This window comes from Lycium ferocissimum, chromosome 3 (assembly GCF_029784015.1).
Source record: "Lycium ferocissimum isolate CSIRO_LF1 chromosome 3, AGI_CSIRO_Lferr_CH_V1, whole genome shotgun sequence".
NCBI lineage: Eukaryota > Viridiplantae > Streptophyta > Magnoliopsida > Solanales > Solanaceae > Lycium > Lycium ferocissimum.
The window spans coordinates 67,016,658-67,151,599 of record NC_081344.1 but is presented as its reverse complement, the minus strand read 5'-3'; the positions used below and the strand labels follow the sequence as shown (position 1 = coordinate 67,151,599).

The 134,942-nt window shown below is 35.0% G+C and overlaps 3 protein-coding genes, 1 long non-coding RNA gene, 2 other non-coding genes and 2 pseudogenes across 6 annotated transcripts; 6 read left to right on the top strand and 2 right to left on the bottom strand.

Annotated features, from left to right (window-relative positions):
* Positions 1–19,724: 19,724 nt before the first annotated feature.
* Positions 19,725–25,605, top strand: LOC132050471 (asparagine synthetase [glutamine-hydrolyzing]). The gene is made up of 13 exons (XM_059441724.1): positions 19,725–20,003; positions 21,275–21,413; positions 21,652–21,747; positions 22,477–22,618; positions 22,844–23,034; positions 23,171–23,332; positions 23,604–23,684; positions 23,772–23,993; positions 24,099–24,233; positions 24,316–24,396; positions 24,479–24,565; positions 24,667–24,774; positions 25,004–25,605. Exons 1-13 carry the CDS (start codon positions 19,924–19,926, stop codon positions 25,250–25,252), a joined length of 1,773 nt encoding a protein of 590 aa, XP_059297707.1. The 5' UTR covers positions 19,725–19,923; the 3' UTR covers positions 25,253–25,605.
* Positions 25,606–28,049: 2,444 nt separating this feature from the next.
* On the bottom strand, positions 28,050–50,200 carry LOC132050470 (protein PMR5-like). The gene is made up of 5 exons (XM_059441723.1): positions 49,776–50,200; positions 48,390–48,561; positions 47,407–47,585; positions 45,835–45,993; positions 28,050–28,716 (listed from the first exon to the last, which is right to left on the bottom strand). The coding sequence occupies exons 1-5, from the start codon at positions 50,099–50,101 to the stop codon at positions 28,380–28,382; spliced, it is 1,173 nt and encodes a 390-aa protein (XP_059297706.1). The 5' UTR covers positions 50,102–50,200; the 3' UTR covers positions 28,050–28,379.
* Positions 50,201–61,733: 11,533 nt separating this feature from the next.
* LOC132051194 (uncharacterized) lies at positions 61,734–64,934 on the bottom strand. Its single transcript, XR_009413623.1, has 3 exons — positions 64,220–64,934; positions 64,031–64,132; positions 61,734–62,204 (listed from the first exon to the last, which is right to left on the bottom strand). It is a non-coding gene; the product is annotated as an uncharacterized LOC132051194 (long non-coding RNA).
* Positions 64,935–69,938: 5,004 nt separating this feature from the next.
* On the top strand, positions 69,939–77,200 carry LOC132050469 (internal alternative NAD(P)H-ubiquinone oxidoreductase A1, mitochondrial). Its single transcript, XM_059441722.1, has 8 exons — positions 69,939–70,544; positions 71,413–71,626; positions 72,411–72,571; positions 72,681–72,746; positions 73,580–73,740; positions 74,993–75,107; positions 75,877–76,056; positions 76,783–77,200. The coding sequence occupies exons 1-8, from the start codon at positions 70,086–70,088 to the stop codon at positions 76,933–76,935; spliced, it is 1,509 nt and encodes a 502-aa protein (XP_059297705.1). The 5' UTR covers positions 69,939–70,085; the 3' UTR covers positions 76,936–77,200.
* A 1,267-nt stretch (positions 77,201–78,467) lies between these two features.
* LOC132051274 (U5 spliceosomal RNA) lies at positions 78,468–78,584 on the top strand. Its single transcript, XR_009413656.1, has one exon. It is a non-coding gene; the product is annotated as a U5 spliceosomal RNA (small nuclear RNA).
* A 5,046-nt stretch (positions 78,585–83,630) lies between these two features.
* On the top strand, positions 83,631–83,757 carry LOC132051277 (U5 spliceosomal RNA; annotated as a pseudogene).
* Positions 83,758–86,403: 2,646 nt separating this feature from the next.
* On the top strand, positions 86,404–86,514 carry LOC132051278 (U5 spliceosomal RNA; annotated as a pseudogene).
* A 1,513-nt stretch (positions 86,515–88,027) lies between these two features.
* LOC132051275 (U5 spliceosomal RNA) lies at positions 88,028–88,144 on the top strand. The gene has a single exon (XR_009413657.1). It is a non-coding gene; the product is annotated as a U5 spliceosomal RNA (small nuclear RNA).
* Positions 88,145–134,942: the final 46,798 nt, after the last annotated feature.

Sequence of the window (134,942 nt, the reverse complement as noted above, 5' to 3'; positions counted from 1 at the left end):
GATTTAAACCACAAGACTGAAGGATTTCAACCGCTCTCATTAATTTAGGTACTCTTCCGCATCTGATCTATTCTCTACATGATTTGGCATGAAAGGTGAAAGATGATTACAATATTCATCTATAATATTTAATAGCCATGTGGATGATTAATTAATTGTGGTACCACTCTTGTTATCCCTTTTTAGTTCTTTTAGAGACGTAATGTGTTGGCGTTTCATTGAGATTTTAGGTCGCACTAGTTTAAGCACGCTTAAGAATTTTTATTTAAGCTAGCAAACAACAACTTGTTGGAGTTATTCTCCTTTTCTTTTAGTTTTAATAATAATAATGCAAAGCCAAAGGTTTGTTGTGGGTCATTTCCTTTCACTACAAAAAAAGGGGTAATTTGTGGAAGGTTGAGATTAATTCGCGGATGCTTTTCTCCTTATCAAATAAGCGTGAGAGCTACAAAAACCTCTGCGAATTGCCCCTTTTTTTTGTAGTGTTTGTTCATTCTTGTGCTTTCACTTTGTCCCTTGTTGTTGTGGAAAGAACTTTCTTGCTCATTATATTGAATTATGCATTGTTGGGTCTGTAAAGAGATAGTAAAAGGCCGTGGCCTCGTGCACATGACAACAATTCCTTCTCATTCTCTTTTCTTCTCAACTTATTTTTTTGGCAATTAGTTTTGTGCAACTCCAAACTTCCAACTACGATTGCACATGTTTGGAAGTATTTGTGAAACCTTGGGGAGCGACCGACTAGAACGATTTGCGGATACATCCCTGTCGGGCCGAAATCCCTTTCAAGGCACTGGCTTATCATGATGCAGTGTTTATGATAATTTATTTACTGTTTTTAAGTTTCTGTCTGGTATCAATACTGTTCTATTTTTACTAGCACAACTAACTGTCTCTTCAATTTTAATTAAACATCCACGTTCCTAATCACATGACATGATTGATGGAAGGATTTTTAATTAGTACTTTAGAATATAGGCAAGAACCAACTAATATGTTTCCACAATTAATTAATCAGCCACATGGCTATTAATTATATACTAATGACTTAATGATGGAATCTCTCCAAGCAATTGTATAGCACATCTGAGCAGAATCATACCGCATTTTCTGTTTTCTTCCTGATCATTGCCCTCCTTTTATACTTTTTAAAAAAGAGTACGTTTTGATATATACACGCAAACAAAGGTAATTTAATAATTAATTTTTGCACTATTATTGCAGTTTAATAAGTTATAACAAGTTATTGCTCTATTAGGTAGTAGTGTATATCACAATTGATATGGCTAATTAGAGCTAAGTTGTTATAAGCTCAACCAATTCAATTGAATCTTGTTTGTTGAAAAATCGTACTGTGTCACTACTAAGAAATCTCTATTTTCCCACTGATTTCCTACTGAAAAATGTTCAATGACTATTTTTCATTGAATGTGTCACACCCCAATTTCCGATAGGGTATGATGGGCACCCGACCCTTACCTAGGGCCGAGCGAACCCGCCGACTATCGTAATGTCCATACCGCCGGGGCCCACAAAACATAACATACGCACGTAATGAAAAATTTTCAGAAAAACAAGCATGCCTTTCGTTTTTTTTTCAAACCAAATAAAATCTGCAATAGTATAAAATCTGTAATATAAGGCACAACAGCACTTCGGCTTATATAGCCGCTTGCCAAACACATCGGTAGCGTAATACATACAAGCACACCGGCTTACATAGCCACTCACAAAACAGACATCCCATACACACGACACTGTCTGCAAAGTCTCTATCACAGCCTTCGAACACCATACAAAAGCACTCGACTCGGCAAAGACTCCGAGGAAATGGAGCTCGCCAATCCGGCCGGGAGCATCTCGCTAACCTCACCTACTCATCCGTGGGTACCGCGCGGCGAAACACGCCCCCCCGAAAAAAGGGGGTCGGTACGGAATATGTGCGAGCATGTAAAGCATAGATACATCGACGAAGTCCTAACCGAGTAGGAAATACAGTAAAGTGAAGTCATAACAACCCAATTACCTAAGTACTTACATCCAACACACACAAATTAAACATACTCATACCGAACCCATCATAACTGTCATATGGAATGACATTAACCGATGTGGGATTTGCCTCATCATCGGTGATCAAACTCATCATATCATCATACATCATCACATATCAAATATGGTCCATGGACAGACTCGACGGACGAGTAACGTGGTCGCCACCCTATCGGCGCCACAACACAAGATAACACCGGAAGTTTCAAATCTCCGTATCCCCGAACACAACACATCATCACAACACATCATAAGCCATATCACAAAGATAACTCCACAAACGGAACCCGCCCTATGGCGAGGTCTCGGGAACCGTAACACGAGCATAACACCGTGAGTATATCATAGTGCGCACGATCACATACCTACGGATCCCATGGAAAGAGGTAAATACGTAACGCACGAGCAGATCGTAAGTAACCACACGCATCTCAGACATCATCACAGACTCAACCGAATGATCAAAACAAACCCTTTTTTTTCTTTAAAATCCAAAACCATAGTCAAATCGAGTTTTCTCCCGAATCTCACTCGGGACATATCAAACCGAACTTCAGAAACCGTTGTTACGTATCAAAATCATGGGCATAAAATCCTTATTTCCAACTCGTATTTAAAAATAAATAATCATAGTGAAGAAGAAAATATTAAATTTTTCGAAAAAAAAATCCATAAAGGTAGCATAGAAAGGACGCCGGGCCCCACGGACGTGACGCCGACCCCCGTCCGAGCCCGATTACGAGGGGTAGGGGAGAGTGATGCCTTATGAACTTACATATTATGTTTTGGGGCGTTTCGAGGTCGTATGCAAAAGTTACGGACGTTCGTAGTTTCGGAGTCGTTTAAGCATATATCTTTTAAAAACAAAACTCTTTTGAAACAAAACTCTTTTGAAAATATAACTATTTTGCAACCTTGGAAATTTAAGCATACAAAAGATGTAAGGATCATAACTCGACCGCATTAAGGATACGAGTTTCAAGAAACATATAAGAATCGCTTACGCAACATTTCAAACTCATTCATATCCAAGACATACGGACCATAACCTAACCATACTAAGGATGCCAACAACATCAAAGCAAACACGAATCACAAACATACTCGAAATTTACGAATGGAATTTCCCGAGGCACAAATCATGTCATACCTTAGTTCCGTCTAAGACATGCCAAAAAAGAAAAGAAGGTAAGCTTCACATACCCGGTTCGCTTCCTAGGCTAATCCAAACTCAAACCTCGGTCGCTCAAGATCTACAATAACATCGATAGGCATCGAACATTAGTCATAGGCGTCGAAGAATTCAATTCCAAACTACTACTTTTTCTACGAGAATTTGGGCAAAGCACTTCCCCTATAACTTGGACGCCCCCCGAGAATTTAACTCGGCCAAATCTTCAACAACAATACCAACAACCATTCCTACAACATCGCAAGTAATTTCAAACGCATTCTAACACTAACAAGTCACTTCCACATACTTTGACGACATTCCAATTATATCCAACTTAACTACATATTTCCAAACTAATATCAACGATCGCATATTCAAATAACAATTCAAACCTTTCAAACGCGATTCAAAAACATTTCCAACAATCCACAAAATTATTCCAAACAACCCAACCTAAACATAAGGCAACCCGAAACCTCACAAACCCAAAGGAATATCAACACATTTCTTCCTTTCAAATTCATCAACTATACCAACAATTCACACATTGACAACATTATCTTCCACAAATTCATGAAACTATATTAAAATTTCTTAAGGTTCTAAATCAGCCCATTAACGATTACAACACCAACTTGGCACATTAAGCTCTCATTTACATCATTGCATTCATGACGACGACAACCAAAACACACTAAATAAAACTTGTTCTTCACTTTCTTCCCACACCACACATGCACGGCCCAACCTCAACTCCAACACCCATGAAGTTTCAATCATTTTCTACACATCACAACAACATACAAACAAGCTATATGCAATTAGTTCACTATCTCCATACAACACACACAACACACACACACACACACACACACACTAACATCCATATATTCATGAATTCCATCCTTTTCTACGTACCACAACATGCACACATCACCCAAAAACATGCAAGAAAGGATAGAACCTCACCTCTTCCACTTGCTTCCAACTCTCTGGGCTAGGCTTGTTCTTTGCAAAACGAGTGGTTCTCTTGTTCCATCAACTACTCCACGATAACAAGGACCTTCCAATTAACATGAAAGCTTAGAGAAAACAATTTTTCATGGCAAATTTTTATGGGGCTGGTTCGGCCACTCTCTCCTAGCCGTTCTCCTCCTTCTTTTTTTCTCTCATTCTCTTGAACTTTCAGAGATGAAGTGAATGATGAAGATGACTTAATCATCTTTCTCTTTTCATATAATAGCCAACCATGTGGCCATGGCCCACTCCCCACATGGCCGGCCACATGGCTAGTAAATTTCATGAATTTGGCCAACTTTTCCATAATTCATTTCTAGTCCCAAATTCTTCCAACTTTCATTCTCTTAATTTCCTTATTCCAACCTTACCCTTAACACTTCATACCAACAAAAGATGAATATGCGTCTTATGCATTGAAGCAAAATCAACAAAACTGAAAATTAAAAGTCTTGTCCATAACTCGTCGCGACCAACTTAGAATATTCCAACGTACGAAGTACGGGGTGTAACAGAATGTCGGTGGGAAATATTAAAATAGTAGTGTTTTCACACGGAAAAAGTAGGAAGTTTCTCAGCATTTTAATGAGAATCTGTTTCCCACCATGCATTTTCCCAGTGAGTTGGTTCAGTGGGAAATTATGAGATGGAAAAATCATGTTTTATAGCACAAATTTTTCACTATATGTCAGTGGGAAAAACCTGTATTTTTAGTAGTGAGTAAAATAGAATAAAATTAGTTTTTTCATATATCCATAAACTCAATAGGAAGTCCCTCGATCAAGGAAAGTTTTCATTGTAGTGACAAAACTGGTAGTTCAGAATTGCTTTAGGTCTCAGGTTTGAATTCACTTGTTAATATTCTTGAATTGGCCACTGATTATAAGTCAAATTAACTAATGGTGTGAAAAATTCTCTATATTTTGCCAGGTACTTGCTCGCCTGGGCCCTGGCTAATTCGGATTCGTGCGCAAGGCTCATCAAAGAAGGAAGCTCGCTGACCATGATTTTTTCAATTTACCGGATTCCAACCTCGGACCTTTAGTTAAAGGCGGAGAAATCCTATTAATTTCATCAAAATCCTTGGTGGTGCAGAATATAAAGACTTTATTTTAACTTTTAGAACTGTTTGCGTTATGGGAGGAAAGGGAGCATGTCAGTATTAGGTGAAACACAATATAATATGCATGATATCACATTATAATTCAAGTACTCACTAACCTCGTTGCTACAAGAATTTGATATGGCAACTTGCTTAAACCTGCGTAATACTTTAGACTTTAGAGTTACACACGACATGACGTATCAAAAGCAATAATAGACTCATGGAATGCTTCAATCGTCAATAAACTTTTACAAATACATTTGTCATCATCGGTAGCATACGGAAAATACAAGCAATATCGTTTGTCTTTTATGCACCTCGTACTCCAAAGTGTTACTTATAATTTCAAATTGGTGTTTCTTTACATTGGTGTTTCTCTGTTGGTGAGAATACAATAAAAATACAATTACAATTGAAAAATAAAATGAAGAAGTAAAAGTATCTTCAAAGTGAGACGCTGATATCTCGCTCTTTTAAGGGAGATTCTTGCCCACCCAGACAAATCTTTGGGGTCCAAATAGCAATCTTCCCGACTTGTCCCCTCCAGGATACAACAGCCTCGATCACGTCGTAAAACTCAACAACTCGGGACAAGATGTTGAGTCCAAAGCTCCACCAAAAGAACACCTGACTTCAACTAAATAAGACTCTCTTTTTTAACTCTCTTTTTCATGCACTCTATCTTTTTTCTCGACCCCACGAAGTAAGGATGACCAACTATTTATAGCTAAGAAAATCATCCTTAAATTGAATAGAATATGAATGGGGTAGTAAAATAGGTAGATAATGGAAGAATTATTATTTAGAGGTCACATAAGTTACAAGAAGAATGTACATGAATAATGAGTTAATGGAGAAAAAAGTCACAAGAATATTATTGCCACATTCTTCCACTAAATAAATGAGTAATGAAGAAGTGGTAATGACAATTGCAAGGGGCAAAGAACGGCCACAGCTACTGCACAACGAATTGGATAAGGAAGCAAACAAATGCACTTTAATATAATATTAAAATGCTCACCATGTCCATCATTCTCAAACAGTGTCCATTATATATTGGTCGTCATAGCTGAATAAAAACGAAATCTTGGGGTAGCTGAGTAGGTGGGAAGGAGTATTTAAGGGGTTAATTAGTACTATTAATTAACAAGGGGGACACAACCTTTTGTGCATGAAAGGATCATCTTATTAATTAATAAACTTAATGCTTAGTTAATTTTGTATTTTACCAGTGTGTCAATATCAGATATACATACACACTATGAAGTTTACATGAATAATAACTACTCGCTCTTGTTGTTCTTTACTTGAATAAAAACGCTATGATTCCTATTTACATGTCATATTCAAGATGGAGCAATATAAACTAGTTATTTTTTCTTTTTCTAAGAGCAATAAACTCCTATGCATAGAACAAGAACTAGTCCACCCATTGTTTCCAATTTGTAGCATATATAATTATACCCACTGAGCAGCAATCTCTCCGCACCACTACCTCTATTGCACCAACCAGCCTTTCTTCCTCCTTTGAACTCTGTGCGGCTATACACATGCATTAAAATAGTATTTATATTGCATGTTCAAGTCGTTTAGTGCATTCTTTCATAGTGGTGTAGGAAGGCAAAATTTACGGGTTCCAATAATATCAAATTAAAAGAACAAGAAAGAGAAAAGAAAGGCTTGCATGATTTTTTGTAAAAAAAAGGCAAAAAACAGGTTAATTATGGTGGCCGAGGGATTCGAGGCCTTGTCGAGGAGGTAGTAACAAAGCTTAATTGGGTTCCACCTTTACTACTAAACCAACAACATGCACTTTTGTACTGGCTTTCTAACTAGAAATTTGTTACCCTCCCGTCCTAATTTGTTTGACGCTTTTCGCTTTTCGCTTTTCGAGAGTCAAACGAGTTGTTGTTTGACCGTAAAATTTCATATGTCTTTTAAATATTTTAAATTATTAATATGGTGACTTATAATACTTTGTACGTAGTTTCCAAATATGTAAATTTTATCTCGAAAAATTTAAAGACTATGTTCAAACACATGATCAAAATTAAAAAGTTTGACTGTCGAAAAACGAAAGTGTCAAACAAATTATGACAGAGGGAGTATGTGTTTAATAGATTCTAAATATAATACAGAGCTCGTCCAAAAGTTACTGGGTTCGCGTGAACCCACACCTCATACCCTAAATGCGTTGTGTAGGTGGTGATGGGATGACCGAGAGAGAGAAAGAGAAAGGAAAGAGGAAGAGAAATGATGGTGGTGGAGAGTGATAAGGAGCAAGGAGGAAGAAAGGGTAATTGGTGGCAGAGGTAGTGGTGGGAAGAGAGAGGTGGAACGAATCAATTTTAAAATTCAAAATTGGGTGAAAGAGTCAAATTCGCCTTTAAACTATGTGAAAATGTCAAATTTTCCCCTGACCCATGCGAAAGGCGAGAAGACAATATAATGGGGTCGGGTTAAAATAGAGATATGGGTAAATCGGGTAATTTACATGAAATCAGGGAATTGAAGTCGATTTGGGAGAATTCGTAAGATTAGGCGTATATTTTTCGAGTTTAGTAATGATGAGAGTATAAATAGCGTATAATATAACAGAGGAAAAATCTAACCAATAAACGAAAGTAGAGGGACAAATTTGATTTTCCAAAAATTAATTCGAAATTGTGTGACACGTGACGTCACCGGGTGCTAAGCTTCTTCCGTTTAACAATAAGGGCATATATGTTCCATTGAATTCTGCTTTTTGAGGATCTATATCAGATATCTAACTAACTTCCTCAAGAGCTCCTTTTCGAGATTGTATCAAAGATTAAATTCTACTTTTTCTCTTTGAGTTTTGAACAACCGGATTCATATTTTCTAGTTGGCATATTTTATGTTCTAATAAATAGTTAAAGAGACTATATATATTACGTAGTAAATATATAAAAAAGCAAGTTTTAGATGAAAACAATACTAAAAAATTGAAATAATATAAAGAACTTGATAACTCGATTTGAGAATGCTTGTTTGGTGCTTCAATACTCCTTTTGCAATATTTGGTGCTCCAGCAAAAACAAAAATAGCAAATTCATACACTATAGCTCTTGTCTTTCATAGAAATGTAGTCAAAGATTCTTTTGAAAAAACAAAGAAGAAATATAAATGCGTAGAAATATTCTAAAGGTTAGAGAAAGGTTTAAAGTTGATAAAGTTGATTGACTATCATAGATAAACCAACCAGGGGCCTTCTTTTTTGTCAATATACTAAGAATAGATTCAGATTTGTATACTATACGTTATTTATTGATTTTATGGGCCCTCTTTTCTGTCAATTAATTAATAATTTTCTTTTAATGACAAAAAATACTTTATAATTTTTCAAAAATAAAAACCTATATTGATGAAAAATGGGCCCCCCAAAAATAAGGGCCTAAAGCATTGGCTTTAGAGGCTTCACCGAAAAGCCGCCACTAACAGACATGTATTCACATAATAGATTCCTAATTTGGCTAGTATTTCTCTAGTTAACAATCTTTTGTGTGTATAATGATCCAACAAATGAAACTGTGTTTAGAAACATTAGTTGTATTCCACACCCCTCTCTAGCTAGGCCATTGCTCCCCAACTCCTCTTCTGCATGTATATCCACCGTGGATAGTACATTTTCCTGCAGTAGTTAGCAAGTCATTTTGTACATAGGATGGAGAAAATATTTCTTTTCTGTTCACATACCTTCTTTCAATACCAGCAACTATCTATTGGAGCCTTCTACTGCCACCAGCCTTTTTCCTTTAGGGCCTGTTTGGAAAGCCAACCAGGTAGTTGGAATTGGGTGTAATTACACAGTTTGGCCTGTTTGTTTGACCATGTAATTACACAGTTAGATGGGAATTGGGTGTAATTGAGAGGGTATAATTACACCCTCCAATTCTCAAGGGGGGTGGGGGGCTGAGAATTGGGTGTAATTACAGGGTTACCTTTTCGTTTATTTCTTTTTAATTTTATTTTAATTTCTTTTCTTTTTTAATTTATTTTTTCTATTATTTAATTTATTTTATTTTAATTTCTTTTCTTTTCTTTTCTAATTTATTTTTTATTTCTATTATTTAGTTTCTTTTTTATTTTTACTTTTTAATTATTTTTATTTTTTAAAATATATTTTTCTTTTTATTTATATTTCATTTCCTTTCTTCTTATTCCCAACCTTTACTTTTTGTGCTTCCATATAATTGCTCGTATTTTTTTTTATTTTTTTATTTTATTCATTTAGCATAACCGTGTTGGTGGAGGATGAGAAGTTGTTCAGGCTTGCCAAGGCCAGAGGGAGGAAGGCACACGACCTGGATCAAGTGAACTGCATCAAGGACGAGGATGTCAAAGTGTTGGTGGAGGAAGCTCTCATTAGACGGAGATGGCAGTCGTACTTCCATAAACTCTTGAACGAAGAAGGGACGAGAGACTTTGTGTCGGGAGATTTGGAGTACTCGAGAGGCATCGCGATTGTGGTTATGTGTAGGAGTATAAGGGTCGACGAGGTTAGGGTCTTGTCCATAGGATGTGCAGGAAGAGAGCGACTGGATTCGACGAGATTCCTGTGGAATTTTGGAAGAGTGCAGGAAGGAAGGGTGTGCTTGGAGTAAAGCCGGGTTGTTTAATGTCATTTTCAAGACGGCGAAGATGCCCGAAGAATGGAGGTGGAGTACAATGATCCCTTTGTACAAGAACAAGCGGCGACATTACCGTAACAACTATAGAGAGGTATCAAGTCGCTAAGCCACACTATGAAAGTGCGGGAAAGGGTGGTAGAGATGAGGGTAAGGAGAGACGTGTCTATTTCAGAGAACCAGTTCGGATTCATGCCGGGGCGTTCTACTACTGAAGCCATTCATATTGTTAGGAGATTGGTGGAGCAGTATAGGGAGCGGAAAAAGGGACTTGTATACGGTATTCATCGACTAGAGAAAAGCTTACGATAAAGTGCCAAGAGAGGTTCTGCGGAGATGCATGGAGGCTAAAGGTGTACTGTGGCGTACATTAGAGCGATCAAGGACATGTATCATGGAGCCAAGACCAGAGTGAGGACTATGAGAGGAGACTCGGAGCACTTCCGCTCCCGATGGGTTTCGCATCGGGATCGCCCTTAGCCCATTTCTATTTGTCTTGGTGATGGATGGATTGACGCGACAAATTCAAGGTGAGGTGCTATGGTGTATCTTGTTCGCGGATGACATAGCCTTGATAGACGAGACTCGCAGCGAAGTCAACTCTAAGCTAGGGGATTGGAGACAAACGTTAAAGTCTAAATGATTCAAGTTGAGGACCAAAACAGAGTACTTGGAGTGCAGGTTCAGTGGTGTACCTCAGGAGGCTGACGTGGAAGTGAAACTTGGTACCCAGGTCATTCAAAATAAAGGAAGTTTCAAGTATCTTGGGTCTATTTTACAAGAAAATGGGGATATTGACGATGATGTCACACATCGTATTGGTGCAGGATGGTTGAAATGGAGGCTCGTTTCCGGAGTCTTTGTGTGACAAGAAAGTCTTACCAAAACTTAAGGACAAGTTTTACAAAGTGGTGGTTAGACCGACTACGGTATGTACGGGCGGTGTTGGCCGATCAAGAACTCTCACGTGCGAGTAAGATGAAAGTCGCGGAAATGAGAATGCTGCGGTGGATGTGTGGGCACACTAGGAGAGACAGGAATCAGGAATGAGGACATCCGGGACAAGGTGAGAGTGGCATCAGTGGAGGACAAGATGCGGGAAGCGAGACTGAGATGGTTTGGGCATGTGAAGAGGAGAGACATAGATGCCCCCGACGGAGGTGTGAGAGGTTGGCTTTGGACGGTTTTAGGAGAGGTAGAGGAAGACCAAAGAAATATTGGGGAGAGGTGATTGGCGAGGACTTGACACATTTCGGTTGCGAGGACATGACCTTAGATAGGAGGTTGTGGAGGGCTCGGATTAGGGTAGAAGGCTAGTAGGTAGTCTCGCTTTCTGCCGCACTAGTAGGCGTAGCTTTCTCCACCTTTATTACCCTATGTTTTCGCTTTTATGTGTTGGTCCGGTCTCTCCATGCTGTTTTATCTTGACTTCTTTGCCCTTGTTTCTTTTTTTCTCATTTCACATTGCTTTGATTTGCAATCGGTATACGACTTTTCTCTCCCTTGTTTTTCTTTTGAGCCGGGGTCTTTCGAAATGACCTCCTTACTAAGGTGGGGGTAAGGTCTGCGTACATTTAACCCTCCTCAGACCCCACACTGTGGGATTCAACTGGGTATGTTGTTGTTGTATTTAGCATAACCGTGTTAATATTCTAATTTTTGAAACTACATCTCTTAATATTAGAAAGAATAAGTCATTAACAAACTTGGCATATAATGAGTGACATTATTAAAGTAAAATTTCATTGTGAATAAGGTTATAGACTTATACTTTTCCTTTTGAATTATAGGAGTATTTACTTATGTTACGTTGAAACTTACTTATGTAACATAGGAATTTGACATAAGAGTATTATGTTAAATTTTTTTCTTTTGGATTTTGAATTTGGGTTATATTTTCCATTTTAAAATATTTGCTTTAGTACTATTGACGTGTTATTTCACATTGCATGCTGTTTATTTTTCAGCTACAGTTGATAGAATTATTGTCAAACATTTGAATAATGTTATGGAATTATATTTATAAATATCCTTTTTTTTTGTCAAACATCCAATCCCATGATGTTCTCACAAAAAAAGTGTGCTTTTACATTTTATAATCAATTAAAATTAAAATATTATTAATTTGAAATTATATATCAATTATTTTTTACATTATTAGTTACAAATATATGATTATTAATTAACATATTTTGAAGAAACAATGTATTATTAAATAACTAATTTAATATCATTTATAAAGGCACATATTTTTTAAATATTAATTTTAATTTTTTTATAATCAAATGTTATTTTTTAAATTAAACTAACTGTGTAATCACACTTGTACAACCAAACCGCACGCTTGTAATTACACTGTAATTACATTATGACAAACAAACAGGTCATTATAATTACAATAGTGTGTAATTACTAAGTTGTGTAATTACTAAGGTAGTAATTACACCAATTCCAATTACCAGGTGGCTTTCCAGACAGGCTCTTAAACTAATGTGGTTGATCCATCTTACCCCGTGGTTTTTTATATTGCGAGCTATGTTCCAGACATACTTGGCCACAACTTCATTTTATGTCAGGCATTCTATTACACCTAGTTCCCTGTCTTTCCTTGGTCTGCACATTCGATCTCATGCAATTATTGGTGCCTTGGTTGTCAGCAGCTGACCACTCCACATGAAATTTCTATAGATAGCTATTGTATTAATCTTATCACTTTCTTTGATAATATAAACATGGAAGACCAATACGAGCGGATGTGTAAGAAGACAGAGTTGATTAGCTGAACTCTTTCACCATATGATAAATGCTTAGTGTTGGGTCGAAATAATCAAGTGTCATGCGGAAGCTTATAATTACAAACCTCAAATGATGATAAATCAAATGACAAAGGAAAAACATACTAAAAGAAACATAATATTTAATATTATTTGGTCAAGTGACCTACATATTGAAAAACTAATACAGAGAAGCATAAACTCTATTGGGAGAATAATCTCCTCCTAAACAAGACTCTTTAATGACTACATTGTGTATGCTATTGTGTTGTGTCATATGAAAAGGATTCTTCAATTTATAGAGATCCAAAACATTTTCCTCCAAGAAAAGGACTAGCCAAAATATGGAAGAGAATTATATTTTTTCCTTTCAGGAAAAGTAAAACAATTATGGTTATACTTTGACTTTCCTTCCAGCGAAAAGTAAAACTCAAATATGGTATGAAAATCAGGGCAAAACCCTAACACTTAGAACCCCATATCTTAATCGTGCATAACCACTACTAAAAAATCTCTATTTTCCCACTGAAAAATATTTAGCGGCTATTTCCCACTGAATGCTGGTGGGAAAAACTTAAATAGTAGTATTTTCACACGGAAAAACTATAAAGTTTCCCAGCATATCAGTGGAAACCTGTTTCCCGCTATACGTTTTTCCAGTGAGCTGGTTCGGTACGAATGAACTGAAAAAATCACGTTTTATAGCACAAATTTCCCACTGAATATGGTGGGAAGAACATCTTTTTCTACTAGTCAACATTTTATCCTCTTAACACCTCACAGTCAATAAAATACAATTTCTTGGATAAATAGGAACCCCCAAATACCCGAATGGCATATTCCCTTTTATGCATCTTGTCAATTCACATAAATCTTCAATTGTCTTCGCTCCCCATATTAGCTGTAAGTATATTAGACTTGGCTGCATTATTGGTCAACCCTGAGGCATTGGAAAAATGTCTTAGCCTTCTCACTTCTCAGCATCATATTTAACTCTATTTCTTGAAAAAAATGTGTTCCAAACAATTTACCCCTTTCTCTGTTTATATATTTTATGAAGTTTTACACACTTCTATAATTAGGAAAAGGGATATTAGTGCTTTTAGTCTTTTAAAATCAACAAATTCTAATTTGGATTTTTGTGATTTCTAGATAAGATCATTTAACCTTCAATTAATTGATATGTGCACTTTTGATGGCTCAACTATGGATCTTCACAAATTTAACGAATTATTAAGTGATAAACTATTTAATTAGCGATATATTATGTTAAATTTGTATTTTTACCTCATACGTGAGACGAGATAGCTCTAAAAATACTCTAGCTATCACAATTTTTTAAAATTTTTTATGAAGAGACCAAAAACACATATTTTAACTAATTAAAGATTAAATATGTTAGTGAAATGTTACAAAAATCAATACTAAAGTTAATCAGTAACTGTGGGTCCATAACTGCAAGTCTGCAATTATCCCAAATTTTTTGATAAGTGTCTTTAGTTAGGAGATGCGGGTTTTTTCCGTTTATCTTTCATTTGAAAAATTCTTACGGTGCGTATAAACAATTACTAGTTTAAGCAGGCCCGTGCTAAGCCCGGGCCCAAAGTCAAAAGTGAAAATTTCTAAATTCAGTTATAGCATAATTTGTATCACACTTTTCTATTGCATAATTAATTTATGGTAGTAGCACGTTAATTACGTTATGTCTTGTCAATAAATTCTTATAAGAATCAAAGTCTTAATCACATAATTGGATAATCTTTAAAAGAAGACGATCGTTTTGAAGAAGTTAGTTTGGAAGGGAATTAACAAATAATAAAGGCACACACATGTGATTAAATATTCTACAAACTAAAAAATTTACAGCATGTAATTAATCATAACTCCATGAAGATCATAAATTGGGAATATTTGGCATTTTTATGAATTTGTGAGCATCTAATTTCTTTAGCAATATATAGAAATCGATTTCTTTTGGTATTTATTACTTTTTCACTATGAATTCCATGTGACAAGGATTTATGCTCGTTAAATGTGATGATTTAAGCTCGAAACTCAATGTTCTTATAAAAAATAGTGAACAATAAATAAGTATATTTTAATATAAAGACCAATTTATTGTTAAATTCACAAAGCTTCACATTAAACAATTGAAGATTCTATAAGTTATTGTTATTAATTAGAGAACTTACAATGTTCTTGCGTGCAATACATGCTTTACTTAGGGTAACACCAACTATGAACGGAGTATTATTTCGTTATTAAACAATTACGACATGACTGAAAAACTTAGACATAAATTAGGGTGAAGTTAATCAAATTTTCCTCCTAATTAATTTTGTTTAAGCGGCGTTTAAAACGATAAAATGACAGATAATTTAAGACAGATAGAGTAGCTAATCATATTGTCCATTCCTGCTTTTCATTTTTCGGAGACTTCAATTTTGAAATTTGCCTTCTTATTATTACTTTTTAAAAAATAAAATAAAAATTGTGTGAGAACATTATACCTAAGTTTATATTTTCAAAATAAAAAGTTACAAAAAAACAAAACAAAAAAAGAGCAGAAAATTTAAAAATAATTTCAGAATTCACCAGGTGAAAAATATCATCTCCAGATTAACGTTAAATCTCAAATGAATTCGTCACAATCATTCTTTTCCAATCCAGTTATCCATAGTGACGTGTGGGATCTTCCCAATTCAGAAATTCTAGGCATTTCTAAAGGGCCTGAAAGTTTTTATATTTTACCAAATTGTATGTGGCAATGTAAGTAATAAAGTAGTAAAGTAGGGGTAAATATGAAATATAAAAAGAAGCTCTAATCATGTCACCAAAAAACAGTTAGTTTGAGGGATTGCATATTTATGGAAAAGGGCTTCAAAGTACATTGTTTTACTCCAACACACTTTAGTAGTTTGAAGCAATAAAGGACAAAGATAGGGGTAAATTTAGAAGAGCAAACTTTTTAGTTGGCTATGCTAGTTGAAATGTAACCTGAGGACGACAAAAATCATTCGATCCTCCTTTATTACATATAGTAATATGAATAAATTTATTATGTTACGTTTGAAAAAGAAAGATAATATAGTTTTATAAGTCTTTGTTGAATTAATAAAATTTTAACTTAAAAAATAGGAAAGATAACAATCAAACTAACTGTATACAATAGCTGATAATGTCATTTTAGTTTATACAATATACTTCATCATCATTATTGTTATTATTATTCTTATTGTTATAAGAATAAGAATTACGAGGAAGTTTCACCTCCTCCAAATTTTACGAAGAAAGAACCAATACAAGTAATGGCTTGTTTGGAGCTACCAAAAATCATAGTCATAAACACGTAGAACATCGTAGATAATTTGACTTCAGTACCAACGCAAGAAAGAAAAAAGTCTAGCTGACTCAGCTCGTATAAATCTAAAACTGGATAAACCCAAACGTGTCTCTTAGGAGGAAAAAAAAGAAAAAAGAAAAAAAAAGAAGAAGAGAGGATAAGAACACATGTTCTGTAAATTGACGGTAAAAGATCTTCATCGATGAGCCACTTACTAGATAATATAACTAGATTGAGGTGATCAAAATGAGTATCTCATTTGATAGTAAATATTATTAAAAAGTCGAATTTAGCTAAGAATTTCATCGTTAATCCGTCGTTAAATTGCTCGTAACTGAGATTTTGTTTTAGTAATTCGTTATTAATCCATCACTAAATAGAATTGATTATTAGATAAAAGTAAATTGAAAAGTATAAGTTCATGAAGAAGATATAGGTTTCAAAAGTGCTTGTTCAAAAAAACTATTTTTTCAGTTTTTGAAGTCACAACAAAAAGTAAAAATACAAAAACTAATGATAACTTATACAAATCAAGCTTTTCTTGGAAAAGTATTACTTAAAAAGAAATCAAAACAGAAAAAGATAGGTTCTCAAAAGAGCTGACACAATTATTTTATAAGAAAAATTAACGCTCATGTAAATGTTTCCGAAGGTATTCTTTTCTAGTACTAATGCAAACATATTTTATCCACAATTATTATAAGACATTTAAAAACTATTCTAAAGACTATAATTCAAATTCAAGTACACACAAAAAAGTGATTCATAAACCAAAAAAGAATTCAAAATGGGCAAAGGTAAAAAGAACGACGAAGTCCTGCACCAAGAAGAAACTAAATCGATTTTTTTTAGGGGAAGAAAGACTCGTGTAAGATTTTGCATTCAATTTTTTTTTATCTAATGTGAATTTGCAAGTTTTTTCCAAAGCTTTTATAGTTAATTTTGATACAATTTTATTGCATTCTTTAGTAATAGACTTTCAACCATTGTCCCTTGGACAAAAATATCAGTCTTCTAGAGGTGTTTTAATTTATTTCTACACGAGAATTTCCTCTCAATGAAAATATATCCCTAATAAGCCAATGTCTAGAGTCTTTGCTCAATTTATTCTGACTAAAACTAACTCAATACATTCAATTTTTTTTTCATGCATGACGTTAAAAAACACTATATAGCCATAATAGATTCTTGCTTCTGCATTCAACATTGTATCTCCGACATGTAATTGAGAGTAAATATATTGTCAATTGCAAAATATACACTTATGTTGTTTATGATGTCTTGAAGATTACACACAACGAAAAACATAAAGATTCCGAAAGAATAGTGTTTCAAATTAAAGTAACAACAACACAAAGTCATAGCAGTGACTGCAAGCATATACTCACAGATCATCAACGTTAAATTGTTGACTGGCTGAAATTGATCGATTTTCCTTCCACACAGCCTGAACTGAGGTCGTTTTGTCTGATCCTTTTCCTCTTTTAAATTCCTTTTACAAATTGAGGGACTTCATTGTTTTAGCACAAGTATCTTAAAACCTAATTATTTGTCCAATACCAGCAGCCAAAGCAGACTTGCATTAATGTGGGTTGCATAGTACAAGATATATACGTACATACTTGCACCAAAATGATGACCAAACACCTAATGTGCCTATCATCCAACTTTCCAGAGAAGATGTTTGCTCACCGTCAAGTCTAGGCCAAAGTAATTAGGTTTAAACACTTGTATTAACCTAAAAGGATTTTATTGGGAAAAAAAACCTACGACGAAACTTCCCTATTAGTATGAATTGAAGAGTGCAATTAGAAATATAGATGGAAAGGAATGTAAAAACTAAACTCCTAAATAAGAGGGAAATAATTAAATTAAATGACTATTTCCAAATATATATTATTAGTGTTTATTGTATATTAACTTGAGGAAAATATTAAATGATAATTTTATCTATTGGAGAGTATTTTAATGAAGGGCAAAAAGTTCAATCAACATTTCGAAGACCCTTCGTGCTTTTAATATATTATAGATATTTTTTTATAATAAATACTGCTTATGATAAAAATTATATAACTAACAGCCTAACATGCTATTACACAATTTACGCTAACAATGTAAAAAAAAGTCAACAACAACATACCTAACATGCTATTACACAATTACGCTAACAATGTAAAAAAGTCAATAACAACATAGCCAGTTACATCTAACCTAAATCTAACACAGTAGGACCTGACGAGGGTAGAATGTACACAGACTTTACTCCTGCCTTGAGAGGTACTCTTACATATTAAATTAGTATATATAAATTCAATTTAATAGAGTTCAAACTGTATGAATTGACGGTGGTGAAAAATATTTACACAATCATATCACTTATAAATAATTACAGCTAATTTTGATGATAAACATTAATGTATAACATCAAAATTTTGTTGAATAACGCATAATTGTAAGCTAAACTACGTACCGTAATAATGTAAAAAAAAAGTTTATACTATCAATGTTTAAAACATAAATTTAATCTAATTTGTATATTCAAAAACTTAAAGATCACTATTAAATAACGCCATCTGTCATTGTAAAGGTGGTCCCAGAATATTCCAGAACCGGAGTACTCAAAGATGCCAAGGTCGATTCCATTCTATTAATTAATTAAATTCTTAGAAATCAAAGATTAATAATGTCAACAAATAGTATTATTAATCAATAAACACGAAAGAAATATGAATGAATGCATAGAAAAGAAGAAGCTGAAAGCGAAAGAAATTTAAGCAAGAAAAACGTCGCCGTGTGAAGTGATGTTTAACTTTTGAGTTTATAATTATATGCATTTGAGAGTAAATTATTTTTACATTATTAATAAATTTTAACTTTGATAATATTTCATCTATTATTTTTATTAAATTGTAAATTAATAACTATTAAAATATTATTTATATTTATATATTGATTGACATGATTATATAAGTAGTTTTAATAAACATAACACATAAAACTTAAAATCAAATAATGTTTATCAAGAAATACTTATAATTATTTAATAACTAAATTAATTTTATAATTTTTTTTTTATCAAGTTAACGAATTTTTATATTTTTCTATTACTTTTTACCTATCTATTTTAATAATAATAAATTTATTTTTTATTTTCACTCGGTGTTTGAACTCTCTTTGAGATCCCAATTAATTTGGATTCATATCGAATAAGACTCATTAGAAAGACAACATTACACGACTCGCTAGATATATTTTGAGCGACACAATAGTATAAATATTATTTTACACGATCCACGTATATAAATTAAACTCGAAAAAGTGGAAAAGATGAAAGTGAATGAAAATAAAAGCAAGGAGGATCTTAGTATCTCAGTTGGTTGGTTACCCGAACTTTCACCTTGTTGGTGAGGATTTGGTTCCCCCACTTTATAATATCTCCCCGTTTCCCCTTCTCCTACCGCCTATGCAATCAATAAATAGTTTAAACAAAAATAAAAAATAAAAAAGCAAAGAAAACGTCGCCGCTTGAAAAGAATGACGTAGTTAACTTATTGGTCCATGCTTGAGAAATGCCTATAAATTCGTGGCCATTTGGTTCTATCTTTGTATTATCTTTTGCCTTGTTGTGCAAATCACTACCTACGTGTTCTCTTCTCCCAAAATCTTGCAAACTTCCCATCATTTTCCTCTCTCATTTTCTCTCTCTTTAATATCTGCTTTGCTTTGTCAGTATTACATCTATTTATAAGTCTCATATATATCCATTTAAAGTTATTTTATCTCTGTATATTAAGTAGTGATCGATCATCATGTGTGGAATCTTGGCTTTGTTGGGTTGTTCTGATGATTCTCAGGCCAAAAGGGTTCGAGTTCTTGAGCTCTCTCGCAGGCAATTTCTCTTTCATTTCTCTTTTAATGATCATTTTATATCAAGGTCCATATATTTAGCAGACGTAACATACTATACTTTCATCCTTTTTTTTTCTTGTTTTTAATATCGATTTGTCAGCTTTTCCACCTTATTTATAAGAGTTTGTGTTGACGAGCCACGGAACGAGAGACAGATTCAGAATTTTAAATTTAAAGATTCTTGATCATAATTTATTTTGCTTACGGGTTCTGGATAAAAGAGAAATTCTTAACGAAAATATAGGGTCTGAAACCAGAGCTATTGGTTTTTGACCTGTGACTTTAAGGTGTAGATCTGCCACTGTACCAGAGACAAATTCAAAACCTAGAGCTTATTTATTTTAAAACTTTTATTTTGCATACTTATATATGTATTTATATTATTTAATTAAAGTTGAAAGTAATGGATTTAGTTCAATCCATAATGATCATGGTAGAGTTTATGTTGCATATTTTTGTCTGTTTTGCACCCTTTGTTTAATGTTCTTGCATTGCTCTAGCTTCTTTATGAATATTCAATACCCCTAGTAAGCTATAGTGGAGTCTATATATGTTGATGTAACTTACTTAAGTTGGCGGTGCTTGTTTGGAAACCTGAATTAAAAACAAGATTAAAACGTTTTGATAGATACAATGATATTTAATTATCACGAACGTGGGGCCTAAATGATTATTAAAATTTTCTTGGACCGTCCGTTACTAATATGACCTGTTATTGATGCTGATGGGGCGAGAACCTTAATACAACACGTTATTTCCCTGTCACAAGTCCTTTTTATCATTCTTTCATCCCTTATGAACAAGACAAACTCCATAGACAACGTTACTGGCAGAGCCGGATTTAAGATTTATCTGTGATAAATTTAATATTTAAATTTTTTGTCACTGAGCCATTGTGCTTTTGAAATTATGAGTTCAGAATTTAATATTTATTCAAAAATATTGCCTTTAGTTGAACTCATTAAACTCGGTGTTACATCCGCTTCTGAGTACACCAAGGGTGGTTTGCATCATCCAAACCCAACAGTTTTGACAAGGGACATATATATATAATAATAATAATAATAATAATCATTGAAACATTCACAAATAGTACTAGATCTGAACCTTTAATTTAGAAGTTTAATGTTGATAATCTTAAAGGTCGAAACCTATTAAAATCTCTATTCAACCTTTAAGCACAAGTGACATATATAAACATGATATCTTATCAAAACAAAGTTTAATTTTGGTAACAATATGATCATATAGGTTGAAGCATCGTGGACCAGATTGGAGTGGGATATATCAACATGGGGACTTTTACTTGGCACATCAACGTCTAGCCATTATCGACCCTGCTTCTGGTGATCAACCTCTGTTTAACGAAGACAAAAAGATTGTTGTTACTGTGAGTACCTCTAATTTTACCTTTTTCCCCCCCTCTACTGTTGCGTTGTTTTAGACCGATGTTGCTTGGACCATCTAAAAATATTGTTGCACCCGTCGGATTCTTAAAAAAAACACTATTTTTGGAGGATCCGACATGCACCCTTCAATATTTTTGAAGAGTTGGAAGCAACGTAGTTTTAGACTATTTAAGGCTGAAAACTTTGAATATTTCAAGATTGATTTATGTCATTTTGCAGGTTAATGGAGAGATCTATAATCATGAGCAGCTTCGTAAACTTATGCCTAATCACAAGTTCAGGACTGGAAGTGACTGTGATGTTATTGCTCATCTTGTGAGTATATAGTCTACTTTATCATCAACCAACTTAGTCTAGTGCAAACACCATTGTTTATAGCCCAATTCAACTAAAAGACATAACGGATCTTTACACAAATAGTCAGCTGGATTTCACTGTTTACCTTTTCTAACCAGTATACATAGATTATACACCAGTTATATACGGTTATATAATATACATGAATTATACATTTGTCAGCTATTTTTAGTTTAAGAGATTAGATGAGCGGCTATTTAGGTTGATTTTTCAAGATATAAGTTGGTCAGCCTCGAACTCATGCATTTTCAGCTTATAAGCAGTTTTGGTTCGATCAAGATATTTTCTATCTTTTGTTATTCCCAAAATACCCTTCAATATCAAATCCCTCTCTCTCTCTCTCTCTCCATTCCATTTTCCCCATATTCTCTTTTCCATGTTAAGATACCTTTGAATCTACATTTTTTGTGAATAAATATTAAGGGCTTTTAAGTTATTGTGACAGAAAAGTACTATTCTTTTTATCAAATACACCAGTTCCTTATCACCAATTTGAAAACTTCTATATCCAAACATGTAACTTCTCATTTACTAAATCAGTTTTAGCACGTATAAGTGTTTTTATTAGCACTCCATGTTTATCGGATAGATCAAACAGGCTCATATATAGTGGTAACATCTAGAAAGTACTTTACTGTAAGTTAGAACAAATTATATAGTGTCTGATAGTCAATATGTATTGATCAGTACGAAGAATATGGAGAAAGTTTTGTGGACATGCTGGATGGTGTGTTCTCTTTCGTATTGTTGGATACGCGTGATAACAGCTTTCTTGCTGCTCGTGATGCCATCGGAATTACACCCCTCTATATTGGATGGGGACTTGATGGTAAGTTTTTTCTGTACAATTTTCCAAATAGAAATTAAAACTAAGTTATTCCAATTGACACTACTAAAAACCGGAACTAAAGTGTAGCTAAATAGAAAAATCCATCGCTAATCCTATTTAGCAATACATTATCAAAAAAATTTGTTAGCTACGAGCAATTTAACTATTGAAGAATTTTGATACATGTTATTTATTTGGTATTTATCATGCTATTATGTGTCACAGGATCTGTGTGGATATCATCTGAGCTAAAGGGCTTGAACGATGATTGTGAAAATTTTGAAGCTTTCCCTCCCGGACACTTGTACTCTAGCAAGAATGGCGGGCTTCGTAGATGGTACAATCCCGCTTGGTTCTCCGAGGCTATACCTTCCACTCCTTATGACCCTTTAGTCCTGAGGCGTGCCTTCGAAAATGTGAGAATTTGTTATTATTTGTATTAGTTTGGGATGAAATGAATCTAGCATATGATCTAGGTTGTTTCCCTTTCGACTTTGGACTCTGTCTGCACAAACGATCTATCGTTATCTCTAACGAGTGGTTATTTTGCAGGCTGTTATCAAACGGTTGATGACCGATGTCCCCTTTGGGGTTCTGCTCTCGGGGGGACTTGATTCGTCTTTGGTTGCTTCTGTCACTGCTCGATACTTGGCTGGAACAAAAGCTGCAAAGCAATGGGGAGCACAACTTCATTCCTTCTGTGTTGGTCTCGAGGTCAGTCAATCAGTCTTGAGTGACGAAGATATAGAGCGAGTTTTATAGGTTCAACCGAACTAAGTCCTTTTGGCTCAAGCTATATATAAACATATCCAAAAAATTATAAGATGGATATATATATAATAAAACACACATTTTGTGCCTATTGACAGTTGATATTGGATTCGCCTTTGGTGTTGAGACTTCTATAACAGAAAATAGATTGTATGTAGTTTGAGCTTCTTTAATTCCTCAATACCAATTTCCGTATTTTTTTGGTGGCTAACAGGGCTCACCAGATCTCAAGGCTGCAAGAGAAGTTGCTGATTTTTTAGGAACTGTTCACCACGAGTTTCACTTCACTGTTCAGGTTTGTAAACCACTGTGTTACTTTGATTTTGATCGCGGGTTTATCTTCTCTTTTCCTGTTGGCAAACAATGTGTTTCATGTTTGCAGGACGGAATTGATGCTATTGAAGATGTTATTTACCATATCGAGACATATGATGTAACAACGATAAGAGCAAGCACTCCTATGTTCCTTATGTCGCGTAAGATCAAATCACTCGGGGTGAAGATGGTCATATCCGGTGAAGGTGCCGATGAAATTTTCGGTGGCTACTTGTACTTCCATAAGGCTCCCAACAAGGAAGAATTCCACAAGGAAACATGTCGCAAGGTAATAAAACATTTATTGGAATACTGCATTTCTTGTTTCAAACCTCGTTGAGACAGGACAAGATTTTTTTAAAATGCTGATCCTGTTCTTCGTTCATACCCACAGATAAAAGCACTTCACCAATATGACTGCTTAAGAGCAAACAAGGCAACATCAGCGTGGGGCTTAGAAGCTCGAGTACCATTTTTGGATAAAGAGTTCATCAACGTTGCCATGAGTATCGATCCTGAATCCAAGATGGTAAGAAACTAAGCTCGAATCGTTGATGACTAGTAGTATAACTGGATCTGCTCTCTCTATAACTTGTTTCCATCCATTTCAGATTAAACACGATCAAGGTAGGATCGAGAAATGGGTTCTTAGGAAGGCGTTTGATGATGAGGAGCATCCCTATCTCCCAAAGGTCGAAAATCATATTTTTCGTGCTGATTTGTCAATAATTATGGACCAGAATTAACATGTTTCTCCTGTTATGTGCCCTGCAGCATATTCTGTACCGGCAGAAAGAACAATTCAGTGATGGCGTAGGCTATAGTTGGATCGATGGGCTCAAAGCACACGCCGACCAACATGTGAGCTTCCTAACTAAATCTGAAACTATTACAATGTTATCGTTCAACTTTCGTTGTGTTTTTACTGTCAGCTGATCTTGGAAACAATTCGTGTCTCTTAGGTGACCGATAGGATGATGCTTAATGCTGCACATATCTTCCCTCATAACACTCCGACTACAAAGGAAGGATACTATTACAGGATGATTTTTGAGAGGTTCTTCCCACAGGTAATATTAGGCGAGACCTTAAAATTGAAACACTAATACCATGTACGAACATCTTATCAGGAGTAAAGTGGAAAGTTTAAAGTTCCAGATTTCCCAAATTTAGTATGGTGTCGGTTCTTTTTCGAATAGACTATAAACGAAAGAGTATCATACAAAATGGAATAGGAAATAGAGGGAGTCTATTTCTTAAATCGAAACACTAATACCATACCTGTTGTTGGATTTTCAGAACTCGGCAAGCCTAACTGTTCCTGGAGGACCAAGTATAGCTTGCAGCACAGCTAAGGCTATTGAGTGGGATGCTTCTTGGTCGAACAATCTTGATCCTTCCGGTAGGGCTGCCATCGGTGTACATAACTCGGCTTATGATGATCGTCTATCGGGTATTGCTAACGGAAATTCGGACCCAACGATCATTGATAAAGTGCCAAGGATGGTAGGAGTGCGCGCTGCTGCGGAGCTCACAATAAGGAGCTAACACTATGTTTGAAATATTACGTATTATTATTGTTATTATTATTATTATTATTACTATGATTGTTATTATAGGAAGGAGCAGCATGTCTTTTAGATATTCTGCTGCATAAAATTAAAGAGCATTTGGGTCAATATTAAACTAGAATAAAAGATCAAAACCATATGGAGGTTTTAAAGATCTTGAGTGAGCACCACTAATGTTGCAAGTTGTGGGCTCTAGTTGATTCCTAGTTGCTTCTTATGTATAATTGTACTGTTTTTCATTTTACCTTTGACTCTATTTGCACTATATAGAAAGGTGAAATAATGTGGATGGTATGTATTTGTAGATATATATCAGAATGTCTTTGTGGACTTTTGGAATGTTGGTATATGTGAACTTCTTGTTTTAGTCATCCTGCCTCTGTTCAATCGCTACATAGACACAACATAATTTCTCACCCTGTTAGGTGGCGTTTGAGTTCAGGTGCTTCTGGTTTAATATGTTATCGATAGCAATAGAGGTTTTTTCAGTTTGTCGGTCCTCGATTGGGCCACTGATTCTTCCTCGCAAACCTTTCATCCTCATTGTCTAGCTCTCTCATAGTCCAAAGCTAATTTAGAGTACATGTCCATTTCTTTGTGACCCCCTCCCCACTTTCCCCGAACAAAGGTAATTTGTTCATGCTTTAGTTAAACAACAATAACAACATACCCAGTGTAGTCCCACAAGTGGGGTCTGGGGCTGTTCATGCTTCAGTTTTGGCTAATTCAATATATAATCATCTTGCTTTCTTCTATTATATGTTAAAGCGAAGGGCGAAAGCCTATTTAATCATATGCGTAACATAGGAATCACACTTGTAAACGGTGGATAATTAGCTAGAGTAGGGTGCTGTGGTGAGACTGATTCCAAAAATGGGGGAAATTGGCCACATCGAAATTTTCCACTATCCATTTCCATGTTTAGTGGCAGCATCGGCCCATGACATAATGGCGGATTTAGAATTTAGAAGTTGTGAGTTCTGAACTGAGAGAATGATCCCTTAAAATTTTATATATACGTTTTTTTGGGACATTCTTGACACTCTGTTTCGATTTCTTCTTTTCTTTTGAGCCGAGGATCTATTGAAACAACGTCTCTACCCTATAAAGGTACGTAGAGGTAAGACCTGCGTATATCCTACCCTTCCCAGACCACTCTTGTGAGATTACACGGGATATGCTGTTGTTGTTGTACTTCTTTTTCAGACATATTAGAGGATCGATCTCAAAACAATATGTTTTGTTGGATGGGCAAAAAACATATATGTACATACTAAGAGGTTATATTTACGGAATATAACGATACTTTTCAGTTTACAAAATATATCAATAGATTTGTTACAAAATCTATACAAATCAGGCAAATTAAAAAGAATTAAATAAGGTAAGGAGATTGCTTTCATTATTTTATCCAATTTTCTCTCTCTAATCAAAATTAAAATATATTGTTACTTGATTTTCTCCATGCTCCCTTATTTCATCCACTTTTATCTTCCCATTCAAAATTAAGAGATATTGTTCTCTAATTTTCTTCAACTTTTATTCAAAAAGTCAATACTAATCGGTAGTTTTTATATACATCAGAAAACATATATGTATAATTTTTATATGCAATATGTATAACTGTATATTTGTTATAATTTTTGTATATGAAATATGTATTAAAATTATGTGTATTTTGATTATGATAAGGTGCATATAAATTGTATAAAATTTAATCAAAGTATGTATAAATTTTGAGAAAATATGTATAATAAATTTGTAATTGATACAAACCGATTCCATACAAAGTTCATACACCAGAAAATAAATTTGTGTAAATTTTTGTATGCAATATGTATAAATGTATAAATTCGTTATAATTTTTATGTATGAAGTATGTATAAAAGTTGTATGTATATTTTGATTATGATAAAGTATATAAATTGTATAAAATCTAATCAAAGTATGTATAGATTATGAGAAAGTATATATGTATATTAAGTTTTTTGATTGATACAAACCACATTCCATACTCGTATAATTTTCAACATTTTTTAGATTAATTTATATCGAATTTGTTCACATTCCATACACACTATGCCACATATATCTAAAAAATGATAGTATATAGCAGATTCCATACACATTTCATACATATACTAGTTTTCAACATTTATACAGATTTCAAACACACAATGATCGCACATATCTCAAAATGATACAAATCAATTTTTATATACAATTAATACACATGTCAGTAATAAAAAAAAAATGTAATATTAGTTTGAAAATTTATATTATGAGAGAAGATGAATTTTAGGTCTAGAAATGGTGTCTATCATATAGGGGGAGAGGGAGAGAGAGAAGAATCTTTTTAAAAAAGGAGAAAGAAGTTGATTGGTAAAGAATTATTCTATAATTAAGTCACATTTAAAATCGATTTTTTTCCTTAAAAAATGCCCAAAAATCGTGGGTATCTCATTAAGTCCAAATCTGATATTCTATTTGGTATACTTTGTAATTTTGTTGGTATGTTTTATAAATAAGAAAAAGTATCTTTATATTTTGTAATATAGAGTCTTAAGTAGTATTATTAAGTCATTTTCCCTTGTTGGATTTGTGAACCCATTGATGGATCTGGCACTGTGTAAGTAATGTCAGTGTGGCTACTTCTAACAAGGCGGCCCATTTTTCTTGGACCACTTGTCAAGGAGCAACAATTCAACCAAAAAAGCTAACAAAGAAAACCATTGTCAAAATCACATTGAATGGATTAGCTCACCAACTGAATGGATATGGATCGTATGACCTAAGTTCAATAAATTGGACCACAAATAGTGAATAATTACAAAATGAACAAGATAGTTTTCTTTTAGCATTTACACCCCAACAGGAATTAAAACTTTACCAAGTACATGTTTGATCTTTGTAGAGTTGAAATTTTGTACTGTTTCCTAAAATGAATTGCATCAATTGCCAGCAAAACATATAAAGAGGAAAATATTAAAACACTAAGATAAATGACTAGAATTACCTATAACTTCATAGTTAATCCGACGGATTTTGTTGTTTAACTGCAGAATTTGTCCGTCGCTAACTCATGTATTTTTTAGTAGTGGAAGCTAGAAGAAAAGGGCAGTGTAAAAGAGTTGGTTCCAAGTATCAGGCAAACCAGCAATGCACCAATGACTACAATCAGCAGAGTGATCAGGATTTGCTCTTTGCTCTGAAGTGAGTGCACCACTATAGATAGAAGGGTGTGCATCTTTTCTCATAGCTGATAGAAATGTTATGTCCAAGAGAAATGGAGGGTTGTTCATGTCCCTCATCACAGCCTGCATCACCCTCATTTGATCCGGGTACGTGCCCGGATACGTCGTGCCGGTCATCGGCACGGTCTCGCCGTAACAGCTTCTCGCGGAGGACGCTGCCGACGCGCCGGTGGTCCAATCGCTTGGGCTGCCATAATTGACAAAGAATTAGTATAGGCCTATGAATTAGTATAGGCCTATAGGGTAAAATTCACAAATACTCACTTTTCAATTCTTGCAATTAAAACATAATCACTATCATGAAGTTTTAATTTCCAGAAGTGAAATTTCATGATAGGGCTATTTTTTGGTTACAAGTCTGGAAGGTGGTTAACCCGCATTATTACTGTGTTAGCATATCATATCATTCATTGTATTGTATAGAGCGTATCAACTAACCGACTATTATTATATCATGCAATATTCTGTTAACTGTTAATTGAAGGGAATGTTTGACGCAAACGGTAAGAGCTGTCACCGTGTGATTAAAAGGAGAAGTGTCAAGAAAATAACTTATGCTTGTAGAAATACCTGATAAAATTGTTTACCATAAACCTTATATGTTCCAGCCTATCTAACAAGACCTTTGTGCACCACATACCTTTTTTTATTATAAAATATTGTGCTAACCGCCTCATTGAAATTTCAAAATGTTTAGATAGAAATGGGTTGCTTATTCATTATAGAGCAGCAACATACGGTCAGATCCGACTCTTTCTCATAGATCAAGCACGTAAAATATTTTGTCAGTCGAATTATAATATCCTTGCTTATTTAGATACCATATAAGATTAGATTAACAGTTCAACTAAAAAGTTTAAAATTATTTTATATGTTCTCAACTCTCAACGTGATACGTAAATAGTGCATAATTGTCTATCAAGCAGTTTTGAGTTTTGGAGTTTCCCACATGTGGAAAGCTATAAAATCATATGTCAATATGCCACCAGCAGACAAGTGACAAAACAAGTCATTAACTGCTCCTACAATGGGCCAATAATAATGCTTTATATGTTATAAAATAAAACTAAGCACTAAAAATAAGTAAGTAGTATTACTCACAGAGAGAGAAACGAAGAATACTTTGTTTTACTAAATTTTGTTCACATATCCATCAATGAATGAATGGATATATATAGCCTCATACAATGATGGTCATATGGGCTCACATAACATCATCATGACTTTGTTATCATAACTTTCATAACATTATCTCCACTACTGTCCACTATCTCCACTAATGGACATCCACTATCATTTCATAACACTCCCCCTTGGATGTCCATTAATTAGATGACGTGCCTCGTTAAAACCTTATTAGAAAAAAACCCGTGGAAAAAGTCCTAATGAAGGAAAAGAGTACACATATCTAGTAATACGCTTTGAGAAATTTTCATTAAAAACCTCACAGAAAACCCAAATGGGACAAAACCTTGGTCAAGGGAAAAAGTACAAAGGCGTATTTCACTCCCCCCGACGAAGACCAATATTCAGTTTGAGTCTTCGCATTCCAATCTTGAATATCATCTTCTCAAGAGTTGAAGTTGGCAAAGATTTGGTGAACAAATGCAGGATTGTCACTTGAACGAATTTGTCGCACATCAATATCACCTTTCTTCCGGGAGATCATGTGTGAAAAAATAACTGAAGGAAAATGCTTCGTTCTATCTCCTTTTATAAATCCTCCTTTTAATTGAGCTATGCATGCGTGATTATCTTCATATAATACGTAGGTAATTTTGTATCACATTTCAAGCCACATCTTTCTCTCGATGAAATGTATCATCGATCTCAACCACACACATTCTCTACTTGTTCATGAATAGCTATTATCTCAAAGATGATTCGAAGAAGTAGCAACAATGGATCTTTGCCAGGATCGCCATGATATAGCAAAGTATTCTCCGCATGTAAACGGATAGCCTCGTTTGAGATCGAGCTTTATGTGGATCGATAAATAACGCATCCGCATAACCAACAAGATCCGTACTACCTTTGTTAGTATAAAACGGACCCATATCGCTAGTTCCCTTCGTATATCGCAATATATGCTTAACTCCGTTCCAATGTCTTCGTGTAGCAGAGAAGAGTTATATCTTGCTAGCAAATTAACAGAGAACGCTATGTCGAGGTCTTGTAGCGTTAGCAAGATACATAAGTGCACCAATTGCACTAAGATATGGTACTTCGCTTGGACCAGAAAGCTCTTCATTTTCTTGAGGTCGGAACGGATCTTTACTCGCCAAGTGAGCGAACAATCATTGGAGTACTTAAAGGATGCGCATTGTCCATGTAAAACCGTTTTAAAACTTTCTCTATATATGATTGATGGATAAAGATCCTTTTGTGAAATGTTCAATTTGCGAGACCAAGACTTGAAGTTTTGTCTTTCCGAGATCTTTCATCTCAAATTCTTCCTTCAAATATTCAATCGCCTTTTGGAGCTCTTTCCGGAGTTCCAATGAGATTTATGTCATCAACATAAACGACAAGTATAATGAACCACGATTTTGTTTTCTTAATAAAAACACATGGACAAATGGCATCATTTGTATATCCTTCATTTATCAAGTACTCACTTAGCGATTATACCACATAGCACGATTGTTTTAAACCATATAATGATCTTTGTGTCCGATTGAATACATTTTCCGAGACTTTAAACCAAATGCTTGAGGCATTTTATATCCTTGGGGATTTTCGTATAAATTTCATTATCAAGTGAGCCATAAAGATAAGGCGCAACCACATCCATCGATGTATTTCAAGGGTTTTATATACGCCTAAACCGATAAGTATCGAAATGTTATAGCATCCATGCCGGTGAATACGTTTCTTCATAGTCAACGGGTCTTTGAGAGAATCCTTGTGCAACAAGGCGTGCTTTGTATCGTACAATTTCATTTCTCTCATTTCTTTTTAGTCAAAGACCCGTTTGTGGCCAACTGGTTTTTACACCATTAGGCGTTTGGACTACGGTCAAAAAACCTCACGTTTATGAAGTGAATTCAATTAGGATTGAATTGTACTCATTTTGGCCAATCATATCTTCGTCGACATTCTTCGACAGATTGAGGTTCTTTGATCTCCAAGCTTCATAATATTTGGTGCGAAGCATTATATGAAAAAACAACATTCGCCTGATTTCGAATGATTAATTGACCTCGTCACCGATTAAAAAACTTAATGATAGTTCTTTACTCGGGTCTGGGTTTCTTGATTTCTTCGGGAATATCGGGATTAATCGGATCTTGAACCTCTTCGTAGAGATCCTTTCATGGTGTCATTCGATCGTTGTTTGTATGACTTCTTTTTAAGATTTTTATCCTTGAGACGATAACTGCACGCTTCGGGCGTGGATGAGATTCGAGCTATGCCGTGCAAAATATATTGTCCACTTTGGAACGTCGATTCGAATAGGCACATTCTCTGCGGGGATATGCGACTTAGTTATTCTTTTCGAATCGGTAAATCCGTCGGCATTTGAGTTTGCTATTTTCTGCAAGTGGATGATCTTTTGGATCTCTTATGGCAATATAGGGGCAAGTGGATGAAAATGAGATAGTGATGGAAACTTTCCACGCAATTTCTCTTTTGGTTTCTTCTTTTCTCCTCCCCCTGGTGTGGGAAATTTGAAACGTCGAATATTAGTCACATAAAATGCGTGCGGTGAATAAATCTCACGTTAGTGGTTCGAGGTAGCGAATAATAGAGGTGATTCAAACCCGACATATTTTTCTTAGCACCGGGGGGCCCGTGCCCGAGTGCGTTGTGGTGGTGCTACGCACGTATACGACCTGTTCCCCGGAGATGAGCGATATTTTGGTTCATGACGAATATTTTAATTGTGAAATAAGGAGTATTTATTATAATGACACAAATTAAAGGCGAATAAGGGATCTTGCGTATGAATACTTTTCGACCTGACTTGATGGTAGGCAACCGTGTTTTCATAAGTAATGGTCTTGCTATCAATTGCAAACGCTTAATAAATGACTGAATAGGGGCCATTTTAGGTATGAACATGAGCTACGGGATGTTCAACTTTTATCTGACGATAAACAATAATCATCAAAAGAGGATTTGGGATATAAATTCTCCGGCGTTATCGAAGACGTATAGCCTTAGCCTGGATAACCGGGGTTTTCGTTTATTTGCTTCCAAAATTTTCCGGAAACCCCAGGGGGAAAAGGGGCATACGTAGACCCCCTCAAAAAAACCAAAAATTAAAAATAAAAGCCCCTCCCGGACGGGAATGTCCAATATTCCCCAGGGCTTCAGAAAGGGAGATTCAACCAACTTACCCGGGACTTACCCATTAACCCCCCCGGGAAAATTTTTTCAAAAAAATTAAAAATTTTTTTAAGGGATGCCCTTTTTTTCAAAAATTCCCCCCATCATTTTTGGGACGGGGACCTTTTTTAAAGGGAAAGGGTTAAAATGCTTAATCTTAAAATTTTGGGTTTTTTTACCGTTTAAATTGGGGTTTTCTTTGGGTACTTTGTTAACTGCCAAATTTTTTTGAAGGGAAAGAATTCTCTTTTTTCCCCCAAGGGCCCAAAATTGTTTTCCATGTTTTAAATTTTTCCAGGGGGGATTTAAAGGAAAAATGCACCTCTAAAAAATTTCTCACCCGTAAAAATTTTTTCCCCGGTTTTCAAAATTTTAAATTTTCCCTTTTAAAAATTTCCCTTTTTCTACTAGGAAAAAGGACCACTGAAAAATTACCCAATCCGCCTTTCTTTGACCCAAGCTTGTCCTAAAAAATTTCAAATTTCTTAAAAAATTAAAAAAGATAAAAGGAATATGGGTAATATTAATTGGGAAGCATTACACATTTTTTTAAATTACATAAAATTACTATTTAAAAAAGGGAACACATTTCAGGAAACATAGCAAATTTAAAATTTTTTCTTTTTTAAAACAAATCCCCAAAAAGGATTTTTTTTTTCCATTTCCAAAGAAATTTTTAATGCACGATTCAACATTATTCAAATTTTTTAAGGATTTTTTCCCGTTTCAAAAAATTTTTTGGAAAAAGATAATGGGTGTTTTCAAGGGAAAAAACAAGCTCTTAACCAAATTTAAATTTTTTTCCCCAGCCCCCCATTTTCACCCTTGGAAATACCGCTTTTTGGTTTATGATTAAAATTTTTTCCTGCCCAGGGCCAAAAATTTTAATGATTCCCCACGATTTAAAATTTTTTTATTTTTTTCAAATGTAGAAGAGTTGTCACATTTTTTTCAAAAACATTGCCAAAAGGGGGAAGAGGTTTTTAAGGATCGAAATTTTTCTTGAATTTTCTTTTCTGGAAATGCCGCAGAAAATTTTTAGGCAAAGTAAAAATGTTTTCAAAATTCATGATCGCTGATATTTTCACCGAAAATTTAAACCGAGAAAAGAAATTTTTATAGCTTTAATAGTTTTAAACCCGGGGTTTTAAAGTTAACAAAACTTTTGGGGCAAATATTTTCCGTTCATATCTATTTTTTAAATTATTAAAAAGGGGATTTTTAAAAATTAGATATTCCTTTTTCCCCCCCTTTTGGGGGCGATAAATTGCCAGCGCCTTTTTATTTTTTCAAGGGAAAATTCCCTTTAAAGAAAAGGATTTCATTTTGCAAATATATAGAGGCCGGATATATCTAAAGCTACAAATTCACGTTTGGTAAGATTTGCCATTAGTAAGAAGATAGAAAATCAATACCTTAGAGGCTTTAAGTATTTGCTCGGAACGGCGAGTCTCCGTGCGTGCGTGTTATAAAAATAAACTAAGCACTAAAAATAAGTAAGTAGTATTACTGGAGAGAAACGAAGAATACTTTGTTTTACTAAATTTTGTTCACATATCCATCGACGAATGAATGGATATATATATAGCACTAAATACGATGATGGTCGTATGGGCTCGCATGCTTGTCATCCTTGAGCATTAGTATCCAAGCTTTAAATAACGTGCTCTGCTTCAATATCCCTTTATCTCCACTAATGGACATCCACTATCATTTCATAACTTTTTTTTTTTTTTTTTTTTTTTTTTTTTGAGACATGGTGATATTTTATAACGAGGTTATAATATTGACCTGCATGGGCCACCATGTTATGAAATGATAGTGGATGTCCATTAGTGGAGATAGTGGACATTAGTGGAGATAATGTTATGAAAGTTATGATGACAAAGTCATGATGATGTTGCCATGTGAGCCCATATGACCATCATTGTATGAGGCTATATATATCCATTCATTCTGTTGATGGATATGTGAACAAAATTTAGTAAAACAAAGTATTCTTCGTTTCTCTCTCTGTGAGTAATACTACTTACTTATTTTTAGTGCTTAGTTTTATTTTATAACACGTTATCGCACGTACTCCGTCGTTCCGAGCAAATACTTTAAAGCCTCGAAGGTATTGATTTTCTATCTTTCTTTACTAATGGCAAATCTTACCAAACGTGAATTTGTAGCTTTTTAGATATATCCCAAGTGAATACCTATATGTCTTGGATTCTTTGACGCCTTAAATTCACCTTAATGCGATGGGTCCTGCGTACACCATCAAAGATAAAAATGAGGCATCAAACCAAGACCGTGCCAAGGCAATGATATTCCTTCGCCATCACCTCGACGAGGACTCTTAAAAATGGAATATCTCATCGTTAAAGATCCTTTACTCAGGAATAATTTGAAGATAGATATGACACCAAGATGGTCATACTTCCACAAGCACGTTTTGATTGGCTCCATTTAAGGCTACAAGATTTTAAATCTATTAAAGCATATAATTCATGCCATGTTTAAAATTATTTCGCCTGAAATTATGCAATGAAAATATCACCGATCATGATATGCTAGAGAAAACATTTTTCACTTTTTTCCCGCCTCGAGTATGCTCCCGCAAAGAATAATACCGTTCCAGAAATGAAGTTCAAGAAATATTCGATCTAATCGCACATCTTCTAGTGGGCCGAACAACATAATGAATTATTAATGAAAAATCATGAAAGCCGACCTTATCGGCAATCGCCCCCATTCCCCGAAGTGAATGAGGCAAATTTTCGCCATTCTAGGCGTGGAAGAGGTCGTGGCCCCGTGGTCATGGCCGTGGTCAAGGAAGAAATTTTAATCATAATTCTCGTCTTGCACCAAATAATACCCTTCACCACCAGCAGTAAAAGAAGGATAAAAGGAAGGATGAAAAAAAAAAAAAAAAAAAAAAAAAATTCAGAAAAAACAAATGCTGATGTGTGGAGTGAAATGGGCACCGGTCACGTACTTGTCGTACTTCAAAGCACCTAATTACGCTGTATCAAGCTTCTCTCAAAAGGGCGTAAAAGATGCCGAAGCAAATTTTATTTCCGAAGATAATGTTGAGTCCACGATCTAGACGTGGCGCATTTCTTTGAACTCCCGAAGGAAAATAGATCATTTGATCGGGTGATGGATCCGTAAAAACTTAGATATTTCATACGTGTCGTTTGTATGTGCTTATGTTTCCATGAAGTGTGTGTAACGCTTGTTTAAATAGTAATATATGTAATAAAATGTGTGTAATGCTTTACCTAATCATAATATCTACTTCGATATTCACTTTATCTATTATTTCATTTGAAGAATCTATGGAAATCCCTCAAATTTTATTTGGATCAATGACCAATCATGAAGATATTTGTGTGATTGATAGTGGAACAACACATGCCATATTCAAAGATGAGAAATACTTTTCTCACTTGCGTAGAAAAAGGGGAAATATTAATACAATTTTTGGAAATTCGAATTGATCAAGGTCTTAAGAGCTACTATATTTCTGACTAAGGGGACGAAACTTGTTATAGAGGATGCATTATTCTCTTCTAAATCCCCAAGAAACTTGTGAAGTTTCAAAGATATCCGCCGTAATGGATATCACGCTGAGACATTAAACGAAATAAATGATGAATATCTTGCCATTACAAAGAATGTCTCCGCCGTAAATATGTTTTGGAGAAATTGCCAACTTTGTCTTCCTCGTCCGTATTATGCAAAAATTAGTACAATTGAAGCACACTCGATCGTAAACCAAAAGTTTAATGATTCAAGTACTTTTATGCTTTGGCATGACCGAATAGGTCACCCCGGATCAATAATGATGAGACGAATTATTGAAAATTAAACGGGCATCCACTTAAGAACTCCGAAGATTCTTGAAAGGGTGAATTTTCATGTGTTGTTTGTTATCGTGGGTAAATTGATAGCTAAGTCATCACCAATGAAAGTTGACGTTGAATCTCCCTCGCTTTTCTTTATACATGGGGATATATGGGACCTATTCACCCATCTTCGTGGGTCATTCTTATATTTGGCCAGTTCTAATAGATGCTCTTCAAGCGTTCTGCATGTATCTTCATATCGTCTCGCAATTCGGCGTTTGCGAAGTTATTGGCACAAATAATACGCTTATAAGGCTTCCTCAGATTATCCTATTAAGGCTATACGTCTTGATAATGTCGGAGAATTTACATCCCAAACTTTTGGATGATTATTGTTTATCACTGGCCAGATAAAAAAGTGAACATCCCGTAGCTCATGTTCATACCCAAAATGGCCTTGCCGAGTCATTTATTAAGCGTTTGCAATTGATAGCAAGACCATTACTTATGAAAACACGGTTGCCTACCACCGTTTGGGGGTCATGCTATCTTACATGCAAACATCCCTTATTCGCCCCCCGACCGAGTCATTATAATAAATACTCCCCATCACAATTAGTATTTGGTCATGAACCAAATATTGCTCATCTCCGAATCTTTGGTTGTGGCAGAGGCGTGAGTAGCACCACCACAACGCACTAAGATGGGCCCCCAAAGAAGGTTAGGAATATATGTTGGGTTTGAATCACCCTCTATTATTCGCTACCTTGAACCATTAACGGGAGATTTATTCACTGCACGATTTGCAGATTGTCGATTTGATGAAACAAATTTCCCACAATTAGGGGGAGAGAGAAAAGAAGAAACCAAAAGAGAAATTGCGTGGAAAGTTTCATCACTATCTCATTTTGATCCACGTGCCCCTATATGTGAGCAGTGAGATCCAAAAGATCATCCACTTGCAGTAAAATAGCAAATCAAATGCCAGACTGATTTACCGATTTGAAAAGAATAACTAAGTCGATATCCCCGGCAGAATGTGCCTATTCGAATTGACGTTCCAAAGGGACAATATACTAGTGTCATAGCCTCTCGATCTCATCCACGCCCGAAGCAGCTATTGGGCTCCAAGGATAAAAATCCTAGAAAAAGAAATACAAACAATGATCGAATGACACTATGAAAGGATCTCAGCGAAGAGGTTCAAGATCCGATTAATCCCGATATTCCCGAAGAAATCAAGAACCCGAGACTCGTTGAGTAAAGAACTATCATTAAGTTTTATCGGTGACGAGGTCAATTTGAATCATTCGAAAATTGTGGTGAATAGTGTTTTTTCATATAATGTTGCACTAAATATTATGAAAGGCAAAAGGAGGATCGTAACCTCAATCCGTCGAAGAATGTCGACGAAGATATGATTGGCCAAATGGAAAGAAGCAATTCAATCAGAATTGAATTCACTTGCTAAACGTGAGGTTTTTGGACCTGTAGTCCAAACGCCTAATGGTGTTGTTATATCCCGTATTTCATGCATTCGGATAATTCGAGAAAGTCATGGTAAGATAAGGACAAGGTCATTTTCAAGAATTATTTTAATGTACGAGTTGTCGTGAATATTATTTATGACTATTATAAGTATGGAAATATTGTGAATGGTTAAGAGCAAGAAGAGAAATTCGCCAAATGGGCCGTGGAAATAATGCGGAAGGTTAGGGACAAAATCGTAATATTGAAAAAGTCGAGGGGCAAAATGGGAATTTCACCCAAGTTTCATGAAAATTCTAAAGAGGCCATATTGGCCATGTGACAAAAAGAGAAAGAAAGATGACCAAAAAAAAAAAGGGGAAAAAGAAAATAAATAAAGTCATCTTTTTCTTAAAAATTTCAAGAAAATTCTAGAGAGGGGCATGTGCCCCTCACATGCATGAGAGTTATGTGTATATATATATATATATTTGTTCATCCTTCAATTCAAGACAAAAATTCAAGAAAACCAAACAAAAGAAAGAAGAGGAGAAAACCATGGCCTATTCGGCCATGGAGATGGAAAATGGTCCTCATGAAATCTTATCTCAAAATTTTTTTCTTTTCATGTATTCCTATTAATTCAAGGGCCCTCTTCAACGTGGTATAGTTGTTTCGGAAGATAAGTCATCCGTTTCGTCGTTTTCGCATTTTAGTCAAGTGAAGAAGTTGAAGAGGAAAGGTAAGAATTTATGTCCTTTTATGGGTTATGAAGGCTTGGTTCATGATGTAGTAGGTGGAAATGGGTAAAAATTATGGAAATATGGATGTTGTATAGTGGACGTGTGCATGGTGTGAGTTGGCCGTGTTGGGGATTATAATGTGTAGAGAAAATGGATTTATTTTGTCTAGTATTTAAATTGTTGTTGTATGTATGGAGATAGATGAGCTTCATAAAATATGTGGTGTAGGTGTGTGGCCGAATATGTTGTGTAGGAAAATGAATAAATTTCTATATAGTAATTTGATTGTTGTTGATGTGTATTCTATGACAAAAATGAGAATTTGATGGTTTAAATTGATGTTGGAGTTGTTATGGGCTGATTTGAAAATAAATATAACGTTAGTGTCGTTTCTCTATTTATGAGTCTAATGTTGCTAAGGTGTGTATTGTTGAGGCAGTTTATGGATTTGGAGAATAAAAATGTGTTGGTGATATTGTGGTTAATGTGGGATGTCGATGAAGTTTATGAACTTGGAAAGAAGAAACTGTGTTGCTAATGTTCTTATTGAAGTCGGAAGGATTCAGGTGGTATGGGTATGTTGATTAAATCATTTTGAAAGTCATATGAATTGAATTGAATGGATTGAATGTGAAAATGTTGCTAGAATAGTGTTGGTATTGTTGATAGTTGGCCGGGTTGAATTCCCTGATTCTCGTTGATGTTGATTTGGGGCCGAGCCATATTCTCGGGGACTCGTGTATTTACGGGGAGGTGCCGGAATTTCGGTAAAATAAGTGAACTTATTTGGAAGATTAAGACAAGTGTGGGTTAAGAGTGAAATCTTAAAGCTTTATGGTTGATAGTTGGTAAATGTGACCAAACCGCAGATTTTGGCGAACTTCGGACGGGGAGTTGGAGTAGCGTAAGCGGCAGAAAAGGTATGTAAGGCTTCCCTTTTTCTTCTTTGGCATGTCTTAGATGCACTAGGCTTGATTACGAGCCTCGGGGCCACTCTAAATCTAGAAATCCGAGATTGAATTTAGTTACTATTCATTCAATAGAATTGAACTAATTAGTTTACACTTTAGTGCAAGAAATGGTTAAGCGTCCGTAACCTTTGGAAACGAAAGTGGAATGTTTTGAAATCTTCAAGGATGACCTAATAGACATAATGACCACGTTTTTAGGTCCGCTATCCGACTTGACTCGAGGTGGGACCACGCCCCTCAAGACCTAAGTGTATAGTACTATTTGCCTTAATTCCGTTCGTTAAACAATGGAAATTTTGGACTAATGATTTGAGTTTGTTATAAGTATCCCAGAACCCCGATATGGGTATTCTGATTAGACTATTCTGATATAGACGCTCCGATAAAAGTAAGTTTGATATGAATATTCTGATATAAGCAGTCCGTCGTAAATGTTCTGAAAATAGAAAATCCGATATAAGTATGCAAACATAAGAGTGATATATAAGCATTGGATATAAGTAAGTTGATACGAATACTCTCTGTAAGTCTTAATGTTCTTCATACACGACCTCGGATCGCTTGGAAAGTCCGAAGAGGTTTCTGCATGTTAAATACTTATAATCTCTCCGACGCTAACCTCGCGAACCCGAGACTTGTTCCGAATCTTTCGTATGTTAATAAGCGTATGTATTCATCGAGTCCGATTTCATATGCATATGTTTCCGCACTACTCGCCGCGCGCGACTCAATGTATCTTTCATCGAGTCCGGCCAGGGCATGTTATGATCTCGTATGTACGTCACGATACGATTCTCGATTCACCGAGTCCCGGCCGGACATGTTCTCGTGCGCACTTTTCTCGCATTATTCACCGAGTCCCTCGTATCGCGGCCGGACAGTTATCCGTATGTGATTATGATGAAATGCCGCGGGGACTCGTGGCCGTGACGGGCGTACGATTATTATTCACCGAGACCCGCAAGAGTAGGTCGGGACACGTTATGTACATATGATTCGGTATGCATGATTTTATCTACCGAGTCCCTTAATAAGCGGTCGGACACGTTGTTTGCATACATGACATCCGATTCGCTATACATGATCCTATTCACCGAGTCCCTCATCAAAGGGCCTGGACACGTCATACACATATGAGATTTATGATTATGACATGCATTCTCGTATTCCGTCCGACATATGTCATCTTCGAGCCTTCCGTACGTTCGTACCGTCCGACGTATGTCGCATCTCCGTACGATTTCGAGATGTTCGTATTTCGTCCGTTATATGATATCATCCGGCACCCGCACGTTCGTATCTTCTGTCTGATATACGACATTATCCGAACATTCTGTACGTTTGATATTCCGTTCGATATATGATCTCATCTGAATGTTCTGTACGTTCTGTGCTCCGTCTGACGTGTGACATCACTGGGCGCCCGTATCTTCGCACCTCTTGGATTACGGTGTCCGTGAATGCAAATTAAGCATTTTAGGTATTTTGGTTGACCCTTTATTTTCTCGTACACTTTTGGCTTATGAAACAGTATGTATGAATTGTGTCCGAAAGGTATGTGTCCGGGTACTCGGAGTATATATATATATACTTACTTGATAGTTCCGTCTGTTTCAGTTATAGTTTTGTTTATTTGTATTGCATGCCTTACGTACTCGCACATATTCCATCGACCCCCTTTCTTCTGGGTCGCGTTTATGCGCGCGTGTGTACCCTGCATTTGAGTGAAGTGATTATAGAAGATGTTCCAGCGGAGATGGCAAGCTCCACTTTCCCCGAAGTACTGCCGAGTCAGAGTCTGTCTGATTTGATTTTCTGGATCTGTATTAGAGACTTTGCAGACAACGTTGTAGGTATGGTATGTCAGTCTGTCAGCGGCTCCATCAGCCGACATGTCGATTTGTGTTGTGCAATAAATTGTGTACAATTACATATTTTGTCAAATTTGAAAGCTTCATTATGTATTTGATGATTATTCAGTTTAGAGATTTGAAAAAATTTTATGTGCATAATAGAGTCTCGTGGTTCGCTTCGCTCCGTGATGGGGGTCGGTGCCCATCACGTCCCGGAAATTGGGGCGTGGCAGTGTAAAACCGCTGGCCACAAATGGGTCTTTGTATTTTAAAAGAAATGAGAGAAATGAAATTGTACGATACAAAGCACGCCTTGTTGCACAAGGATTCTCTCAAAGACCCGTTGACTACGAAGAAACGTATTCACCAGTTATGGATGCTATAACATTTCGATCCTTATCGGTTTAGTCGTATATGAAACCCTTGAAATACATCCGATGGATGTGGTTACAAACTATCTTTATGGCTCACTTGATAATGAAATTTATATGAAAATCCCCGAAGGATATAAAATGCCCGAAGCATTTGGTTTAAAGTCTCGGAAAATGTATTCAATCGATTACAAAGATCATTATATGGTTTAAAACAATCGGTGGCGCATGTGGTATAATCGCTTAAGTGAGTACTTGATAAATGAAGGATATACAAATGATGCCATTTGTCCATGTGTTTTTATTAAGAAAACAAAATCGTGGTTCATTATACTTGCCGTTTATGTTGATGACATAAATCTCATTGGAACTCCAAGAGCTCCAAAAAAGGCGATTGAATATTTGAAGGAAGAATTTGAGATGAAAGATCTTCTAAAGACAAAACTCTATCTTGGTCCGTAAAATTGAACATTTCACAAAAAGGATCTTTATCCATCAATCTCGCCTATATAGAGAAAGTTTTAAAACGGTTTTACATGGACAACGCGCATCCTTTAAGTACTCCAATGATTGTTCGCTCACTTGAAGTGAGTAAAGATCCGTTCCGACCTCAAGAAGAAAATGAAGAGCTTGGTCCCGAAGTACCATATCTTAGTGCAATTGGTGCACTTATGTATCTTGCTAACGCTACAAGACTCGACATAGCGTTCTCTGTTAATTTGCTAGCAAGATATAGCTCTTCTCCTACACGAAGACATTGGAACGGAGTTAAGCATATATTGCGATATCTGAAGGGAACTAGCGATATGGGTCTGTTTTATACTAACAAAGGTAGTACAGATCTTGTTGGTTATGCATATGCAGGTTATTTATCTGATCCACATAAAGCTCGATCTCGAAAATGTTATCCGTTTACGCGGAGGTATCGTTATATCATGGCGATCCACAAGCAACTATCCATTGTTGCTACTTTTTCGAATCATGCCGAGATAATAGCTATTCATGAAGCAAGTAGAGAATGTGTGTGGTTGAGATCGTTGATACATTTCATCGTAGAAAGATGTGGCTTGAAATGTGATACAAAATTACCCACAAAAGTATTATATGAAGATAATCGCATGCATAGCTCAATTAAAAGGAGGATTTATAAAAGGAGATAGAACGGAAGCACATTTCACCAAAGTTATTTTTCACACATGATCTCCGTGAAGAAAGATGATATTGATGTGCAACAAATTCATTCAAGTGACAATCCCGCATTTGTTCACCAAATCTTTTGCCAACTTCAACTCTTGAGAAGATGATATTCAAGATTGGAATGCGAAGACTCGACACCTCGAATATTGGTCTTCGTCGTGGGGAGTGAAATACGCATCGTATTTTTTCCCTCGACCAAGGTTTTGTCCCATGGGTTTTTTCGGCAAGGTTTTTAATTTATAGCCTCTCAAAGCGTATTACTAGATATGTACTCTTTTTCCTTCATTAGGACTTTTTCCACCGGGTTTTTATCTAATAAGGTTTTAACGAGGACGTCATCTAATTAACGGACATCCGCGGGAGAGTGTTATGAAATGATAGTGGATGTCCATTAGTGGAGATAGTGGACATTAGTGGAGATAATGTTATGAAAGTTATGATGACAAAGTCATGATGATGTTGCCATATGAGCCCATATGACCATCATTGATGAGCTATATACATCCATTCATTCTGTTGATGGATATGTGAACAAAATTTAGTAAAACAAAGTATTCTTCGTTTCTCTCTCTGTGAGTAATACTACTTACTTATTTTTAGTGCTTAGTTTTATTTTATAACATTGAGATAGTGGCCCATGCAGGTCAATGTGGCCCATGCAGGTCAATATTTCACCATTAATAGCCTGTTTGGTCAAGTGGATGTCCATGTGGAGATAGTGGCCCTGCAGGTCAATGTGGCCCATGCAGGTCAATATTTCACCATGTTATGAAATGATAGTGGATGTTTATTAGTGGAGATAGTGGACATTAGTGGAGATAATGTTATGAAAGTTATGATGACAAAGTGGAAAGCTATAAAATCATATGTCAATATGCCACCAGCAGACAAGTGACAAAACAAGTCATTAACTGCTCCTACAATGGGCCAATAATAATGCTTTATATTTTATGTTGCGATTGTTCTAGTACGATTATTATTATTATGGCCTAACAACTAAACGGTGTGACAACTGACTTTTAACTCATCTTGTCTCAACATTATCTATACATCATTTCCTCTATTGTACAAGTACTCTACCCCCACCACACACACATTTTGGCTTCTAACCAGCCGGTATGCTTGTTTTGGAATTTTGATTAATTCAGATTCACGTGATTATCCATAAAAGAAAAGAAAATATTCTCTATCAGAAATATTTATATTCCAAGAATTCAAATTCTAGACCTTTGATTAAATATGGAAATATTGGTTTGGGATAAATTGTGAAATTATCACAGGGATATTTTTGACATTCATGCAAAACATTAAGGGAACCATAGTAATTAAAGGTTATATAGTGGTATTTGGATTTAAAAATATGTTAGTTCTGTGAACAAACAATAGTTGGAAAACATTAATTTGTTTTGTTTGGAATATAAAGTATTTGAAGCGTTGTTTCGCAAATATTTATGCTGGATTACGTGTTTTTCGTGAACAAAATGCTACAGATATAACAGACAAATTTATTAAAGTATCAATCATCAAGAGACATTATCATGTGAAAATTACAATTATTGATGAAATAAATGTATCATAATTGAACTAATCGATTATTATGATAGTCCAATAATATTTGTAGTCAAAGTGCTTATTTTGACTTCTGCTTTAATTCAACTTTTAAAAACAAAATCGCATGTTATACCACTGTGTTTGTTCCAAAACTTTGAAGAGAGGTTTCAATTAATTCATCAATTTTTGCAAAAAATACCATTTGTCAACCGAACACCAAGAAATTTTCTTCTTCTTTTTCTCTCCAGTTTTTGCAACTAAGTTATATTTGCTGAAAATCCTTTTTTTCCCTTGGCGTTTGGTTCAAAAACAAATTTTGCAAAAGTTGATATTTCATTTCACAAATAAGTTTTTCAAATTTTGAAGAAACTGTTAACTTTCACAAATTTCTTTCAACTTCAAATAATTCTTTTTTCTTTTAATTTCCACTTCACATCTTATCCAAAAGCTTTAAATACTTTTCAAATTATGTCGGCGTTGTCCAACTTGGAGTGCTACCTAATTTGATAAGCTATGATGGCCCAAGGTCCCGTAGGACTTAATTAACTACTAAAACTTTTTTGTTTTTACCTTGACAATTTACACATCCATTTTTATTTATCAAGCTTATCATTAGACACGATTAAAAAAAAAAAAAAAAAAAAAAAAATTAAAACCATGATCTAAAATATTTCATAATATTTGTTTGATTCTAAAAGCTTGTCCTCAAGGCTAAAATAGAAAATTCAAGTTAAATTGTTTCCAAATTGATAAGGATTCCTTTTTCAGAACGGACTAATAAAATAATATTTTCATTCTACTTTGAAACGGAGGGAGTACTAAAGTGAGTCGATAAGCAAGTTTACAACTTCCACCTTTAGTTGGTGTCTCGGCTTCCAAAGAATGAAAAATATTTTGATAGAGAGGTTTTAATTCGAGAGGAAAAAGTGATTAAATAAAAACAGGCAAATTTGGAGAAGAAAAAGTGAGAGAGGGTTGACATACTTGTAATGTGTAGGTGAAACACCCTGAAAGAAGAGTCTTGTTCTACTTTTGTCAATATTTGCATCAATCCATCTTGCCCATGTCCTTAAGCCTCGTTCTAGTGCCACCAGCCTATCCATATCTTGATACAATTTGCCTCCTAAATCCATGTAGTCCCACCTGCATATTACCACATTTTCACCATTTAATTTCCACCATAATTCATGTCAACCGCTGTCACACTTCATTGTCCTAACTTCATTTGATTCTCAACTATATAGTTTGAAAAAGAAAATGTAGTAACATCTTTTCAAGAGTTCAATAGTAACATCAAATTTTCAGGCATTTACCTATGACTATTGAGGGAAAAAATAGCTTTATTTTGGTGAGACTAACATGATATTCAAAGATGTGGAGATTTCAATTATATATAGCGACAGATGGGAGACAGCAGATACCCGATAGAATATTCAAAGTATCCACAAATTGACCCGATTCTCAATGTTATTAAAAAATTTACTCCCTCTTTTTCATTTTACATCTTTTAATTAGACTGGACATGAAGTTTAAATGTATAAACTGTGTACAATGTATGAAAATGAATTAATTTTATCGTCTTAATTTAAAAATTTGTATAATGTATCAAAATGACCTTAATTTTTTGGTGATCTTAAGCATATCATGTAGGATATTGAAATTAAAGAATTACTAAGTATACTAAGTCATAATATTTTAAACGAACTAAAAATGAAAACCTGAGAGATAAATTGCGACCGACAAAGTTTACTCCAATTGAAATTCTAGAGAAGAGAAGAGTGGAGCAATGAATGGCAAAAAGTGAATCTGGGTCAGTATATTATCCTTGGAGATATATAATGATTGGCAGTAGATATCAAGTATCTAGTAGTAGAATATAGAAGCATGCACAAACCGATCGAAACGTCATTGTTACTAAAAAGAATACTACCTCTGTTTTGTTTTAGGTTTCTTAATTTGACTGACATGAAGTTTAAGAAAAATAAAAAATATTTTTGACTCTCCTAATTTTAATTTAAGGATGGATATAACATGTACCAAAAGATTCTTAATTATTTTGTGATCTTAAATATGTCATGTGGGATGTTGAAATTAAAAAGTTCTTTCAGTATACAATTTTTTTTTTTAAAGAAACTAAAAATGAAATTAACACAAATAACACCACAAGAAAAACAAGAATAGTGACAGAAGAATCCATCGAAATTCAGTCATAAATTCGACTTTGTAATGAATTCTCCGCCTTCATATATTCGCTCGTCGTAAAAACTTTGTGACAAAATAATGTCTCAGTCTCAAAATTTTGTGATAGATTTGTGCCGAAATGTCCTCTTAGTTAGAGACGAATTTTGCTAATCAGCCACAAAATATTTGTTATACAATTTTGTATTTTTCTTATAGTTTAAATTGCAACCGACAAAAATATTTGTCACAGTTTTGTATTTTTTCTTATAGTTCAAATTGCAACCGACAAAGTTTACCCCAAATTGAAATTCTAAAGAAAGAGAAAAAGTTGAGCAAATGAATGTCAAAAAGTGAATGTGGGGCAAGTAATATTACCCTTGGAGAGCCCCTTTGTGAGTCCACCAATGGCCAGTATTGAAAGAAAGCACATCTACACCTTTCCAAGCATTGGCATTCTTGGATATATCATCCAATCTTAGAATTCTCTTCCCTTGCACTAAGTCTATGTCCACCAGATAAGGTGTTCTGTAAAATGATACAGATACTCCATAGTCCTGCAGACACATATCAACCAATTTTACGGCCAACTTGGAGTGTCAACTAGAATACTAATCAATTTGTCAACGATAGAAACATATATTCCTGTCCGTTTTATTTATGTGTTACTCCTATTTTCTAATTAGTAATTCATTCCAAAAGAATGTCATATTTCTAATGAAACATCTCTCCATTTTAATTTAAAATTCATGCTGAGTGAAACTATGTCACATATATTAGAACTTGAAGGAATATATATAAAGATGTACACACTGAGAGTGTAGGAAATGTTTACACTATTTGTGTTTTCTAATATGTTATAGCAAGTTATGTGTCCTAATTTCTAAGTTACTAATCCAGCTTATTATGACTAACCTTTTAGGTGATCTCATAGTGTAAGAATTTTGTTTGTGCAGTCAACGCACAATATTTAAACTTTTTTTGCATTTAAGAGTTTAAGTGCCACGCTGTGACTGCACAAACTATATTTACGTAATCAGACCACCTATAAGGTAATAACCCTTATAATTGATAACCTGATAAATTTTATAAATAGTTTGTTATCATAAAGTTCAACAACATCAATAATATAAAAAAATTAAAATTAGCTATGAACTTTGTCGCTAATCCGTTGTTAAATTGCTCGTAGCTAATAAAACTTTTCGATAATCCATGCTAATCCTATTAGCGACGAATTTTGTTATTTAAGTACAGAACTTGTTAGATGGTAATTTCTATTTTCTTAGTAGTGATTGTATTACCGATATACATAACTTAAGTCCTATATGTATAATTAATGAGAGAGAATGAAAAAGGCTAACCAGGAATTTGTAAGTAGAGATAGGGTCACCCGTGATCATCTTTGTTTGAGCTCGTGGGACTGCTGCTGATATCATACAAATCAATGACTGCCATTGGTTCCTTCCTAATGAATCTCCCACATACATCACTGTCTTCCCTCTCATTTTCATCAAAAAGTCTATCCCATTGAACCTACCAAAAAAACAAAAACAAACCCAAAAAGTTACAAACTAAAAATAAATAAATGTAAATTACACTATTAATCAAAAGTCAAGTACATGGAATTGTCATATTATATACTTCATCTGTCCTAATTGATGTGATACTTTCGCTTTTCGAGATTTAAACTGTATGAACTTTGACCAATATTTTAAGATATATTTTTGCACCAAATTGATATGATAAAAGTTGCAACTTGTAGCACTTTTCATGTAGTTTTCAAATATATAGATTTTAATCTTAAAATATTGAGTTAATTTTTTTTTTTAATTAAACTGGCACCCTTTTATTAATCTCGAAACAGGGTACCAAGCTGCGGGAAAACCTCCCTAATCTACTTTGAGAGACTGGTATAATCTAATTCAATTTAGCATTGAAATTTAATTAAATTGACATAGGAAAGCGAATAATATCGCATAATTGGAATAAACGGAGTAGTAAGCATGATCTGGTAATAGATGCGGATGGAGTATATAATCGATTGATTCAATTGAACTCAATATTATTGACGCCAATTACAAATATATATGTGAAAAAACTAACAATCAACAAATATTAAATTCGGCAACTCATAATTCGAAAGTACGGGGAGTTCAATAATAACATCCTAATAGCTGAAATTATTATATTTAGATCTTGAATACATTTGTAGTAACATGAAAGAAAAGGTAAGTAAATAGCTAAAATAAGTCAAATTACATCGACACTATAAAAACTGTTACATTATCATACTAAGGTAAAACCATTCAAAGACGGAAACCATATTTAAGGACTAAAGTTTGAACCCATCAAATTCAAACTATAAATCAGCTCTGATTAGTAACATAAAAAGAAGGTAAATAAACAACTAAAACTGGTTAAATTACATCTTCATAAGTAAGAAGTTATTATACTATCGGTGCATATGAGTTAAATCTAAAACTATAAAACAAAAGCATTCAAAGATTGAAACTTTATTCAAGAACTAAAGTAAAATTCATATTCTGAACATGCTTCTCATTAATAACATGATAATAAGGTTAGTAAACAACTAAAATGGGTCAAATTACATTGATATCATAAAAAAGCAGTCAAAGACTGGAACTTTATTCAAGAAATAAAGGTCCAACCTAGCAAATTCAAGAAAAAAAAAAAAAAAACACATTCAAAGATTGAAACTTTATTAAAGAAAAAAGATTTTCCAGTACCTTGGAATGTCACAATTTGCTGGTTTCCATCTATATTTGAGATAATCAGTGTCTGGTCTTCCATACATTTGGCAATTAAATTGTGAATCAATAATTGGACAAGAAGAAGATTGATACAATGGATAAGTTTCATCATAAACCCAAGTACCCTTAAACAAAGCACATGAAGTTAAATTTGCCAAAAGCATTGGCTTTTTATGAATTTGTTTATTTTGGTGGTTCTTTAAAGCTGCTAATGAAAATACATAAGAAAGTTGTAGTAAAAAAAGACATATTAGAAATCTAAAGGAAAATGATTTAGTTGTAGTAGAAGAGAGAAGATTCATTGGAGAAAATTAAAAGGAAGGGATATAATAGTAGCAGAGAATAACAGAGAAAGAGAAGAAAAGAAATGAGGGAAGTTGAAGAAAGAATGTTATAAATGCATGTGCTAGTATACCATATTATAAAGGGAAAGAGGAATGGGCAAGGGAAGGAATGGGAATTTTTGTTGCTTAGTGTGCATGTGAAGATAAATTGTTTCCAAGAATCATAGTGGATTCAGAATTTAAAGGGATCTTTACATAAATAACCGGTTAGGTTTACTGTTTACTTTCCTTAGTAGGTATACGTAAATTATACGTTGTTATACACTAATTATACATATATTATATATCACATTCACCGGGTATTATTAGATTAAGGGGTGGGCGAGCAGCTATTCAGATTAAGGTTAATTCTTCGACTTGTTAAAATAGCAATAAATACAAAGTATCTCTGCAGAGAGTAATATAGAATTCTTCCATTATATAATGGTGTTTGACTAAACACAATTTTAAAGAAAAAAAAACTTTTGAAAATGTTGTAAAAATACATGTCTAACTTATTGTCTTGAATGTACTATTACATTTCTATGGTTAATAAGAGCATAACATTTTTTTTTTTTGGTTCGCTACCTGGTGTCAGGTACTCGCATTGGAGTCTGACTAAATTCGGATTCACGCTGCGTAGGGCCCGTTTAGGGAAAGTCTTTCCTTACCAGGAATTTTTTTCATACCTAAAACTCGAACCCCAAATCTCTAGTTAAGGGAGGAACAACCACATCTACTGCACCACATCCTTTGGTGGTAATAAGAGAATAACATTTAAGATATAGTTGGAACTCCAAGTTAGAATTTCTAAATATAAAAAATGTATTTCAAATTTTTTAAAACAGATTAAAAGGAAGGGATACCATGCAAATTGAAGCAATAAAATATAAAAAGAAATTTTCCATTAGCAGATCACCTAAAAGATTATTATAGGTAGGGACACATAATAAGTGAAACTAATTATTTGTTACAACTAGAGGGAAATCCAAAATTTTAAGTTAATGAGGATTAAATACAAGAAAAGGCATCTTACTGAGTTTTGAATAAATAATTTATATGTCAAGTGATTTTCTTAATACAAGTACAATTTTTTTATCAAAACTAGTGTATTCGATCGAACGGCTAGAATTCTAGCTCCGCCCTTGATTACAACACAATATATAATAAGTTACACTGATATCATAAAAGTGATTTACATGCAAGACTTTTTATATGTCCTGTCCATAGTTCTCGTGCGTTATTATTGCCATAAAGGTGAACTAGCGGTGGCTGCCTAAAATGTGGACTCGTGACTGCCATTTCATCACAATTATTAATCCTTAAATTAAAAGCAGTTGAATATTTGGACCAATCCTTGTCATTATTTTAGCCACTTGGATTTGATTTAATTAACCTCTAAATAATTAATATATGGACCCTACTTTGTGTTTAATTACTCGTGATTTCTCTGTTTTGTTTTGATTATCTGTATCAATTTGTGTGTTTATACAACTTGAATCCATTTGACGTTTATTACTCCTTCCGATTCATATTATATGATGCTTTTAGCTTGGATACCCCTTAAGAAATTCACTTATTCCTAAAAAATAAGAGTTATTTTTCACCAAATTATCCTTAATATTTAATACAGTATTTTTACTATGTCCTTAAAAGACAAGAGCTATTTTCACCAAATTATATATATGAGAAAACACTATTGAGTTTCTGTGAACCATAGTCAATACAATGTCCGCCTATGCTTTGACAATTACTTTTTACAGTACTTGCACTCTCATATAAGCATCTTCTTTTCAATTTAAGTTCTGTAGATTGACGGAGGTAGTTATTTATAAAAATAAAACATATTATCTGCTATGATATATTAAATTAAATTAAATTAACAATATACAACTTATTTACACTATTAACGTATAAAATCAGATATTTTCTTTTTTCTTCTCTTATTGATCTCCAAATTATGTACTAAAATAAAACAGGTTACCTGTTGCCACGTGTTAATTAGTACACATAAATCAAACAATTTTCTTTTTCTTCTCTTTTGATCTTCAAATAATTTTTAATTTATTTTTCACCCAGTGTTCGGCACCCATATTGAAGCTCGATAAAATACGCATTGCGCGTTGCAGGTCGATTTTAGAGGTAGCGCTCCCAACATGATTTTTTTTTTTTAAAAAATAAAATAAAATTTCATGCTCGAACTGAAATTTCTGATAAAGGATGGAGGAACCCTAACCATCCCACCATAACCCATTTGGTCATCTTCAAATAATACTAAAAAGAGCAGTTAGCTGTCTTGCCAACTGTTCTATACAGACACCATACACTTGCAAAAGCCAAGCCTAGGTGTTCGCATTATTTCATGTTTATATAGGTAACCCCAAAATGCAATGAATTTCAAAACAATTACCTTAGTTACTTATCATGTATAAGAAAAAATAATTATTTTTAAAAATAATTGTGGAAAGTGGTTGCTACTTTAGTATCTTTTGCATTAATAATAGTCTTTAGGCCTTTTGAGTTGTCTCGGATAACATTATACCAATAGAAGTTTGGGCACAAAAGCTTTTGCATTGTTGCTATAATATGAAGAAAAGACCAATTTTGGAATGGGGACAAGGAAAATGTTCCATATCAATCCCCCATTTTAACGACATACATTTTTTTTATATTATCAGTGTAATATAACTAACTACATATACCAAATTATTACTTCTTCTTTTTGAAATACCTTATTAGATTTGTTACCGAAAATTACTTAGTATTGTCGATCTACTTAACTTAATGATACAGCTAGAGACTAAGGTACGGTTCGGTTGAACCCAATAACCTTAGTTAAAATATTGTATTTATTTTAAAAAATTCATTCAATATATATAAATTATTAATTTAAAACTCAATAACTTGAAAAAGGACTAAAACTCTAAGTCATAAAATTCAAAACCTTTAAAAATATATGAACTTGATATAATTGGTTATGTCCTGTACAAAAGATAGAGATGCTAGGTAGAAAGCAAAAGACTAAAATCTTAAAAGTGTGGTCACCTCTTGTCTCCAAGTTGCAACTAAGCATGGGGTCTGAAATTTGGGAAATTTCAATGTTTGAGGCCCCTCAAAAAAAGAAAAGAGAAATACGCAAGGTTACAAGAAAAGCAGAATTTGATTTCTTCCTTCATTCAACAGAAACCCAAGTTGCAAACTTCTTATCTCACCCACTCCACCCCCAACCCCTCTAAAACAATAGAAAAAAGAAGACAAAAAGAATATTTTGTTGGTTTACGAGATGTTCGGTATCTGTATTGAGGGCTTGATTAATTCAACTTCGTATCACGTAAAGTCCATTAAAGGAGGAAGCGTTTACTATGATTTTTTTCATACCCAGTCACATAGGAGAATCCAGGATTTGAACTTATAGGTTCGAAATTCAAGAATAGCGGGTGTTAGCGCACATCTGGATTCTAAATTTAATATTTGTACACGTTTAGTGAATTTCTTAATACAAATATAGAGTCTGAACTATAGCTTTTAGGTTCGGCTGAACCCGTACGTCAGCTTCTAGCTCTATGCAAGGCCGGCTAGAGGGGGAAGCAACTAAAGCAATTGCTTTAGGCCCCCCTAAATTCAAGGCCCCAAAAAATTATTATTATGTATTATTTGTACATTATAAAATTATGAGTAAAAGGGGTTAGAGTTTATATTTATCTTTTGAAATGTGATAGAGGTTATTGAAATAAATAATTCAAAGTTTGTACTCCTTCCGTTCATATTTATGTGACATTCTTTCCTTTTTAATCAGTTTAAAAAAGAGTTTTTTTTTTCATATTCAATAAAAATCTAATTTTAAACTTTTCATATTACCTTAATGAGATGATTTATAGCCACAAAAGTTTCCATTGCTTGTTTTAGACCACAAATTTTAAAAGTCTTTATTTTTCTTTTAAACTCCTTGCCCAGTTAAATGCCTTCACATAAATTAGAGACTAACAAACACTATGCAATTTATAAAAATGAATAAATTGATGACGACTTTGATAATTTCAAAAAGACGAAGTCTCTTGTAGAGTTGATTATTTCTTATAAATAGTGGATTAAACCATCTTTTTAACTTCAAATTAGACTTTAAATATTTTAAACGTGTGAAATTATTTTTGACATCTATTTAGTGGTATAAAATTAAGGTTTTTATATTATGAAAATTTATAAAAATATAATCTTAAGCGTCAATATATGTTTCTTATACAATATTTATTTAAATTTTAATGAATATAGGTATTAAATATCTCTAACGGTAAAAACTAGTGATATTTGGCACAAATATCTATGTGTAGTGTCACTTTGCCTCTCGTTCTTAAAACTTTAATCTTTAATTATATGTGAAATCATTGTATTTGCGCTTATGTTGGTATATTTTGTGTATTCGTATAACGAGGAAAAAAGATGAAAAACCGTGAAACTAGCATGTGATTAAGCGAACAATCAAGATGCATGCAATATGGTATGCATGCCATATATACAAAAAGAAGAAGAAAGAATTTGAATAAACGTATATAAAATTTCATTAGAAAAATTTAACGCCTCTTGTAAAGGTTTGGCTTTAGGCCACCAACTCCGTTGAGCCGCCCCTGGCTCCACCGTGTCTAGAACTTGAACCTGAGACCTCTGATCTAATTAAAATTAAAGGGATCCTATCCATCTCACGACGACCTAGCGGTGATTAAAAGTAGACTTGTAAAGGGCTGACGTTCTTTGCTTTCCTTCACGAGAACATAGGAAACTTCATAACTATTGGCATCGGATATCTCCACGTCGAAGTTTTGAATTAATTAGACACGAGTTAACATATGGTTTTTGTGATATATCAACTTCTCTTAGCAGCCGTTAGCTTTAAATTTGGATCTCTGGGTAGGTAATGTTATTAACTAAAAGCAAGTCCAAGGTACAACCAGGGGCGGAGCTAGCCCTTCGGACGGTTCACTAACCCGCAATTGTCTTCGACCTTATATTTGTATTATACTTTTTGTCAAATATTTACAAATTATTAATTTAGAACCCAATAACTTTAAATAATTAGAACCCCGAACCCACAGGCTTTAAATCCTGGCTCCGCCTCTGGGTACAAGAGGGCCATAGCATACCAAGGCAACCAGCTAATAAGTTAGGATTTATTTTTCGCCCTAATTCTCTCCGTAGCATAACCTAATAAGTACGATGGTGCAAAATAATTTGCAATAAGGTAAAACTCGATATCTATTTAAAATAAAACATGAAATTAAGTTTTACCAATAACAACAATAAATAAGTTGGTGTTGACAATACTAGTACCATGATTTTCTTACTAAAGAAATTTAGAATATAAAAAAAGTAAAAACACCAAATCAAGGGGATTTAATAGTAATTTTGTCCTACATATACAATGTAATTTTCCAGCGAAGGAATGTCAATTAACCCTTCTTGGACAAGGGCAACTCGTCCCTGGGTGTTGGCTGGCTATATAAACTTTCACTGACCATGTTTTTCCATTTAAATTCATCTGTTATACACCAAAAAAAAAAAAAAAAAAAGGGTACTAGCTCTTACAATGATGTAACATTTATTGATACTTTCAACTTCAAGAAATAGAAATATAATGCATGGGGCATGTGCAGGTCCAATAATAAACATATTCATTATTAATGGACCCCTTAATCTCTTAGTAAATTGCGCAATTTGCACGATTGCCCTTCGTTGGGGTCGTCTTTAATTTTTGTCTTTCGCTTAAAATACCCCGAGGTTCTGGGTTCGAACCCCGGCTTAGTCATAAAAAAAAATTGCAAGGCAAGGCTTTGCCTTAAGATATAATAAAAGACGGATATTTAGTTATCGCTTTATAAGACAAACTTATGCCAAAGAAAATCCCTTATTTGCTACTTTGTTAAGCATAACTAAAAATCTCATTTAAAACTTACTTTAATTTTGCCTTATAAGGCGGATTTTTTATTTTCAGTCACCTTTTTAAGCGAAGGGAAAAAATTAAAAACCAACCATTTGAGGGACAAAAATTAAAGACCACCCAAAAAGAAGGATAATCCGCGCAAAAAATGTAGTAAATGCTCACTTATTGGAATGTCTTGGACCAGATAGGATTGGAGGGAGGGTCAAGAAGAAAATGAAAGTTATTTAAAGCAAATAAATAAAAGAGCTTATAATAAAGACAGAAAAATACTAGACACAAGAGGATCTCTTGTTTTGCACAATGGCATGATGACCCATTTCTGTTTTTCTGGAGGCGTATTGTAGTTGTAACTTGTAAGTTGTACTAACATTTGTAGCCTTTTGGCCTTTTTGATTGCGATGTTTGCAGCTTCCCATGAGTGTATATACGAATAGTTGCGAATACAATATCTCTTCACATTTATGTAAGAAAGATTCTTCATTTGCTTTTAATGTATCCATTCGTGCTGGATAGTAGCGTACGCAAAATTTTATTGAACGGTATCTATAATTAAAAAGTGAACTAGTGAAAAAATCATCGTAATGACATCACTTTAAGAAAAAAAAAACACAATTCAAATTTCAATCATTTATAAGTTACAAAAAAATTCAAGGACATCACGGTAAATCATCTCGACAGTGTGGTTAATTCCCAAAAAAGAAAATCTCGACAGTGTGGTAGCAATTAAAATGCTCTCTATGGTGTGGATATTATAGTATTGCCTTTTCATATCCCAGATTTAAAAATTAAAAAAAAGGGCAGGCTAGTGCACGCTCCCGCTAAGGGCCGGACCACAAGGGGGCAACCTTTTCATATCCCAGATTAAAAAAATTCAAGGACATTAGGGTAAATCATCTCGAAAGTGTGGTTAATTCCCCAAAAAGAAAATCTCGACAGTGTAGTAGCAATTAAAATGCTCTCTCTGGTGTGGATATTATAGTATTGCCTTTTCATATCCCAGATTTAAAAAATAAAAAAAAATAAAAAATAAAAAAGCGCAGTGCACTAAACAAAAGTTTGGGTCGGAGCAATGGTCTATTATACAAGCGCTTACCACCATGCATTTTTGCAAGATTTGTCGTTGCCACGGCTGAAGCTCGTGACCTCTTGGTCGCATAAGAAGCAACTTTCTGGGGATTACATTAAGGCTCGCCTTTTCATATCCTAGATAAATTTGAAAAAATTAAAGGCGTATGTATAATAAATAGAAACACATTATGTTGGAGTTATTAAAGAAAAGGTAATGAATTAATAAGAGTGAGAGTATTTAATTAGTGGTCAAGCCAATGGTGCCAGCGGATTACAGAAAAGGAATGAGGTTGTTTTGATAGCAAGTAGGGTTTATCTTTCTCTGTTCTATTTCATACTAGTTTCATGATGTCCGTGCTAAGTCCGGGCCCAAAATCAAAATATAAATGCAGATATTTTAATTAAAAAAATATAATATTTGTTACACTTCTTACTGTATAACAATTAAAATTTCAAATAAAAATATTTTCAATATATAAAAGGAAAACTTTCTTTTAACTCCTTTTAACATCTTTAACTTTCATTTTGATGAAATTATTTACTTCAAATCAAATGCGGAGCCAGAATTTGAAATTGATGAGTTTCGAATCATAATTTTCTTAAGTTACTTAGTTATAAATTAATAATCTACACATACTCAATGAATTTTTAAGACACATACAAGTTTTTAACCAAAGCGCTACCGAATCCGATCAAACTCGTAACCGACACTCTAACTCTGCTCTACTTCAAACTCATTTCGTGTTTATCTTGAACTCATTTAAGATTTAATAATATATTTTATTTTCACCTGTATTAGAAAAATTTATGTTTTCATCTTCTAGAATCATCTAATACACCAAAAAAATTCAGTAACTCCAAATTTATACTCAATATTTATAATCTTTCCAAATTTATACTACAATATTTATAATCTTAGTTTCGAGTTTTTACACAAATCAACCTAACGATCTTACAAGAATATTAATAAATAATAATTAAAGTACATTAATAAAGTAAAAGATTTTAAAACTATACTTAAACATAATTTTAGGACAGATGTTTATAACCTCATATGAGCTCGCTAAAGAAGCAAAATACTGGAGGTTTAATAAAAGATATAGTAAGACCTAATAAATGTTCCAACTGTTAAAAAAAAAAAAGACTCTAAAGTTGCCTAAATTTTACGCAGCATATAAAAATAAATAATATGTTCTCACCGTCCCAAAATAATTGTCACGTTTTGTTTTTGGAAGGCAATTTGACTAATCTTCAGAGTTATATTGGATTAGATTAATTCAATATTTTAAAATTTAAATATTAAAAAACTATATGAATAATACTATGAATTGCAATACTTTTAACAATATAATAATTTTTTTTTAAAATATTATTTAAAATTATATAATTTAATTCTCGAAAAGTGAAATATGATAAATATTTTGAGACGAAAGAGTGATAATAATTTAAAAGAGATTCACAAAAAGTTACTTTGATATCAAAATAACCCATTGCAAAGGCCACGTATGCTCTGATAATTTGCAAAAGTGAGAATTTGCAAAAGTGAGAAAGCAACAAAAACAGCCAAGTATCAACTTTATTACCCCTGTGGGTCCCTATGGACTGGCTGTAAGGATGACAAAAATTAAGATTCTTGCTTATATATAAGTATAATGTATGTTTTCCTTTTCAACTTTAGCTGTCTCACATGACATTTATTTCAAGCTCTTCATGCATGTGTAACAAACCATCAATTATCAAACAGATAAGATTATAAATTAAACATCCCTGTTCGAGTAAAGCTGTTGCACATGCAGATCACAATGTGAATTTTATGAGTTCGAGATACTAATAATATAACTCCTTTGGTTTGCTGGATTTCAAATACTCCCTCCGTTTTAATTTATGTGAACCTTTTCAGAGCACGTGGGTCAAACTTTATAAATTTGACCGTGAATTTTAACATAGATTTTTCAAATTTGTAAAAATAAAATTTATATATTTAGAAACTACATAAAACGTATTATAAGTCATGATAATTTATAATTCACATAATTTAGAAAAAATGTAAGAAAAACGTGGTCAAAGAAACACCTCGTAGACTCCCCAAATAGTAAAAGGTTCACATAAATTGAAACAGAGCGAGTATATAGTATTTGTATATATATTGGATGTATTTGGAGACGGTTTGAGGCAAATTTGACCTAAACTCATATTGAAATTTTGAGGTTGAAAATGACAACATTTGTGACCTCCCATTGCATCCCGGTTTAAATTTTCGTATATATCATTGTATATTTGTCTATCTCCTGTTTATCTTGTATATTCATGAAAATTTGTGTGTGATATACACTGAAATGCATGATATACAAAAATATATGCACAAGTTACAGTGTCCATTAAAATTTGCGTGCGCGATATACATTGATATGCATGATATACCATGTGATACACACATGTCCCAAAATTTAATCTTCCTTAAATTTTGAATAAAACACTGTGCAAGTGTTTCCAACCATGCCCATTTAACCTGTTCAATCCAACAACAAAAAGAAGAAGACAGGGAAATAAAATTGACATCTATTTTTTCTTTTTACTTCTGGTCTCTGATTTGAGATGAAAATGCCCACATTACTTTTTGGAAGGAAGTACATCTGTTAATCATGAAATCAGGATAAGAATCTTTAGATTACTCCTATTATCTCGTCTCTTTTGGGGGATTCGCGTGTACAATACCAACTTTAGCTCACTGAGGACATGCCCCTTGATAGGAGGGTGCGGAGGTCGAGAGTTAGGGTAGAAGGGTAGTGGATAATCGGGCACATTTCTTTTCTGTTCCCGGATTTTTAGCATTATTCTTGTATTTTCTTATTGTTTAGGTTCCTATTACTCTATATTGTTCTTTAGCCGCAGTTATCTTATTATCTTGATTGCTATTGTTTTTGCTTGCTACTGCCTACATTTTCGTCTTGCTATGAGCCGAGGTCTCCTAGAAACAACCTCTCTACCTTCCCAAGGTAGAGGTAAAGTCTGTGTACACATTACTCTCCCTAGACTCCACTTGTGAGATTACACTGTGTATATGATATTGTTGTTGTTGCCTATACAATACCATTTTTATTTTGGGTTTGAGTTAATATTTCAGAAGTTGTCAGTTGCATATGTGTGTCAATATCCCAATATCATATTGTCCAATGGGGGAACGTTATGTACACCATGTTGGGCTTGCTTGGATTGGAGTTGGTGTCTAACACAACTGGGCTTAGCTCAGGTTAAATTTTGACTGACTAATTGCACCAGTAGCTGCTTTATGGTTGTTATTTGAAACATAACTATCAGTAGTAATGTATTAAAAATAGAGAAAATTACACTGTATCTTCATTGAAGCAACAATGCTACTAAAATTAACTCTTTTTTTTTTTTTTTTTAATTTTTACAAAAAATGACCCAAACTTTTCTCTCTCTCTCTGCCTTTGTATATATGTTAGTATATGTTGGTATAAGTGTCTGTATATGTTTGTATATTTTGAGCTATTTTTTGCAATGTAAGTTTTGGACTATTTTTTTGCAATGTAAGTGACCAACTGGTATATTTCTGAAATTTTCTCTTAAAAATATAGTCACAACTTAAAATTAAAAGAGTGGCATAGACTTGCTCTTCAAACTTCAAGTTATTGGTGTGAAGTTCAGTTCTTGCAAGTTTGGCATAAACCATGAAAAGCCATGCAACACAAAAATTCTTCGCCATAAAAAAAAACTCAAACAGATTGGTATAAGTGTGCAAATTATAGAAAATGATTCCTCACTTTGAGAAGATAAAATAATTTGGAGTAGATGGAGAAGCAAAAGAGGACATTTTCGTTGTTATAAACCATGAAAGTAATGCAACAATAATTTTCTTTATCATAAACTTAAACAGGATTAGTTAAAGTCACTACAAAAAAAACCCAAATTACCAACAGTAAATTTAGTTGGTAAAATGATAAAATCAGTTGGCAATTTGAATTACCAACGGATATTGATCCGTTGCTAAAAGGCTCGATGGTAAATTTTGGCAACCAATTTGATATCGTTGGTAACATTACCAACTAAAATTCGGTTGGTCAAACCACAAAAAAATTGTTGGCAATTTATGAATCTTGACTCTATGATTTCCGTTAGTAACTTTGCTAACTAAAATTCAGTTGGTATTCCATCAGTAATTTTACTAACGGACAGAGAACAGGTTAGTAAATTTGGTCCTTTATTATTCAAATTTCGTTTGTAATTGGTTGGTAAATGTAGTAACAGAAAAAGTGTCATTGGTATCCTGTTAGAAACTATACTAACACATAACAACTTGGTTGGTAAGTCCGGTAATATTATTTTCAAAATACATTGGTAATCCGTTAGTAATTTTAGTTACGGAAAAGATATGTTGGTAATTTACCAACAAATTTCAAATTCATTAGTAAATATGGTTATTATTATGTTAGTAATAGCAAAACTTCCATTAGTAATTCGTTAGAAAATTGAATATCAGATTCTAAACCTGTTAGGAAATATTACTAACGCAATAGTAATTCAACATTAAAATTGTCATTTTAAATATTCATGTTAATTTAAAGCTTTGAAAAGTCTAAAAAACTACAATAAAACAAAAAACAGTAGCTATTTTATAAACAATAACATCCATCATAAAGTTAATAAACAATCCAAAATGTATCTAACGTAAAAGACTCTAAAATAAATCTAAATAAGACTCTTGTCATTATTTGACGACGAGTCACGTCTACGAGAAGGAGGTGTAGGTAAGCCACCTAGGATGAGCGACATGAGTGCTTGGAGTATTTGATCAAACTTGCTCTTGCACCACTTGTTGCACTTCATGTCTCATTTCTTCACGCAATTCTTGTCGCATTTCTTCTCCCATTTCTTGTCTAATCTCTGCTCTCGTCTCATTCTTCATCTCTTCCTTCATTTCTTGCATACGTTGTCCGACACATTCAGTCACCCAAGCATCAAAGTCTAGATCTAGAGGTTGAGATGTTGAAGAGGATGATGCACCAACACGGTGCTTGAGAAAACCAAGACCATAAATACGCGTCTTCTTAGCCCCGCCAACTTCATCCAAATAAATTTGTGAGAAATCAACTATAGGAGGCTCACTACCTCCATCTTCAAATTGAGATGTAGATGTGATTTTAGACATTATGGCATCGTGAAAGCAAAAAACATGATATGAATTCTATAATAGTAATATTTTTTGAAAGAAAAAACCATCAAGAACAGTCTAATAGACTATAAATCAGAATGCTAACAAATTAAAAGGCTTATAATAACTTATAACATGTCAGAACATTGACTAATGGTCTATCTGATTCATTCTATTACACTTAATTCTCAATAAAATCTTTATTCTCCTAGCAAGTGGTGCTTTATACAACACAAGAAGTTTCAAAGTTTAAACGACCTAAGGAATGGAAAAGATGAAATGACCGTTATAAATGAAGAGCAATTAAAGTATACATTCTTTCAACAATACCAATAGCAAGCCGGTCAAATGTTTCTTTTTCTATACAAAGACTCAACAAGAAGTTGATCGAACAATCGTAGTTTAGTATCCACCGCCTAAAGCTTATAACGCAAAATAAGAACACAAACCTCGAAGCTTCTCATTTAAAAAATAAGAAGGCAAAATAAAAATCTCCTTCTAAAGCACATCCACTCACTATCCTTAAAGTACTCAACATTTATATCTTGTTTCACATTACTAAGAACAAACACTGAATCAAGTAGCAGACAGTATTTTACTCAACAAAAATAAGAGTCACCACTAATCTTAGTCAGGATTCAAGAACTATTGAAGAAAATAATGAAACAATAAAAATGAAACGTTCTAACGCTTTTTAAAAAATAAACACTGTACAAAAATGTGCCAAGTTTTCAGCAGGATATGGATACAATTAGGATTATTTTCTTAGTCTAATGATATTGCCAAAGAGCTTGGTCTTGTCAGCCGAAAGTGCTTCCACCAGTAAATATGAATCCATCCAAACTGTTCGGCTTTTGTCATTATTGATTGTTTTTCTTGTCACCTTTTCTTTTAATTAGTGACGAAATGAATTATAAAGTGCAAACACTTATCTGGTGCAGTTAAGTATGTACTTGGAAGGTGGTAATTTTCTATTGCATTTTAACTAAAATAGAATGTCTTCTAAATATTAAGAAAAAAGTATCTGCTATTTCCTATTGAATTCATTTCTTATGCCAGAATTATAATTTTAAGGGGCATGGTGGTAGATTAAATGGTTGTGCAGCTCAGATTAAAGCTTTGATGATCTCAAGTTACTACAAGGCAGGGGCTATGATATGGTGTGGATGTTGGTCGATAAATGCCTCCTAAGAATCTGGTCTCATGGAAGAAAGTTATAACATGATGTGCTGAGAAGGGATTTGTAAAGGAGGTAACTGAGTTGTACATTTGTATGGAAGAGGACCGTCTAACCCTAGATGTTGATAATCCATTAAAAAAGTTGATTTTGATACTTTTTTTTTTTACCATTCTAGCTTCCTGATATTTTTGTTTTGGATAAAAAATTGCATGAGTCAATTGAAAGGAGTATATACTTGGAAATAAGACATTGGATCTTTTCTGTTTGACGAAACAAGAGGTATTTGTTCCTGATAAAGTGGCAACGGCTGGTGTCTTGACTGCATGCCTAGATTTAAGTATTCCTTGTTTGATTTATGAAAGTTGTTGGTAAAAGAATTGACAATTCTTCAAAATATGGTAACCTAAGTCCATTTTGGTAACTGAATTCATTATCATACATTTCATTTCATTTTTTGTAGTTTCCTGATTAGACTTGGAGTAAACATGAGGGATGATATACGCGAAAACTAAACACAAATCTAGAAATATAATGAGCAATGCTTACGTCACTTACATATGTGCTTTTAGACTTCTGGTCCACAAACTCATTGTTAGCCTTGAGATGTGTCTTCTTTAGAAGCTCATGTGGATGAGGTGGTCTTCCTAGTTGTTTGGCCTAAAATTGAAATCACATTTACCACGTTTAATACGCAAGGAGTAGCTTTAAAGAAATTATGATTTAGCTAAATAAAAATCAATATACCAGTAGTTTTGCATGTTCTCGGTGAGTTCTGGAGCCTCCCGTATGGCGTGAGGGGCCAGATCCTTTGCCACCTTTCTCGCTTAGTCGATTTTTTGAACATTGTGCGGATTTGGCTTTAAATTCCTCCGTCTCCAGTGAGGCTTGTAGCTTTCCCAAATAGATACCGGGATATGTTTGCGCTTCATGTAGTTCCAGAATCAGCTACTTCTCTCATAAAAATAAGAGCAAGGGACAATCGTTCAAACAAACAAACTATTAAATACAAATACTTAAATTGGTCACAAAGAAATGTAAAATCGACGAGATCTAAAATAGAACTTTGTCAGTAAGAAATATAAAATTCAATAGTTAAAACAACTTATAGACTATGTTTAACTCTTCTATTTGAAGAGATTAGAGCACTTTAACTCTACTGCACTTGCATAATATGCCTCATTATCATCATCTTAATCCATATTTAATCTAGATTTGTCATGAAATTCTACCTCATCGTCTAAATCATCATCCTCGTCTCTTAAGTTCATACTCTTTTAAATTTCCTTCTATGGTTGATATCTACAACTTTGTATTGCGGGTGATTTATTTTGAACTCAATAAATTGCTCTGCGCCCCGTATGAATTTTGGATTATCCAGACCTTTAGTTAACCTTTTGTACATCCATTGACGATTTGAAATCATTTTCTTTTTAAAACTTCTTTTCTGATGATTGGAGAAGAGTAATTTATGAAATCTTTGGATAGTAAAAAAGGGTGCAATACACAATTAAGCAGTAAGACAAATGTTTCCACCCAAAAAAGGTCTAATGTTCCTCTGCTTTTCGGAAAACGGTCTTTGTGTTTTTAAACAAGGAACTAGGGGAAAAACAAAAACGAGAAATTAAGTTTTATGTAACAGGTGGCTCGAAAATGGTCTTTGGAAAATGGTCTTTTCGGAAAATGGTCTTTGTCTGCTTCTTCTTAATTTTCCCTTTTCCTGTGGACACTTTGACTTCTTTCGTATCTGATTTGGAGCTCTTTTTTGCAATTTTTTTTTTTTTTTTTTAGATTCTCATATTATATTCTGGTAACTAGTAAGATGACTTATACATGGATTCTTGGTTATTAAATTATTATAAAAGAATAGTAAAATTTTAATTGCACGTAGTATTTTAACTGCACTAAATTATTTTTTTGAACTAAAAATGCAAATTAAGTCAAAAAAAAGTCTATAGCTAATTTTTTAAAGTTCGGATGTACGATGAAATTAATATTAATACAAAAAATTATAATCCTTGGTTGTCGTCTGAATATGCAAACACGAACACCTAATTAAAATACTTAGTATTATTAAATCAACCATGTAAAAACACTACACTACGTATTTTAATTTTCACATTGAATGGGTCAACTATTTAATTTATTTCTCATAGCAAACAAAATAATTTATTTTTACGAGAGTGAAGAGCTGTGAAATCAACATGGCAGACGTGTAGATCAACTTCAACAATTAATTTCAGCCAATATAGAAGGATTTTGAATTTTGTTTTGATATGTTGCAGTCCCGGATGTCTAGTTTCTACAAAAATCAATCGCTCTTGATTTAAGGCTCCTATATTGAGATATGATTTTTCGGTCGAGAGTATGCAAAGTTGTGAGCTCGACGGGCCAAACGTGTAGTTAAACATCAAAACTTAATTCTAGCTGATCTAGAAAGAGTTTTGCTTTTACTTTTGACATGATCTAGTCCTCTGAGTCTAGTTTCGAAAGAATCAAGCACCTCGTCATTTTGGAAACTCATTTGATGAGATGTGAATTCTCCATTCCAGACACGCAAAGTTGAAAGATTTTGGGATAACAGAAAAAGGGCACAAAATCAGGAACAAGATGCTCGTCTGACGTGAAAGGATCTCTTGATTTTACATTGGAAGCTATTATTAAGGGACCACTTTGGTATTTAGACTATTGGTCAAAAGAAATTGGTGCAATAAAATCAATCTACAAATTGAAGTCTCGTCTTCAAATTTCAGCATGTCTATACTCAAACAAGCCTTGAGACTGTGACTCAAAAAAATTAAATGTAGTTTGTAAAAAAAAAAGGATTCATATTTGTTCACTTGTAATGTTGGAGTGTGACATTAGATATTGACTAGTTCTAGTTATATGCGAAATGAAATAAAAATATATTTCTTTTTTCCTACTATCCTAGGGGATTCAAATGGACTAGAAGTCCTTTCGACCCCTTACACATGTGAATTGAATGAATAAATAGATGAAATCAATCAAATAATTTAACTAACAATTCAAACCAAAGAATAGAAGAACGAAATACATATGGGTTCACGACGACTATGTGGCTAAAAAAATATATATATATATATATATATATATATATATATATATATATATATATATATATATATATATATATATATATATATTGAAGTAGCTCTAACAATTCGGACTTCAATCAAGTTCTTCATTCATGAATCCTAGCGAGGAAATAGTTAAGTCTTCGTTGGTCGATTGTTATCATCAATTAACTATTTCTTTTTGTACAAGGAACTTTTAATGAATCCACTGATTTATACTTGCTTCTATTGGACCTAGAGTTGATCAATGGACTGTTGCAGGTTAAGCAGTAGAGGGTATCGCGAGACAACCTGAGGCAAAGGGAAAAATATGAGGTACTCTATTGCTTAGTCTAGTTTTATGGAAGCTTTAACAATTTATGAACTGATTGTAGTATTACTACTTTTATTTTCGAAGACTTTTGTTTAATCTTAGCTTAGAAATATGAAAATAAATATATTTTCTATATTTTACTATCTTCGACTTATTGTCATTTGCTTTTTCAAATTCTATTATGATTTCCTCTTCAAGTAATTGTTATTTGAGAAAAGAACCTACATGAAGGGCTTATTTGTGGATGATGAATTAGTATACAGACTCACTTCTATCATTTCCATTTATAGTCCAAGGAAAACTCTTTTTAGAAGTGTTAACGGTTCAATAACCAATAAAAGAGCTAGTCATTAGTTCATAATATATAACTGATTTACCCGAATATCTTTAAATTTTTTGACCCAATTTCAAAAATAAAAAATAAAAAGAGGGGTGAGATGCTATAAAAAGAACCCAACTCGAATTTTTAGCTATTTATAAGACGATGTCACATGAAAAACGCAATCAATTCTTTCATTTCTGTGGGCTGTTGGCTGTCTATCAAAATTTCAGGACTTTAATACCGGTAATTTTAACAATAAATTTAAGTGTTAGTGCTTGGTGTTTTTTCTTTACAAGGGAGTGTGTGCAAGTTGTTTATTTCAAGCATAGGCTGAACCAATCAGTTGTTTCCTTTTCCATAATAACTAGAAAAGAGAGGTGCATGTTTTTGTATATTACTTCTGAATAAATTCAGAAATTATATGTAAGAACCATAGCATTTAGCGATTCATTGGTAAATCAATTTTCTTCTCTATTAATCAATAATGTAGAACTATTAACATAGCTAAAATAAATTATTTGAAATTTTGATAATGGGTTTTCTAATGAGCCTTACGATGAGCTTTAGAAACTCTAGACTGAATAGTTTTTTTGAAATATTTACATATCATTAGTGTCAATATTGGCATGTTGCAAAAGAAATAAATTACTGGTATCTAGGTATTATTTTTTTCTTTCATAAAAGAATTAAAGAACGAATCATGGTAAGTACCATTCGATCTGACGAAATTAGTAATAATATTCGTGAACGTATTGTACAATAAAAACTAGATAAGTAAATATAAATTAACCACTAAATTCTATATCGGTCGAACATCAATTGATTTAGAATCCATCATTAAATTATCACCAAATGCTAAATTTGTCAAAAATATCAAATGATTTAGCATTTCTCGATTTACCTACTGTTTTAGCTCCAGTTGTTTATTTACCAACCAATTTAACCTTCTCGTTGGTAAATTTACCAACTGTTTCAATATCAGTTTGTAATTTACCAACAAATTTGATCTCAGGTGGTAGCAATTATTAATTGATTTGACATTTGTATGTAAAATCACCAACCAAAGATGGATCGGTTGGTAAATTTTACCAATGGATTAATAATCTGTTGGTATGTTACCAACTGATTCTAATATGTTAGTAATTTACAAACCACAAAATTAATTAGTTGGTAAATATTTCCAACCGATTGAGTATTCATTGGCAAGTTACCAACAGATAACAATCAATTGGTAATTTACCAACGCATTCCTAATTGGTTGGTAAAATTAGCAACAAAATCCTTTTGTTGGTAATTACTTAGTTAGTAATTCGTTGGTAAATTGTTAATAAACTATATTCCCCATTTTTCTGCCATATTTACCTACCAATATATACTCCGTTGGTAATATTACCAACGAAAGGTGTCTGTTGGTAATTTTTCAGTTGGTAATCTGTTGGTAAAAAGTTGCTAGATTAGGCGCCATTTTTTCTCGCCATATTTACCAACTAAATTATTTAGTTAGTAAAATTTTAGTTGGTATTCCGTTAGAAATCTGTTGCTAAATTTTGAATAACAAATCAGTTACAAATTCGTTAGTAATTTGTTACTAATATACTAACGGATTTGGATCGAATAATTACTAAAAAAGTATTACTCCACAAACGAATTTAGTCGAATAATTACTAAATTTGCTGCTGAATTTGCATGTTTACTTCGAAGTTTCTTTTAAGTTGACATTATAATAATGAGTTCATCACAGTTAAATATTTATAGATATTTAAAAAGATTTTTATAATAAATACAGAATATAGATAAAAGCTACTAAATTCCTGCAATCTGTATACATACCTCTAGACCAGCCTTACATTACAAAAAAATCATCTCAGTTAAAATGTTTCGTAATGTTAAATTATTGAAAAAAATTCAATCCACAAAGGTACCACACCTCATGCACAATTGTACTCCTTATCTAAAATGTTGGGACAAGCTGATATGTTCATGGCCCCCACCTGATCTTCCACTTGCGGTATATATGCTGACTGAACTTAGCCACCTATTCTCTATCCCTTACTAGAATTTACTTAGTACTAAATTTGAACTTCAAAATCAGAAGTCACCAATTAAAGCTAGTACTAGTAAACATATTAATTATAAAAGTTTATGAACACCCCAAGTGATAAGTTTATTGTTTCGTAAATTATTTTTGTAAGGGGATCCAATTTTTTTTTTATAATGTCAGTATGTCTCACGTAGAATTTGGACATGCGATCAAAAGCAAATTTTGAACCCCCTTTACCACTTCACTTGAATTCTCCCTAATGTTAAAGTCATTCAACAGTTTATATAGGAATTATTTTTACTTTATTTTTGTAGTGTAAATTTTTAATGAAGGGAATTTAGTTGAAACCCCTTCCTACCTAGATGCGCCCATGTTTGAAAGTTGAAGATAGGTTTGGACATAAAATTTAGCTTGAAAAAGGTTGAAGATTTGAGAATGAGAACTATTGTTATTTCACTTGAACTTGAAGTGCTCCTCTCACAATTTTCTTAATATTTCAATAATATTTGAGGATTTAACTTATATACATTTAATAATATAATTTATTTAAACTCACATTGTATTTTATTTTTTGGAGCAGCTAGCCTGTTTTGCATTTTAGATTATGTACTAATTTCTCTTTTGATGAACGGTTACTTGTATTACTATTTACGTGATCTGATATTATCAATATATAGAGGCTAAACTTGTATCTCGCAAAGATATATAGTATTTACGAATACTGATATAGCTAAATTAGTATTTGGAAATACTGAAACACTATTATTCACTTCATGAGCAGGTTAACATAACACTTCCATACATTGGAGTGAGCAAGTAAAACTACACAGATTCTTAACACTATGCCATGGTTCAAGAACCTCATCAAAATCTCCACTACCCTTTCAAACCAATCATCATCTAATTACAAATCTATAACCCCGTTAGCCTCACCTTCACTTACCCAATTTCTACAATTCACTAAAGACTACTCTACTAATAATAATGGTACTAATCATCATGCTGTTGCTGGTTTGGAACCAACAAAAAATGACCAAAAACCAAGAGTGGTTGTGCTAGGCTCTGGATGGGCTGGTTGTAGGCTTATGAAGGACATTGACACCAACATTTATGATGTTGTGTGTGTGTCACCTAGGAACCATATGGTGTTCACTCCATTATTGGCTTCTACTTGTGTTGGCACTCTTGAGTTTAGGTCTGTTGCTGAACCTATTGGGAGGATTCAACCTGCTATTTCAAGAGAACCAAGTTCTTATTTCTTCCTTGCTAATTGCAATGGCATTGATTTTGATAATCATATGGTATGCCTATTTTGCTCCTCTTATTTATTTGTGTCCCTCTTTTTACGTTAAGTCAGACCTCTATATAACAGTCATCCTCTATAACAACATTTCAATGTAAAATTATGTTTTTTGTCAACCGGTCTTTCATGTTATGTTATAGTATATGTAGTCTGTAACAACATTTCGATATAGCAGCCAAACAATATTGGGACAAATGATGTTGTTATAGAGAGGTTTGACTGTATATGTCGGTATTTATGAGTTCCTTGAGTTGTTCATAAAGGCTTGTATCATTTTCTATAATATGTCGAGAGTTTGGATTGTTCCACCTATAATGGCTGATGAAATCAGCAGGGCATTATCAGTCTTACCGGCGGGGAACTGCATTCGCAGCTAATAAAGCTTCCTACAATTGCACGCACCATAGGAGAGTGCAAATTGCGAGTTGAATGGGGTGGTTCCGCTTGGTAGCCTAAATTTACATACCCCTTTAACACGCAAGTACGCTTTAGCTACTGAGCTTCAAGACGATCCATAGTATTACTTAGAACTAGGAGCTACTTGAACTCAAGTATTAGAATGAGTCTTATTAGATTTTATGACTATGGAACTTAAAAAAAATAATTTAACTTACTTACTGTATTGGCGATTGAAGAAAAAAAGTTAAAATAGTAAGTTAGTTTAAGGAGATTGTGTTGCAGTTTAAATTTTGAATAGTTAAATGAATTTGAATTCTTGAAAGTTGTAAAAGTTGTATCAAATAAATTTACAAGTGGAATTGTGTCAAACATTTCGAAACGTCCTAATACGACTTGTGGGCCTAAATTCAATTTTACACTTTAGATTCTTCTGCGCTGTTTCTTTAGCAATTTGTGGGTATTTGTAGGTACAATGCCAAACTGTGACAGAGGGAGTTGAAACCTTGGAGCCATGGAACTTCAATGTTTCATATGACAAGTTAGTCATTGCCTCTGGAGCACAAGCTTTGACATTTGGAATTAAGGGTGTAAACGAGCACGCCACTTTCCTTCGCGAAGTTTACCATGCTCAGGAAATACGGAGGAAACTACTTCTGAATCTCATGTTGTCTGATGTCCCCGGTATATGTGCTTTTCATTTAGTGATTCTTATAAGAACAATATAAGGTTAATGTCATGTATGATCGCTGAACTTCACATGTTATAACAGTAAACTCATACTAACTATTTGTTGATCACAGTAAAGTAACCAAACTATGTTTGAATTGCTCAAAAAATGCAAATAATCGGAATTTACAGATGCAATGCATGCCTCATGTGGCAAGTGACGTGGCATTTGTATTTTTGAGCAATTCACACATATTTTTGGTCACCTTACTGTGACAAAAAGTAATTTTGTGACTTTACTATTATAGCGGACGAATTTAAGTGATGATGTGAAAATTAATACGAACAATGTGATATTAACGTATATTCTGAACTGATTTCTAATTTCACTTGCCACGTGAGGCTTTGAATTAGTAAATTCCTGTTATTTGTATTTCCTGAGCAATTCAAACATAGTTTGGTTACTTTACTGTGACAAAAAGTAGTTTTGTGACTTTACTGTTATATTGGATGAAGTAAAGTGATCAGACATGAAAATTAACCCAAACAATGTGATATCTAAAGTATATTCTGGACTGAATTCTCACTTTCGCTTGCCACATGAGGCTTTGCATTAGTAAATTCCAGTCATTTGTATTTTTCGGAGCACTTCAGTTTGGTTACTTTGTTGTGACAAAAAGTAGTTTTGTGACTTTACAGTTATATTGGATGAATTTAAGTGAGAATTAATCCGAACAATGTGGTACCTGACATATATTATGCACTGATTTCTTCTTTCTTTTGGTCATGGATGAGGCAGGAGTTAGCGAGGGAGAAAAGCGTCGACTCTTACACTGTGTTGTAGTTGGAGGTGGTCCTACAGGAGTTGAGTTCAGTGGTGAACTTAGTGACTTTATCCTGAAGGATGTTCATCAAAGATATTCTCATGTCAAAGACTATATTCGCGTCACGTTGATTGAGGCAAGCTTGTCTCAGTTTCTATAAAAGAAACTTCTACATGTATTATTTTTTTTTTGATATAAAAGAGTTCCTCTTATATCTGATTAAGCTCTGTGTCCTTAATTGACAGGCAAATGAGATATTGTCCTCCTTTGATGATCGTTTACGTGTATATGCAACCAAACAGTTGACTAAGGTGAGATACTGATCGAAATCTATTATTGTGCTATATATGTTAAAGGATATATAACTACATGGGTGCTTTGTCACAGAGTGCACACTCTGGTAGTCAGATTGAGATGCTTTTGTAATCAGATCATAATAACCAGCTAAAGTTGGATTTACAGTTGTATTAGTTTTGGGTGCCAATAGTAGCATAAATGCTTAATTGTCATTCCTCTTTTGTATCACAATATAGATGCTTTTCATGCTGCCTTTAGCAGAAAACTGACTTAATGGACAAATAAGCAATAGGCAAGAATCTGTTCTTGAACTCTAGAGAACATGCAGAAAGAGGTTCATCTAAGCTATAGGGAAAGCATATAGAGGTGTGGTCTTACTATGACAAGTGAAGCCAGCGTTCCATTTGTTCGGTGTCAGGGTAGAGAAAGGGATCTTCATGTCCATATAAGTTGCTTGTGCTGACTGCGGCCTAATCATTTTTGCACTGTATTTCAGAACATGAGCTATTGGTCCTCAAACCTCATAATTAGCAAAGAAGCATTGTTCTATATTACTAGTTTTTTTGTCTGAACCTCCTGGTAGTAATTAGTAGCACCATTACACCAGCAAAAATGTGGACTACTGCCGTAAATTTTGCAAGTTCCAGAGTGATCATCATAAGATGGTTTGGAACTTGTAAATTCTCATTTTGAAGTATTTGGCTACTGAGTACTTTTTTTGGTCTGTGCATACTTTAATCCACCTTTAGTTGTCTTATTTCATAATTTTCATAATTTGTCAGTGTATTCTATATCTTATCCTCATTGAACTTTTGGATCCTATTGTTATTAATTTGTCAGTTTTCAGTCAGGAGTTCGTCTTGTACGAGGGCTCGTCCAAGATGTGCAACCTGAGAAGATAATTCTTAGTGATGGCACAGATGTACCCTATGGTTTGTTAGTTTGGTCTACTGGTGTTGGCCCTTCACCTTTCGTTAACTCACTGGATATACCTAAAGCTAAAGGGAGGTAAGTAGATATTTCACTCTACAATTTCTTAATTAACTTGTTAAGATTCATTGGCCCTATGAAAATGAACTAGAATAAACATAATGTTCACACTGTGATCATGAATAAATATAGTCAAAACTCTCTATAACGGCGTAGTTTGTCCGGGTATCATATAACATAACATAACATAACATGAAAAACCGATTCCAAAACTTGGCCATTTGTTAGACAGAGGTCTGACTGTATAATAAATGGTTTCTCCAAGTTATATGGTCCTGCTTTGAAGAATTCTGCCCCTTTGATGACAAGGTGTTATATCTGAAAAAGGGCAATAGAATAGATTGAAATTGTGTTAAAGTAATATGATCTAATGGTGCTTAAACAAGCTACATCACAATTCGATATCATTAATATTTTTTAATATATCCGCGGGTTCTAGTACAAGTTATTGAATAATAGATAAAGGTACGGAAGCTCTAACATAATGGCGAAGGTTATTCATGATATTAGTTTCATTTATTACCTTATCAGAAGGGGGCTTCGCCCGGAGCTTATTAATTTATTGAAAAGGATACCTTTTTCCCCAACGAAAAACAAACATACAGGCGGGGAATTTTAGTGGACTAACCCGCTTCCTATTATTCAATCGTCAATTCCTCGTATTTATGGAGCCATTGATAGGTGACCAGAACACCGGAAATTGGGACTACCCGAGCTAACGATAAGAGGCACAAATACTTTTTTCTACTAATTGATCATAATATAGGAACAGAAAAAGAATCACTTTGATACTATACTACAAGAAGCATGTTAGGAGAATTGTAGGAATCTAAGGATGACTCGAACAATTCAAGGCCAAGACAGGAGCTCAACAGAGGAAGCTCGAGTTTCTTAGCTATGGTGTATGGATGAGAGAAGAAGATGAGATAGAATTGTATAGAAACTGTAAATGTATATTTCAATAGATGATCTTTGTAGAAACGATTACAATGTATATATGCATTACAATTCAGTCAAGTTACATAACTGTTGCCAACTAATGGACAGCTAACCTCTAACTAATTTCTAACCAACTGCTGACTTGGCATTTTTCCTAACTAATTAACTAACTTTGTGAATGAAAGGCTAATCAACTAACTTTGTGACTGAAGTGCTAATTTCGTATATCAAAGCAAGGGCACAACAACTGCACGAATGCCGATCTTAGCTTGTGTCTATTGTTTCAATCATTAGCATTGGTGATTTACTGATAACTCTCCATAAATTATAGGATTGGGATTGATGAATGGTTGCGCGTCCCATCAGTACAAGATGTATACTCAATTGGTGATTGCAGTGGTTTTCTTGAAAGCACAGGCAGACAAGTTCTTCCAGCTTTGGCCCAAGTAAGTTACAAGGATAATGCAAGAATTTGACATAGTATTCATATAGTGTTTCGCTTTAAACTCTAAACATTGGGGCAATGTTCTAAATTCAAAAAACTGATTTCGAATGTGATGCTGTTATCTTCTAGTTCTCGGCACCATATATTCACCAATAATATCAAATTCTCCTCAGGCTAGCAGCATTAGATATTAAAGATTCTATGTCATTTGTTTATACAATTAGTATTCATGGGGGAACATGTCATGTCCTACATTTTAATTGTGCGATACAATGAAGCTATGTTGCTCGGATTCTCCAAAAATGCCGCCAATCCCTTGTCGCGTCTTCCAAAATATGCATAATATTTGGAGGACCCGAAAAAAAAAAAGGCATTTTTGAAGGATCCGAACAACATATGAATGACAATGGCTGTCAAACAAGTACTAACAACTTATGTAGTTTAGCTCTTTGTGTAATTGTTCTTTTGGGTATTTGTGGTTGATGTTGAATATCTTTTCATTGTTTCGACATACCTGTGTTTGCGGAGGCGGAGCCAAGATTTTCAATGTATTAGTTCTGAATCACAATTTATTTTACTTATTGAGTTATAAATAGATTAATTATACATATTAAATAAATATTTGACACAAATATAAGGTTTTGAGCCCAAGCTACTGGGTTCCATCAACCCGAAACCACAATGCTAGCTTCGCTTCTGTGTGTTTGAGTCACAACTTTTTAAGGTAAATGTCTCTAAATCGTGCCGGGATGTTTGGTGTGTTTGATCAGGTTGCAGAGAGGCAAGGAAAATATCTGGCAAGTTTGTTGAACAGGGTGGGTAAAGAAAGTGGAGGGCATGCCAATTCTGCACAAAACATGAACTTAGGAGATCCATTTGTGTATAAACATTTGGGAAGCATGGCTACTATTGGCAGATACAAGGCCCTTGTGGACCTCAGGGAGAGCAAGGTTTCCTCATTTTTCTATCTATATTCTTTTTATTATTATTACAGTGGTGTCTGAGTGAGTTTCAACGTACCTTGACTATACTAGAGTACTTGTTATCTCCCACCAGCATAAATATCGAGTAACTCTATCCATCAAGGCTTAAATACATGGAAAGAAACTAGTTCAATATTTTTTTATTCTGCTAGAATTTAAACTCTGAACTCTCACGGGTTTTAGGGATTTACACAAATGGCCTTTTTTAGGCCACTATTTAAATTCCATCTCCATTCGCCTAGTGAGTTAAATTCGTCCGCAAGAAGAAAAATCATCCAATTATCTCTAAAGACAAAATTTAGCCCACTAGGCTAAGAGGAAAAATAAGATTAAGGAGTGGCCTCCAAAAGGACATACGGTGCAAATTGCTGCAATTTTTCCCATTAAATTGACCGTTAGGCTATAATGTTTTACCTATGTTCCTTATCTAACTATCTGATAGCAAGATTTGTGATTTTTATCCCCTTCATTATCTATTACATATTTCATCATTTCGTAAGTATGAGTTAGAGATATATGGACATATTCATTTCATGTCAAAACAAATTCTTTATTTGTACATCGCCTTCTCTGGCGAGTCTAATTATCCATGTCGTTGTTTATGTCTCAGGTTGTTCAATTTTCATATTTCTAATTCCTCACCTTAATTCTGAATCTACTTAACATTGTTTTAACTATGTTCATATGGTACAGGAATCAAAAGGTGTATCTCTAGCAGGATTCACGAGTTTTTTTGTTTGGCGTTCAGCGTATCTAACTCGTGTAGTGAGCCGGAGGAATAAGCTATATGTTTTAGTCAACTGGTTGACAACGTTAATCTTTGGCCGTGATATAAGTAGGATATAGACGGAAAAAGAAAAATGGTTCTTTCAGTTTCACCATAAGGAACTGCTCTTGCTTCTTGTGTCGGATCTTGTACAGGCAGTGTCAATCTAGTATCACAATTCAACTTGTGTAAGTTTCGGATTTGGGGTTGTAGAGATCACAGGAATTTACCTCATGTAATCATGTCCATAATGTTTGTACTTAGCGTTATTTTCGTATGATGTCAGCATATTGTGTATATATACACATTAAGTTTAATTTTAGAAAAAGGAAAAGTATTCACATATTTATCGCATATGGAATGATTTTTTTTTTTTTTTTTTTTGATGAAATGGTGTCGAATGACAACCTTGTTATTGTTGTGGTTGTTTTCTCATTAGTTTATGTTAGTAATCAGGAAACACAAACATCGACAAGGATACATAAGTAAACTCCGAAGCACTGAGAAGCCAAACATGTTTTTTTTAAAATGCGTATTTTAAAAAGTTGAGGCGTTTGACCAAGTTTTTAGAATTTTTTTGGAAAAAGGTTCAAAAATGCCCCTCTACTTTGAGAAAAGAGCTAAAAATATCATTCATTATAAATTTGGGTCAAAAATACCCCTCTCGTCATTAAAGTTTTCAAATATACCCCTGTCTTAACGGAAATCCCCAAAATAACCCGATTTCATTTTTAAACCAAAGCCGGTTGAGCCAACTACATAAAAATCCATATACCAACTTGTTTTAGTCCTACATCCGGAGCCACTATAGGATGCAACCCATATGAGTTTTTTATTTAGTTGGTTCGGGTGAAAATTGAGCAGATTTAAAAATGAAATCCAGTTATTTTGGAAATTTTCATTAAGACAGGGGTATGTTTGAAAACTTTAATGATCGAATGGGTATTTTTATCCAAGTTTATTATGATATTTTTACTTTTTCAAAGTTATACCCTTTTTCCCAAAAAAAAAAAAAAAAAAAAAGTCCTTTTGATTAGTACTAGCAGAGACCGTTTTCAGAAGTTTGGAAAAGAAAACTTATTTTCCAAAAGCATTTTTGGAATATTTCCTTCAAAATAATAGAAAATCGTTGATTTTAACTTGGTTCAAGATGTTTAATTAATCCAACATAGTCTCTGCATTGTTTCATCTATTATCCGTTAGTGAGCATATATTTTAGAGATCACCAAGATATAAGGAAATGATTCAACATACTTAACGATTTCAATAGAAGAAAATGAACCTATAATAATCTTTTGTATTATTTATTAATAGCTTTTACTTTTAAAACTAAATATCTTTTGAGACATTCGACTTAAAACTAAAAACAAAATGTAATAAGCCACAAAACTAAATGACCTCACAAGATTGGGATCACATCTTAAGTGTATTAAAAAAATGAATGAGACAGAAACACACAAGTCCTTTCTGTTTGAAGCAGAGCTATACTTTTTTTGTGCCTTTAGAAATTTGAGGGAAAAGGAATGATTAAATCCCATATCGAAACATAAAGAAAGTCTGAACTACTTGTTGCATATCAAATGGCAACGCAAGCTAAGAGCAAAAGTCACGCAGCCACGCAGTGAGCACAAAGCGAACTATTCTTTCGCCTTTTACTAAAGAATACCGTGTGCGCTCTGCATTTAGTGGCATACGCTTATATTTGGAGGGGTTTTCTTTATTGAGTACCCCTACAATTCTAGTTTCAATGTTTTAAATGTCATGTTTGATTATTGACATTCATAGATGTCCTCAAATTTCTCCAGTTATTTCATTTTGATACCAAATAATTTTATTGAACACTCGAACTTAGGAGTTGTTATGAATAGTTCTTAGGAGAAACTCTAAAGATAGAAATAAGATAGAAATTTTAGGGTTAGTGACTTTGAGATCAAGTCAGTTTTTTCCTATAAATATAGAGGTTTTCCTTCATTGTAAACACATCCCGAAATTCTCCTCTCTTCTCTCTTTCTCGCAATGTTTTTCTTCTAATTTTATTTATTTTATAACATATTGTTGAGCACTTACTTTAAAAAGATCTTGAGATTTGGAGAAAGGTAACCTATAGTTATCATCGGTCTAAGAAATTGGAGGTTGAACAAATGTACCAATAGTCATTGTGAGTATTCACCTTGCCTTTGAAAAGGTATGGACTGTTTTATTTTAATCAATTTGAATCCATTGACTATTATGTTTTCATATCACTGGGATCTATGAATAAGCATCACTTATGCATATCTAGTTTTTCCATAGCATAAGCTTATCGTATTGAACATACATGTGTAAGCATTTGATTTTCAAGAGCATATAGAAGCATTTGTTGGACTATTGCATCTGTGTGCTTTTAAATGTCCGTATTGCAATAAATTTGTAGAAAAAAATGATTTATTTCCTATGACTAATGCAGATTTTAATATGTGAAATAAAATTGCTCCTGAAGAGCAATACGTGATGAGATATCAAGAAATATTATGACATTAACGCCACATTGGCTTGAACTTCGGCAGAGTTCATGTACAACCACCAGAAGTGGTAACATATTTCATGTCTTCGTTAATCACTAGAAGACTAGAAGTGATAATAATTTTACAAGCTTATAGTATATGTATGCCTCGATTTGTTCCTAAAGTAGTAATATCTTAAAAGAGATTATAAGCTATCATAATTTGATATGCCCAGAACGCGTAGAGATGATTCTATTACATTCCTGAAGAATGAGAACTTTTGATAAATGTTTCAAATATGAAATTCTTGAATGTGATGATATTTAGTAAAGATTATAAATAAGGACATGCGATTAGTTGTGAAGTTATCATGAGTCACCTCCAGAAGAGATAGAATAATTGAAGAAAAAAGATATTCTGAATATTCTATGATTTACTCCCGAAGTAGTAAACTCGAAATTTGCTCATGAAGTAGCAAACTTTGAACTCTATTTCCGAAATAGTAAACTTTGAGCTCTACTCCCGAAGTAGTAGGACCTTGAAATCTACTCCCGAAGTAGTAGGACCCTGAAATCTACTCCCGAAGAAGTTTACTCTTGAAGTAGTAAATATTCTGAAATTTACTCGGGAATTAGTAGAACTTTGAAATTTACTTTCGAAGTGGTAAACCTTTAAATTTTACTCCTGAAGTAGTAAAACTCTAAAAAAATTACTTGCTAGTAAAGAATTGGTAGTATATCTGAGACAACATTTTGAAGAAATGTTTTCTTGTACTTGAGAAAAATGATGAGCTATTATAAAGTGCATCTAAATGACCAGACTTGATTCCCCGAAGTGAATGAAAGAAAGACCACAACTTATCTCCTGGAGAGATGGAATAATAAAGGACATATATACTATTCCCGTGGTACAAAAGTTATTGCAACACGTTAAAAGCATATTGGTTAATTTTTTATTTTTTTTATATTAAGCATCATCCTAAGGCAAATTGAAACATATCTTATAAAATGTTTGAATATTAGTGTTAGTTTACCTATTCACTGAATAAAAGAGTAAAGTTGCGCACGTTTTGAGCATAAAACCACCATATGCATGGGTAAAATACTAATTAAAATGATGAAAACTTTTCTAATGTATGACGATTTTATGACCAAAGATATGGGACTGAATATTTTAGTTTAACTTGATCTTATCATTTAATAGCAAATTACATATATACTTGATGATTATATATGGCGTTGTGTTCCATTATTTGTATTAGTTTTTGTGTACTACTTGTTATTTGATCGTTATATATTATCCGGACTTGTCACATTCTGAAGTATTGTAGATGGTTAAGTTTTACTAGCACAATGCACATACATTTAATCATAGTGTTCACACTTTATCATTATGTGTTATTAAATTATCATATTGACCATATAAGTCACAAGTAAATTGTTGTATCCTAATAGGACTTATCAATTTAGTGAGTTGTTATACGTAATAGGACTCGTCAAAACTAATCAGTTTTAAATATATGATGGAGTCTGTTATATGCTTAGTTTTCACTTTGTATATTCTCACAGTACTAATCATGACACCAGTAGTATCTAATTATAATTTCTTTTATGATACATGCAGTATCTAAACAATGTTTACAGAGTTAATGATCAAGGACTCCAGAAGAGCTAACTATTTATCTAGAAGATCATGACCTTTGGTCGTGTCCAAACAATATGTGATTATTGAGAATAAATTAAAAGCTCATGAAGAGCTTATTTACTATTATGTCATTCGTTCTAGATTGTACTCCATATAAAGTTATTATTATTATGATCGAAACACTAGTTATGGTAAACCTGAACTTTACTAAAGTAAATGGCTATCATATTGAAGCTATAAATGATTGGAGGATTAAATATCTTCAAAGGTTACACGCCTTATTCTCCAAATTGTACTATAGATATAATCATGATGAAATCGCATGTCACGATAACCAGAAGTTTATCGATGCGAAGAAGAATTCATGTCATAGTAAATCAGAAGTTTTACTAAAACAAATAGCACATGGCATGGTAAACTTGAAATTTACTAGTATAAATAATTTTATCAGTCAACATGAGCGATTTGGCCATCCCGATTCAAATATGATCAGCAAATTAAGTATTTGAGATATATTGAAGAACTGGAAGATTCTTCAAGAATTTATTTTTGTTTCTTGTTCTCATTATAAGTTGATTATTAGCTAATTAATTCTGAAAAATTATAAAAGGTGAATATAGGCCCGTTCACCTGTTATGTGATATCTTAAATAGATGCATCAATGAGATGGTCACATGTGCATTTATTGTCAACCTGTAGTTTGACGTTTACAAAATTACTTGCTCAAAATAATTGAGTTAAGAGCACAATTTTTAGCTTATGTAATCAAGACAATCCATCTTGATAATGCTGGTTTATATCCAAGCTGGTTTGGCGTTAAATGCCTCCATTAAATAACCAAATCATTGCTTATGAGAACAAAGCTTCATGTGCTAGTCTGAGATATGATATATTGTACACAACATCACTTGTATGCTTCAGACCAATAGATTATGATAAATTCTCCCCTCACAATTGGTTCAGGATTAGGAGCCATATATTTCCATGTAACAATTTTTTATGTGTGGTGTATGATTAATTAATCTACCATGATTCACAAAGATGGATTTCCCCAAAGAAGATGGGATATATGTTAGTTGTTCTAACATAAGGGGGGGGGGAATAAGTGGCTAGGAAATATGTTGTGAATTATCATTAGTATGATCCTAATTCAAAAGGTAATTTAAGTTAAATGCTAGAAGCATTTGCCGACCCAAAAGTAGTTTCGCAACCGCAAAATGCTCCTATTAATATAAATGTCCACGAAGGACAAAGTATACAACACATGAAGCATGGTAGATCAATCGATTCCAAATGAAATAATCCTTGAGAGGAACAAATGATCAAAATGGTCATAATAAGGAGGCAATGTGCTCTAGAAGAGCATATGACATAACACTTCAAGAAATCTCATGAGAGGTTTAGGTACCTAAAAATAATGGAAGTGTTGAGATCTCAATAAGTTATATCCTATTGCAAACCGATACAAGATAATATATCATCGACGATATCTTTGATACAATATAGCGCGCAATATCGTAAAAGATTGTGAGGATCTAAATTCTACGTCTATTAAAGTATGCTAACGTAAAAATTACTATCAAGTGAAATGACACATCTTGGTAAGCGTAAAGCTTATTGGACCTGCTGTCCAGACACCATAATATGTCACATCATTTAAATAGAAATGGATGTTGTCACAACCTATATGAATTACTTTACAAAATTCATATGAAATTTTTTGAAGAATTTTAAATGCCCAAAGGATATACAAGTTCTAGAATTTTGTTCATAATTCTTATATGAATTAAATCAAGCAAGGTGAATGCAATTTAATTACCTTAATGAATATTCATTAACTAAGGGTATCCTTACGTCTTTGTGGAAATCAAAATATGTCATATTGTTGGTGCAAGTTGATGACTTGAATAATATTAACTCCTGAAGAGTTCTCAAAAGCAGTATATTATATGTTGAAGGAAGTTGAAATGAGAAACTTGAAGAATTTTTGGTCTTGAAGTTTGATACGGTCATACGATGTTGTTACTCTATATTTACCAAATCATATAAAGATAACATCTGTTTTTTATAAAGCAAGTCAGAATGCACTTGGAGGATTTCAACAATACAACTCTATTCAAAGAACGGCAAGAAGCTTAAAGATACATAGTCCAAAGAGTGAATTCATGTTTCACCAAAGTTGTTCTTCACACATGAGCTTTAGAAGAATGGTGATATCAACGCAAGAGATTTGTTTAAGCGATAATATGATGATTTATTCAAGTTCTACCAAAGGTGTGGTGCACAAGATTGAGATGTGAAGATTCAAATTTTTAGATTGAAATTTTCATCAGGGGAGTTTATCTTTTGTAATATATTTTAACATCTTTTACTTTTAAAACTAAATATCTTTTGAGACATTTGACTTAAAACTAAAAAGAAAACGTAATAGGCCTCAAAATTAAATGACCTCACAAGATTGGGATCACATCTTAAATGTATTAAAAAAAGGAATGAGACAGAAACACGTAAGTCCTTTATGTTTGAAGCTCACTTTTTTTGCCTTTAAAAATTTGAGGGAAAAGGAATGATTAAGTCCCATATCGAAACATAAAGAAAGTCTGAACTACTTGTTGCATATAGTGGCAGCGGAAGAGCAAAACTCACGCAGCCACGCAGTGAGCACAAAGCGAACTATTCTTTCGCCTTTTACTAAAGAATACTAAAGAATACCGTGTGCGCGTTGCACTTAGTGGCATACGCCTATTTTTGGAGGCGTTCTCTTTATTGAGCACCCCTTACAATTCTAGTTTCAATGTTTTAAGGCAAAAGACATAAATTGACCTTTAAATTATATTTTAAAAGTTATTTTTATATTTAAACTTTAGCAGTGATCTATTACACACCTAATATATGAAAAATTCTCAGATGTGGAAGTGTTCCACACGTAGCGACACATCATTTATTCTTTCACGATTTTTTTTAATTTTATTTATTCTTTCACAATTTTGTTTTTTTTTTATTCATAAAATTAAAGTAAACAATGATTTTTAAATTTTAACAAAAAAATTGATTTTCCACCTTCTTCTTCATTTCCCCCCCCCCCCACCCCCTCTTTCTTCTCCACCTTCACGCCACCCCCACTCCCTAACTCCTTCACGCCACCCGCCACCACCGTCATGCCGCCCCCACCCCCGCATCCTTCACGCCACCCCACCCCCCAAATCCTTCACGCCACCAAGACCACCATCACGCCGCCCCCACCATTTGCACCACGACCAACACCAGAAAAAGTCACGATATCATTACTATTAATTTCATCTACCATCACCTCCAATGATTTCAATAGCCACCACCAAAATCAAAATACCACTATCAATTCTCTTTACCATTCCCACCAACCCATCACCATAAATCACAATAGAAAGTTACCATTGATTTGAGAGCAAAGGCATTCACCTTTCATTTGCACTTTTATTTTTTAATTTTTTCTTTTCGTTATTTTGGTCCCCGAAGAATTGATATTCGTCAATGAACACCAACAAATACTAATTTTGATTTTCTTAAAAAAATTACAAGAAGGAGATAATGGATATGATAAGAAAAATGGAGGAAATGAGGGGGGGGGGGGAGGGGAGAAGACAGTGCAGGTGTGGGTGGAGATATGGAGAAGAAAGATGGGAGGGGTGGGGAAATGAAGAAGAAAGGGACGGGTGGGGCGTGGGGGTGGGATTAAAAAAATATAAATTTGGTATTAAAAAAAAAAAAGGAAAATGAATTAATTTTAATTAAAACGCGCCTATTTTTTAATTATTTTTACATTTTACCACATCTCGGAGAAATAATATCACTTTTTCATATATTAGGTGTGTAATAGGTCATTACTAAAGTTTAAGTGTGAAAATGACTTTTGGGTATAAGTTGCGGTCAATCTATGTCTTTTGCCATGTTTTAAATGTCATGTTTGATATTGACATTCATAGATGTCCTCAAATTTCTCCAGTGATTTCAATTTGATACCAACTATTTTTATTGAACATTTGAAACTTAAAAGAGTTAATTTGTGTCGGTTAAATGGACTCGAGATATTTAACTGATTGTGCTCTCTTTTGAGTTTAAATCTTCTCAAATAAGAAGGGGGTGGAATGTGTGTGTGTTTGTTGGACTTCTACAAATTTTTTTTTTTTTTAATCTAAATAAAGTTATTATACTTTTTTGATTTATTTGCCCTTGCCATCCAATTTTAGGGTCATATTTACCCCTACTAATCTGTTAAATCCACATGCCCCACTTTTATTTTCCTACGTGGTGTCTATATCGATTTTTTTTCTCCCAATTTAAATCCGATTACAATTTAAATTATTTAGCCCGACCCATCCATTAAACCACCTACTAACCAAAAGAAATCCATCCTCTCCGACCCACCAGCAACAGCTGAAACGCCGGCAACTCCAATATAACGATGCAAGGACAAATATATAAAAAAAAGTATAACGAAGGGCAAATTTAGCTTATTTGTGAGAGTATAGAGACAAATATGACCCTTTAAAAAAAAAAAAACTGAGTCAAGCAGAGTGAGGGGAAGAGGGTGCGACTTATTTCTCTCCAACAGAAGTGCAGATTCTGCAGTCAACACAATCTCTTCACTTTTGTTTCAAGGACTAGTTTTGTCAACCCGTAGACATTACACAAATATCACAACTCACTTTTGAATAGATAGTAGAAAAACAACGGGCATAACACCAATACTTAAGTTTTCTCGGACGGAAGGCAACACCAAATCGGCTAGTAAATTCCCATTTCGATAAAAAAGGATATTTTTTTGTGATCGGATTAAAACGAACTGCATATTCGAATACATCCTAAAGCAACATTAACAAAGGGATATTGCAGCGAGCATGACTTATAGTTTAGTGGTACCTGTGAGAGTCTTTCACATAATAAGTATTGTGAGTTTAGAGTTTAGTTATCTCGTTGAGTCTTTCGCATAATAAATATTGTGAGTTTATGGTTTAATGAGAGTCTTCACACAATAGGTATTGTGAGTTCAATTCTCCATATCCTATCCCATTTCGTTTTCGACCCCTTGTGCAATGAAAAAAAAAAAAACACTAAATTTAAATAGCAAGCAATTATAAAGTTAAATGAACTCGATCGTCCTCATATTTGTTTGCCATATCCCTTCCAAAGGAACTCAGAATTGGAGTAGTTTTTTCAAATGGTCACTCGGTAAATCGTTCTTTCAAATGGTCACTCGGTAAATCGTTCTTTATATCTAAGTGAAGGAAATGATGAAGAGAAGAAGAAGAAGAGCTATATACTTTGATGCCTTTTCATAAGTTTGAGGAAAAGGAGTGAGCGACTCCCACATCGTAATATGCAGAAAGCAGGAACTTGATGGTACATATAAAATGGTAACACATGGTTAGGCGTAACTCACGCAGCCACACAGTGAGCACAGAGCGAATTATTCTTTCGCCTTTTACTAAAGAATACCATGTGCGTGTTGTAAATAGAGGCATACGCCTATTTTTGGATGGGTTTTCTGACCCTCTACAATTCTAGTTTCAACTTTTTGGATGGCTCTCTTATTTTGATTTTTTTAATGGCATAATACAGGCAAACACTCTGACTTTTTGGATGGCTCTCTTATTTTGATTTTTTTAATGGCATAATACATACAACACTGGACAAGTATGCCCACCAACTTTCTAGCTTGTATAAATCTAGATAAGGTGTCTACTTGTGCATATAAATTTAGATAATCATTTCAGTTAAATGTTCAACTGATAAAGTTGAGACAAGTTAAGGTGCCTATTTGTGCACACCCAAAGATGGAGGACAGACCAAGTTTAAGGCCTGTTTATGTAGACACTTAGTATCTATTGAACAACATCAACAGCGGTGCTAAATTGTACTAATTTACATCTCTAGATTAGCTGCTTGCTATGTGATACCTAGATTATGGTATTTTACAACGTTTACATTTTCTTTTATTTATTAGTGCGAGAATTGTAAAGTGGATCTTAGCTCCGAGTATTATGAAGCATGACAGCTGATCCCAAGTATCATTTATTTCACTCCAATAGACGTACATGATTATATAGTCAAAGTAAATTCATCACTTTCATTTTATGGGCTAGTTTTGTCACCCCTAGATAGATACTCCCTCCAGATAAAAAAAAGAGTCCACTTGGCCATTTGCATATCCCTTAAGAAAATATTAACTCCTAGACAAAAATAGGTAATTTGACTAAACTACCCCTAATAAATAGACATTTGGATTTGATCATATAACATTTAAGAGGGGCAAATATGAAAAAACAAGGTTAATTCTTTCTTGATTTGCTAAGTGGACTCTTTTTTTTATCCAAGAAAAAAAGGCTAAGTGGACTCCTTTTTTGATCCGGAGGGAGTATAATTTAGTGGTATAGGTGAGTTTCACCTGATAGATATCGCAAGTTTATAGTTTAGCTAGCGCTATCAGTGAGAGTGTTTTCACATAATAATAGGTGTTGTGAGTTCAATTCTCCACTATCCTCTCCCTATTTCGGGCCCCTAACTAACGAAAAAGAAAAAAAAAAACTAAAATAGCGAGCAAATATAAAATTAAATGAACTCAATTGGTCCTCATAATCATTTGCCATATCCCTTCCAAAGGAGCACAGAATTGTTAATTTATTATGTAGTTCCTCGCCTTGCTGTAGTCAAGTAATTTTATTCATCTTGTAGACAAATCAGAATTAAGACAAGAACTTTCACAGGAAAAGCTATCAAAAAACACTTAGAATTTAATATTTTTTATCTGTATAATCTCATATATCTTCTTGCCAAAATTTCCATTTCTTGTATTTTATTATCTCCTATATAGAATATTTCTTCTAGTTCCTCCCCCATATCATAAGTGAAGGAAATGATGAAGAAGAGAAGAAGCAGAGTTATATACTTTTTTATGCCTTAAAAAGTTGAGGAAAAGGACGGAGAGACTCCCACATTGAAACAGAAAGAGAAAGCACCAACTTGTTTTTAATATAAAATTGTAATAGAAGATTAGCATAACTCACGCAGCCATGCAGTGAGCACAAAGCGAACTATTCTTTCGCCTTTTACTAAAGAATACCGTGTGCGCTCTGCGAATAGTGGCATACGCCTATTTTTGGAGGGGTTCTCATTTTTGAGTGCCCCCTACAATTCAAGTTTCAACTATTTAATGTCATCATGTAAATAAGTGGTCAAACTTGTAGACGTCTCTCAAACTCTGCTTGATTTTAACTTGAAAACACTTCAATTAATGGTTGTATCTATCAAATATCCAAACTCGAGTTAATTTTTGTATATTGAATTGGACTCGTTTTACCTTAGGCATGTTGCCAGCTGAGGTAATTTTTTTTTGTTGGTGAGAATGTGTAAAGTGGATCTCTTGGCTTTGAGTTAAAAAGAATGCACATTGTATTAGGCTCTCTTTTGAGCTATTTACTATATCTTCTCACTTAAAGTTGGGTTGGAGGTTTTGTTGGACTTTTCCAACCATTTCACTATGAATTTTTTCTAGTTTCAATGTTTTAGCCTGATATTTCATTAGGGATATAAATATGAGATTTGTAAGTGCAAGGCTTTGAGGTTCTGTGTATGTTTTTACGCTATACAATAGCTAATTTTAACATGGTAGAGATTACTTAATAACTACTTAAAACTAATGGACAAGAATCAACTTTATTCCTACACTTCATTAACAGTTTGAGACGATAAATGTTCATCACATCCTGAAGTTATTTTGCAGTTAACCTATTTGCTACTAATTAATAAGTATTATCACATGGTTCTTTTGTATGTATATTATTTTTATTATATGATTAAACTTTATATATTTATTAATTGTCTTATTCTCAGCGACGGATACACGTTGCTACAAGGGGGGTCATCTAACATTGCTTCGGTAAAAATATCTACTAAATACACACATACATGTATTAAATAATAGGCTGCAAATGCTTCAAATTAATGTTAAGTTCACTAATTTCATTATTGGAAATAAAGTCTTACAACCTTCCATAGTCCCAAAATCAAACCAACATACAAATCGAGTCGTTAAAATAAGATCAACATCGCTTACCTAAAAGCCTACTTAAGTCATTTGCCTATGCTACGAGATAGGTAAATAAATATACAATTACTAATACAATCTCCACATAACTAATGCAAACTTCAATTATCGATGACCAAACGTACTACTATTACTTGTTTAACTTGTGTTGACAACTACTTTTTAGGATATAATAAGGATAACAATGTGTGTATTAGCAATATGCATAGATAATAGTAGTTTTTAAATACAAAATACACCTAAAGTACGCAATCATTACATAACAATTTTGGTTATTATTGTTCATATATCGTATAATTATTCATGTATTATTATTCACCACATTATGATTCTTTTGACATTTTCATTCAATGTAACATTTTTTACATTATAAGCCTTGCATAATTAGACCGTGAACAAAATGACTTAAAAGTAAGGACAGAGAATTTGGGACAAAATCATAGGAAGAGATATGTTTCTCGTACCTAGGTACTAACCGGGCTATATGAATTATAACTGATGGCAGAGTCATTGCGACATAACAATTTTTGTTATTATTGTTCATGTATCGTATAATAATTCATGTATTATTATTCACCAAATAACTATTCTTTGACTTTTTTATACAATGTAACAATTTTTACATTCTAATCCTTGTATAATTAGACCGCGAACCGAATGACTTAAAAGTCTAAAACAAGGCCAAAGAATTTGGGACAAAATCATAGGAACAGATCCGTTTCTCGTACCTAATTAAGTACTACCGAGCTATATGAATTATGACTTATGGTTGAGTCATTGCGACATAACAATTTTGTTATTATTGTTTATATATCGTATAATAATTCATGTATTATTATTCACCACATTACAATTTTTTGACATTTTTATTCAATTTAACATTTTTTACATTATAGTCCTTGCATAATTAGACCGTGAACCAAATGACTTAAAAGTCTAAAACAAGGCCAAAGAATTTGGGACAAAATCATAGGAAGAAATTCATTTCTCGTACCTAAGTACTAGCCATACTAAATGAATTATCACTGATGGCAGAGTCTTTGCGACATAACATTTTTCGTTATTATTGTTCATATATCGTATAATAATTCATGTATTATTATTCTCCAAATAATGATTCTTTGACATTTTTATACAATGTAACATTTTTCACATTCTAATCCTTGCATAATTAGACCGCGAACTGAAAGACTTAAAAGTCTAAAGCACGGCCAAAGAATTTGAGACAAAATCATATGAAGAGATCCATTTGTCGTACCTACGTAATAAATGATTGATGGGGCAAATGATTTTAAATCTTATCTGCACTCTCAGTAATGTGTAAGAAAACAGAGTCTATATTTATGGTTTGTAGCTGTAGGGACATCAATTCTAGCAAGTTGGGGTAAAAAAAAAGGAATCTAAGGACAATACTAAATAACCAATGCTGTTGTAAATCACCTTTAAATGCCTTTGCCAGGAAGTTAGGTACATGAATGAATGAAATTGGCATGTATATTCAACATTTACACAGGTGCAAATTAATAGAAATTCAACTATTATGCAGGTTAGGCAGAAGTCTGTCTTCTGGGATCCAATTATATAAAAGAACAACTTAAATAGCCGTCCATCCAAACACTCAAATTAAAAATAGCTAAAGGATGTATAATATGTGTATATTTTATGTATAATATATTATAATTAATGTATACCGGTTAGGAAAAGTAAACAGTAAATTCGATTGGCTATTTGTGTAAAGATTACATATGTTTGTGAGTTTTCACATGTGTGTGCACGCATGAAAAGCACCTATAAAATAAAAAATAAAAAAAGTTAGATATTCCTTTCAGAATTAAATTCTTGCACACAGAAATTCACAACATCTAAATTTTGAATCTAACACGGGTGCAAATTGTTGGAATATTAACAATATTAATCAAGAAACGAACAAAAGGATAGAATCAACTTATCGGATGAATGTTGCGTCGTGGCAAGCCACTGCCTTGAAAGCGATTTCGGACCGACTGTGGTGAAGAAGAAGAAGAAAAGATTTTACTTTATCTTTTTAGCTATATCAAAATATGATCCCATAAGATCATATATGTAGGAAAGTATATTGCTTTTTCTGAAAATATTTTTCATAAAATTATAAGAGTAATTAAGGTCATAAAGACAATTGTAATGAAGGCCATAAAGACAATACCCATAAAGACAACTCAAAATATTTTCCTTCATTATGAGGGCTACCATTAAGACTCATAAAACATATAATCAATTCTTCTTTTGACCAAAATTAATAGTAGATATTATATAAATTTCAAAGATGTTTCTTATTCTTTATTTGAGATATTAATAATATAAGTATATATATTTTACAATCCCCCACATATCTCAAAAAAATAATAAGAAATAATTTCTGGGCAAAAGGAAGGATCATGTACTTAAGTGTCAATATCTTTCGATTTGAATTAACACATAGTGAAATGAGGCAACAACTAATATCCACAAAGTGATGTACTCTTGAACTAAATGGACATAAGTTGAGACCCCCACAACACATACGATATCTTTAATTTTTATGCAATCTCCGCGATACTAACAAAGTGCTTTTATGGTCATGCACACACCTCGGGTTTTATGAGCGCTCTAGAAAGACGGCCCAAGTCTTTCATAAAAGGCGACCACACCTTTACACTCACGTATGTGATTCCATCAAGTCCATCTCAAATAGACCACCTTAAGGCTATGGAACCATTAAGAGCAGAATAAACTCAACCTTCTCATATCAAACGTTGAATCCATTAAGTGCTTCTCAATAGCACCACCACAATGAGTTATGGAAATATTAAGAAATCTGTCAAGTGCATCTCAAATGCACTCCCACAACTGGCTAAGGATTAAGAGTAAAACTCAACCTTAAAAAACACTACCATCCGTCATAGGGTTAGGATATGTAGTGTATATTGACGATCTATATGGCTTCGTTTGACCACAAACGGGTATCCACCATATTACCTCAATCCATGGGCTTTAGCCCTATCCCGTTCGATGTTTTAAAATTACTCTCTTTTCCAAGTTTTTGGTTAAAGGATCCGCCAAATTTCTCTTGGACCTTACAAATTCCAAGCTTCAACAATTGCTTGACAACATCATCTCGAACGCAAATGTGTCCTTATTTTTCATTGTACACACTACTCTTAGCAATTTCAATTGACTCCTGTGAGTCGCAATGTAAAGAAACTGGTTTAGCTTGTTCCCCCCACAATGACGCATCTGTCAATTGGAGCTAAAAATCATCATATATAAAAAATAACATGTGAGTTATTTCAAGACTAATATATGCACTTATAATACTCTTTTTAAAGCATTCTCAAATATACAAATCACATTTTTCATGATCAATATTTTTTTTGTCACGACCCAAACCCATGGACCGTGACGAGTGCCCGATCACCGCTGACCAAGCACCCCTAAACTCGTACTTGCCATATGCTGAATAACCTGGTGGCCCATTTCTAACTCATATATGAGCGATCGCATCTGTTGCAAAATTTATGCAATAAACTCTGTCTCGAAAAACTCATAATTTATACACGTGGATATGTATATATAGGCAGACGGGCAATGGATGACAACACAGTCCGACATGGCCACTGCATGCGCTGTACGGAAAATAGGAGACCACAAAGCTACATGATATTCTTACTACATACAACTGTCTACAGACCTCTATGGAGTCTAGCTGTAGAAAGACAGGACAAGGCCCTGTCATACCCACATCTTTACACCTCATGAATAGCATACTAAAAGCTGCAGCTCCGGATCACGTGGAGCGCACTGACTGCGGCTGAGGAGATCCTACTGGTCTTGCTCATCCAAATGACTACCTGAACCTGCGGGCATGAATGCAGCGTCCACACAGAAAGGGACGTCGATGTACAAAACGGTGTAACGATATGTAAGGTATGAATAGTAACATAGTAAGAAATACCGAACATGAAAAATAACATAATAAAAGTATGAAGATAAAGTAATATAAAAGAGATCAACCTGTGCCTCTGAATGCCTTTTTAAGGCGGATGTCGTGCATGCTTAGCTTTTTTAAAAAAAAAGACTTTTCCATATATACATATATAATGTCTTGTCCGGCCGTTAAGGCACGGTAATATATATAGCATCTTATCCGGCCATTAAGGCGCGGTCTTGTCCGACCGTGTATATATATATATATTATATATAGTAGCTTGTCCGGCCATTAAGGCGCGGTGAAATATATATAGTATCTTGTCCGGCCATTAAGGCTCGGTCTTGCCCGGCCATTAAGGCGCGGTAAGTATCTAAATTACTCATAAATAAATACATATAACATGCACGAGAGCCCAATTAAATGTTACTTCTCTATCGGAGTGACGTAAGGTCGGTAACCTCCGATTTATATTATGGAACAATCATTATCACTATGTCTCACCTTGAAGGAACAAGTAAAATAAGGCGAGATCAGCAACAATGAATAAAATCGAGAAAATCATGAACTAACTCAACATTCTCACAATAAGATTGAAATCATAAACTTGGAACCTTTAAACATAAAATCATCATTTTCATTATATTCATCATAGAAACATTCTCATCTTTAACATCATGAGAAGCCTTAAGAATCATGAACTTCTAGCTTTTGGAAACAAAGAGGTGATGGAAACATTTATGGAATCATAACATAGGAATCATGCCTTTGAAAGAAAGGGACGAGCCTTAACATACTCGCGGCCTCCTATTATCTACGCTTATCCGTTCGAACTCGTAAATCTACATTCAAGAGGATTCGCACTATCGTTAGACTCATCGTTGTATACTTGTGTTAAATGTTCCAATTCAATTATTCTATATTCTGCCGAAAATCGGGCAGCATCTCCCCTGTTTATATGCCTAGCCCGAAATCACAATCTAGCAACCAACAACACAACAACAATACCAACATCAACAACATCATTATCCATACCAATATATTCCATAAAATATTCCACACGATGTTTTCCCAATTTCTCAACCTACCATAACAACATCCATAATACCAAAATCAAAGAATTATATTCAATTTAATCTCAAATTAATCCAAAATTCTCTTTCAAACTCACCTCAGGACATCAACTTCAATTCAACTCTTTGTGATTTTTCTCCTATGATTCTTTCCTTTCTAAGAATTGCTAAACCTTTACATCATCTCAATCATGTAAATAATAATAGGAAAAATATACCTTGTAGTAGAAGAACTTCACTCTATTCACCCCTTTCCAAGATCAAGTTCATCACCACCTTAAAGAGAAACAAGAACAATTATTTTCCATAAATTTTCCTTGAGGTTTTGATGTCTCTTGATGATATGAAAAGGTTTTGGAAGATTATGGAAGGTTAGGAAGGATTATGGAGGATTATGGAAAGTTATAGAAAATTATGGAAAGTTATGAAAAATTATAGACTCTCAAGAAGTGTGAGGGATGAGAAAATGGCGAAAAATGATGAAAATTAATGGGTTAGAGGGGTATTTATAGGTGTGGTTTGGATCGGATACTGTAGCACCTGGGTACTGTAGCAATCCAGGTATTGTAGCAGTGCGTTTCTGCTCCGTCAGCCTAAATTGTAACGTCCATAATTCTCTACTCCGATGTCGTATCGATGAGAGATTTGTTGCGTTTCAAACTAGACTTGACGAAATTCATTTTAGGCTTTTGAAACACCTTAAAACTCCTCAAATACCTGGAGATATACCCCTCCAAATCTGACCTAAAATTGTGTCAACTTTTTTCAAATTTTCGACAAACTTATTTTCTTCGATTTGCTTGATCCCGGAACCTTTAGATACTTGCTTAACACTTGTTAAGAGTACTCCTTAGCCTTATAAGGGTTCCATGACCTTTTCGAGCTTACGTTAGTTTACTTACAACGCAAACGACGCAAATTTTTTTTTTCTTTTTCCGAGGTGTAACATTCCTCCCCCCTTAGGAACATTCGTCCTCGAATGTTATGCTCTTAGGGATTTTTACAAAAATTTTGCCAGAGTTTCCCCTGTAATTGTACCACTACCATCCTGTCACAACAACCCAAAATATGCAATGCCTCATAGGGCTACAATATCAATACCCATATTGGCCACACACGACCAAGAAATCATTTAAAGAAGCATCACATACGTGAGGATAATGGTGTCTCTGGATGGAGTTCTTTTGTTCTCATGTACATAATCAGAAATCAACTAGTATCCCTCTCGTTCTATCCCCGTAATACAATTAATCTTGCCTTATTATGTCACGGCTACTCGCCATCCTGCGAATACTCTCTTTTTCTCGCTCTTTATTTCCCTATTAGTGGGCAACTCCCTTGTTTACTCCTTCGATGCTGCCTCGAGCTATCCCTTCTTATACTCGTTGATCTTTTATACGCACTATATTGTCTCCTTGTAATTCATTGGTTAGGCTCTCTGATCTCTTACAACTTCATTGTAATTCCACTTACACTGTATTTTATTACTAATAAGTCCCTACTCTTAACGGTTATGTTTCTCAAGCTATCCATCCCAATTCTTTTCCAAGATCAGCTATAACAATATCCTCAACACAATCTCTTAAGTACGTACATACGTAACGCTTCCTCACCATCTTTATTATTCCTCGCAGCAGGGTTATACTTATGATAAACTAATAATCATCGTTCAAACTAATCCATAGCTCAAAATATCTTCGAACTCATATTGGAACTTTTCCTTTAATTTCTTCTCCTCAAATCTTGCAATGTAAATTTTACAGGCATAGAACTGAGGTAAGACCTCAATTTGTCATTACTCCCTTTCAACACGAGGATGCTCATCCTCGGTTCTCTTGTATTGGTGACCATTCGCTTAGCCTTTATTCTTCTCTGGCTTTCCATCGTTGTTCTTACACCATGTTATTGGGTATTTCCTCACGATGATTATTCGTATAGTTCTATAACACATGCTCTGATATTCGGCATAACCGGCAACCTATGAGATACTTTCGATTCCCGCGCATCGCTATCTTGCTATCCATGCGCACCTTCCTTTTCTTTGGTGATTGCCAACTGCCTATAATTATCCTTTTTGTTAAAATTTCCATTTCTTCTGGCACTAAGATTCCTTTTTGTTGTGACTCAATTGTTCTTTGTATCCATTCATTTCTGGGTGGCTTGCAAACATTTCCTATTCTCTTTGTTATCTTTCGGGGTATGTTACTGCATATTTAAATACGGTCAAAATTTCTCTGATACGAGCGATTTCAACCCATGGTCTAAAAACATCATATCTCACATCATTTTCTTTGACTCGTTAATTCCCTTTATTTTCCTATCATACTTTTCTTTCTCATACCTGCCCTATAATATACTTATTTTCAATCCGTTTCTGTTTTCTCCTGATACATTCTCGAACTTTGGCATTTTCAAACTAACACATTTCTTTCTTTGGAATTTTGAGAAGGTCATAATTCATTTCAGGGCTAAATCTGCTCTTCCCCCCTTTTTGAGGATGTTCTTATACACCAGTAACTTTTGAATATTAATCATTTTTTTATAATCACCTGGCCGACCTTAACGATCCTTCTACTTTTCTATTCCTCATATCATCAGAGTTCTTTCATCGTATAGTTTGACTTATGTTCCTTTCTGCTAGCTGAAGTCTTTGTATTTAACCGAAGTACTTATGCATATCTGATCCGCTCCAGATGTCTTCTTTATTGTCTTTTCATTTCTACCTTTTATGACTAATAATTCCCTGGACTAATGAATTAAGAGGGCATTGAAATTCGTCAGGCCCCTGATGAAGTGTCCGGCTATACCCTGCTCCCTTAGCCCTATTCTTTTTCCCCACGACTATCTTCTTAACACCCTTGAAATTCTTCTTGCTCTGGGTTCCCAATTCCGATTTACATCTATATTAGACTATTAAAAGTTAATATTCCATACCATCCATTCCCACGTGTCATCCTTTCATTCGGTTAGCTCATTTGTCCCATAATTCTCCTCAACTACTTGTTTGCATTACGGCTATGCATCATAATTTTTCCAGTGTTCTGTCGCTTCTTGTTCTTATCATGAAATCCTTACAAAGTACACCCTTTTCTTTCTTCTTTCGAGTCTTAATCTTTCTTTTTGACACTACAGCTAGTTCATGTTTATGCATATCCCCAGTGTATCGTTCTATTTCCTTTATAATCGAATCTTTATATTACTTATCAAGATTCTTATCCCATGTTACTAATGTTTTGCCTCTTAGCCAGACTTGTTTATTTATTTTCCTTTCTCCTGTCCTTGGTGATTGTTCGATTTTTCTTTAATCAATCCATTAGTGTACTTTTCTTACTTTCATCCTCAGGACCTTCCTTGAGTCCCTTTCCTCCGAAGCACTCTTGCCCCACTTGCTATTTTTATGGTATTGTCCCTAAAATTCATAAAATATCCTTTCCGAATGCAAATCCGTTCTATTGCTAAATCACCTTTTAGGAAGGCTTTCCGTTTCGAGGTAATCGTGTCAGTATGGTTGCACATTTATCTCTTCGACTGCCCCTCAAGAGCCGAAAATCCCTTGGCATTTTTTTGCAAAACCTGCTTATTTTTTCCCAATTCACATCCTTATTCATTGTTACTTCCCTTCAGTCCCACTTATCAAAATCTGATTTCGAACCCTTTATATTTGTCTTCCGTTCCATACTACATACTCCATTATTTCCGTATACTTACTTTCGAGATTCATCCGAATGGTTCTTTGCCGCTGTACTTACCTTCAAGATTCCCATCTTGAGGCTTGAGTTAACCCTTTTTAGCTACATATCTCTGTTGCTTACACCTCTCCTTTTCGCAGGGCATCATAATCTTCTTACCCTTGTATACTCACTTTCTCCCTTTTCCCTGATGTGATCACATCAGGATTATTCAACTTTAATTTTAGAGATACTAATGTCGCCTGGCCTTGTAACACTTACTACTTGAACTTCAATACCTTGTTCAATTAGCACCTTTAACACATCGCAACGTCGATTATCGGGGCACGCAAACTGATTGACCACACATAGAATATCGTATATACCTCTCCTAACACCTTACTTACAAAATATTCCCAATACTATTTTGAACTCGTCCTAGTTCTGTAGCTGTAATACGTCTTCTCTCTTTTTGCCAAGCCGGTCCGCCTTATCTCTCATAATTATCTGGAGTTTCCAATCGTGAGTTTTACACGCTTCTAATTTCCCTCAAGCTATTCTAGTCCCTCATCCTTCTCTTATGTCCGAACTTGTAGGACTCTTAGTACACTTCCCAGGGGTTCACCCATCCTAGTATTACTCTCACCCAGCACGCTTAACTCTGGAGTCCTCATGGGATCCGATGCGTTAATGCTGGTACGATCGCATCCACTCTGCTACGTGACCTTCATCGCATGACCTATAACATGTTGAAGTTCTAACGAATCCCAATAAAATTCCTGTAATGCATACCCCTCCGGATTGGAAAGATCCCTTACTTTCCTGACCGAGCAAATGCTGGTTTAGCCTTCGAAACTCTCAATAATAACCATCGATCAACACACAACTGTCTTCCATTCCTAAATTTAAGATTCCTAGAAGTGGCCAAAACATCTTAGTCGCAGTTATCCATAAGTACTTTGGTTATGGGTTCCTCTAAAACTCTCATTTGTCACCTATTAATGATATCCTGCAATAATTGTACACACATAAGAAATTGCAATAAAGAACTCATATACCTGTAGTCTACCTGTCCTGAGCTTAGTCTGGAGGGCTATAAAGTGAAGTGTCCTCTTCATTGTCCTCCCGCCATTTGCTAGTCTGGCCCTCCTCATCTCTCTCATCTAAGTCCGAGAGATACGGATATTCGGGCAGCTCCTGGTTTACTGACGGCCAAGATAATGGGCTAGAATAATCGTTAACACTCGTGCGTAGGCCGGCTCCTCGACATAGTGCTCCTCGCCACAGAGAAAATTTCTAGGGGAGTCAACTCTAGCACAGCTCTTTAAATCTCCTTCTCCGGGCATCTCGTATCCGAACCCTCGACGGGTCCGTGTCATAACTGTCTTCGCATGCATCCTCCTCTCTAGAAGTCTAAACTGTGGGAATCGTCTCGGGACCTCGAAAGGGACCGCCTCGATGGATTAGCTAATGATTCCTCATGCTCGGTCTCCTGAGCCTCGTGGTCCCGAATATACTCTAGGGGTCTTCTTAGCACCCCCACTCGCCGCATGTTGATCTCTTCATCTTTATCAATCCTGCACTTACCACGGGAAAAGAGGGTCAGCAATAATCTTTTCTAGACTCTGGCTCTATCGCACGATCTAGGATAGAAGGAAAGGTCAATGATTCCTAAATGCCCTGCAGCCTCCTATTTATAAGTGTGGCCGGCTTCACACCCATAAACAGGACTCTATCGGACACAGTCTGTAGACAATCCCTAGGACGAACTGCTCTGATACCACTTTTATCACGACCCAAACCCATGGACAGTGACGAGTGCCCGATCACCGCTGACCAAGCACCCCTAAACTCGTACTTGCCATATGCTGAATAAACTGGTGGCCCATTTCTAACTCATTTTTGAGCGATAAAGATTCGCTGCAAAATTTATAATAAACTCTCGTCTCGAAAACTCATAATTTATACACGTGGATATGTATATATAGGCGTACGTGCAACCGATGACAACACAAGCCCGACATGGCCACTACGCACCGTACGGAAGATAGGAGACCACAAAGCTACATGATATTCCCACTACATACAACCGTCTATGAACCTTATGGAGTCTAGTCGTAGAAAGACGGTGACAAGGCCCTATCATACCCACATCCGTACACCTCATAAATAGCATACTAAAAGCCGGCAGCCTCCGATCAAGTGGAAGTGACCGATCCGGGCCGAGGAGATCCTACCGGTCCGCTCATCCGAATGACTACCCCGAACCCGCGGCATGAACGCAACGTCCACAAGAAGGGACGCCGTCAAAAGACGAACAAAGTGATCAGTATGTAAGGCATGAACGGTAACATAGTAAGAGATAAGAAATACGGAAAATAACATAATGAAAGTATGAAGATAAAGTAATATAAAAGAGATCAAATGCCTCCGAATGCCTTTTTAAGGCTGACTCGCGATATGCATTTAGCTTTTTTAAAAAAAAAAAGGAGTTTTCCATATATACATATATAATATCTTGTCCGGCCGTTAAGGCGCGGTAATATATATAGCATCTTATCCGGCCATTAAGGCGCGGTGTTAAGGCGCGGTGAAATATATATAGTATCTTATCCGGCCATTAAGGCTCGGTCTTGTCCGGCCATTAAGGCGCGGTAAGTATCTAAATTACTCATATATAAATACATATAACATGCACGAGAGCCCAATTAAATGTTACTTCTCTATCGGAGTGACGTAAGGTCAGTAACCTCCGATTTATATTATGGAACAACCATTATCGCTATGTCTCACCTTGAAGGAACAAGTAACATAAGGCGAGATCAACAACAATGAATAAAATCGAGAAAATCATGAACTAACTCAACATTCTCACAATAACATTGAAATCATAAACTTGGAACCTTTAAACATAAAATCATCATTTTCATTATAATCATCATAGAAACATTCTCATCTTTAACATCATGAGAAGCCTTAAGAATCATGAACTTCTAGCTTTTGGAAACAAGGAGGTGATGGAAAAATTTATGGAATCATGCCTTTGAAAGAAAGGGACGAGCCTTAACATACCTGTGCGGCCTCCTATTATCTACGCTTATCTGTCCGAACTCGTAAATTTACATTCAAGAGGATTCGCACTATCGTTAGACTCATCGTCGTATACTTGTGTTAAATGTTCCAATTAAATTATTCTATATTCTGCTGAAAATCGGGTAGCATCTCTCATGTTTATATGCCTAGCCCGAAATCATAATCTAGCAACCAACAACACAACAACAACATCATCTATAATCGCATCATAGCAAACATAATAGGAACTTATCACGTATCCAAGTAAGGCACGACATCGCGCACACATATATACATATTTCATATATAAGGTTTTGGAAGAGGATAGGAAGGATATGGAAAGTTATAGAAAATTATGGAAAGTTATGAAAAATTATACAACCCACTTATATGTCTACGTACCTCTACGAATAATAACATAATCATATGACGGGACGTGATTAGGCCCCGCCGTACCCACCGAATAAACATGTACAAATGTATAACAAAAGAGGTACACGTACCAAAATACGGGCTTCGGACATATCGCGCACACATATCCAAAATGGCCGAGATAGGGATCCTAAACCGGCGGCTCACCCAAACGAGAATATGTACGTAATACCGCGCGGCATACCCCGAAACGCGGAAGCCCCCCCGAAGAAAAAGGGGGTCGGTGGCTCACCCAAACGGAATATGTACCGAGCATGTAAAGCATGAAACATAATAAACCGAATCATACGAAAATAAAGAGTACGTAAATAAAAAAAAAGTAGTACAGTAACCAGAAAACTCATAAAGCTTACCTTGAAACATAAATCATGCATTTCAAAATCGTAAATAGACTGAGTGACATAAATGGAAAATCATCATGAACATATGCATACATAACGTGCCCCGGCCCTCAAACGAGGGACGCGGTAAGTAAAATCATCATATATATATGTACATGTAACGTGCCCCGTCCCTCTAGTGAGGGACGCGGTGATCATATATATATATATATATATATATATATATATATATATATATATATATATATAACGTGCCCCGGCCCCTCTAGTGAGGGACGCGGTGAACAATGCAATGGAATTGCACGAATACATGCCCGGCCCGGACGCGAAGAAGGAAGTAGCAACAGCTCGCACGAGCGAGTAGTGAGAAACCATATGCACATAAATCATCATCATAGACTCAATGGATAAGTAAGTAGCCGACGCTCGAAAGTCAAAACGGAAATCATGCTAAGTTCCTTCAAAAACAAGTTGTTAGGATTATACAAAAGTAAATCTCGGGGACCACGGATGTACATCAACCAATCCGGGCCCGCCCATGAAGGTTAACATCATTATACGTTACAAAACTTTCTACGAACGTTTCAAAGCAATCCGGTTCTTTTTACGAAAGTTACGGACCTTTCTAGACATAGGATCCTTTAGAAACAAAACCGTTTAAACAACATTCTAAATTCAACCATATTAAAGACATAAAGACCATGACATGACCATATTAAGGATGCTAACCTCAATAAGCAAATATGAATCATAAACATGCTCGGAATTTAAGAGTGGAGTTACCTCGAAGCTCGTGTCATAGCCTAATTACAACTAGGACATGCCAAAAGAAAGAAAAGGGTGAGCTTTACATACCTCGTCTGTCCTCAAAGCTAATCAAAATTTACGTCGCGGATTTCCCAAGATCTACAATACGTCATTAAATATCAAACGTTAGCTAAAGGCATTTAGGAACCCGATTCCAAACAAACACCAAATTCTGAAATTTGGGCAAAGATTTCCCGTAAATGCAACACCCCGAGAATTCAACTCGGCCAAATTCATCAACAACCATACCAACAACATACTAGCAACATCAATAATCAATTCCAAATGTCTTCTAACATTAGCAACCCTTTACTACATAATTCAACAACATTCATTTTATTCAACTCAACCACTTACATTCAAACCAATATTCATGCTCATACGTTCAATTACTAATCCGAACCCATTCAAATAATATTCAAGAATACTTTAAACACTTCACACAATATTTTCACCAATCCAAACAATACTCCATTTCACCCGAAATCCTCCCCAAACCCGAGAACAACACTAACATATTTCCTTCTTCCAAAACTCATAAACTACATCAACAATCTATATGTTAACAATGTCATTACCATAAATATAGAATCTACATAAAAATCACATGAACTTCTAAATCAACCCACAACAATTACAACTTCAACTTGAATCATTAAAATCTCATTATCAACATAGAATTCACAACGACAACAACTAAAACACTAAATAGCATTACTTCATTCCCTAACATACCAAACAGTCCACATTCGGCCACTCCTCAACACACACAATTTCATGAATTTCATTCATTTTCTACACACTACAACAATCATGCAAACATGCTAAATACCATTAATTCATTACTCCCACATCACCACACACACACACGGCCAACACCCACACACACACGGTTCAACCCCAACATCCATATTTTCATGATTTTTATTCATTTCTACATACTACAACATCCACAAACCATTCATAACATATAAAAGAGAAGATTGAACCATACCTTCTTCACCCACTTCTTCCACTCGGCTAGGATGTTACTTTGCAAGAACAAGCGTTTTGTTTGTTCCAACGACTACTCCACGTTGTAGAGGACCTTTCAATTAGTAGAGAAACTAGAAGAAAATAATTTTTGGTGATCAATTCTTGAACTTCAAGTTTCCTTGGTCATGGCCGAATATGGCCTTGTTTTTCTCCTTCTCCAAGTTTCTTGAAAATTCTTAAGGGTGAGGATGATGAAATAAGATGACTTAGTCATCTTTTTATTTCACATATTAACCAACCATGTGGCCATGGCCCACATAAGGTGGCCGGCCACATGGCCCTTATTTTCCTATATTTTTTTTTTCTTTTTCATGACATAAATACTTTCCAAAAATAACATTCAACCCCCAAATTTCCTTAATATTCCATAGCACAATATCACGAACACTTATGTCTTAAAACACAATTGTGGTTAAAATCTCGACTTCGTATCCCGGAATGGTCTTGTTCTTAACTTATCGTAGTTAACCCGGATTATCCCGACGTACAAAATACGGGATATAACATCCTTCCCCCCTTTAGAACATTCGTCCTCGAATGTTCAACTAGTCCCGTAAGATCTTATAAGGATCTCGGGGGTTCCCTTGAACGCTATAACGTACAGTCCCACCTACTGATTATATTTTTGTCTTCATCTTTCCCTTCAGCTCCTGAAGTCATCTCCTTTCCGCCATTGTTTCGCCGCGGTACTTTAACAAAAGTCACGTCTTTGGTACACATCCTACTTACCTTACGGACAATATAATAGTACATCTCAGGTTAAATTTCTCCTTCTTGTCGATTCCCATTTTACCTTTCGGGAGTGATATCTTCGAGTATGCCCACTCGCCGATCTAGGATTCTAAATGTCGATGCCGTTGGTCGTCATATGATCTCTGTCGTCTCTGAGCTGCTAATAGCTGCTCACTGATATATTACCATCAGCTGATATAATTCTGGAGGGTTTTGACACATAAATTCACCCTCTGTTACTTAGCTTGTAACATTTTAGGCGCATTGTCTCATGTCAGCTCTTTATCTTTAATTCAAACTCTTCTAGTGTCCCTTCGCTCAGATCTTGCTCCCAACTTCCCGGTCACACATTACATAGCAATCTCTACAAGAATAAGCGGAGGGGCCCAGATTTTCCCAAAAAGATGCCTTAGTGCGGCTTCACTAATTCTTATATTTTACTAGCCTCCGCCTCTCTTATTTTAGGACTGGCATCGGAATAGATCCTTAGCCCCACCATAGTCATGTCCTGTTTGTCCTCCGTACTAGTTCTGTCTCGATAATTTAACTTAAATCACCTCTACATCATTCCTTAATGCACCCAAACTATTATCACCGTCTTGTTATTACCGAATCCCAACTTTTCTCATTAGATATTCACTTGGTCTCATCCCTATCGCATAAATATTTATGGGTAACATAGCTACTCTTATACCACTCGTATGACATATACTCAATCTTAGTCACGGCTTTCCTTCTCCTGGTTCACTCTACTCCACATATTCCTCCTGTCCTAACACTCGCTTATGGCCTATCCTGTCCTACTCTTTTCCCCTTCCTTTATTCACTCCTCTGATGTTCTTACTTCTAACTATAGGAAGTTTTCTATTTTTCCGCCTTGTAACACATTGGTCGCAGTGCCCTTAACGAATAATCCTATTGCCCACATGTTAGCCTCTAATCCAACACAGTAGCGTTACCTTTCACCATTTTTTTTCTGTAAACCACTTGTCACTATTCTCTTGTCGTATCCTCTTTAAGCCTCCACCTTTCACTGCTATATCATTTAGGATCGCTACAATTAATTCCCAGCATTATCTCAATCACCATCCCAGCTTCTGAATTTTTCTAACTTGTCTCGGCAAGGAATCTTACCTGTAGCCCGAGTATCCGTATCCCATATCTGTGGTATTAATTGTCTCTATCTGACACTTGCATTTCTCGCACCCGCTTCCCCCTTTAGGGGTGTACTTATGCTATTATCCGATTATATTCTGCCCTATGTCCGCATTTTCCAATCTCAGTTAGGCGGCACTTTTATTCCAACATTCTGCTCCCTTTTGCCGTCCTTCTACTCACTTCCTTTCTTTTCCAAATATCATTGTATTGATACTTTCCGAGCTTAACTTGTAGTGAAAACAGCACCAGCTTGCCTTGTGGCATTTGGACCATTTGTTTTTCTTTTCACCTGAACTCCGTTACCCTGTCCGATTAGTGCCTTCCAAATACCGCTACGTGGTTGCCAGAATGCACATATCCGCTAGTATAGCCCTGTACGGGGTATCTCGTGCATACCCATATAGACATAATTACTACTATCTTGCTTACAAAATATCCCCAAACGCCATTCAAACTCACCCTAATTCTAGAGCGGTGACGTCTCTTCTTTTTCTTTACCGGTCTAATCCGCCTCGACCTACGCGACCCCTTAAGGTTCCCGCCTACTTCGTATACTCTAATTTCCCTTAGACTACTCTATCTTCCCATTTTGGCTCGCCTGTATCTGACCTTTTAGGATTTTTAGTAAACTTCCCAGGGGGTCACCCATCCTGGAATTTCTCTCACTCTAGCACGCTTAACCTCGGAACTCCGATGAAATACGATGCTCTAATGCTAGTATAACCGCGTCCACTACACCGCATGACATTTGTTACGTAATTTGGAGTAAAGTAAAGTCTTAATAGGTTTCCGGACGCTCTCATAACACAATTACTATTTTACCCCTCTCTCGATTCTACATATTCGCCTTTCACCTATGGATATAACTACTTTCCATCCTAGACTTCCAAATCCGCCATGATAGTGAATACGTCTTAATCGCCGTTACTTATAAATACTTGGTCACCAACCTTTGGATTTCCGCCTACCACTACTATGCAACAATTATACAACAGATACACACACATAGAAATATAAATTCTAATAAGGATTCATGTACCTATGGCCGCCGCCCGGTAATGCCTCCCCGATCCCGTCATCGGCCAACGCGTATAGGCGGTTCGATGGACCGCTAAAACTGGAGGCTCCGCCGCGACCTCTACCACGGCCCGCTGGTGCCGGTATACCCTGCCCCGTAGGGCGCATAACTACTGAAGAGGACGAACCAGCAACCGACCCAGTAGGCTGGACTACATCACCTGAACCATCTCTATACGGGCACTCCCTCATAACATGGCCTTGACGGCCGCAAGTAAAACAAGCACCTGTAGCGCGGCGGCACTCCCCCAGATGGCGCCTGCCGCACTGAGGGCACTGAGGCATAGATGGCCTCATCTGGCTCAAACCTCTGCTCGACTGTGACCCCGAAGCCCTGGAACTCGGACCGGCCCCCGAATACCCTGTGCTATCAAACCTCCTGCCCGGGAACCGTGGGGGTGCACTCTGTGCTGGCTGGGACGAATACCCCATGCTCGCCGAGGTGCCCGCCTCGAGAATCTCCCGAGTCCCGGCCGATCTAGCCCTCTTCGGGCCGGCCCCGTCGTAACCCTCGTCGGCCGACGCCCCCGTGTCGCTCCTCCATACCCTGGGCATACGCCTGTACCCGTGCAATATCCACCCGGCTGGGAAGCCATCGCCATACAGCTATCAATCAAATAATTATCCAGCCCCATCACATACTGGTGCACTCTATCAGCCATGTCAGCCACAATATGAGGCGCGTATCTAGCCAGAGAATCAAACTCAAGGCTATACTCCCGACACCCTCGCCGCCCCGCCTCGGATGTAAAAATCTGGACCCCGGCTCGCCTCGTCTCTCGGGGGTAGAAAATGGCCAAGAAAGGCCTCCACAAACTCGGCCCACACCGGGAGGAGCGCACCTCGCCCCTCGACAACTCCCAGGACTCGTACCAGTTAGCAGCTACATCATACAACCGATACGACGCAAACTCGACAGACTCAGTCTCGGAAGCCTTAATCAACCGCAACGTACGCTGCATCTGTCTGATGAACTCCTGGGGATCCTCCTCGGGCTTTGACCCGAAAAACTCTGGCGGATTACAGGTCAAGAAATAGCGGGCCCTCTGACTATCACGTCTATCCGCATGATCATCTCCTAACCCATGTCTATGAACCTGCCCCGCCACCAATCTAGTGAGCAGCTGAACTGCGTCCCTCATAGCCCTATCCTCCGCCCCTAACTGAGGAGCTGGAGGCTCGGGCACTCGAACCTCGGGAGCTGGCGGTGGAGCCGCCCCCTGACCTGCAGCTGCTGCTGCTCCAAGTCCCTCCGACAATGGCGGTGTAGCAGAACTGGCTGTCGGGGGCACAATCTCAGGTACAGGCTCGGCACGGGCCCTGGTAACTCTCCGGGCCTGGCTAGTCTCCCCTGCTGCAGTAGACTTGCCCTTCTGGGCAGCTGTGGCCTTCCTCGGAGGCATCGCTGTAAGCATAACAATTCGTTAGAAAGGAGCCATCCTAATAATACAGATCTATCGCACGATCTAAGATCAGAAGGAAAGATAACATCCTAAATGTCCTGTAGCCTCTCCGTTTATAGACGGGTGCACGACACACATAAACAGGACTCTACTAGACACGGTCTGTAGACATTCCGAGGACGAACCGCTCTGATACCACTTTTGTCACGACCCAACCCCGTAGGCCGTGACTAGTGCCCGAGCTGGGCACTCGTACCCACCTATCCATTATAATCAGATCATAGCAAACATAATAGGAACTTACACGTACAGTAAGGCACGACATCGCGCACACATATATACATATGTCATATATACAGCCTAAGGATATACAGAACACAAACACAACTGAGCAGTGCTACCCACAACCCACGTATATGTCTACAGACCTCTAGGAGTAATAACAGAATCATATGACGGGACAGGGCCCCGCCGTACCCTGAATAAACATGTACAAATGTATAACAAAAGAGGCTGTACCAAAATACGGGCTCCGGACAAGGGAGCTCTCCAAAATGGCTGGATAGGGATCCTAAACTGGCGGCTCACCCAAATGAGAATCTGTACCTGCGCGGCATGAAACGCATCCCCCAAGGAAAAAAGAGGGGTCAAGTACGGAATATGTACCGAGCATGTAAAGCATGAAATACAATAAACAGATCATACGAAAATAAAGAGGATAGAAAAGTAGTACAAGAACTAAACTCATAAAGCTTACCTTGAAACATAAATCATGCATTTCAAAATCGTAAATAGACCGAGTGACATAAATGGAAAAATCATGAACATATGCAACATAACATGCCCCGACCCTCAAACGAGGGACGCGGTAAGTAAAATCATCATATATATGTACATGTAACGTGCCCCGCCCTCTAGTGAGGGACGCGGTGAATAGAATCATCATATGCCATCCCGGCCGCCTCCATATATATATATATATATATATATATATATATATATATATATATATATATACATGCCCCGGCCCTCTAGTGAGGGACGCGGTGAACAATGCAGTGGAATTGCACGAATACATGCCCTGGCCCGGGACGCAGTGAAGGAAGTAGCAACAGCTCGCACGAGCAGAGTAGTGAGAAACCATATGCACATAAATCATCATCATAGACTCAATGGATAAGAAGTAGCCGACGCTCGAGAGTCAAAACGGAAATCATGCTAAGTTCCTTCAAAAACAAGTCGTTAGGACAATACAAAGGTAAATCTCGGGGACCACGGATGTACATCAACCAATCCGGGCCCGCCCATGAAAGTTAACGTCATTATACGTTACAAAACTTTCTACGAGCGTTTCAAAGCAATCCGATTCTATCTATGAAAGTTATAGACATTTCTAGACATTGGATCCTTCAGAAACAAAACCGTCTATACAACATTCTAAATCCAACCTTGTCAAAGACATAAGGACCATAACATGACCATATTAAGGATGCTAACATCAATAAGCAAATATAAATCATGAACATACTCGGAATTTAAGAGTGGAGTTACCTCGAAGCTCGGGTCATAACCTAATTACAACTAGGACATGCCAAAAGAAAAAAAGGATGAGCTTTACATACCTCGTCTGTCCTCAAAGCTAATCAAAATTTACGTCGCGGATTTCCCAAGATCTACAATGCGTCATTAAATGTCAAACGTTAGCTAAAGGCATTTAGGAACCCGATTCCAAACAAACACCAAATTCTACAGAAATTTGGGCAGCATTTCCCCTGTAAATGCAACACCCCGAGAATTCAACTCGGCCAAATTCATCAACAACCATACCAACAACATACTAGCAACATCAATAATCAATTCCAAATGTCTTCTAACATTAGCAACCCTTTACTACATAATTCAACAACATTCATTTTATTCAACTCAACCACTTACATTCAAACCAATATTCATGCTCATACGTTCAATTACTAATCCGAACCCATTCAAATAATATTCAAGAATACTTTAAACACTTCACACAATATTTTCAACAATCCAAACAATACTCCAATTCACCCGAAATCCTCCCCAAACCCGAGAACAACACTAACATATTTCCTTCTTCCAAAACTCATAAACTACATCAACAATCTATATGTTAACAATGTCATTACCATAAATATAGAATCTACATAAAAATCACATGAACTTCTAAATCAACCCACAACAATTACAACTTCAACTTGAATCATTAAAATCTCATTATCAACATAGAATTCACAACGACAACAACTAAAACACTAAAGAAAATTACTTCATTCCCTAACATACCCCCTAGCCCACAATACACTCCCAACACACAAATTTCATGATTTTCATTCATTTTCTACACACCACAACAACACACAAACATGCTAAATACAATTTATCCATTACTCCCACATACACACACACACACACGGCCAACACCACACACACACGGTTCAACCCAACATCCATATTTTCATGATTTTTATTCATTTCTACATACTACAACATCCACAAACCATTCATAACATATAAAAGAGAAGATTGAACCATACCTTCTTCAGCACTTGTCTTCCCAACTTAGCTAATGTTACTTTGCAAGAACAATTTTGTTTTTGTTCCAACAAGCACTCCATGTTGTAGAGGACCTTTCAATTAGAGAGAATTGCTAGAAGAAAAATATTTTTGGTGATCAATTTTTCCCAAGTTTCCTTGGTCATGGCCGAAATGGCCTTGTTGTTTGTTTCTCCAAGTTTCTTGAAAATTCTTAAGGGTGAGGATGATGAAATAAGATGACTTAGTCATCTTTTTATTTCACATATTAGCCAACCATGTGGCCATGGCCCACATAAGGTGGCCGGCCACATGGCCCTTATTTTCCTATATTTTTTTTTCCTTTTTCATGACATAAATACTTTCCAAAAATAACATTCAACCCCCAAATTTCCTTAATATTCCATAGCGCAATATCACAAACACTTATGTCTTAAAACACAATTGTGGTTAAAATCTCGACTTCGTATCCCGAAATGGTCTTGTTCTTAGCTTATCGTAGTTAACCCGGATTATCCCGACGTACAAAATACGGGATATAACAGGTTCGGATCGGATACTGTAGCACCCGGGTACTGTGGCAATCCGGGTACTGTAGCAGTGCGTTTCTGCTCCATCAGCCTAACTTGTAACGTCCATAATTCTCTACTCCGATGTCGTATCGACGAGCGGTTTATTGCGTTGGAAACTAGACTCGACGAACTTCATTTTAGGCTTTTGAAACACCTTAAAAATCCTCATATACCTAGAGATATATCCCTCCAAATTTGACCCAAAATTCTGTCAACTTTTTCTAAATTTTCGACAAACTTATTTTCTTCGATTTGCTTGATCCCGGAACCTTTAGATACTTGCTTAACACTTGTTAAGAGTACTCCTTAGCCTTATAAGGGTTCCATGACCTCTCCGAGCTTACGTTAGTTTACTTACAATGCAAACGACGCAAAAAAAAAAAAAAATCTTTTTTCCGAGGTGTAACATTTTTCCCCATTTCATTATTCCTTATTATATATCTTAATTGTTATTTTTTATTTGTGTTATTTTAATACGTATAAGATATATGTTTGTCTTATTTGTGTTATTTTAATTTGAACTTAAGATATGATTGTTAGAAGCATTATTATATAAAATGTCTGATTTGTTTAGTAGCACTTTTGAAGAAATTTATTGTTATGTTACTGTTATTTTTGTGGATTGTTATATAAAAGATCTGAATAACTAATTGTTTTTCATTATACCTTTACTGTAATATTTATATAGCCAGAAAAGTGAAACTTAATTAATGCCTCAGTAGCCCAAAAAAAAAAGATACTTAAAATGTCATGATAATGTTTTATTATATGGGACCTAAGTCTAAGTGAGTGGACAATTATTTTGTCTATACCTTATAGGTATTAATGTGGTCTACTATCAGTGGTTTCTAAATAAGGCGAATGGAAGTTGACTTTATCTAGCCAGTGCATATTTGTTCTGCTAAAATTGGAATAATATATTTTTTTTAATAGTAAGTTACTCCAAATAGCTTGATCTGGACTTTAATTTTTTTTATTTTTTTTTATCTAAGGTATGGAGCTTCCACGGGTATGCGTACATCCGGGGCCAAAAGTGTACGATGTGTTAACACTCCAGGAGAAGCATCGATCACAGGCTGTGTGGGATGGTGCCTTGAGAGGACCGACCGGATGCCTGTTTTCACACCGCGCGGATACCGAATTTTGGAAGCACGTGAAGCTTCATCCTTTTCATCTTCGCATCCTTGACTACTTTGGCCTGTGTGGATTTAGGGGAGTAGTAGAGGTAGGATGTGTATCATATGATTGGGCAGTCATCACTGCACTTATAGAGAGATGGCGTCCTGAGACGCACACCTTTCATCTGCGTACGGGTGAGGCGACCATCACATTACAAGATATTGAGCTCATGTTTGGCATGGTTGTTGATGGTAATCCCTTGAATGATGTTAATGCTAGAAATATAAGTATTGTTGGGTGGCAACAATTAATCCATGAGCTTATTGGTTGGGCACCCGGTCTGATTTGTTTTAATAGTGTTAGTAGGTAAGAACTAAATAAATTAATTGAATATATTAGAGGCTTAGATGACATTACAGACGACCCCGTAAAATTGTTGTGCAACGTAAATGGGTTAGGTTGTACTTGCTATGGCTTTGTGGCGGCACGATATTTCCGGATAAGTCCGGTGACTTACTTAATTTAGACTATTTACTTGACATGCGTGACCTTAGAGCAACGAGTAGACAAGCTTGGGGAGCGGCTACATTGTCATATTTGTATACTTGTTTATGCTGCGCTTCGTTGAAGAAAGCCAAGGATGTGTGTGGATTCATTTCCTTATTGCAGGTACGTGACCTTTAAAATTATTGCTACTACGTTGATACCATATATTATGGTCGATCCATACATCAGTATTAAGTCAGTTCAGGAAAAAATAAAAGGATTGCATACGTTTACTCCTAGTTATAGAAAAGCACAAAAGGGGCGTAAGAAAGCTATTGAAATGGTATTTGGTGATTTTGAAACCTCTTTCAAGACATTGCCCCGATACATGGCTGCCTTAAAATATTTCAATCCGGGGACCGTTGTTGAGTGGGAGCACCAATCAACTACAATGCAAGGAGAACACATCTTCAAGTTTCTTTTCTGGGCTTATAAACCAAGCATCGATGGATTCAAAAGTTGCAGGCCTGTCATCTCAATAGACGGTACTCATCTGTACGGTAAGTATGAGATGAAACTGCTAATTGCTATTGGAATTGATGCGAACAATAACATTTTTCCACTTGCATATGATATTGTTGCACGTGAGAGCTTTGAGTCTTGGACGTGGTTCCTTGTGTTGTTGTGGAGACATATTGTTCGTGAGAGACAAGGAATTGGACTTATTTCTGACCGTCATCAGGGCATCTTGCAATGTGTCCAAACACATGATTGGTTACAACCACCATCCACACACCATAAGTTTTGCGTTCGGCATTTGAAAAGCAACTTCAATAAAAAAGTTCCTCAACAGTGACCTTGAGAAGCTAATGTGGTTGGCGGCTACAGAGCACCAGAAGAAGAAGTATAAAATGAGGATGGAATAAATCAAAACAATGTCACCTCCAATGCATCTGTGGTTAAAATCTCTTTCGGAGGAGAAATGGACATTGCATAAGGACAACGGTCATAGGTGGGGGGCTATGACAACGAATGTCTCCGAGTCTTACAACGACTTATTGAAGAAAGCTTGTGGATTGCCCGTTACTGCCATGGTCCGTTATACGTTTAAAAATCTTATTGATCGGTGTGTTGAGAGAAGCACCCTTGCTGATTTGTTGATTGCGGATAAAAGTTTTGCCGCGCCGTTGAAAAGAAGTTTGATGAATACCGGGAGAGGTCCCTAAAGCATACCGACATGCAAAGAATACAATGCAATTGAAGGGGTCTTTGAGATTCTGACATTTGCACACGAAGGTAAGGGCGGAAATATCCATAAAGTCTCTGCCGAAGGGAAAAAGTGTTCGTGTGGGAAGTGGAGAAACTACCATATGCCATGTTCACATGCAATTAAATTTTGTGTTATCTGCGGAATTCAACCAAAGGACTATGTTAGCAAGTACTACAGTTGCAGGTTTTACAAGCAAACGTACAGTGGAAATTTTTCACCGTTGGGTGATGAGGCATATTGGCCACCTTCTCCCTTCAGTTTAATTGCAAACACTGAATACGAGGGAACTTTAGGAATGCGGACTACAACTAGATGGAGGAATGAAATGGATATAGCTCCTGCTCGCATGGCTAGAAAGTGTAGTACGTGCAAGCATACAGGTCATAACAAGAATCACCGCCTACGTAAACGGTAGTTGTTGTTGCTTGTTGGTTTTTATGTTTTTTCTTAAGTTGTACGATTGTTGTTTCCTTATGTAATCTTTCAAGAATATATAACATGTCTTGTGCCGTTTAATAGTTAGTATGTAATTTAACATTTATTACTCAGTTAATGTGTGACGTTTATTTAACTTATATTTTATTTTTTATTTCGTTCGCATATATAACACATATTTAATTATTGCATGTGTTAAAATATTTATTTGAGTTAATCCGAAATTAACTATATGCTTTAAAAATTAAAAAAATCAATAAAATTTTTTTATTAAAAACACAGCCGAATATGGTTTAAATTGAGGCAACGTCTTACAAACTATTTGTGAAACGTCGGGGAGAAAAAATTAATGAAAGGTATAACGTGGACTGATCCACGTTATACAAAATTATTTGTATAACGTGGATCAGTCCACGTTATACAAAAAAATATTATTATTTTTTCGTTTGTGATTCTGACATTGCAAAAAAAAAAAAAAAGTTGGGGGTATAACGTGGACTGATCCACGTTATACCCGTTTTGGTATATATATGAAAGGCTATCCCCTTTTGGTTTATACCGTGTATTTTTATACCCTTTAGGCTCCGGACTCACATCTTTTACCCAATTTTTACTAATTACTATATAGAAACCAAATTTGTTCAAATTCAGTTAGAAACAAGTACCACCTCAGTCAATGCCAATATATTTTCAAACGAGAGTTTAAGAAGAATTCTCCACTAAGAACTTAAGTAGTTCTTGAATCACCTAGATTAATAAATCCTCAATTAATAGTTAGACACAAAATAGTTAGCACAAATATGCTTATTAGCACCAAAGTCTCATACTCAATCTATCAAATTAGCCACAAGATTCACTTGAGAAATGACTATAACAATTATATCATCCGCTTAGTCAATTTATTTTTACTTAGTGGGATTATCATTTCTCCAATCTTCCACACATAAAAATAACTATCTTCACAATTTAGTACTGATTTTGGGCTTAACGTAATCACATTGTTTTTTTCATTAAAAATATAGACATATAGTATGGTCACATACCTCATTAGCCTTTTCAAGAGATGTGATTCCCTTACATTAGGAACTTAGCAACAAGATTCTGGACACCAGCGTAGTTGACGTCCTAGCCAACTTTGCGAGGCTTAACACAAGCATAAATAACAAATCAAACATGTCTTATAGAAAAGATAATTTTTTCTTCCACAAATCATCCTTATTCTCCACTTCTTCCTCTAATCATACCAAAATGCTCCTTTGAACTTGAATCAGAGAGTAAGCAACAGCTAATCCATTTGGTCAAAATCAGTGCTGCTATTCTTATTCTCCTGTCAATTACCTTTACGTCCCCAATCACCAACAACCAATAAATTAAAAACTAGGCCCCACCAGAAGGAACAGAACCATGGACTTCTTAGAAAAACTACCATGGCTTTGTATTAATATTGACAAAGAAAAAAGGAAACCAAACAAGAAAATCCCAAAGTCTAAGGAAACCAAACAAGAAAATCCCAAAGTCTCTTTTCTCGATTAAAACACAAGAATATTGAAACATTCAGGAATAATAACACGTGTAAGAGGAAAAGGGTAATTAAAAATTAACCAGAATATGAAAAGCAGAGGCAATAATACACCCGATTTTTGTTATTTCCATCCAAAGACTCTTAACCAAAAATCACCCTACCAAGAGAAGAAAATAATTTCAAGTGAACATGAATTCTTTCCCTTTTGAATTTTGTCGGGATCCAACTTTTCAAATTAAGGCATCCACCACAAACAATCCAATCCATACGTTCTTTATTCCATGACCACATTATTTATAGCGGAAATAAAATATTTTACCTTTCATCACCAGAATATGTATAGAATCATTTTATCTCTCCATATGCTACTGATCAATATTGCATAAAATAAATCGCTTTCAAATTGTTGGAAATATTAACAATATTAATAGGTAAAATGAAGAAAAAGGATAGAATCAACTTATCGGATGAATGCTGCGTCGTGGCAAGCCACTTCCTTGAAAGCGATTTCAAACCGACTGTGGTACAAATCGTTTAGCCCGCTCGCTCCCCAAGGTTCCACAACACTTCCAAACATTTGCACTAGTGGCTGGTAGTTTGGAGTTTGCACAAACACAATTGCCCTAGAAGAAGAAGAAGAAAGATTTTACCTTATCTTTTTTGCTATATCCAAATATGATCCCATAAGATCATATATGTAGGAAATATTTTGCTTTTTCTAAAAATATTTTTCATGAAATTATAAGAGAAATTAAGGTCATATAGACAATTGTAATGAAGGCTATAAAGACAATTCAAAACATTTTCCTTCATTATGAGGGCTACCATTAAGACTCATAATACATGTAATCAATTCTTCTTTTGGCCAAAATTAATAGTAGATATTATATAAATTTCAAAGATGTTTCTTATTCTGTATTTGAGATATTAATAATATAAGTATATATATTTTACACAAATATACCCTGTGGTCTTTCAAACAAATCTGCCTGAGATTCTAGCTTCAATTTGAAGCAAAATCAAGCAATATTGATCATAATGTCATAGGCTTATTGGTGAGTATTTAAATTATCTCTTGGTGAATAAAAATAGAAATCATATGCAGTCGTCCTAAAGGTGTATGTTATTGTTATCTGTGCGAAAAGCAAATGTATAACGTCAACATTTCAGAATTCAATCTTTGAAGACGTAAATACATAATATCTAAACTTTAAATCCACAAGAAGTGCAAATATACATGTTGTCTTTCAGGCAAATTTGCCTAAGATTTTAGTTGTCGGTGAATATACCACAAACTACAGTAAATTACAGTTGAAAAATAAAATGAACAAAATGAAGAAAAACAAGTAAAGATTCTTCAGGCTGAGGCGTAGATATCTCGCTCTCATTAAGAAGATTCAAGCTCATTACAACATAATCTTTACCTTGTCCAGCAGTATAACTCTGACTTGTCCCCTTCAGGATACAACGGTCTGACAACGTCGTACAACTCAACAAACTTTCGACAAGATGTTGAGTCCAAATTATAGCTCCACCAAAAGAACATTTTGTAATGGCTAAGTTTTCAACTTAGAATATTTTTCTTTCTCTCAACTCTCTTTTTCGCTACATAACCTCACCACACACTACAATATTTTACACACTCACACAATACAATATTTTCTCTCACGAATCTCATGGAAGAAACATCTCTATATATAGGTCTAGAAATTCTGCCATAAAGTAAATATGAGAGTAGTGGGATATTAAGTGTGGTAGCACATGGAAAATATGGTTACAAGAGTTATGCCTTAGTGGGGTAATTAGTAGGATGAATTATACCACCACTTTTTTGTCAATTTATGGCCACTAACCTGCCAAGATTTTAATATCATAGGCTTATTATTGGCTATATTAGCTCTCTGTGTATAAAAATAGAAGTCATATGCAGTCTTCTTAAAGTTGTATGTTAATGTTACATTTATATATAAACATTGGCAGACTCCGATGGAAGAACAAAATGAAATTCAAGGTCCCGGTCCCTCAGATTGATAAAGAGAAGAGCATTCCCCACAATAGTTAGGGCAAATACTTTGGTGCACTCAATATTCACTGCTAAAAACATGATTATTGTGGGGAATTCTCTTCACTTAGTCAAGATTCGGGGAGCTTAAATTTCATTTCTATAACCAGAGCAATATGTAACAATGTCATACGATTTTAGGAAGACTGCATATGACTCCTATTTTCATACACAATAAGCATATGATATTAGTAGCTTAAAAGTGAAGCCAAAATCTCAGGAAAATTTGTTTGAAAGGCCACGTGGTATATTTGCACCCGTTGTAGATTCAAAACTTAGATGTTGTGGATTTCTATATTCAAAGATTGAATTCGACTTGTCGTTTATATATTTGCACCCGTTGTATATATAGTCGAACTTCTTTATAACGGTGTCGTTTATTAAGATATATTTTGGTTATTATAGCGAAGTATTGTTATATAGAATACAAAATATATAAAATAATACAATGAATTGCCTATGGTTTGCCTATTATAATTATTTAAACTTTCTTTAGTCTCAACCTAGATGTGTAACCATGCTTGTTCTTGGTCTTGACATACACCGACTTAGGAGCGTAACCGATTTCTTTGCTCGTGTACACTGCACCTAACAAACTCTATCTAGACGTCTCGAAATAACTTAATGAACGTCAATTATTTAAAACAAATTGGACGAGATCGATAACCTATTCTTGTCTTTCTTTTTATGTGTCTCAAAAAATAATGTAACCGCATTCTTAATTAAAACAAAGGTTTTAAACGTGCCTACATTTGTCTAAATTTCGATATATCCTAATGTTTGCCTATCGGTCTAAACATGCTCCTAACGGCTCGACCAAATAATCAATAAAATATTTTAAACTAAAATTCCTTTTTCTTTTTCATATTTAATATCCAACCCCACCAGCTGTGTAATTGAGTCAGTCCATTTTCTAGTAAAGTTTCATTTTAAATTCAGTGTTTTTAAAAATAAAAAAATAAACGGAAAAAGGGCAAAACACATGAATAACAATTAAAAGAAAACATGAACTTAAAAAATCATGAAGTCACGTCAATACGTAATAATATCAAATTGAAAATCAAGAATTAAGAAATAAACCCTTTATGTCAAAAGAATTTGACATTAACACCAAAGATCAAAAGAAGCTTTTCGAAACGGACCCAATATACGATCGAAGACTTTAAAATGATTAAAATGTTATTGTTATGTATGTATGGAGAGGAAGATGATGCACAGTGGGGGAAAAAAAGAGAGAGACTAGATTCAAGCTTTCAATCCTATGTATGTTTGTTTATATTTGGGGTGTAATGGTACGAATCGATCGATTATTTTATAAAATTTATACTATAATAATTTTTCGATTATTTTATTTTGTATAACTCGAGCCTCTATGTGTTGGTGGTGAGGTGGGGGGGGGGGGGGGAGGGGGAGGGAGTTTATTAAAATACTACATAAAGGTAATAAGTTAGCGATGTATCCATTTTTTAATTTTCTAAAATGTCTATAATAACACAATAGTAAGTACTGTATAACATATTAATGAATGGACTTTTTGTACTTGTACCAAAAAACAAATTAGCGTTTTCTTCTCTCTTCTTGAATATGGCCTCCTCCCTGCCTCTTTTATTTTTACCTATCTCCCGCTATTATGATTTATCTTGAGGAAAATTAGTACTAATAGCCTGTTTGGCCAAATTTTCAAAATCAGTTTATTTTTAAAAGTATTTTTCAAAATAATACTTTTAGTGAGAAGCAGTTTGTATTTGGATAAGAAAATCTATTTTCAGTATACGGGATAAGTGGAAAGGACGGAGGAAGTATATATTATATATTAGGCTTATTGTTGTGAAAAAAAAAAAACAAAAAATCTCTCATATTAATTGGATGTACTGAACTTCTAAGGGCTTTTAGAGAAATTAAAAAATAAGTAAATTGCAAACCTACGACGTTCATGTATATATTTAAACTTAAATAGAGTAACCATCAAAGGATGTGGTGCAGTGGATGGGGTTGCTCCTCCGTTAACCAGAGGTCTCGGGTTTAAGTACTGGGTATGGAGAAATCCTTCGTAGCTCGTAGGGAGCGTTTCCCCCAAATAGGACCCTATGCGGCTCGAATCCGAATATAGTCGAGAACTCGATATAGTCAGTATACACGGATGGGAAATACTAATAATAAAAAAAAAAAATTAAATAGAGTAAGTGTCCCTCTCAATTAAGCGTTTCCTTTCTAGTCCATTGAAAGGAAAAAGAGTCCACATGTCCTAATCACACTGTTGACATGTACACTAATCTTGCCAAAGGATCATTTTTATGTGGGAAGTACATGATCATTTTTATGTGGGAAGTACATGACTTAACAATCTCTATTCTTCATCATCTATATATACGTATTTGAAGAAAACAAAAAACACTAAAAAAGTAATATGCTTTTAAGGGAAACAAGTGTGAAATTGAATCATCCATATATATATATATATATATATATATGGGGATCTGCAACCAAATTTTTTCCTATCCACAATAATATGTCCAAACTGTATCTTTCTCACTGACAGTTATGGGAGAAAATTTGGATCTTATTTTATCATCAGAATTGCAAGCAAATTATAGTACGTTTCTCTTAAACTGACAGTACATTATAGTGAATTTTGGGATGACCTTCCATACTTATAATACATTTTTATTGTTTTCCGCTGTTTCAAAAAAAGAATTTTCATTATCTATGACGGTGACTTTCATTATGGAATCGTGGTGTGCTTTCGCCTTCAAAAATGTTGGGTGCGCCTATTGAGTAGTAGCAATTTAGATGTCAATCTCCGTTCATGAATTTGAATCCTGACAATTTTCAACTACCGTTGATTTTTGATTGCCTAAACTTAATGCCTCTCTATAGTTTTGCTAAGTGCACAAGTCAAGATATCTCCTAAACTACTTTTAGACTAGGCTAGATGACCGAGTCCGCGACTTAAGTAGCACAAAAAATAAAAAGTTGTACCAAACTAGTGCAAAAAAAAAAAAAAAATTCCATTAGTAGTATTCGCGCACGAATTTCGTGCGTGAAAATCAAAGCTGCAAAAATGCGGTTTGAGCCTTTCACGCACGAAATCGATGTGCGTATGAAAAGGAAAACTGTTTTTTTTTTTTTTTTTTTTTTTGCGTTACCTTTCCAAACACGTTTTTTTCCATACTTTGGGCAAAGATTAGTCATATTTCAAAATTCTAAAATATCAATATTTTATATAAAACGTAATATCTTTTTTTGCGTACAATAATGTCTTACTCATTACATCAAGTCCACCTAAACGTTTGGATCGTCGTTTTAGGGGTTCTAAAGTGCCCGAAGCAAGTTTTGAAACTTGTAATATTTATAGGGTTTTGATTTAAGTGTTTTAATAATAATTCATCCAATACGAGAGGTTTATACTAATTAAAAAATAATTCATTCCATTTAATTACAATACTAATTCAAAGCAATACAATAATAAATTACAATTACAATAACAATACAATCTTCAAGTTCTAGAGGCTCTATTACTTCGTGACGTGCTTGTACTACCACGGCCTTGTTGCCCACACGAACGCTTGTCATGGCCATATTGCTTACATATAGAGCACTTGCGAGAATAAGTTCTTTCACTAACATCCATTTGATTGGGTCTACGACTCCGTGAGTTAATGCCCAATTTTCTAATGTAATCCTTGTTAGCAACCATCGAAAACGGCTCGTTTGGCCAATGCTTCATTACCAAGTGGGTGGAATTGGCCGGAATATGCTCTAAGGTAACTTTGGACCTTGTATTCCCCCGCCACATAATTTGTTACCGTTTTTCTCATTCTCTCGAAGCACTTGACAGCATGAGAACACGGCATGTGGTACGTTTGCCACTTACCACAAGCGCATTAAAATGGTGCGCAATACAAAACGCGCAAATAATGCAACAACGTATTGTCAAATCAAGCCTTTATGTGTCATAGATTCCTGAAATTGTCATGCGTGGTGTGTTGTCAAATCAATACTTATAGTGCGCATTAAATTGGTGCGCAATACAAAACGGTCAAAAAATACAGCAACGTATTGTCAAATCAATCCTTTATGTGTCATAGATTCCTGAAATTGTCATGCGTGATGTGTTGTCAAATCAATACTTATAGTGTGCATTAAATTGGTGCGCAATACAAAACGCGCAAATAATGCAGGTTGTAGTTGCACTTCCACGCACAGATTTTGTGCGTGAAAGTGGGACATCTTCAGCCTTAAACCCTAAAATCTGTGCGTGAAAGTGGAAAAAAAAAAATTTACACACACTTTCACGCACCAATTTGTGCGTGAAAGGGTAAAACGGTTTGCCACTTTCACGCGCAAATTATGTGCGTGAAAGGTTAAATATGTTTTTCCACTTTCACGCACAAATATGCGTGAAAGTTCAAAAACTTACGCCCAAACCCCGAAATACGTAATGCGTGAAAGTGGAACAAACATATTTAACCCACGCGAGAATTTGTTCGTGAAAGTGAAAAAATATGCAAAAAATTTATGATAAATTTAAAGACTAAATATGCAAAAAATATATATTATTTACGATAAATTTTACAACACTAATGTATATAGACTATCGAGGATGGGTCCCACATGTAGTATGCCTGAGACTATCCCTAGGCCTAAGGCTCATATCCCCACCGGGCTCGTCATCGTCTCCATCGCCCTTTTTCCTCCTAATAACGGGCGCTCCAACTCATGATCATCATCTCTTCGCCCGACCGTGATCCTTAACTAGAACGTGCTTCTTCTGGGATCGATCCCACCGGGCAGCACTCGAACCTCGGTGGAGTTAGGTACGGTGTCTCGACCTCACCTCGTCGGGAGTCGCCACCTCGAGCGCCGAAGGATGAACCCGAAAAGTATATAATAATTAGTACCATTCATTATTTATATTGAATACATTAACGTTATTTATTTAATAGAACCGTGTGTGTAAACGGGCCCGAGCAGGCTCCCCCGAGATGGGTCCGTAGGCTCCCGAGATGGGTGGGGTGGTGAATATGAGGTAGTCTCTGGATGGGTCGCTCTGTGGACCCACGGGCGTGGAACAATGAACACGAAATAATATATAAATAATTTAGATTTGATTTATTGTAAAATGAACCTTAAATAAACAAATAATTAATAAATTACTTTACTTTGTTGTAAAAGTCAAACTTGTGTGTCGACGGCCTCCGAGATACTCGGTGAGAGGGCTCCCGAGCGGCCACTCGCGGCGGTGATGCGGATGGTGCCATATCAAACACGAAGTCCTCGAACATGGTGTCGTCGAAGCGTAAATGTAGGCCACCCCGTAGATCACGAACCGGCCGCTCACCCGTGGATCACGAGCGGGTGGATGTGAAAGTGAAGGCCGTGGGCACGTAACTCCGAAAAGGTCGGCGTATATAGAGGTGTACGGAAGTCGACGGCAGTAGGGAATGAGAAGTCGATGGGATATCGCGAGTCGATGGAGCCTCATCACCTCTGCCCGACCCCCTACCACCCTGCGACGGCCACCGGTTCCTCGGCGACCACGGCCACTCGCCCTTTGGCGGGGCACCGGAACACGCTCGTAGAGACGCTCAAAGTCATGTGCACATCTCTCATACCAGTCTCGGCAAGCTCAATCATCCGTGCTGCATACTCCGCCGTCTCGGGGGACTCCGTACGGGCAGTGCTCTCATAGCGCATCGTCTGAACGGTCCGTACCTGCATATGTTTGCAAATATTAACAATTTAATAAATTTGTAAAGTAGTACATAAGACGATGGTTTAAGTTTAAGACTAATAAAACTTACCAGCGCCTCGTACGCTCCTGCGAGAGCTACATATCCCAATCCATCTGGACGACGCCTAGAGGGTTGCCAATAATGATGCGAGTGATCCGCGTGTACCACTCCATGTACACGTGGATGGGAGTGTCATGTCCGACCACCGCTAGGCTCGCCATCCTCACATCCCAACTATGGACTGGCCGCATATGGAGTCGCCATGCATCATCGACGCCCGCACGCGCTCGTCCCTCGTATAGTGGTCGTGCTCCCAAACCGTAGCCGGGTATATTCTCGTACATACCCAAACCGGCCGTAACACGCGATCGGGCGCGTGATACTCAACGATATCCATATGTATCAATGGACACCGCGACATCCGCGTATGCGACCAGCCACTACAAAACGCCGGCACTCATCCAAAATATGATCATACGCGTCCATATAAAAGCTCGTAAAAAAAGAATTGAACTAGTTAACAACATAAGACTAAAATAGTAGTTATGTGGTCTAGCGTGTGAATCCAAAATATGAACATACCGTACGCGCGTCATGCGGTCTAGCTCGATCCCTAAACGGGGAGAAAGGCGTCGGCGCGTCTCCACACGTCGGCGTACGCCTCGCGACCATCTCCGCGCGTATGGCATCGGGACGGTAAGATAGTCGGCGGGAGGGTCGCCACTGTATGGCCGAAAAGGTCTCAACCTAGTCCACACCCATATACGATATAGTCAATTAAAAAAAAAGGTCTCGATCGTCGTTTTAAAAAAAAATATTTTGTGTATAATAACACGCACTTAAATATATAACTTTGAAGGAGCGAGCAAAATGCGGGGACCTCACCCTCGTGCCCATAGAACATCGGCGAATCCTCGATACATGTAGCCTGGGAAGACAAAGCGGCGCCCAACTATAACATCCTATCTCGGCGAGATCGTCGATATCCGAAGATACCTCAAGCTCATATGCGAACCGAAGTGTTCGGGAATAGCATGGCCCCCGAATATGATGAGTAGGTATAGACGCGCATGTCGATCAACATCGGCCGAGGCGTGTCCTCTCCAATCGGATGCCGCATGTCCGTGAGCGCAAGTGAGCATAAGGCCGACAACAAAAGCCGACTGCCGGAAATATGACCATCCGAGCGACGGCGAAACCGGTGAGCCTAATCAACTCATCTCGGTAAGGCGGCGGCACGGAGGCTCCCGAATATACAATGGGCGTCCATCAACCCGTAGCCCGTAAATGACCTCCACATCCCGAAGGGTAATGGTAGCCTCGCGGTGCGGAGATGAAATGTGTGCGTCTCCGGGCCGCCCACCTCTCAATCAATGCCGTCACTAGCGACCATCGTGTCGTACTCCGACCAACTTCGACGCACGCGGTAGATACCGCCCCGACGTAGTATATCCGGGACACGAGGATGGGGGGGCGAGCCAAGATCTCCCATGCCGAGTCCCTAGCCGGTACGGACTGAGACTCGAGTCAGTTCGGATGTCGGATGTCCATATGTTGCGGACCTGCTCGGCCGAAGATACAAAAGAATCCCTCGGTCGAAAGGCCCAGGATCAAGAGGGTGGTGATCCATCTATTTTACGCATTTTATATAAATCATTAACAAGTAGTATTAGTATTAGTATTAGTTATGTAATCTTTTATCGAAAATTTTATTAAAGATTGTGTAGACCTATCCGTTTTACGTATTTTAAATAAATCATTAACAAGTAATATTAGTTACGTAATCTTTTATAGAAAATTATATTAAGGGTTTTCAATCCTAAGCTACGGGTTATAAATCTAAACTAAGTGTTTTCATTCCTAAAATATAAAGATGAGTTAAATAATTAACAATTAGTTAGGATACAATTAGTATAAATAATTAATAAATAAACAAATAACTAACAAATCAAATAATTAACAAGTTATTATCATATATTTAATAAATAAACAATTAAGTAACTAATCAAAAAATTAATAAATTATTATCGTATATTTAACAAATAAACAATTAATTAACTAATGAAACAAAACAATTAAGAAATTATTAACAAATAAACAATTGGCTTAGCAAAAGCAAAATAAATAATTAGCTTGCCTAACAATTGAAATAGCTAGTCTAACAATTAATAAATACTTAAGTCGCTAATCCAATAATTAACAAATACTAAATAAACAAGCAATAAATAATTAACTAATTAACAATAGATAAACAAATAAAAAAAAAAAAAGGAAAAAATGGGGCCCCAACGGTACCTGACCGCCAAAAAACGCAAAAAAAAAAAAAAGAAGCAAAACGAGTAATCCACCACGCTTATACAATGACCATGCTTAGATAATAATATATTTAACAATGTAATAGAAAATTTGTAGTGAAATACCTAGATTGAAGCTTTTTTGAGTTTTTGAAATGTGTTATCGCTATCTATTCCGAAATCTAACCAGAAAACTTGTTCCTACACTTCATATATATCGAATATTGAGTTTTGGATTGAAAAATAACACGAAATTATAGTTTTAAAGGGGGTGGGACCACTGAAAAATGGGGTTAATGGCGGGTGGGGGCGGGGGGAGATGTCGCGATCCATGGTGGGGAAGATGGTGATTTATGGGGGTATTCCCCGTTGCGCGAATTTCGTGCGTGAAACCAAAGTGAAATTTGCGCTTTGGTCTCTTCACGCACGAAATTCGTGCGTGAATACTATTAATGGATTTTTTTTTTTTTTTGCCTGGTTTCAGTGATAACTTTTTTATTTTTAGTGCTACTTAAGTCGCGGATTCCTAGATGACCCCTAGCTTTTAACTGCCCAGTGTCAACGTTATAAGCAAGAAAAAAGTACTCAAAATTAGGTCCTTTATGTACTGTCAAAATGACATAATTTACAGGTGTATAACATTACTTATTCCAATCGAAATATGAACTTTGATGGTTGAAAGTATATACATGAGCACTATACATATTGCACTGTACATAATCCCTCTCTCTCCCATATAAGTGTCTTTTTATCCTAAAAAAATATTTCAAATCAACCGTTCTTTAGAAAATCAAGACAAAATAGATTACTTTTTTTCTTTCTTTTCAATTTTCCCTTGCTACTGAAGGGGTGAAGAGTGATTAACCGTTCATTTTTCAATAACACTTCCCCATAAGAAATAAATAAGTGCAACTCGATAAATTACGTAGGCGTTTGGCCATGAAAATCAAATATTTTCGCTTTATTTGGAATTTTGAAGTTGGAGTTGGAGTTGGAGATGTAATTGCGTGTGGTTATAGTTTTTGGAAAGAATAATTGATTGTTTGAATGTAATGAAAGTGAAAAAAAAAAAATGAAAACAAGATTTTAGGGGTTTTCCAAATTCCAACTACCACTTCAAATTGTATTTGAAATTTTCATGGTCAAATGTTAATTTTCACATAAGGTGAAATAATTAATTTTCCGGAAAAAAGTGAAAATTCTCGTGGCCAAACGGGTCCGACACCTTGTACTTAATTTTTTTTTTCTTAATGAACATGTTAAAATCTTTAAAAAAACACTTAAATAGAATTGTGGGAATACTAATTTTGGTGATGAAGTAATCTTAGGCCTTATTTGTTTGCATTTAATGAAGGTTTTAATTTTAATCATTCAAATTTTAGTCATTAAGTTAGTTTATTTTTAAGGTCTTAATCTTGATCATTCATTTTTTTTTTTTTTAAGAATTTTTTTTTTTATAACCACTTAATAGATCTGAATAGATCTACAACAAAATCTTAATGTCATTAAGACTTCTATTCAAGGTTTCGAAAAAGATGATGTGCAATTCGTCACTACTCCATCTAACAGGAGCCATTCAACTATGGGCGGAGCCACCTTAGGCGAAGGATGGTCAGGTGCACATCCTTTGCTGAAAAATTATGCGGTGTATATAGGTTAAATATTAGCTAATATGGGTATATATTTAATTTGCACACCCTTAATACAAGTGAGAAGAAAATTTGCACATCCTTCGTTAAATTCTTGGCTCCGCCACTGCGCTTAACATTATCAACTACTATACCACTATGCACCACCTACAACCACTATCGCCAGCCGCAACCACTCCCACCGTCAATCACCACAGTCAATTGTTAACACTATTAGCCACCATTTACGGTCATCACCACCAACCATGATTACACAACCACCAAACAATTTAATCAACCATAGCCAGCCACCACTATGTATCTCTAACCACTATCATCATTCACCACCACCACCATTAATTATCACTATCCTTCACCATAATTGTTAGCTGCCACCACCAACTACCATGATCAAGAACCATTGTTGATCTATTGTCAGTCACAATCATCACTAACTACTACCAAGAACCACCATCATCATCCAACACAATCTCCAATCGACACCTATAATCACGATCGCTAGCCATCATAACCTACAATTGTCGTGTAATTTTTTCAAATATTTAATTTATTCATGTGTGTTAGATTAATTTAGTATTTTATTTAAATTTTAGATGAAGATAAGTTTTATATATTCAGATGTTGAGAAAATAAATAGTCTTAATTATTTAGTATTCAAATCTTAATACATCTTAATATTCAGTTGTGCATTCATATTTAGATGTCTTAATCCTAATGAAAAACAAATGAGATCTCAGACGTATAATAAATTAGGCGAATCACTTGATCGTTCCCTAAAAACTTGCTAAAACTCATTAACTACGTAGGAATGACTTATGCATTTCCCTAAGCAACTTGCTCAAATCATGAACCAACTATGCATTGGCATAATAACGTGCACGAAAGGTGTAGAATTACGCACCTTTAATCAACAAAACATGGTACATGCGTGGAAGACCTCCAACAGAATTAAACCGTACGTCTAAAATAGGTAATGAGTTGTATTACTTGTATAGACTATAGAATGCAATCTAGACTAATGAAAACCTTATTTCCAAGTTAGAAAATATTTGAAAGAATTGGAATGCGAAGAGTCAATAATATACTTGGGAAAAAAGCTAAAGAGTTAGGCATAACTTCAGAAGTCTCCCTCGAGATGCTTTTGTTTTGGATAGCCAAAAGTGTGTTTTTAGAATGATGTGTTTGGACAAGCTTATAAAGATAAAATAAGTAATTTTAATTAGTAGCAAAAGATGTTTCTCATAAGTTAAGGAAAAAAAAATGGTTTACCCATAAGCACTTTTTAGTCAACTAAAAAATTACTGCTCTAATATTAGCAAAAGTATTTCTTAGATTAATTAGCCAAACACGAACCATTATTCTTCAAAAATAATTTTTCAAAAAGCACTTCTGGAAAAACATTTTTCAAAAAAAGTAAACTACCACTAATGTGCCCTTTTATAATTTATACTTTTTAAGTAATTGATTTTTTTATATTTGTTTTAAGAATTTTTTAAAAAATAAAAACCTTATATTAGTTCCTTTCATAATTTGCTGCAACTAGAGCTTGTCATTGTCTTTTGTCTGTAAAATAGAAAATATATTAATTAATAGCTAAATAAAGTTATTACAGCCCATAGCAGTCTAGTGCTGGGCATAAATTACCGACACCCCAACTACCGAATCGAATCGGAAATTTTGGTAATTTAGGATTCGATAATTCAGTATTCAGGAGTAAAATTATAGAATTACGGAATTCGGGTTCGGATTTGGTATGAAATATTAATACCGTTTGATTTTCGGTATTCTGAATATCGAAGTATTTATTGATTAAAGGCCCACCCCTAATTATAACTCATATATCTAACACTAACAATCCTAACAATAGACAATTGTCATTCTAAAGAGACCTAAGTCCTTAGTCCCAAAGATCATTTCTGCAGTACCCTCACGAAGTTGAGTTTTTGGAATTATGAGAAGGTTGATGGTATTTGGTGGAAAATGCTTCTTTTGTGGATAGACCCGAGGAAGAAGACAAAGTATTGGTACATTCATGGGAATCTTCATTGAGAATTAAATTGAAAGACTAAAGAGGATAGATTAAAGTTACAGTTCTGCGAAGGTTGCTGAGGCCAAATGCTGGTCGTTGAGAAGAAGCAGAAGTCATTAATATTGTTATAAAATTATGGATACAAAGATGAGTCATTAAGTTTAATTTGTGTTTTTGAGTTTCTCAGTGTTATGGTGATGCATACCATGTTTCCAGAGTACATCAGGCTTTAACTATTCTTTTTTAAGATTATATATTGACGGAAAGATATGAAATTTGTGTTTACAAGTTATGTTGTCCAACTTCAATATGATATTACCGAATACCGTATCGAACCGAAGTTTGATTTACCGATTACCAAATTACCGAACTGAACCTTTTCAGTTCGGTATTTGATTTCTACTTTCAGTTACCGATTATCACATTACCGAACTAGAAATTTGAAAATACCGAATTCCCACTCCTACATAGCACTCCGTTGAGCGGAAAAATTTATATAACAACTCATATGCCATAGAAGGACAACTCATATGCCATAGAAGAATTGTCGAACTAGAAATTTGAAAATACCGAATGCCCACTCCTACATAGCACTCCGTTGAGCGGAAAAATTTGTATAACAACTCATATGCCATTGAAGGACAACTCATATGCCATAGAAGGACAACTCATAGGAAATGATATCTTATGGCTAAAATATTGGCCATAAGAAGTTGACTCAGTGGATATTAAGATATGCTACATTGACAAAAAAATTAGTAACATTCTATGAAAAAAATAGCTTCTCTCTAAAAGTATTATTTTGAAAAATATTTTTGAGAAAATAATACTTAGAAGCACTTAATAAAAGTTTGGTCAAACACTAATTGTTGTTAAAAAATGCTTTTTTTTTTTTTTTTAGGGAAAAGGGTCAAATATCTTTCCTCTACTTTGTTTTAATAGCTAACTTTACCCTCTGTTAGTGATTGTGGGTAAATATACCCCTGCGGTCTACAAAGTTTACACTCATACCCCTATTTGAATGAAAAATCCCAAATCAGACTAAAATACTCAAATTACTTAAAATTACCCATAGTTCCCTTCATTGACCCGCCCTAACCCAACTATCATACACACCGCCACGCAAATATACCACGTCTACTTCACCTAAGAATAGGCCAAATTTGTTGACTTTCTTTCTTTTTAGTTTTTTTTTTTTTTTTTTTTTTAAACCTTCTACATAACCTTATTTTGCACCGGTTTCATAATTTACAGCGACTATTAATAGTGGGGCAGCATTTATCGTGAGTGTGGAAATAATTTGCATGTGCTAACCAATTACTGTTTGCATATTGACCCTGCTAGTTCAAGTCCTGTGATTTGGTAATTTGTGGCGAACGTCGTGGACAAGTGTCTCCTTTTGAATAGAAGACTGATCTATAATTAATTATGTAATCATCTTTTAAGCAGATTATTATACAGAGGAATGAAACCTTTAACATTTCATTGGAGAAATGTTAAAACTCATGCAGTTCCAATTGAACCCAAAATCAAGAAAAAATTTAGCAATGCAGGAAGGGAATTTAGGAAACGGGCATTCCTAAATGTTTTTAGGTGAAGAAGAGGGGTATATTTGGGTGGGGGCTTTGTATAATAGCTGGGTCGGGACGGGTTAATGGAGGGAATTATGGGTAGTTTTTAAGTGATTTGAATATTTTAGCATGATTTGGAATTTTCCATTCAATTAAGGGTATGGATGTAAACTTTGTAGACGCCAGGAGTAATATTTGTCCACAGTCACTAACGGAGGGTAAAATTAGCTATTAAAACAAAGTAGAAGGGTATATTTGACCCTTTGCCCTTTTTCTTATTGATTAACCAAACAAATACTGCTTCTACATCAAAAGTATTTTTTTGAAAAATACTTTTCAAAATAAATTGATTTTAAACGTTTGACCAAACACACTACAAAGCAAGCAACTTTTGATGTTTTTGTTAACTATTTATTTACTTGCTGGTTACTCTTTAATACGGTAAGCCAGTAACATTACCGTAGGGGGGTTCCGTGGGAAAATAGGTCGGCGCAAGGAATTTCTTCTATGGCATATGGTTTATGATGACTTTATTTTTTTACTAATAACTCGACGCCAGGAAATTTCTTGGAGAAGTGAGTTTGTAGTAGCCCTTTATAACTTTGTTTTTAGTTTTATGTCCTTTTTAGAAGAATCTTCATTTTTACACCTAGAGATCTAACAAAAGATTTCTTTTATTCAATTTGTAAGTGATTAAAAGAGATCATTTCTTCCTTTTTCTTTTTTTCCATGGGATAGTCTTAGTGTATAGGGGTCAATTAATTCAGCTTGTTCATGCGTAGATTGTACTAATTAGACTTCCTTGGAAACCTATAAATCAATATCTCGTATAAGTAATTTGTGATGGCGCCTTCCATTCATTCCGAACTTGGTGGTTAAATTTTCTTTGCGGTGACGATTTTGTAGGGAAGGTCATGCGAAAATATAGCTCGACCCCAAAATGATAAGAAGTTTACTCTAATGTAGGGGCGACTATTACTCTAATGTAGGGGCGACTCAATGAAATTACCTTAATAGAAGAATTTGAATATATTCCATCCATTTTATATTATGTGTGTTAGTTTAACTCGGCATCAAATAAAAAAATAAAAGAATTTTAATTGTTGATCTTCAACTAAAATTTATATGACTACCAAAAAATGTGATCTTAAATTTTCATGTCATTAAGGATGAAAGACAAATTAGGATTACAAATTATAAGGAAAAATACACCAAATGCACCCTGAACTATATCTGAAATGTCGAGTGCACACTCCAACTAATCGCCCGACTTATTACTCCCCCCCCCCCCCCGCACAATTAAAAAAGAAATTTATTTACCCTCTGATAGACATAAAACCAGTTGCACAGGGGAAGGTGTTACAGACTCGCCCACCGCATCAGCGCCACGCTATAAATCTTCTAAATTTTAATTTTTATATTATTTTCCTTTTCTTTTGTTTACTCATTGATTTTTCTTTTGTTAATTATATTTTACACTAACTAATTCTTAATTAACCATTAAACTCCTCCAATAATTATATCTTCTTCATCACTAAACCACCCCATCTCTTATTCCACCAGAAACACCATATCTGCTGCCATTGGAGACATCATTTACCCACCTTCTTTTTCTCCAAAAACCACCACCAGAAATTTAATTCCAAAATTTATCGCCGACCACCTTCCAAACCGTCGTCGCAACAACGGATAAACCACCATACACACAAAAAAATAAAATTAAAAATAAAATAAGGGAGCAACAACAATTTCCAACAAACGATCTTCTTCCAATTTTGCTTCTACCTCTCATTCAAATCACCAAATTAAGGAAACCCACAAATACCCTGCTTCTTCTTCTTCTAGACAATCCATACTTGATAAATTTATCCAAAATTCCACCAAGAATGATGAGAAATCTGGTAGGGAACACGAAAATCGAAACGAATTTGGAGAAAAAAACGAAAATGGATTTGAATCCAATAGGCGTCGTCATCGAAGAGCTCTGGCAGCAGAAGTGGGATGAGCTCGTGAGACGGGGAAAATGAAGAAGAAAGGGAGGGATGGGGTGGGGTTATAAAAATCTGAATTTTGCAATAAAAAAGGAAAAAAATGATAGATTTTAACCAAAACACGCCTCGTTTTTAATTATTTTTATATTTTGTGCCACATCCGCTCGCATGGAGTAAATAAATTCAGTTTTTAATTGTGCAGGGGGTAATAGGTCGCCTGATTAGTTGGAGTGCGAACTTGACATTTCGTGTATAATTCGGGATGCATTTGATGTATTTTACAAAATTATAAATATAAAAGATGCATTTTTAAACATATTAAAAAATAAGTGAGACATATAAAATCAAGATAGAGGGAGTTTGAAAAGACTCATATATATCTTTGTATAATGTGATAATTTGACAAAATCATAAGAAAGAATAAAAAAAATGTACTTCAATTTATTGATAACTCATCTAAACAATATTTGGTTAAAGTTGGAAAACGAATATTTCAAATTGAAATTGAAAAAGAATTCTGGGTGTTGAATCTGTATTTAAACAAGAAATTCATTCAAAAAAAATGAATTTAGTGAGTGACATTATATAGATTAATGCTTTACTTGCTTTAGTTTAAGTCAGCACTACGTTAATGCCACCAGGACCTCATCTATTCTTGAATGCTCTATCTGTGTTGAGTTTATAATACTCCATTTTGGAGCAATCCAAAAAATGGGAATTTGTTGGACCAAATATGCCATAAGCAAAAAGGTAGAGACTATGACTTATTATATTCTCATACAATCACTTTCAAATAGGTAAAAAAAAAAAAAAAAAAAAAAAAAAAAAAAAGCAACAGTTTTCGTGCCTAATTTTACGGCTTCCAATTGATCATTCAATCCAATATCCAATGGCATATTTGTTTTAAAAAAACATATTTTTTCAAAAATAGCCGTTAGGGAAGTTACAATAACAATATACGATATAACCATATAAGCTGTCTGGGGAGAATAATGTGTAAGCAGACCTTACCTCCACCTTTGAAAGGTAAAGAGGTTGTTTCGGGGGGACTCTCGGCTCATAGCAAGATGAAAAGTAGTCAGTAGCAACAAGCATAAACAATAGCAAGATAATAGGATAACCGAGGCTAAAGAAACCACATATAGTAATAGTGATCCAATTTTTTTTTTTTTTTTTTAAAAAAAAGAATAATGCTAAAACTCCGTGAACTGAATAGAAAAGCGCATGATTGCCCCCTATGCTTCTACCCTAATTCTCGAACTCCACACCTTCTTATCAAGAGTCATGTCCTCAGTGAGCTGAAGTTGTGTGATGTCCTTCCTAACCACCACACTCTAATACTTCTTCGGTCTACCTTTACCCTTCCTCAAACTGGCAACGGTTAATCTCTCGCAACTCCTTACCAGAGAATCTGCCTCTCTCCTCCTCACATGTCTGAACCATCTCAGCCTCACTTCCTGTATCTTATCAACTACAGGGGCCTCCCCAACCTTGTCCCGAATATCTACATTCTTAATCTTATCGCTTCTGGTTTGTCCACACATCCATCTCAAAATCCTCATCTCTGCTATTCTCATCTTCTGAACATGAAAGTTCTTGACCGGCTAACATCCACCCCATATAGCATAGTCGATCTAACCACCACTCTGTAAAACTTACCTTTAAGTCTTAGTGGTACATTCATATCACACAAAGCCCAAAAGCCTTTATTTCATCCACCCCACCCAATACGATGTGTAACATCCTCGTCAATCTCCCCATTACCTTGTATTTGACCCCAGATACTTGAAACTTCATCTCTTGGGGATGACCTGTGTGTAAGAATTTTCATTCGTACGT

What these genes read in the sequence shown, in the direction of transcription:
- LOC132050471 (XM_059441724.1), top strand. Translation starts at nt 19,924, where the DNA reads ATGTGTGGAATCTTGGCTTTGTTGGGTTGTTCTGATGATTCTCAGGCC. An exon ending in TATTGGATGGGGACTTGATG is followed by an intron (nt 22,619 to 22,843) that starts GTAAGTTTTTTC and finishes TATGTGTCACAG; the next exon opens with GATCTGTGTGGATATCATCT. An exon ending in AGTTTCACTTCACTGTTCAG is followed by an intron (nt 23,685 to 23,771) that starts GTTTGTAAACCA and finishes TCATGTTTGCAG; the next exon opens with GACGGAATTGATGCTATTGA.
- LOC132050470 (XM_059441723.1), bottom strand. Translation starts at nt 50,101, where the DNA reads ATGAATCTTCTCTCTTCTACTACAACTAAATCATTTTCCTTTAGATTT. An exon ending in TCTCTACTTACAAATTCCTG is followed by an intron (nt 47,586 to 48,389) that starts GTTAGCCTTTTT and finishes ATGTGTCTGCAG; the next exon opens with GACTATGGAGTATCTGTATC. An exon ending in CACAAAGGGGCTCTCCAAGG is followed by an intron (nt 45,994 to 47,406) that starts GTAATATTACTT and finishes GGTAATATGCAG; the next exon opens with GTGGGACTACATGGATTTAG.
- LOC132050469 (XM_059441722.1), top strand. Translation starts at nt 70,086, where the DNA reads ATGCCATGGTTCAAGAACCTCATCAAAATCTCCACTACCCTTTCAAAC. An exon ending in TTCGCGTCACGTTGATTGAG is followed by an intron (nt 72,572 to 72,680) that starts GCAAGCTTGTCT and finishes CTTAATTGACAG; the next exon opens with GCAAATGAGATATTGTCCTC. An exon ending in TGGACCTCAGGGAGAGCAAG is followed by an intron (nt 76,057 to 76,782) that starts GTTTCCTCATTT and finishes CATATGGTACAG; the next exon opens with GAATCAAAAGGTGTATCTCT.